The sequence below is a fragment of the Miniopterus natalensis genome, chromosome 19 (assembly GCF_054644295.1).
Source record: "Miniopterus natalensis isolate mMinNat1 chromosome 19, mMinNat1.hap1, whole genome shotgun sequence".
Taxonomy (NCBI): Eukaryota; Metazoa; Chordata; class Mammalia; order Chiroptera; family Miniopteridae; genus Miniopterus; species Miniopterus natalensis.
Genome location: NC_142099.1, coordinates 30,277,870 through 30,418,322, shown reverse-complemented (window position 1 = coordinate 30,418,322; position 140,453 = coordinate 30,277,870). Strand labels below are relative to the sequence as shown.

At 49.7% G+C, this 140,453-nt stretch overlaps 4 protein-coding genes and 1 non-coding gene across 6 annotated transcripts in view; 3 read left to right on the top strand and 2 right to left on the bottom strand.

Moving 5' to 3' along the window:
* Nucleotides 1-13,810, top strand: part of IKBKE (inhibitor of nuclear factor kappa B kinase subunit epsilon) — a 24,233-nt gene extending 10,423 nt beyond the window's left edge. The window contains exons 14-22 of the mRNA XM_087828106.1: nt 3,268-3,343; nt 3,460-3,572; nt 5,360-5,436; nt 8,642-8,681; nt 9,349-9,450; nt 10,622-10,718; nt 11,455-11,567; nt 11,799-11,870; nt 13,638-13,810. Of these exons, the coding sequence (XP_087684232.1) occupies nt 3,268-3,343; nt 3,460-3,572; nt 5,360-5,436; nt 8,642-8,681; nt 9,349-9,450; nt 10,622-10,718; nt 11,455-11,567; nt 11,799-11,870; nt 13,638-13,671 (724 nt within the window). The 3' untranslated portion in view covers nt 13,672-13,810. The remainder of the gene's footprint in view (nt 1-3,267; nt 3,344-3,459; nt 3,573-5,359; nt 5,437-8,641; nt 8,682-9,348; nt 9,451-10,621; nt 10,719-11,454; nt 11,568-11,798; nt 11,871-13,637) is intronic.
* Nucleotides 13,811-23,188: 9,378 nt separating this feature from the next.
* Nucleotides 23,189-92,371, top strand: RASSF5 (Ras association domain family member 5). Its single transcript, XM_087828105.1, has 6 exons — nt 23,189-23,914; nt 50,322-50,443; nt 86,658-86,768; nt 87,747-88,044; nt 88,537-88,652; nt 90,071-92,371. The coding sequence occupies exons 1-6, from the start codon at nt 23,449-23,451 to the stop codon at nt 90,221-90,223; spliced, it is 1,266 nt and encodes a 421-aa protein (XP_087684231.1). The 5' UTR covers nt 23,189-23,448; the 3' UTR covers nt 90,224-92,371.
* Nucleotides 86,393-86,521, bottom strand: LOC148090940 (small nucleolar RNA SNORA31). Its single transcript, XR_015716189.1, has one exon. It is a non-coding gene; the product is annotated as a small nucleolar RNA SNORA31 (small nucleolar RNA).
* A 5,917-nt stretch (nt 92,372-98,288) lies between the features above and the next one.
* On the bottom strand, nt 98,289-129,839 carry EIF2D (eukaryotic translation initiation factor 2D). 2 transcript variants are annotated; one of them, XM_016215236.2, is made up of 16 exons: nt 129,690-129,839; nt 127,952-128,115; nt 115,129-115,319; nt 113,967-114,050; nt 112,891-112,981; nt 109,853-109,960; nt 107,982-108,235; nt 107,425-107,542; nt 105,585-105,630; nt 105,054-105,157; nt 104,783-104,932; nt 104,324-104,413; nt 103,602-103,697; nt 102,175-102,295; nt 99,958-100,132; nt 98,289-98,491 (listed from the first exon to the last, which is right to left on the bottom strand). In XM_016215236.2, exons 2-16 carry the CDS (start codon nt 128,023-128,025, stop codon nt 98,421-98,423), a joined length of 1,773 nt encoding a protein of 590 aa, XP_016070722.2. In that variant the 5' UTR covers nt 128,026-128,115; nt 129,690-129,839; the 3' UTR covers nt 98,289-98,420. The 2 variants fall into 2 exon arrangements, with proteins under 2 accessions (XP_016070722.2, XP_016070732.2); XM_016215246.2 differs by lacking the exons at nt 127,952-128,115; nt 129,690-129,839 and adding an exon at nt 116,231-116,509.
* Nucleotides 129,840-130,206: 367 nt separating this feature from the next.
* On the top strand, nt 130,207-139,917 carry DYRK3 (dual specificity tyrosine phosphorylation regulated kinase 3). The gene is made up of 3 exons (XM_087828104.1): nt 130,207-130,283; nt 132,085-132,196; nt 138,112-139,917. Exons 1-3 carry the CDS (start codon nt 130,207-130,209, stop codon nt 139,684-139,686), a joined length of 1,764 nt encoding a protein of 587 aa, XP_087684230.1. The 3' UTR covers nt 139,687-139,917.
* Nucleotides 139,918-140,453: the final 536 nt, after the last annotated feature.

The window sequence follows — 140,453 nt, the reverse complement described above, 5'->3', positions numbered from 1 at the left end:
AGATTGTGAAAACAGGCCTGATGTCCCCACCCTTAGGCCCCTGGCCCATGTCCTCAGGAAGGTCGGGGAGTTTCCCAGCAGTGGTTGACTCACTGCAGCCTGGCTTTCCTCCCGGCATTTGGCAGCGACTACGCTGATGATGGAGCAGATGGGGCGCTGGCAATATAGGAGGGGGAAGAGGAATGGCTCCAGATGACAGGGTGGGAGTCCCCGGCATGGCTGAGCCCAGTTCAAACAGTGACAGAGGGCAGGGCTCTGGCCAGGGCACAGAAAGGGGTCCTGGGACAGATGTGGTGCCATGCATCCAGAGGGGCCCGTGCTCCCTGGAGATGACCCTTCCCAGGCATGTGAGGGGGACAGGGTGGTTGGGTAAAGGGAAACTACAGATGGGTACAGGCAACCACAGAGGTCTTCCTGGAAGAGGTGAGGCTTCCCAGGCCATAATAAAATACCTCCAGTTGGGCGGTCGTGTGCAGAGACAGAGAAGTGGCCATGTTTGGGGGCCCTTGGGGTTTGCAGGGGGCCATGCTGGTGAGGTTTACTGAAGCCACAGTTATGATGAGAATATCCCAGAGTGAAGCTGGAGTAGGGAAAGAGGGTGGGAAAGGGAGGAGAGAACGCAAGGAGGTCCCAGAGGGTCCAGTTGGCAGGTTAGAACCCAATAAAATGACCTATCAGTCTATTGTAGGGCCCTGAACAGGAAAGAAACATGTAGAGAAAACATTTGACCTATTTGTGCGCCCACTTGCCCTGGGCTCAGGAGTGTGGGGAGTGACAGGCTAGCCCTGAGCTGGAGTTCTGGCATCTGCTGACCTGGCAGCTGTTTCTCCCATTCTGTTTCCAAGCCTCCCCCCACCCCAGAGTCGTGGTGTGTCTAGAGCGCTCAGGGTCAGGGGAGTGCCTGCTCCAAGCACGTTCCCCCGACCTCCCAGGGAGCAGTTCAGAGAGCACCAAGAGCACTGCGCAGAGTCAGAGGGCCAGGTCCGAGCCCCTGACAGAGCCTCTGTCTCTTCTTTTTCAAAATGAAAGGATTGGATGGTCTCTGGAGCCTCCAGCTCCAAAGCTTTTCAATTCCATTCTTTTTTGAACATCCTCAGACCTGTAAACTCTTCTAAGGTCTGAAGCCATAGCTCCTCCCACAGTGGAATCTGAAATGTTTTAATGAGCCGAATTTCATGGTTGTGGGAGCCTCAGCATCTGACACAAAGTGGCTGCCATTGCCCAGCCTGGTTACTCACCTCTCCCACAGTGCATCCCTCCTGCCTTGGACTCCCCAAGACGGGCTTTCTTGGCAGGGGGTTCTTGTCTTTGTCCAGAAGCTGGTCCTCTTTGGCAGCTGCTGCCATCTGGAGGCAGCCAGGACTGGCTCAGGGACTTCCAGGGCTGCCCCACCACCACCACCAAAATAGCTTGTGTTCGTGCCCTCTAGTCAAGCCCTTTATCTCAGAGGCCCCATTTGATCCCCACAAACACCTTATTAGGTAGCAGGAAGGAGATTCCTCCCCCCCCCCCCCCCCCCATTATGAGTTATGTGGATGGAGACCTTGAGGTTTGAAGAGCTACAGTGTAACTAACCCGGGGTCGTGCAGATGGCAAGTGTGACAGCCAGGGCTAGGACTCAAACCCATGTCTCCTGACTCCCTGTGCAGTCTGACTGGGTCAGCCTCATCTTCTGCCATCAAGTATTCCACCCTCCCAGACCCATCGGTCCACTCAGTTCATTCCAAAGCTGTGTACTGAGTAACCGCGGCGTGCGACACGCGGGGCCAGGCGCTGGAAGTGGATGGTGAGCGGTGTGGGCCGCAGCCCTGCCTTCACGAGCTTCCACTTCGGTTCCAATTCCCTCTCCTCTTCCCCCTTCCCGCCCCCTCCGTTCCCAAGCCAAACACACAGGACTCTTTTCTTCTAATTGTTATAAAAATGCTATATGCTAATTGTAGGAAGCTGGGATATATAGATAAGCAAAAATAAAATTAAAATGCCGTATCCCACCACCCAGAGATAGGCCATCACACCTTAGTACGATATATCCTTCTAGATAGTTGTCTACTCTATATAAGTAAATATACTAACCGGCGAGAGGGTCTCTAGAACGTCCTGTTTCCTAACCTGCTTTTCCCAGCTGATGAGCCCTCCGCTCATCACACATTTCCATCTGATCTACATTCACTCTCACCCATGTTCAAATATCCTTAATTATCCCCCAGTTTTCCCTTCTAGCTGGTTTCATCCAACCAGGATCCAATCTAAGACCACACTGTGTTATGCTCCTTAAGTCTATTTTAATCTAGACAACTTCCCTCCCCCCCCCCCCCGCCCCAATTCGTGACATTGACTTGTCGGAGGGACAACACCCATCGTCCCCACCTTCTGGACTCGGCTGCAGTTCCTCCGGACGTCATCTGTCTTGTTCTTCTTGCCCAGAGCTTCCTATAAGCTGAGAGTTCTAAAGGTTGGGTGTAGTCAAGGTAAACTTTAGGCTGAGTGCGCCACAGATGAGGCTGTGGACAGCCTGACTCTCCGCTGTGCGGTTGCACTTTCCCTCTGAGAGGGTCAGTGCGGAGTTCCCTTGGCGCCACACGAATGTCCGTGCCTTAATCATTCCCCAGTGATTTTAAAACCACCCTCGAGCCCGGCCGGCATGACTCAGCGATTGAGCCTCGACCTAGGTAGGATCCAGGAGATCGGGGTTCGATCCCCAGTCAGGGCACATGCCCGGGTTGCGGGTTCGATCCCCAGTCAGGGGCATGCAGGAGGCAGCCGATCAATGACTCTCTCATCGTTGATGTTTCTTTCTCTCTCTCTCCCTCTCCCTTCCTCTCTCTGAAATCAATAAAGATATATGTTTAAAAAAAGAGAAAAACATCCCCGAATGAACAGCGTCCCTGGGGCAGCACAGTGCTAGTATTCCAAGTCCTGGCACATGACGGGCTTATATTCTGTAAAACAGAGCTTTTGCCTTATCAAGAAACTATTAGCTGTCATGAAATACAGTATCTACCAGAAAGGAACTTGATTCTTTAGTTACTAATTTTCCAAGTAAGAAGTTCATTAGCAGCTGCCTTGCATTGTGGACTCACGAATGTTCATAGAGTCAGCTTATTCCAGTCTACCTCGATCTTTATTCATTGCAGTGCTCAACAATGTCACATTGGTGAGTAGGAGCCTCTTCAAGTTGGTTCCTGTGTCCCAACCACAAAACTGCCCAGACACTCCACAAGCCAGCCCACAGGCCCCCAATGTGCCCTTCCTCTGCCCTTCCCTCAGGTTCAGCAGCACGGCTGGGATGCCCGAGGTCCCCGAGCTGAAGAGGGCCGCAGAGCTGAGGTCCAAGCTGCGGACTGTGAGTGAGGCTGGGGTCGGGCGCTGTCATGGGCAGAGCTGGGGGCAGGGGTCAGCCTGGCTGCCCCCAGCCCTGGGCTGAGGCCCCCACGGGCCGTCTGCCTTTCTGCCTTACAGTTGGCCGAGGTCCTCTCCAGATTCTCCCACAACATCTCAGAGAAGCAGGGGAGCCTGAGCAGCCTGAGCTCGGAGCTGGCGAAGAACCGGGATCAGGTACATGAGGACAGAAGGTCTGTGGGATTTACCTTCTCGGTGGGGCGGGGGCGGGGCACACAGCCCGAAAGGTGCAGTAGCCTTTTTAGGCGGCAGCCTGCTTCCTCCCTTACCTTGGCCCCTGATGCTGGGGCGTGGGGCAGAGATGGGGGGTCCAGGAATAAGCCACACCCTCCCCTGAGACTAGCCAGGAGGAGGAAAGGATCTGGAGCCCTGCCCCCATCTGGGAGTCTAGAGAGTGAATTCAAAATCTTAGCAGGGGCAACAATTCTGAATTAAAGACTATTTTATATTTTAGTTCCCTCTCCTCTCTGAACCCTGGCTTTGCATTAGGCCCTTCGATAGTCCTATTCATCTCATCTCATTTCCTCCTTAAGACAGTAACACTACTGTTATGCCCTCGGGGAGGTTCATTTGCCCTGAGTCGCAGCCAGCAAATGACGAGTCAGGTTTGCCCACCTCCAAAGCCTATGTTCTCGGTGTTCGCCAGGGAGTTGCAGCCTTTACGACACTTCCTCCCCTTTCACAAACATAAAATGTCCCTCAGCTGTGGCCTGATATGTGTCCCGCCCTGACCAGGGCATTCTCCTTGGCACCTGCCCACACCCGTGACCCCAGGTCCTTGATCCTGTATTTAAAAAGCTCTGGAACCCACAGGGCTTTTCCTTAACTGTTTTGGCTGCAAACCTGAGCGACAGCGACAGGGGGCTCTCTCTGGTCCCTATTATCCCACTTGGTGTGCACGGTCTTGGGGCTCTCTGGAGTTGACTGTCTTCCGTGAGGGCTGCTGCCGAGGCCCGCAGGAGTGTCCCACAGAGTAGTGTGTGTGTGGAATTACCTTTCTAAAATTAGAAGGCGGTTCAGAATTCCAAGCACATCCGGCCGAGCCTTCTGGACGAAGACCCATCTGAGGTCTTGCCCGCCCCATGTTCTCCAGAGGGCAGGCACAAGGGACCCGAAAAGCCCTGGGGATGACCGTGGCTCTGCTTGGAGTCCAGTTCCAAAAATAGCTGATCCGGGGTCACTAGAGTAGCTGCAGAGAGGAAGTAGAGCTAAATAGGCCTGAGGGTGAGGAAGGCCCCCCACCCCAGACACATACACCCAACATCTGAAACAAAGTGTTTGTGTCCAGCCTGAAAAGGGGAAGGGAGAGAGAACAGTGACCTTAAACTGCAGGCCCAGGAGGTCCTTGGGCGTCATCTCCCTCATTCCCCTGCCTCCAGGCAGGAATGAGAACATGCGCTCGTAATTGTTTTAAACAAGGATTGTTGACTCACCACGTAGGTTCCTTCTATGTGCCAGGATTGGATAGACCAAGGACGCACTCCCCTTCCCAGGTGACCAGAGAGAGATTCCTTCACTCCCACTCAGGCTGTCGCTGCCAGACTCTCCTGCTTCAGGGTCCAGGGCTCTTTTCCAGAGCCTGTTAAACCTTCTCATGTAGCAAAGGCCACTCTCCTGTTGGCTGTCCTGCTTAGCTTTTTGTCTGTCTCATCCTGCTAAACACCCCGTGTGTGTGTGTGTGTGTGTGTGTGTGTGTGTGTGTGTGTGTGTGTGTGTGTGTGAAAGAGGGAGAGAGAAAACAGAATGGCAGGTGGCTGGCTGGCCCCAAGGTGCCTCAGAAAGCTTAGAGACAAGAGAGTCACCCCCACTCCCGGATTGGCCCCCCAGAACTGAGACATCGAGGCTCCTTCTGCAGGCAGGAAGCTCCTCCCTCCTCCCACCACCATCGCATCCCCTCCCTGCCCCTTTACTCTGTGCTATTTGATTCCTGTGTCACCTGGTCCCCGTCTCCTGCCCACAGCATACAGCAGATTCAGTGTTGCTTGGACAAGATGTACCTCATCTACAAACAGTTCAGGAAGTCCAGGATGCGGCCAGGTGAGCCAAGGGGACAGCAGACGGCTCCTCGTCTCGTGCTCTCCCCTCCCTCTCTCCCTCCCTCCCTCCCTCCCTTCTTCCTTCCTTCCCTCCAGTGATCCAGTCCTTGGCCGTATTTCTTACTTTCTTACGGGGTGGCTGCTGGAGGCTCGCTGTGCACTGTCAGGCGGAGCCGGGGTGCAGCTGGTCTAAGGCTGGGCCCCTGGCCACCAGCTGCCTACAGGCCACCAGCTGCCTACAGACCAGCCAGACGAGGGAGGGACTTGAAGCCTTTACACCTGAGTCTATTGTGGGGTTGGGGGGAGAAGAGACGCTTAGATGACATATATGGGAGATGCAGCAGCTGGCACCTGGGTGCCATAGAAGAGGTGGCCCTTGAAAGAGAACCCTCACCTTTGCTTTAGAGTTTAAGGACTGTTTCCCTATCCACTGTGTCTGTGGTTCACTAAAATAGTCAGGATTTCCAGAAAAGGGAGGGTCCAGAGAAATACTGCTGTAGGCAGCGGGACCAGCACCAGGTGAGACCGGCGGGTTCACACTGGACCTGGGTTCAGCAACCTCGGTACTTGGGCTCTGACTAGGAAAAAATTCAGAGCCGAGACCCAAACTGTAAGAGAACATTTATTTGGTAAATCAGAGGTAGAAAAAGTAATTCCTAGAAGACATGGGCTTAGGAAACAAGTTATAGGGGTAAAGGGCCCTTGGAGCTTGGGAGTGAGGATTCTAATGGTAACACTCCTGGGAGGGGGAGGGGGAGGGGAAGGAGGGAGGGGAAGGTGCTGGCGTGCACCCAGGAGGCAGAGCAAGTTGGATCCTTGTCCTAAGGATTTTAAGGGTGGAGATCTTAGGGGAGGTCCCAGGGGAGGATCTCAATAGAATATTTAGCAGCTTTCCAGGTGTGTCCTTTCAGGGTCTAGGTCAGCACCAGGGCAGGGGGTCATTATCCAATGCAGCTGGTCCTGACGTCAGCCATAGTGTTGCTTGTCTGATTTTGCTGTTTTTCTGGGCCTGGAGCTGAAAGACAACTGAGGCCTAGATGTTATTTCTAGGGAGGAAAGGTCAGAAGGTCCAAAGCGAATGCTAGGGGAAGACAGCGGGCCCCGTCCCACCCGACAGTTGTCCTTTGCTAGGCACCTGGGGCTTTCCTCCCTGGTGACCTTCATGTCTAACTGCCTATCACAATACCACTTAGAGTCACTGGGTGGGGCACTTTGGCTGCTTTATGTACAAAGCCTCACAAAGAGCCTCTGGGCAGGGGTAGCTCGCTGACAGGCTCTGTGATGGAAGCTGTTTGTCCAAGGTGACTGCCCTCTTGGGGCAGAGGAGGGTCCAACCCCAGGGATAGCTGGGGCTGGGGACTGGAGGGAACCTAGGGAGGCCACCGTTGACTCTTGGGGCTTGGAGCGAATGCTAGGACCAGACCCTCTCTCTCCCCACCCATGCCCCAGGCATTTCCTAAAATCTTGGGCTTCATTGCCAAGTTCTCTCCTTCCCTAGGATTGTCTCAAAGCACTGTCACATAGACATATCATGCCAGCCACAAATGTAATGTTGAGTTCTCTGGTAGCCAACATTTTAAAAGTAGAAATAAAAAGGTGAAATTAATTTTAATATTATGTTTTATTCAACCCAATATATCCAAATTTTCATTTCAGCATGTAATTGACATAAACACAACTACATATATCCCCAGAAGTGGGATCACTGGGTCAAAGGGCAGTTCCATTTTTAATTTTTGAGGACCCTCCATAATGTTTTCTGTACCAATCTGTGTTCCACCAACAGTGCATGAGGGTCCCCCTGTCTCCACACCCTCGGCAACACTTTTTGTTTGTTGACTTGTTGATGGCAGCCATTCTGACAGTTGTGGGTGATATATCTCATTGTGGTTTTGATTTGCATCTCTCTGATGATTAGTGATGTTGAGCATTATTTCATATGTCTCTTGGCCATCTGCACGTCCTCTTCGGAGAAGTGTCTATTCAGGCTCTCTGCTCATTTTTCAATTGGATTTTTTTATGGTGTTAAGTAGTATGAGTTCTTTATAAATTTTGGATATTAACCCCTTATCAGATGTATCATTGGCAAATATGTTCTCTCATTCATTTTATTCTTATGTATGGTGTAAGAAGGTGCTCTAGTTGCATCTTTTTTGCATGTATCTGTCCAATTTTCCCAGCACCATTTATTGAATAGACTATCTTTACCCCATTGTATGTTCTTGCTGCCTTTGTCATATATTAATTGATCATATAGGCGTGGGTTTATTTCTGGGATCTTTTCTGTTCCACTGATCTATATTTCTGTTTTTATGCCAGTACCATAAGGTCTTCAAGAGTCCTTTATTAAAATTAAAAAAGAACCAGGAAGAATAACTCTTGGAGTGTTGAAAGATGCCATTGTGATAAATGCTCAGGAATGAACAGCAGGGCACTCTCACTTCCCTGACACCCATCCTGTGTTACATGTGACAGACGGGAAACTGGCTCTGTGGGCTTACATCACTTGCTTGCAGCCCCCTGCTAATAGGAGACAGGGCTGGGACTTGTAGCAGCTGCCCAGCTGGCCGTGAACAGAGCCCGAATGGAGAGCCCAGGGAGGGGATTCTGCTACTAGGGGTGTGGAGGGGTCAGCAAGGTAACCTCTGCCGGGTTTCCTCTCGGATAAGCCCCTGACCCCGAGGCCCATTCCCTTGAAGCCCAGGAGGGGGCAGCATCTCCCCACTGCAGAGAGCATCAGCCGTTGCTCAGGTGGTGAAAATTTTAGCCTTTCTGGTGAAAGTGGCTGGGCAGAGAAGGGGCAGTGAAGGGTGGGAGCCTGGCTTATCCAGCTCCCTGCTGCAGAGCCCAGCTGGCTCTGCCTTCATCTTAAGTACTCGGGGCCGAGGCCTTGGGCTGTGGGCATCAGTCACTCTGGGTCCGGTGCTGGCTGAGGGGTTGGGGCTGACCAAGCATCCTTCAGGCCTGTTCCACCTACCACTTCCCACCTGAAGTGTTCACTGTCCCAAGTGCGCTCCTTCCTTGTCACAGTGCAATTTCGTGGGTGCACGTTTCACTCCTCCGTCCTTCCTGGCTCCAGTGGGCTGTGAGCTCCCATGGAGCAGGGTTCAAGCCAGGCTGTCTTCATCTTTGCAGCTGTCCCCCAACCCTTGGGTATTCCATGTTGTTATGTAACAGGTGACATTACTTCTGTCTGTTTCCTTCAGGGCTTGGCTACAACGAGGAGCAGATTCACAAACTGGATAAGTGAGTGGCCTGTCCCTTGGCAGGAGGGTGGGTGTCAGGAGGGCAGAGCAATTCTCTGTGCCAGACAAGAAGTGCTGAAGTGCCCTGATCATAGGCCGTAGCTGGCCAGGAGGAACCAGGGGAGGAGATTGTGTGGCTGATTTGGAGGGAGGCTCCTCAGAAGCCATCACGATGAAACTGGATTCACTTCTGAACAAGACTGTTCGTAGGGTTTCTTTCCCTGATTGTCCTCACTGAGTTGCCACCTACTGCTCTGGCCTCTGCCTGAGATCTCCTTTGAGTGTACCTCTGCCCCTCTGTTTTCTGGGCCCTCTCATATCCCAGGAGCCCCTGACTTAATGCTTATTTGGGGACTCACTCCCCCAGTTCTATACCACCCTGACCCCCGACACCACACACACACTTTCCACAGCCATCTTGCCTTCCCTCTGGGGACTGAGCTTGAGAGTGTGTTCCCTGGGTCTCCATATCCTCCCACATCTCTCTGTTGACCTGTGCTGTGTGCCAGCCACTCTGATGGCCACGGTCCCCACATGTGGGCACCTTCTCCTTCCTCACTGGACCCAGGGGCTGGGCACTTAGGGGGTGGAGACCGAGACATGCTGGGCGGGTGCTCAGGTGGCTCTGACTGCTTAGTTCTGTGCCTCTGTTTCCCTGTTCCTTTCAGGGTGAATTTTAGTCATTTAGCCAAAAGACTCCTGCGAGTATTCCAGGAGGAGTGTGTGCAGAAGTACCAGACATCTCTAGTCACACACGGCGATCGCATGAGGTAACAATCTGGCCTCCCTCCCGAGCTCCCAGACTCCAGGCCCTTCCTGACCTCACCCTTCCAGGCCAACCGCCCTGGCTTCACAGAAGCCTGACCAAGAGGGAGGGGGCGGTAAAGGGACAAAGGCAAAGAAATGGGTAGTTTTGTGGCCCTGGGTGGCTAGGCATTAGCTTATTTAACCCCACAGTCTGTTCCTCAGTACCACACAGCTAGCAGATAGCAACCCAGGACTAGTATATGGGTGTGACTGCCCCTAAAATCTGGATTCTCCCCTGGTCCCAGGTGGTCATGTCAAGAAGCCTTCCCTCTCTGGGTCCCCCTAGGATGGGGACAAGTGGTCAGGGAGCAGGGGCAGGCAGAGGCCCTTCAACAGAACCCCTCTCACACTGCCCCCGGTAGATTGGGTTCTCCCTTCGCAGACAGCCCTCCCTCCTTCCCCTCCCTGCACAAATGCTGGTTCCTCCTGAGAAGGGAGGGCAGTCTCCCAGGTGCTGTCTGTCTGAGATCCGTGGGACCTGTGGGCTGAGACCAAGCACCCACCCATCCTCACATGAGAATACCAGTGCCCAGCTCCCCACCCCCACCACCCACCCCACATTCTGATTTAATTGGTCTGAAGTTGGCTTGGATATCAGCGGTTTAAAAGCTCCTCAGCTGATCCTAATGTGTAGCCAGGGTTGAGCATCAAGCACTGGTTTAACCCCTCTGAACTTGGTTTCCTTTTTGTGCAGTGGAGAAAGTGTTCTGGTTCCTCCCTCCACTTAGAGAGAGAAGTCATATAAGAGCCTCGACCTTGATTTTCTCTGGAAATGGGAGCCTGAGGGTTTCCCATACTAAGTGTGGGCTGTCCTCGGCCAGGCTGGAGCCTGGCCTGGCCGTGTGCTCATCCTGCCTGGTCTGGGTGACCCTGCCCAGCGCACAGGTGTTTGCAGCCTTCGCTTGGTTGTGATGGGACCCTCACCAGCCTGTGAGAGCATGAGCACTCTTACAGTGGGACAGGGACAGTTGAGGGCACATGCAGGTGGGCAGAGGCAGTGGTGGTGGTGGGGAGCAAATGCTTGGGACCCATGGGCTCCAGCCTCTGCTGTCCTGAAGCCTCTCCTCCATGTCTGTGTAGTGGCCCCGTGAGAGCAGGCAAGCCTGGCTCTGATTCTGTATCTGCTCTCTCCAGGGTGGTGCACGAGGCCAGGAACCACCTGCGCCTGGTTGCTTGCTCCATGGCTGCCTGCAGCACTGAAGCCCAGGGGGTCCAGGAGGGCCTCAGCAAGGTGCGAGGTCTTCAGGAGCACCTGGGGCTGCTCCGTGGAGCCAGGTCAATCTGGTACCCTGGGGGCATTCGGGCCATTCCCCTGCCTCTAGCAGAGCTGCCCTTGACCAAGTCCAGGCACTTTGGTGTGGGTTGGAGGTCTCTGACCCACAAATGGGCCCTGAGGTGGGGATGGAAAAAGAGTGGAAGGCACTACCTAGTGAAGGGCACTGCAAGGGCAGAGCTTCCAGAATGCTGGGAATCTTCCTCACACCCCTTGCAGCCAGGCGGCTCTAGGCCACTCCGGAGAGAGGCAGTGTGAGCTCCCCTTGACCTCTGACCTCAGCTCTGTGAAGAGCCCAGCACAAAGGCAACTGGGGAAGCCGCCTGCTTTGCCAGCAGGAGTGGAGAAGGGCTTCTTCTAGGAGCCCCAGTGCAGCTCCTCCCACCCCACATGGGCTGCCTCCTACCCCCCCCTGCAGCTCCTGGCTCACGTGTCATGAGGCGTGTAGGTTGGACACGGGGGAACCTGGCAGTCTGGCTTATTAAATCCAGGCAGATACTGCAGATGGTTGTGCCAGCCCCACTCCCAGGATGGGGAGGAGGGGCTCGTGGGAAGAGCTCCAGCGTTCTGGGTGCTCCAGGGATGTGGGTTGGGGCCATTTTGTTACCCTTTCCTTTCCTTACCTTTCCCTAGCAGCTCCTCTCCCCACAGGTGAGCTGGCTCTTCCCTCTGACTAAAGTGTGGTTCCTTTCAGATCCTCGACTGCCTGTCTTACCAGGTTCTTCAGGACAGAGCAAAGGGGGCTCAGGCCTCACCTGCCCCCACAGCTCCTTTTACCAGTCCCGAGCTAAAGGACCTGGGTCTCCAGTAAGTGCCAAGAGAGGGATGTTCATGTGCGTGCATGCGTGCGTGTGTGTGTGTGTGTGTGTGTGTGTAGGTAAAGAGTGCTGAAAGTTAGGGCCCCAGGGGTTTGGCCTCACCCTGGGCCTAGGAGGCGGGCATAAAGAGAGGCTTGGTGGCGGGCATCCCAGGGAGGGGTTCGGTCAGGGCAACCTCGGTCCCAGGAACAGCTGCCAATCTTGCCTCTGCCTTGGACAGCATGGAGGAGCTCTGTGAGGAGATGAAGCTGCTGGCCTTTGACCTCCAGGACAACAACCGCATCATTGAAGGGTAAGGAGTCCCACTCTGTGCAGGGAGGGCTGGGTCCTCCAGCTGCCCTGGACCTGCCCAAGCAAGTCTGATGACACAGGTCCATTTTCTAAGCATTCACTCAGGGCTTTGGCCTGTCCACAGGTGAGTTGCTGCCTTCTCAAGATGTAGGCTTCCAGGCTTCCACTAGAGTCTTAAGAATATAGTGCAGTCGGAGATGAAAATTTCATCTAATTTTAAGCAACTGTGGGATATACAAGAGAATTCATTTGACCCTGATGCTGAGACCATTCTCAGTGCAGTCAGAGATGGGGCTTGGGGCATGTGGACCCGTGTCTGTGAATGTGGGCTCTGCCTGGAACTTCCCCAGTTGGACCCTTGCATCTTCACACCCAGCCTGGGGGTGGCGCTGTCTCACCTCCATGTCATACGCCAGGAAACTGAGGTACAGAGCCTGGCTTAACTGCCTGTGGGGCCCCTGTTCTGGGCAGATGCTCACAGGGCCGCCCAGGCTGTGGGCCCAGCATTAGACACCCTGTTCATCACCTGAGCAGAGCCCCCTCCTCAGGGTGAGGGCGGCTGGAGGGTGCTGGGGGTGCAGCAGGCTCAGACTTTCGGATTCTGTGCACCAGTAAAACCCACAAAAGAAAATCAGAGGGACCAACCTCTCATGTAATCAAATAAACACATCTGAAAGGGGGAAAACCTTGCCATCTATTAGTCCCACCCCACAAAGCACATTTTAAGTCCAAAGAGGAGGAAGGACCAAAGATGGTGCTAGCCAGGCAGGCCGGTGAGCTTGCTACATACACATACACTCATGCAGGCGAGGGCGAGGAACCGTCCCCGTCATCTTTACGTCTGTCACTTCCCCATCGGGAGCCAGTGGCATGGTGGAGAAACACCGCCGAGGTTCCAACAGCATTTGACCTCTGACTCTGCTCCTTAGCAACTGCGTGACCCTGGGAGGTCTGTTCAGCTCTGAGCTTCAATTCCTGCCTCAGTAATATAGGAATATGTCTACCTCATGGTGTGGCCGTAGGGATTAAACAGGTGAGGCTGCAATGTCCTGGGGAGAGAGGAGAGGGTGCACACAGGGAAGGCATCACTAAAGGGGAGGTGTCCCCCAAGGCCACACCAGTCTGGGGCCTAGAATTGGGCCAGGAGGCTGGGAAGCCGGGAGGAGCTGGTGGTTGTCTCCAGAGTTTCCGACGCTCCTTGGGTGGAGGAGGCATCTCCTCCCTGTCCCGTTTCAGCCGGGGGAGGATTCATCCTCTTAAATACCCACCGAGGGGAGAGCCGACAGCTTCTTGGAAAGCCTTTCCCAGCAGCCCTGATGGGCAGGAAATTCTAATTTTAGTACCACATAAATTTCTCTTGCTGTGATAAGTAGCCTATTTACAGATAGCTCAAAACTTTATTTTCATGAATTTTCACTTCCTTTTTCAGAGCTGTAGCCAAAGAGCCTAAAGGAGCCGTTTGCATTTCTCTCCCCTCCTAACCCACCTGCATTGCATTTACCAGGAGAGCTTTTAAAGGTGCTCATGCCTGGGTCTTGGCCCAGAAGCTCTGGGCATCGCCTAGGGTGGGGATTTTCATAAGCTTCCCGGTGACTCTAATGTGTAGTCAGGGATGGGAAGCGTGGAGTTCTCAGGGGACAGGAGGTTGCCAGAGGAGAGCTGAGCACCCGAAGCCTTGGAGCTCCTGAAAGCTGTGCTTGGCCCTGGGGTATGATCCGCAGGCCCCTCCGCCTGGGTAGGAGAAGCTAACCTGCACCTTTCATTACAGGTTAAGTCGGGTACAGCCGGCTCCTGATGTCTGAGCTCCGGTACTTGAGGCGGCTGAAGCATTAAATCATTCAAACACTGCACTCCTGCCTGCACTGCGGGACCCAGCACAGGACTATGCCTGGTCCCATCATATCAGCCTACCTCCCTCCTGGCCCACAGCTGGGAGATGTCACCAGCATTACCTGCCACTGCCTTCCTGCAGGAAGCAGCACACAAGACCCAGGGCAGCAGTCGTTTGGGACCCACTGCCTGGCTGAGCTTTGTGTCCGCAGGCTCAGGTACAGCAGTTCCACCGCCCTGGCATGCATGAAACCCTGGCATGCATGGCTGAACCTTGCCAGGTCCTGGGGAGGAGAGGCTCTGATAGCCGCCCCCCCCCCATACCCTGGTTTACAGGGCTCTGCTCCTCAGGAACAGAAGAGGAGGCCCCCCCGGGGTTTTCCCAGGGTGCTGGGTCAGACAGCCTAATCTCAGTCTTCCTTCCTCTGACGGTATCTCATTGAACATGCAGCCCTCTCCCCTCTCTTCTGGTTTCTGAGGGTCACACACTTGGCCACAGGCAGCACAGAGACTGATTTGCCTTCTGCCCTTGGTCTGGCTGAGCCTCAGGGTAGAGAGTGGGTGGTGGGGGCCGGATGCCACTGGTGAGGGACACTTCCCCTTCTCTCTCCCTCTCTGTATATGCGGGGCCAGGTCAGTAATCACCATGCAATTAGCACAGGCCTATAAGTCTGGACCCTGAGGGGAGAAAGGCCTGCACCTTTAAGAAGTAGAATAAACGTGCCCCTTTTCTGTTTCTGAGTGGCTCTCAGGGGCCTGTGTGTGAGGCAGGGGAAGGCGCCCGCATCCCAGCAGCATGGGTGGGGATCTGTGAGGGACACTGGGAAATGGAAGCGGGACTGGTCACATCCTGATTCCTGCCTTTCCCCTAATTTCAGGGAAAAGCCCCAGGAAGGCGGCCTCCTGCTGGGAGGGCTTGCCTTCCCCTCCCTGTCTGCTCCTACTCCTACCCTTTGGGAAGCGGTACAAGGGGCCTGGAACTTGGGGAGGGAAAAAAGGCTTTTTTAAACCGCAAGTCTACCATCTGAGTGCCTACCCCTTTCCCATCGCCACCACTGTTCAGACCCTAAGCTGTGTCCCAAATATGAACTGAGTTTGCATATTGCTATGGGTGTACTGAGTCTGCACATTGCCATGGGTCCTTTGGAGCCTCCCCTGGTTTTGTCTAGGAGCTAGAGTGGTGCCTGGGTGAGGCATTCAGTCTTGTGCAAATTGAGTCTCTCCCCTGCAGAACCTCCAGGGTCCCATAACCAGAGCTGGGCTACCCACCTGGCTTAGGGGTGGGGGGAAGGGGCATGCAGTAGAGTAGCCCTAATAGGGGAGGGAAACAAATGAGAAGGCGCACTGTGTGCTTTGAAGCTTAAAGGCGACATTATGCGTGACCCCAGATCACCCCAGAAGTCCTTCCTGCCCATCTTTCTGGAGCCCCCACATTCTCAGAGGGCACTCTGCCTGACAGCAGGCAGAAGTGGGGAAGGCTGGGCCTGGCATCTGACATCCTGCTGTTTCTCTATGGAAAGACCAGCACCTCTGAAGACCCCGGGGAGGGTTGCTGGGGGTTTGCTTGCATCAGGCCTAAGTGGCTTCATGTGTGTCATTTGGGCCCCCTGCCATGGGTCACTTAAGCCCAGTGGGTTCAGATTCTGGGGCTCCAGAAGCTAGCTGCTCCCTCAGTGAGCCTGGGTACTGGGCCACTCCTGGTTGGCTCTGCCGGCAGGACTTCAAGCCAACACTCCTGGGTGTTCAGTGGCCCTGCAGGGAAGTCCCACAATGGACTTTCCCTGGCAGCTGCTAGACTCCACATGCTTGGTGGGGCTCAGCAAGAGAGCCAGGGGATCCCTGAAAGCCAAGCGCAGATTGTTGGAGGACGATATGCATGATCCATCCAGGCTCTGTCTCATGAGCAATGCCCAGCAGGGGACATGCTCAAAGGCTCCAGCTCATCCTGTGTGGGCAGAGCCAGGACACGGGTGCCTCCACCCATCTAAAGTTCTGCAGAGCTGCTGAGTTCATCTCCACAGGGATGGGGAAATGCAAGGCCCATGACCAGAGGAACCTTGTGATCCTCAGGTATTTGGAGACCTCTTAAACGTCCCTCTCTGATTCCTAATGTAACACTGGAAATGGAGAGCTGCCTAGTTCCTCAGATGCAAAGTGAGCCACTGCCAGGGGACAAAGATGCCTTCCTGCCCCAGGAACCTCCTCAACGGGGAAGGCATTTTGGTGTCATGAGGAGAGTGGGGTGACAACAGCAATGCACAGCTCAAGAGTGGTATCATGCCACTGTGACAGGGCAGAGTGCTTAGTTCAACCAGGATAGGTCCAGAAAGGCCTCAGGGAGCAGGTGACTCCAGGGTGGGGGGTGGGCAGGTGAGGGAGTTACCCACAATGAAGGCATGGATGGCTCCTCGGCCACGTGAACAGCGCCAGCCTCGGTATGAAAGGAACTCAAAGTATCTGTGTCACGAGACTAAGTTGAAGTGGGAGGTCAGTGTTGAGGAAAGGGAGGGGCCAGCCCCAAAAGGTCCTCCCAGGCCACTCTAGGAACGTGGTTTTCCCTCAGGGCTCCGAGAAACAGGTTTTAAGTCAAGTCCAACTGGCATTTTAAAGACAGGACTCTCTGGTGCCTATGTGGTGGTGGATTGAAACACTGTGCCTCGGTTTCCTCATTTGAAAGATGGAGATGATATCTCTCAAAGTTATGGGTAGAAATAAACTAGAGATTTCCACAAAGTTCCTCAAACACAGTATGAGTTCCCTCCACCCCCTCCCAGCCCCACCACCGTTGGCCATGAGGCCCCTGTGCAGGCTGGGTGGGGAAACAAACTAGTCTCAGAGGGAATCGCTCAGTAGCTCAGATCAGCCACAAATATGGGAAGAGTCCACTAGACATTCAGATTCGTGACCAGCACTCTCTTGGAACAATCTGGCTCAAGTTAGAAGGACGGGGGAGCATGTCCTGGCTCCCAGCAGGCAGTGTGGCCAGGTCTGGAGAGCCTGGTGCTGCAGGGCTGTCACCTCTGCTTCTCTCAGAATCAGCACAGTTTCCTCTTTATAGCCTGGTGTCGGGGTTCAAAACACAGATTCTGGGACCCCACTCGCCTCCTGACTCCAATCCGTAAGGGTGTGGTCCAGGAGCCTGCATTGCTGATTCTTACACAAGCTCAAGTTTGAGAGCCCTGGGGCAGATTTGCAGATGTCCTGCAGAAGGCGTGGGAATGGCCCAGCACAGGCCATGGGCAGTGGGTGGTAGGTACACGGAACTAGGCACCACCCCACCTGAGAGCTGAGGCAGGACAGGTCTCCAGGAAGGCCTGGCCGCGCTCCAGTTGGACCCACCATCTGCTCGCACGGGGCTGCCTCACCAGCAGGGGAGGCCTCAAAGGACTGCTGCCGCTGGTCATTTGGGGTTCGTTTCCAAACCGCTCCCATGATTTTGTAAAGAGTGTGATTCCTGGCTTCCTTTCCCTCCATCTCAGAAAAGATCCTGAATCAGGCAACCCCAGCGGGAGGTGGTCAGAAACAGGCCAGGATGACCTGAAGTAGCTTCGCTTTTATTTTCCTTGGAAGCTCAGAATTACAGCAGCCTCTTGAAGCACTTGGGTCCTTTCCCTGCGTCCCCTGCCAGAGGCAGGGTGGGGGTGGGGGTGGGGATAAGAAATGGGAGTAAGGAAAGGAGAGAGGGTGGTAGGGGAGGAGGGAAGAATGGAGAGGAAGGGAAAGAGACGGAGGGGGGAGAGGGACAGGGGTGTGTGGTGGGCCGGGGTGGGAGCAGCAATGGGCTGGGAGGTCATCAGCCACTCTGCTCCTGCTGGTCTGTCGCAAGCCCGGTCCATGTCTCTGTCACAGCGATGGGCCCAGAGCTGCCTTAGTGCTGGAATGTAAGTGGCTGTGACTTGGAGATTCCCCTCCAGCTGAGGAGAAAAAGCTGCTGAGAGATCTGCCTGGAATAGCTGAGTTTTTCCAATACAAAAAGAAGAAACACACACACAAACCAGTCTTATCATAAGCCTGGCAGAGTGGCCTGGGATGGGAAATTTCCACTAACTGAGACACAGAAGAGGCGCCACTAAACTGCTTGAAAACAAGCCCCACCCACCCCCACCCTACACAGTGACACTTTTTCAGGAGCCCTAAAATCCCTGCTCACCTTCCCACCGGGGTTTGCCCTTCTTATCACAAAGCACTTTCAAGGACCTAAATGACCTCGGTGGGCGCACTCGAGTTTGGTGACACAAAGAAGGCCCATCCCCCTAAAATGGGGATGGTGACCTACCAGCCCTTGCCCCTGCACAGTTACTAACACCTGGAGTAGGAAATCCACCCCAGTGACCTGCTACTTTGGAGGTAACACACGAGTCTTAGCTGGAGCTCCCAACAGCACCCCCATTCTACCCAGGCCCAGCAGGCCTTTGGTCCCTTCTGATCGCCCTCTCCCCTCCCCAGGTGCAGGGCCCATGGCTTGAAGAGCTGCTAAGAAATAAGTCCTGGATTAGGTACAGGTGGGGAGCAGACAGCTGAGTTCATTTCATTGAATATTTAATGAGCACCTCCTATTTGCCCCGAACTGTGTGATCAGAAAGAGCAACAAGACCCAAGTGAGGGAGGCAAAAATGTCAAATTTTAATTGTGATTCATTTTGCGATGGCATGTATGTCAGAGACACAGGAGATGACCGGAGCCCAGAAGAAAGAGTGGTGAGTCAGGTATGGGGGACTCTGGGAAGGCTCTCGGGGACCTGGCATTTGAACTGGACTTGCAAAGTTGAACAGGATTTTCAAAGGGAGAGAAAAATGGAGAAAGATTTTGCTGGTCTTTAAGCTGCACCTACAGCGTAAGATCAGAGATTTTTAAACACTGCCGCTTTTGCCACACCGGCTGGGCAGTGCAAAGGCAAAATCATGGATTTGAATCCAGACTGTGACACCTTTTGGGCCAGTCACATGACTTCTCTGAGCCTCAGTTTTGTTCCCTGTGAGACAGGAATGCCAGCCATTTCACAGAGTGGTCGTGGAGATGAAGTCATTCAAGCCCAGAGTTCCTGCCACATAGTAGGAATTCAATGCGTCTTTCTTGAGTACGTACATATAACATGTGGCATCTTACAGGGGACTTTCACAAACATTTTAATTCCTTGATGACGATCTGTCATGGTCCCTGCTCACAGTCTAGCAATGGAAGGTATTACTGACCCTCACTGCACACTGCAAGCAACACCTACTTTCCAGGGAGGCTGAGCTCTGTGTGTAGCAAGCTGCCCAAGAAGGGAAGGAAGTAGCGTGGAGAGTTGGAATCCTGCGGTTAACAAGGGTCAGGCCATTTGCCCGCAAATGTCTATGGAGGGGTCACACAATCCCACAACATACTGCCTCGGTCCCATTTTCAAAGTGTGGTCTGTGAGTCACATTGATCAAACTGTCTTATAAAATACTGCCCAATATCCAGACTTGCCAAATCAGTCTCTGGGGATGGGGTCTGGGAACACACATTTGGAGCAAACTCATTCATAAGGTTTAGGAAAGTGTGGGGACCCGTGTCTCCTCTTCCTTCAGCCTGAGCCACCCTTGTTTAGGGAGACAAAGGGCCTACTCCATTCAGGTTTGCATTTAAAGATCTGCTCCTAAGAGACACCCCATCTGATATTATTCGCCCCTGTCACTTTCTAGCTCTTAATGGGCTTCATTTTTCATCATAGTACTTAACATAGCATTGTATTACATTTATGTTTGTGTGTTTATTATCTGGCCCTGACACAAAAATGTAGGTTTCAGGAACATGTCCTCCTCACTGTTGTACCTTTAGTGCCCAGAACAGCACCTGATGTTTGGTGGGTACTAAATAATTACTTGTTAAATGAATCGCTGCCCTGTGCCCTTAAAGATCACAGTAGACATTAGTGCTGTTGGCCAAATATTCCTGCCTCTTTTCCCATTCTGAGCACACAGTAGGGTTGCACTTCTTGCCCCCCCTTGTGTGGGTGGGCTGTATGGCCAGGTCTGGCCAATGAATGAGCTGTGCTGAAGTGACTGGAGCTTTTAAAGGTGAATGCAGGGCCTCCAGACTCTCTCGGCCTCCCTCTGGCACGGTGACTGGCAACATCAGATGTGGTGGCTGCTCCATCAGCCTGGGTTCCTGAGTGGCTCTGATGAACAGAGTCTCCCTGCCGAACAGCAGAGGGCACGTGATGTGAGTGAGACGTCTCTGGTTTACGGGCGGGCAGGTTTGGGGTTGGTTTATTACTGCAGCGTAACCTAACCTGTCCTGACAGGCCCACTGATCCTCGCAGAGAGTAGGTTGTCAGAACCACCGGGAGGTCCCTACATGCTTTGGGAATTTCAGGAAACTTCAAGAGCCTCAAAGCCAAACAAAACCAAAAACTTCCCCTTCAGAAAGTCAGGCGGCATCTGTCCTTCCCTTTTTCTTCCTCAGTAGGGGCTGGGGACAGCCTTGAAACAACTCTCCCAATGGGGAAACCAACATGCTCTGGGACCACCTCGGAAGTGACCTCACTGACCACACACTCACACTCACAGTCATAATCCTTCCCCTTGGTCAAAAATAAAAACACAAAGATACCCACTCTTCTGGGAGTGAGTCACAAACAGAAAAATTTCAATGGCTCTGGGCCCAGAGGATCTGCTAACGTGGGGGGAAAACTCCCAGCGGAGGTGTCTCTGCAACGCTGTGCTCTTACCCTTGCAGCCTCATGGCAAAACGGGATCTAAACAATGCTCAAGTTCGAGCACCAGACATCACCCTGAGCCTACAATGAGAATAGAATTTAGTGCTTCCCTAGGGAGGGAGGAATGAGTTGCGTGTGTGCCTGCGTGCCTGTGTGAGCACGTGCGTGTGTTGTGGGAGGGAGAGGATGCTCTTTCAGGGACCAAGGGACTGGGCTGGAAAGAGGGCATCAGAGGAGCAAGTCCCAAGCAGGGAGCTTCCTGTTGGGTTCAGGGGAGGCAACTGCCTCTCCAGACCTCAGTTCCTTGGCTCAGGGAGATGAACCTTAAGATAAACTTGATAAAGCTTTTGGATTGGTTACATGACATTATATTATCTCCATTTTCATCTCTGTTCCCATTCCAGAAGCCAAATGGACGGCTCTGGCCCTGCATGGTCCCCTCCCCGACTCAGTGCTGAGAGCAGCCACCCACCCCCTTCCAGTTGCAAAGCTGCCTGCAGCAGGAAAACAGAAACCAGAGCATTTTTCTGGACAGCCCAGGCAATCTGGAAAACCCTACACCTGCTTATTCCAGATAGTCCTCAGTCTTCCAGGGCCAGAGGAGACACTCATCTCATGAACCTCTCTATCCAGAGAATCTGGCCTGGGCTGCCCACCCCTATCATGCTTGGTGGGTGGGGGTGGGAGCTAAGAGCAGAGATGTGATTGCTGGCAATTATTTCACAAATGACATTTCAAAACTGGCCTCCCAGTGATGAACTCTTTGCTAGGTCCCCTCTTCTTCTTGGCACACCAAGCTCGCACCCAGAGCTCACACTGAGTCCACGCCCTGAACCTCACCCAGCCCACTGCCTTTATAGGAGGGAGGGAGCTCCAGACGAGTCTCAAGCCTGCAGAGATGGAAGGATAACAGAAGGCAGATACAAGCAAATATTTATATGCAATACAGGTTTCTGCACAAGCCCAAGAGCCTGTTTCCAGAAAAAGTGGGAGAGGTGGGAATAAGAGAGCCCAAAGGCAAACTACTTTGCTTTTAAAATATTCAGCAGAAAGCATTCCAGACTAGTTTTCCCATTAGGTTTTTTTTCAGCTGTGTCCCTCTGAACTTCACCTGTCCTGTGGGGAAAAGAATGGAGAAGCCCATTCTCTTAATACTACCTCAGATCTGAAGCAGCAGGGTCCTTGGACTAGCAGCATCAACACCTCCTGGGAACTGGTTTAAAAAATGCAAAATCCCAAACCCCTGCCCCAGACATACTGACTGGGAAACTGGGGGGGGGGGGGGGGGGGGGGAGCAATCTGTGATTTAACAAGCCCTCCAGGTGATTGCCATGCATGCCAAAGTTTGAAAACCACTGATGTAGAGAAAGCAAGGTTCAGACACAGGGGAGAGGAAAGGTGAAGGGGGGGAGGAGGCTGGAGGCTCACACTCCTGAACCTCAATTCCTTCTCTTTGTAGCACTGTTGGTGTTGGCTGCTGTGGGTCTTCTCTCTGATACTGCCTCAAGCTCCAGCCCCTGGTGAGACCCAGGGACCCTGCAACATGTCCTCTGCAACTAATGCAGAAGACTCTGTGACCATCTCTGCCATTAGGGAGAAGCCCTGGACCAAAGCAGGCTGGGAATTCCCTGGCTACTAGAGTCTAAGAAATGTTAGGAATTACCTAAAAATTACTCCCAGGGGAAAACGAAAAGCAAATGTGAAAATTCCCCCACCGGACACCAGGGGGAGACCCATCTCTAGCCTGGGAAGAGGAAGGGGGAGTCTGAGGTCGAGAAGATTTCAGACTCTTCCCAAAGTTGGTTGCTGGTGACCTCTGATAAACCAACCAAACTGAACCTGCGTTTTAAGAGGACAGGTGGTGATCCCCGAGTCAGAGCGGTGGAACTGGCGGGGACTGCAAACGAGTCTACCCATCGCCTCGTTCCCAGACCAATTTAGTTAAAACTAGAGGCTAAGGAGGCCCAGGGTCCTACAGCTGGTCTGCGTCAGGACACAGGTTTAAAGATACAGGAGTCCCCGTTCCTCATGCATGAGAGATGATCAGGACCCTACATAATTTGTGGGACCCAGGGCAGAACGAAAAATGCCCAGCCCTTTGTTCAAAAATTATTAAGGCTGTCAAGACCGCGACAGCAGAGCCTTAAGAGGGGCTGAGTTGGTGTGTTGGTCCTGGTGCAGTAGCAAAGGGACTGTCTCCGGGTCCCACAGGTGAGCTGTCCGTAACAGATGCAAAGGAGGGCTTTGGGGGGCCTGGTATCCACAGTAATTCTAGAGCAGCTATGGAGAGAGAAAGGTTTGATTTAGAAGGGAAAGCTCTCCCAACCCAGGCCCACGGTCACCCCACCCGGTCTTCCGGGAAAGGAATATCGTGCCGGGCAGGGCTGCCTGCGGAGGGGAAACCCAAGCGCAGCGAAAGTCGCACGCGGACCGGCCAGCCCGCCGCGGGGGCGGCTTCCCGCGGCAGCGTCCGCAGCGTCGCCCGCGTCGCCCGACTCCGCGCGGCTGCGGGAAGCGCGGGGCTCGGCTGCGGGGGAACGGGGGGCGCCGAGGGGAGGCAGGGAGAAGCAAAGGGCACATCCCTCGGGCCGCTGGAAGCCGGGGGGTGGCGCGCAGAGACGCCACCTCCTGCTAGATCTTAAGCTCTTCCTGCCGCCCGCCCCGTCGCCTGGGCGCGTTGTGATGCAAGGGGGGGCCGCCAGTGTAGGGGGGGACGGGTGGGAGGGGGACAGAGGTGGGGCTGAAGGCAGGCGGCCCCCCACAGAGCTGCCTCTTAGTTGTTCCGAATAGAGCCTTTCCCACACGAAACCCTCCAGCTGCCCCAGCTGTCCAGTTCGCTTCCTGAGGACGCCCCGAAATCCACATTGGTTCGGGCGCCCTCCTGGCCCCCACCGCTGAACCAGCGGCTACGTCGGTCTGTGGTTCCCTTGGGTCGTCCTTCCTGCCTCTCCCGAGTCTCCCCGCCCCCGCCCCGCCCCGCAGCCTGCGGTCCCTTTAAAGGCCGCTGGTCTGGGGCCGCCCCCTCTCGAGACAAACTCGGGAGAAGCGCCGGCGCCGCGCTCCGGGCATGGTCATGGCGTCCTCGGCCATCGGGCAGCGCCCGTACCGGCTGCTCTTGGACCCAGAACCGCCGCGCTACCTGCAGAGCCTGAGCGGCCCGGAGCGGCCGCCGCCGCCGCCGCCGCCCCCCGGCCGGTCCTCCCGCCGCTGCGCCCCCGCGCCCGGCTCCACTGCGCCAGGGGCGCACGAGGGGCGCGGCGCCCGAAGGGCTGCGCGCGGGGACCCGGAGCCGCCACCCCGGGCCTCCCGCCCCGCTCGCCCTCTCCGGCCTGGTCTGCAGCAGAGGCTGCGGCGGCGGCCTGGCGCGCCCCGGCCCCGGGACGTGCGGAGCATCTTCGAGCAGCCGCAGGATCCCCGCGTCCCGGCGGAGCGAGGCGAGGGGCACTGCTTCACCGAACTGGCGCTGCGGGGCGGCCCCGGCTGGTGCGACCTGTGCGGACGCGAGGTGCTGCGGCAGACGCTGCGCTGCGCTAGTGAGTGAGGGCCGGGCGGGGAGGGGCGCGCGGGGACCGCGAGGGGCTGGGCAGGGAGGGGCACTGCCCGCTCTGGCTCCGCGGGAGACCTCGCCTTTGACTAAAGGAGATGCGCCCGGGAGACTGCTCTTTAGTCCCCTGCCCGGTGTCCTTAGCGACTGCCCACTGCCCAGATACGCCTCTGCGGAATGTAACAAATCCCTTTTTCCCAACAGGTCCATGCCGTGCCCCCTCCCCAGACACACACGTGTGTACACACGTGCGCGGGTTGGGTTGAGGGCCGCAGCGGCAAGGTCGTTAGGTTGTCTGCGGTGCACCCTCTTGCTTTTGTTGTAGGTTCTTGAGAGTGGGTTGTGAGACTGGGGTTGAGATGGCCATTTGACCTGCGCTTGTTAGGGTTCATGGCAAAATGGTTGGTTTGTCCATCTGTGGTACACGCCCATGGTACATGTCCACCTGCGATACATCCTTCCTCCAGGGTCACCTGTTGGAACAGGGAAGAGACCTGGTTGGGGTTTGGATGGAACCGGCTGAGAGGCCGGAGAGAGCCTGAGGTCACCCTGGCCCTGTGCCCCCTCCTGCCTTCTCTCCCTGGCCCCTCGCACCTTTGGACTCTGCTCTGATGTTTGTAGCTCCCCTTCCACCGGTCATCAAGCTCTAAAATTACCCAACCCTGGTCCCTTCCTCCAGAGCTCTCCCGTCCCCCCAGCCTCCCCTGAGCCAGGCTCTTCTCAAACCTGACTATAAAACACTGGGCAGCTGGGGTGTAGATTTTCTGAGCCAATTTACAGTCTTCTTAGGGTTTTATGATTTTTCTCTTCTTACAGTTAGGTGGGTGTATTTCTTTAATGAGTGTCCTCTCCCCACCCCCACCCCCATTTTGCTGTTGCCCGTGTTTGGCAGAGGATGTCTATGTGTTTGTACAGATATTGTCAATATCCGAGGCACAAAGCACAGACAATGGCACAACTCTAGCATCTCTGGAAATGGGTGGTGCGCGTTTCAGCAAATGGCCCTTCCCCCATGATCTCCCGTCCAACTGCCGCATTGGACAGCACCAGCCTCTCTCACATCAGGAAAATCCTACTTTGTCTCTGCAGTCAGTCCCCAGCCGAGGCTGTGCAGTGCACCTCGCACTGCAGCTGGCTGCGGAAGGAGAGCTGACGCTGAGCCAGGGTCAAGTGGGAGGGGCCGATTGGTGGGGAAAGGGGGTGCTGCTCCCTCCAGCACCAGTACTCACAGTTCAGGTGCCAATTAAAAAGGAAACAGCAAAAGTTACAGAGGTGTGTGTAATGGGTAGGGATCTGCGGTCACTTGGTAAATGCCCTGACCTTACGGTAGAATTGAATGCAACTTGCCCTCAGATGTGTTGGCGGCTTTGGCCTTCTCAAGGGTCCTGGGGTATTTTACTGCGTTCATCAGCCCTATCAACAAAGAGGCAGCATCCTCCGTGCAATGGGTTTTATTGTGCAGGAATCCTGGAGAAATCCGCTTCATTGGAATTCTAGCTTGGATTAAGATGTTCGGGGACTATATCAATTGTTGAACATTTTGCACATAGTTTTATGATTTTGGGGGGATGGTGGTGGTGATAGTGTATTTGTGTGTGTGTGTATGTGTGTGCATATATATGCATGATACTCCACAACTAAATGAATTTATGCTCACTTTACATTAGAATTGTTTATTTAATTTGATTAATTCATAAATAGTTTCTGGTGGCAGGAACACCTAGGTGCATGGACATTTCCTCTGACTTTGTGTGACTTGGTGGCCCCCACATAGATTTAATACCAACCAGGGATGTCTGAATACCAGAGAGAGAGAGAGAGAGAGAGAGAGAGAGAGAGAGAGAGAGATGGAGCACATGAGTGAGCAGAGCTGGAATCAAGGGGCCACAGAGACGAGTCTCTGTCATTATTAATATTGAATTAACTATGGACCTGTGGCTGGATGGGAACAGATAGGAAATGTTCTGATGTGCAAATGAGGGCTGGCGGGTGGAGGCACAGCAGGCTGGACTCACTGAGCGGCTTTCTTTAAGCTGAAGGTCTCATTCCATGGCTGGGTTGGTTTGTTTTATCTTTATTTTGAAAACTAATGGTTAGTAATGTGCAGTAATTAAGAGCACAGCCTGGAACCAGAAGACGTGGGTGTGAATCTTGACTCTGCCACTGAGTCTCAGTGTGAACCTGTGTTTCACTTCCTAGTTTTAAAAAACAGGGATAGTAATATGACCTATTTCATTGTGTTAATGTTAGAATTAAGTGAATTAATATATGTAAAGCACTTAGAGCAGTGCCTGGAAAATGCAATATGAACGTTTAATGCAATGTGAATGTTGCTGTTATCCCTCCCATTCAGCAGCTGTAACAATCTGCCTGGGCTCGGTACACTTGTCAGGATCACCTTTCCCAGCAGCGTGTAGTCTTCAAACTCTGCCTGGTTGTAGAGCTAAATGAGGAAGCGAGTGCCATGAGCATCCCAGGACGTGAGAGTATTAATGTCCTCTGGAAACACCACTCACAGAATGCCCGTGGCTCAGCCATCACCAAGACATTGTCTCCTTGTCTTTGTACCACTTGCTCCAGCATAGTAGCAGGCACAGAGCATGGTTTTAGTTAGTAGTGGTTGATGAGGCAGCAGCTTATTGTTCCTATTACATCTCCCTGCTCTGGGAAATGAGCAGAAGGACAGTGGGCATGTGAATGACACCTGTCTGCACAGGTGGCTAACCCTGGGTGGGAGCCTTGCTGGCAGAATGGGCCTTTAATGAAGGGAGCTCTTAGAAATTTGCCTGCCTGCCTTCTCAGTGAAAGGTCCTCTAACTTAAGCACACTCCTGCTTCAAGGTCTGTAACTGTGCTCTGGTGAATGCTGGATCTGCAAACAGGAAAGTTCAGCGTTAATATTAATTCCCAGGGTTGAAGGAATCTTGTTTGTTAGGTAGAGAAGGAAATCTAGGGATTGGTGAGTGGAGAGAGATAGAGACAGAGGCAGAGATAGAGAGAAGAGGAGAGCATTGTGTGGAGTGTGTTTGGGGCAGCTGGCAGTGGTGAGAAGACCCATTTGCAGCGCTCCAGGAGGGAATGGTCAACAGCAAATAACCTGCTGCCCTTTGACCTTGTTCTCAGGGAATGTGCCTTGTAGGTCACGGAGTCTTTCCTCTGTAAAAGGCACATAGAGTTGATCTCCGACCTTCCCTCTCCTTTTGGTGGTTCTGTACACCATCCTAGACGAGGGAATGATCTAGAAAATGGGGAAACCTAAGTCCGGCTCAACATTCCAGGAGGGTTGCTTGGACATACCTTGCATGCTGTCAGCGAGTGCCACGCGTCTGCTCCGGGGGCCAGCCTCTCCCTGGAAGGGGCGGTGTTCAGAGCTATGATGTGTTAAGTGATTGGAATTATAGGGTTGAAAGGGGAGCCCTGGGGATCATCACCTAACCTCCCCTTCCTGTAATAGACGTTAATGATGGTGTGAGTATGAGACATTTGCCATGGCCTTCAGGGATGGGGACACGAACCTTCCTTGTGAGTGAGGCCCTTGTCCAGCAGCCTCCACTTGTCACTGCATTAATGGTTGGGCTTAACCCTTCTCTCTGCGCAGACTGAAACCACACATGTGACAGCCACCGGATCCTGCAGGCCCAGGCCTTGTCATGGGTTCTTTGTAGAAGAGATTACAGTACTAGGACATAGACATTGAGTATCCTTGTAGCAGACCCAGAACAGGGGGCACTTGGACGGTGTTATATTTGTCCAGTGCACCCAGCAGCACTGAGGTGTGTGGCCAAAAGTACTGTCATTGATTCAGGCCCATGCTTGGCTTTGGAGGTTAGGAAAGCTAAGCAGGGAGATGGGTGTCATGCTGTTAAAGATAGTGGAGTCCCCCACTTCTAGCCCCTCCCCTGCCCCTGGCTCTAATTAGAGACTTCTTGGGAAAGGTCCGAGTGGAGTGTGGGGGAGCTGGGTGTGGGGGGACAGAGAAAGGACCTGGAATGCTTTGAGAGAGGCCTTCTTAGCTCCCCAAGCTCTGTTTCCTCTACTCCCTGCCTCCTGCCTTCTCAAAACATGAGAGTAAAAGGATTAAATGTGGGCTTAATTTTCCCCCCTATTCATCAGAGCATGAAATTTTCTGATTATGGAGTGAGAGGGGCTTGAATCCCAGGTACAGTCAAAAATGATTAATGCCACTCGTCTGCCAGCCTAATTAGAATTGGTAATGAACGTGTGTGTTTCCCTGCTGATCTGTGCGTTATTAGGTGGACATGGACTGACATTTCCCCTCAGCACTGAGGCTTTGATTTGGGACCCTCTCTCTTCTCAGGTTCACCAGTGAACCAGCTTGTGCCAGGTCTGGCTGCTAGACCCTGAGTGACCGGGGAAGGACAACCCCAGCCCAGCCCCGAGGGCCCTGGCTGGTGCAGTGACTCGCCTTCTCCGGGAGCAGGGGCCAGAGGCTCAGGAGGGGTGGCTAAGGCTCAGGGCAGGCCCAGGCAAATGCCTCACAGGTCGGTAGAGCCTTTTCTCTGCAGAGCCCAGCGTTTTCATGCTCTCTGCCACACTCATCCTCAGAACAGCTTCATGAGGTTAGAACTTGGGGAGGCCTCTGCTGAGGTCTCATGTGAGCAAGAGTCACCCATCCACCTGCCTAGGGGCAGGGTAAGATTAGGCAAACCAGACTGGCTTAAAGGCCTTGGGACCATCTCTGGCTGTCTGGCCATTTTCCCTCCCTCGGTCCCTGCTCAGCACCTCTGTGTTAGAGGAACCCCCACCCCTGACTGCTATCCCACGGCTGTCCCATACCCACTCCTCATTCCTCAGTTTCCCCATGGAAGGAGCTGCTTGCCACCCTTGCCCTGCTCAGGGTACCATTAAGGCTGGTGAGGGAGCTGTGAACACATCTCTGGCCTCAGGGGAGGCCTTTCCTGTTTGAATTCCTCGGGTGACAAGCTGAGTCTTCTTGGGCTGAGTCTTCTTGGGCGGGTGAGTATTTGTAGGTGTGCAAAGCATGCAAATGGGTCATTCCCCTGACTCCTACCTGGGCCTCTGCACCCTCTAGTGTGGTCTCCTCCTCACCACGCTGGCAGATCCTGCCTGTGCCAGTAGCAGGATGCTTCCTGCCTCTCCACACGGCCTCCTGCCTCCTCCGCTGACCTCAGAGGCCACCCACCCTTCCCAAAGGGCCCTGTCCGGCACTCCCCTGCCTGGGTCAGGAATGCTGGCGGCAGCCAACGCTGGGAAGGCCAGCCCTGACTGGGGAGATGGTTGTACATTTAGTCACTTTCGTTTTTTTTCCAAGAGTTCTGGCAAGCTCCTGTCCCCATGCTTGGGGCCAGATCTCGGGATTGGGAGGGGAGCTGAGCCAGCTTAGGCTTTGGGGAAAGATCGAGGAGTCTGAGGTGATGATGTCAGACAGGGCAGTGGCTCGGTTCCCTGGGGCACTGGTTGACGGGGAATAAAATCAGTGCTGGGGAGTAGTTGTGGGGAGCCCCGCCCCAGGGTTAAACAAGACTGTCTTGACTCAGACCTGGGGAGGTGGTATTTAGGTGTTCTCTGAAGCACCCCACACTCTGTGCCAGAGACCTGGGCAGATCCTGGTGGGCCCTGAGAGCTCTCCATGGTGGAGCTTGGCCATCGCGGCCGACAAATTCACGCAGGGCCTGCTCCAGCTTGCCTGTGGTTCCTGGCGCAGAGAAAGTTCTTGAGAGACGCCCCCATAAAGGGAAGCTGTGAGGTTTGGAGATGAAGGAAGCAGAGCAGCAGGGATCCCTCCTGGCCTGGTGGCCATGTGCCCATCCTCCCTGTGGAGAATATCCTGTCCTGGCTGAGAGGGTCTCGTGACCCCTGGTTGCTATAACAGGTCCCAATTTTCTTCAGGATTATGCTCCCCACACCTACTACCCTGGCCCCATGGAGGGCACCAGGGGCACAGCGTGACCTGACATTGTGCTGAGGGTTTGGTTTGTAAAAAGGGTGGTGTGGGAAAGTCCAGTCTGTCCATTCCTGTGTGTCGCTGGGCAGGTGGCCAAGTATGTCACCCACCTGTGACCATAGTGGGCTTGGTCATGTTTATCATTCAGTGGAGGGCCTGCACGCCACGTTCTGCTCCCCCTCCTTGTTTCTTGAACAAACATTTCCAGGGTGGAGCAGGCCTTACCCGGACGTCTGCAGTGGCTATTGGCTAGGGCTGCCTGAAAATGACAGCTTGGCTTACATGGACCTCTAAGAAATCAGACCACAGGGTCATGAGGGCCAGGCCTAAAGAAGAGTGATGTTCTTTGACTGTATATTTCTTTAATTCTTTTACATTTTGTTTCTACTGGAGGCTGGATCTGGGAAGAAATTATCACTATGTTTGCTGGATATACAAATTGGTGTCCTCTGAGCCTGTTAGGATGGAAACATGCCTGTAGATATAGAGCTGAAAATGGCCAAGAAATGTGGAGTAGAGATATCTTTTATCTCAGAGACTACTTGGCTGCATCTAAAGTGTTTTCTGGTGCATGGGCTGGTGAGGTAGGCAGGGCTGGTTGACTCCTAACCATCTCACAAATGAGGAAGCACAACATTCAGGGAAAGAGAGGACTTTTCCAAGACAGCCCAGATCACTGTAGCAAACCCAGCACCAGCACCCACCACAGCATTTTTGCCTTATGAGCTAACATCATTGAACATGCAAGGTAGTTGAGCTTCGTCAGTCATCTGCCTCTCTTCTGCCAACAAATACTGAAATGTCCATAAAAAGCGGTACAGAAACAAAGGAGGGCCAGCCAGGTGGTGGGTCAGCCAAGGGCAAGCTGGAGCATCAGTCGGTGCCTGAAGAACTGAGAGTTGGCTGCACTTCAGCCTGTTTTCAGCGTTTGGATTCTAAATAGATTTTCAGCGTGTGTAAATTGTGAGCTCTTTCAATAAACGGTGAAGTCTTTCAAAATCTCAAGATAAAAGAAACAAGTGAATCTCTCCCACCCCCACCCCACTGGTGTGGGGGGTGTGAGGCAGGGTGGGCGTGGAAATGCAGGTCGAAGATCTTTTCCTGTTTCATGCCTCCTGCTACCATGACCTAGGTTCAGAGTTCATGACACAGGACTAACCATGAATCAAAGTGAAATTAGGTGGAATCTCAGGGGGGACAGCTAGGGTGAAGAAGAGTTGGATAGGGACTGAAAAGTCAACTGAGGTTGGCATACCAGGCCCCTGGCTCTGTCCCACGCAATGGTGTGGCCACGTGGGAAGAGCACATCTGGGGAGAGCCCCACTCCCACCCAATTCTGCGGAGAGCCCTGCTCCCACCCAACTCTGGGGACAGCCCTGCTCCCACCCAACTCTGGCGGGATGTTTCTCCAGTTAGGCTGTCACTTGGATCACTTGAGTATCATCACTCACTTTCCTTGCTGACTCGGAAGAAGCTGTTTTTTCCATCTAAGTTGAATGGAAGCTGGAGGTTTTGTGGTTTCTGTTGAAACAATTATGTCCTTTCTGCAACCAAGGAAAGTATTTGAAATCCAGAAAAACCTCAGAGATGCCTTACTATGCAAGTGGAACAACAGATTCCTGCTGTAACTAGAGAGTTTCGAGAGGCGGGGTTCAGCACACTAGACGTAAATGTTTCAGTGATGAATACTTTTGAAAGCAGTATGGAGGTACCTTTTTATGAATTGGGTATTTCAAGGTGAGGATATATTTTAAACCCAGCACTTAAGATGGTGAAGCCTATTTCTTCACATTGTGTTGGGCCTTGGCTGGACTCCCTCTCCAGCATGGAGGTCATCCGGTCAAGGCATAGATGTCAGAGGCAGCAAGAGGTCATCGCAGGTGTTCCCCTGCCTCTGGATAGTGCTCCTCCTGAACCGCCCTGGAGCAGAAATCCATCCAGTTTTCAGAGGCTCAGCAGGGAAGATTCTAGAGCTTCCCAAAGCCCGGAGGCTAGTCTCTGCCAGTCCTTTCCTGCTGGATTCCCCAATGGGAACCTATCAAAGAACAGCTCAGTGATAAGAAAGGAGAAGTGAGGTCCGTCTATCCTTAAGCCCAAATGGGGCACTCAGGAGGGACTTTTCCCCATTGCGTGTGACTCATATTTTAAAATTCCCCCAGCATGCATGTGCTGTCCCTTCTGAGGGTGGCAGTGGGAATGCCACCCTTGCCTGTGGCAAGCCAGGTGGGGGTTCTGGCCCTCTTGGCAATCTCACGTGCTACAGAGTTGCAATGGGCCAAGGAACCTTGATTCCCAACCCTCCCTTGATGGCCCCAAGCGCCATTCCAGGACCAAGACTCACCCACAACCCTCTTCTAGTGCAGAGATTGCTGGGTAAACTGGGCAGCCCAGTCCCACTAAGGAAGTTTTAGGGAGAAAGAACTAGTGTCCTGGCCTGAGAAAGGGTGGCATTGGGGGGCATTTCTATATGAAATAAATTACTTGTAACAATGGGTTTTTATTGAGCTTACAAATGAGTTTTTATAGTTACTGCACCAAGTCCTGGCCCTCAGTAGTGAGAGGTGACCTAAAATGGGGGCCTTCTGGCCAGATTTCTTATGAGAAGGGTGGTGATGGGGGAGCCTGTTTAGAGGATCAGAGTGTGGCTTAGGTTTGTTGTAGCAACATTTTCTTCTCAAAGTGGGCCCAAGGACACGGCCCTTGGGATAGGATGCCAGTGAGCATTCTCTATGACCTGGGGGAAACTACAGCGCATAGCTGGGGAGCTAGGTTGGCGTTTGCAGGATGAATAACAGAGCCCCATCCTAACTGATGTGCGTTGGTGTCCTGGTCGCACTGGGTAACCAGAGCACAGTGGCTTCATTTCTGCACATGCCCGAGCGAGTCCTCTGTGGTCATTTCCTCTGGGTAATGAACCAGCGTCCCTCCTTCATCTGAAGCTGGCCCCGCTGGTGGTTGGCAGATGAGTTCTGGAATCTGGGCAGCTGGGAACAGGCACCGAGACCAGGGCCTTCCCTGGAAAGCTTGGCCGCTGTCCCCTGCCACCGCCCATCTTGGCCTGGGCGACAAAGCATCCAGGAACTTTCCCACCAGGACTTGGTTGTTTCTGGGACTTACACGAGGACTGAGCCCTTCCAGGGGCAGTTGAGAAGGTACCTAGGGAGCATCATTTTAGGGCAAGAGGACAGCATTTCTGCCCTTTTTATGAGAAACTCTAGTCTTTTCTTTTTCTTTCTCCATTGCCTGTCACCTCTGCTCTGCTCAGGTGTGTGGTCTCAGATAAATTGTCTGACCCTCTTAAAGCAACACCACCTTCTGGGCCTGGGCGGCTGAGGGCTGAGGGCCCCCCAGGCTTTGCACGGGAGGATGTGAATTAGCCCGGCTGTCCCTCAGGAGCCTGTACGGCTGGTAAAGCATCATTAATCGCCATCCCCAAAGAAACCCATTAACGAGCTCCTGGACCAGGCGCGGTGTGAGGTAACCGATCACTTCTGTTGTCTGTAGAAACTTTGGAGACATTGATTTTTAGACTCACAGGCGCTAGAGGAATGAGGCTCGGGCAGCTTCTTTCCTGCAGCCTCTTTGGTGGGGGCATTTTTATCTTATCAAGCTAAAAGCCCCAGGAATAGAAAGTTTTCCACTGGGGGCGGTGGAGGGAAGGACCTCAGCTGGGAAGGAGAAGGTACCGCTCAGGCTGCCTGGTGCCGGCCGGGGCCCCAGGTGCCCGTGGCTTCCTTTGGAGGAGCAGTGAGTTGGCCTGATTTGAGCAGAACCTCGGTCACATGAAGACCGAGCCCTTCCAGGGGCAGTGACTCCCCCATTCATCCCTCCACCCCGGACACCAGGCCTAGAGAGAAGCTATTGATCTGCAGCGGGGATGACAGAGGGCCCTGAAGAGGAGGCGGCCACTGCCTGCTTCGGAACTCTCACCGCCAGGCTCCAGCAGCTCTTCCGCAGGCTCCCTAAGAGCCACTTGGGATCGGAAAAGCTCCAGGTCCTGCGGAGTTTCCACCACGAGGCCAGGCTGGCTCGCGGTAGGTCCAAGTCACTCCAGCTGGGGGTGCTCAGGGGCTGCTGGGGTTCTGTGGCCTTTCCCTTGGGGAGGGGAGTGCAGGAGCCTTCTAGCAACCTGGTATTAAATGCTGAGCTCAGCATGACTCCTTGGTCCCCCCTGATTCCCCAGGGACCAGAACTTAGGGGCTGCCACCCTGCCAGGTTTGGGTGGATCAGGCAGACCTGAAGGACATGGCCAACCCATTTCAGAGGCCCTTGTTGGCCATGGGTTTCAACAGCCTTTCCTTCGCTGAGAATTAGGGCCAAGAAGTCCTCTTAATTTGGGCTCCTAAACTGGTGGAAGTTCTCCATCTGCCTGCTGCTGGGTCGACCTTCCAAGCACCTGGGAGCATGACGTGTTCTAGGCAAAGGCCTCTCACCTGCACAGTTAGTGGAGGTGCCTGTGGAATGGGCTGCGTGGGGCTGGAGACTGCTGGCAGGACACAGCTGGGCAGGAGCCCCAGCCTCGGGCAGTAACTGGGCCAAGTTTCCTTCCCTGACTACTAATTAGGGTGAGACCATTCCTTGCTCAGAGAAGGGTAACGGGACAGTTTGGGCCGAGTGGAAGATGGAAAGGAGAAACAGTAGTAATTCAAGTTTTCATAGAATTTAGGTCATCCTGCTCCCCTTTGTCAAAGAAAGGAGACTGGGCCAACAAGAGCCCTGTTGGGGGCAGCTCCAGGCCCGGGCCCCGAGCACCTGCCTTCCAGCCCAGGGTCTTTTCTGCTGCATCATGCTGACTCCAGCATCTTGTATTTCTGCAGCGCTCTCCTGCTAAGATGCAGAGCACTGGTGTTTGTTTGCTTGCTTGTTTTTAATAGCATGTATTCCCTCCAGATTGCTGTGTGGTAGGGGTGGGAAAGGGATTTGCTGTTCCACTGATGAGAAGGCAGGCTCCTTGCTAAGGGTCAGAGCTGCACAACCAGTCTGGGACCAGTCATCACTGGATCTGTTCATCCCACTGACCTTCAGCTGCTTCTCTCTGATGGCCACATCTTTGGAACACATTAGCTTTCCTCCGGGCTCCTGGTGCATCTGTCTCCGTTCTGTTCTCATACACACTCAAGAGTAGGTGGCCTCTAGGGGGCCACAACGCCGACCCTTAGGGTTGGAATTAAACTGAAAAGTCACCTCTGGGCTAAGCTTCTGAAAGGAGAGTTTGAAAGACAATATGATCTTGACTATGGAAAATATAATTTTTCTGATTAAGGTTTTACCTCTTGAGAAGTGGGGTTTTAATTCAACTAGACCTAATCCCCATTTGGAGACAAATACTCTTTAGCCAGCCTGAATAATTTATCATCAGTAGCCTAATATACACTGTGACCCTCATTCAGAAGCCAGCTGGATACTGAATTCCTCCATTTAAATGCTCACTGGTATCTTCATGTTCACCTTCCGTCCCACCTCCCCCTTAATAATTATTCAACAGATCATTTCTTTGCTCCTTTGCTATTAAGCCCAAGGAGTTATAGATTGAATAAAATCAATCAGGCTGGAGTGGCAGCATTAGGTCAGGGTTTATGCTGCACTGCAGCTAAGATTTGCTTGTTTAACTTGTGTTCGCTTTTGGACTTATTGATTGGGAGATGGTGCTCAGAGAGGACAGGAGCGGAAGACTGCGGACAGAATTCTAGAGTCGTTCATCTTGCTTGCAGGACTCTGTGAACAACCTGAAGTGTGGGTTTGAAGGAAACGGGCTTGGAGCCAGGCCGACAGAGTCTGGATCTTGGATATCTCGCTGCAGATTAACCTGTCTGAGCCTCAGTTTTTCCCAGTATAAATGGGGAAGGAATGCCAACCTCAAGCTGGTATTATATGGGTCAGGCTGTGTTATTTGGCTGTAAACCACTTGACATGATGCTCGTCACCCAGAGGCCCCTTGGCAGCTGCTGAGGTTTTATGCTCCCAGAAATACTTTTTAAAAAACTGCTCCCAGTAGGTCATCTGTGCAAGTCCCCAACAGGGCTCTCTGCTCTTCCATTGCACCTCGGCCAAGGTGGGCTGCCTGCTTCTCAATGAAAGAGACAGGGTTCGAAGCGTGCCCAGGCAGAAGTGGAGGAGGGGCACGAAACTCTTAAAGGCATGCTCTGGGAAAATTCCTATCATTGAGTTTACTACACCACTTAATTAACAGGCGAGACTAGATTAGCCCGCCGGGCATCATTAGGAGCTAAGCAAGCGTGTTGCCAAGGAACAGGTCATATATCATTTTAAAAGGCTGCTTGGGGGTCAGCAGGAAACAGGCCTGGGTCTCCCCAGAAGTCTCTGGTGGTCCTGGCCACAGGGATACAGCTGTAAAGAAACCTTTGTGTGTCTCCTGCAGGGAGAGCCTCAGACGTAATCTATTTACTTTTCTTCTCACTGCAAAAGGTCTCTTTGCACCGGGCTGGTGTTGGGTTGTTGATCTGCACTTTGAATGCGAGTCACATCAAAGCAGTTGTGGAAAAACCAGTTGGCTGCGGCTGCCTGGATGTCCCATAAAGGACTGAACCTGTCTGCTCCTGGCCTTCTGACACCTCCTGGCACTTGGGTCAGGCATACCTGTGCCATTGCACCTGTGTGTGCGTTCACATCCGCACACCTGTCCAGGTTTCCTCTGCTCCCTGTGGTCTGCAAATGCCCCAGCAGAACTCCTTGCAAACCTATTTGGCTGGAGTCTGGGACTACCAGAAATACACCCAAGGTCAGTAAGAGGCTAGGCCATGCTTTGCCCCACTCTCAGAGAATGTGTTTGCTTTAAAAATAAAGGCAGAAAACCCCAAACCAAACAACATCTTCAAACTTCTCATTCCACTCCTGTTCCTCATTCCTAGGCTCAGGTCCTTTTCTCTGTCAGCTGCCCAAGCTCCTCAGAGGCCCCAGACACAGGGACAGAGGCCCCGAGCCCAGAGGTAGGGGACCCCACCTGCTTTGTCTCTCTTACACCCTGAGCAGAGTGACACATGCCTGGAGGAGGCAGAGGCCCCTCCTGAATGGACCTGAGCTGAGAAGACATCTGGTGGCTCCACTCTGGCTTTGGACACCCCAGGCTGTTGCTATCTGTTAAATCCCCTCAACTGCAACTACACAATGTCGTAAAACATTTTTTCTTTCCTTATGGTGCCCTGGCAATAGGATTTATTTTTTTCTGCGGTGACAGTTAAAATAGGTTATATCTATATTGGAAAAAAAATATGTGTAACTATATTCCTTTCATATTTGTTTCTGTTACAAAAAGTCTTTGGATGGAACTGCCGTCCTTTGGAACAGCCTGACTTAGTAGGCCCCCAGTAAGTCCGTGTTGAAGGGTGCCTGCACACACACACACAAAAATCAACCAGTAACTAGGTAGGTGGAAAGATAAGAGAGACAGCTGTATAAAAAGGTTTTATACTCTCCTTGCTCCTCTGAGTTTGTTTGCTCTATGAACGCACATACTTCAGTTGCCACTGCTCAAAAATTGTGCCATGTTTTTGCATTTCTGTATGGCCACGCCCTCAATACAACTTGGACCTTTACAGATATGAGGCCAGAGGGTCCAGGTGACAATCTCCTACAGACACTTGCATGTGAGGAATGGGGTCCATTTGCCTTCCCTTGAGACTCCACCTCAAATCACTTATTTTTACATTTTCCCAAAATCTATTGCCTCCGTCCATTATTGACCAAGGCCGGCTTCTCAGAGATGCCCTGTAATGTCACACCAAGGGCTGGCAGACGCCGCTACTATCTTCTCCGTCCACATTGGCCCCTTCTCACCACTGTCATCAGCAAAGGTGCTGCGAGACCACAGTGCGCAGTGTGAAAAGGCCGGTAAGATAGGGGCACATCTCTGTGGGGTGCCTAAACCATCACTGGGAAACAGTGCATATGAAAACGTACTCCCCCCAAACTCAGCCAACCAAGAGATGAAGTGAAATAAAACATTAAAAATAGTTTTGCTGTTATAAAAAACAAACAAACGAATCTATTTTTAAAGTAGAGTTCATTTTAGACAACTGTGGGGATTATGGTTACAGCAGAATGTAAATGTTGTAATGTTGGAAGTATAAGTCAGGGGGTCAGACAGGAGACGGGAGGGGGAGTTCCAGCATGGTCCTAGCAGGGAGTCAGTTAATACTATCTAATATCGAAGCATGAATTGTCAGAAAACAACCCTATTAAATTGGTTTATAATTTTAAACATATATGCACATATGCACAGGGCAGGGTGGGGGACATGCTTAAGGGCTGTAGCACCCCCAAAGAACAAAGTGGCGTGAAACAGACCGTGTGGGCAAGGTGCCCTGGGGTCAGGCCCTGTCCCCTGCCTCACTGGGCTCAGGGCGGACACTGCCTGACTGCCCCTCGCTTCCTGCATCATCTGTCTGAACTTGCTGTGAACTGTTGGCCCTCCTTCCGTCCCTCCACCTGCCCCTCCCCAAACATCCCCACCCGGCACAGCCTCCTGGCCTGGCTGCAGTGCCTTCCTTTTGTTGGTTCTTTCTGCCCAGGGATGTGAGCTTGTGTCAGAGAAAGATGATTAATAGGCCTGCCCGAGGGCACACCCACCCGCACCCACCCACGTGGGGCAGGGTTGTGCTTCTGCAGGCCGGCCGTGTGGGAAGAGGGTGCAGGGGCGCATCCAGCCTGCCTGGTAATATGACTGGAAGCCTGGCTCGGAATGAACAAGTGCTACCTTAGCTCCAGGGACCATGCGCAACAACTGAGTGGGACCTTTCCCTTTAGTACTAATGGGTCACTCAAAAGAGCACGTCAACCCCTCCCCCCAGCTGGGCCACACCCAAAACAGATTCGGTCATTTGGGGAGAGAGTAGGGATCAGGATCTTGGGGTGGCCTCGTGTTCTCCTTCAACCAGGCTCCCCAGCACCAGCCTGCCTCCCCGGCACCTTCTCACCTCTCAGTGTGCCTGTCCCCGGAGAGCCAGCTTACCTCAAAGGCCGCCCATCCAGCCCCGTTTCACATGGAACCGAACACCTGCCCCAGCCCGTGCATGTTCGGGTGCAGCCCCTCTTGGCTCTTTGCACAGAGACAACAGCCCAGTGCAACCAGCTGCCCCCTTACCTGTCCATGGAGGGCTGGCAGCCTCTGACCTAAGACGTGGGCCTGGTCCCTGTCTCTCCTCTACCACTACATCAACCCTTCCTGGCTTGCTTTCTGGCACATTCTGTGGTGTGTGTGTGGGGGGGGGGTGCTGTGGGCCCTCTAGGCTGCACTGGGGGTGCTGAGTGCCCTCAGGGGTGGCCTGTCCTCTGAAACAAGGAATCGCATTATATGTTCTCAAGAGGAGGGCTGGGTGCATGCTCCTTCCTGGAGACGTAAAGATGCAGGTGTCCTGAGCTGGCTGTCTCACCCAGAAGTGGGGACTTTCCACTCCCTGCTGCCAACCTCACTATGAGTTTAACCAGGAGTATGAAAAATGCGTAGATCATGTTGATGTTGGCAGTTGCTTGCAGACCTCCAAGCCTGACAAGTGTCACAGTCTCTACTTCCCCACTCACCAGCACCACCCACTCTCTGCTGTCTCTGCCTTACTCCTTGGGCCCACGGAAGGCACAGGCAGGAGGAACTTAGGTGAGCAGCAGAGCTGTGTGACTCTTTCTACCTTAATACACTGGAAGAGGGCTCAGAATTGAGAGGCGTTTGGCTGGCATCACATGCGAGTCAACAGGAAGCTGGGGACCCAGACTCAGTAGTCCCTTAGTTGAAAATGGCAGCTACCATTCACTGAGCACTTACTATGTGCAGGCGCTGTTGGATACTTTCCATATATTCTAATTTTGGCAACAAATCTGCTGGCAAGGAAGATATTCCATTCTGCAGGTGAGGAAACTGAGGCTGAATAAATTCCATATTTTACTGAGGTGAAGTAAGTGGTCCAGGCCCATCTCATACCCAGTTAGTAGCAGGGCTTGGGTTCACACCCCGATCTGGGTGACTCTGGAGGCCAGATTCTGTCTACTCCCCTGCTCTTGGTTAAGTGCTGTATCCCTTGCACCCATTCTCAAAGGCCTCTGCCGTGCATGCTGAGCAGTGTGCTGCTACATGGGTGCACTTTGGGGCCTCTGGGAGCCTGGGAGCTGGTGTCCATTCTCCCACCATCATCTCTACGTGGTTGGCTCTGCCATGGTGTCCTAGGGAGCAGAGGTGCAGGGGCTGGGCCTCTGAGTGGAGGAGGCTGAGTGCCCACTGCTTGTGGAGCTTGACCTTGGCTGAAGAGCTGACCTCTGGGATCTCAGTGTAGGAACCTCTGGCTGCTGCCCGGGTAGTTCAGTTTCCCAGATGTGGTGTCCCAGAGACGAAGGGGCCATGTTTGAAGGACCAGTCCAGGGTGGCAGACAGTCTGGTGGTTTCTGAGGTTCCCAGCTGAGGGGCTGGGCTGGGCTGGGCTGGGAGCTGTGAACTGGCTGTTCCAGGATGAGGCAGAGGCCTCAGGGAGGGACGCTTTTGCTCCCTGCACTAGGGCAGAGGAAAAAGCAAACTCCTTACCCAAATCCTTTCAACTCATGCTCTTTTCTGGCCTTGGGCCACCCTAACCCCCATGCCTGATGAAGCCATTCCCAGCCTCAAGCAGTGTAGGGTCAGTGGGATCAGGACCAAGTGGAGGTGACAGCTCTGAGCAACGGTTTCCCAGAAAACAGAGCTACGGAGAAGCAGCCAGTTGTGATGGATTTTCACCCAAACACTGTGAGACTCTCAACAAGTCTCTTAACCTCTCCAAGTCTGTTTCCTCATCGCTAAAATCGGGGTAGACCGAAGGAGAAACTAGAAACCTGCATCCACATGAAAACCTGCACCTGGATGTTCATAGCAGCCTTGTCCATAATTGCCAAAGCTTAGAAGCAACCAAATGCCCTTCAGTAGGCGATGGATAAATAAACTGTGGTACATCCAGGCAACGGAATATTATTCAGCACTGAAAAAGAAACGAGCTATTAAGCCATGAAAAGACATGGAGGAATCTTAAATGCATTTTACTAAGTGAAAGGAGCCAATCTGGAAAGGCACATACTGTATGATTCTAACTATCTGGCATTCTGGCAAAGGCAAAGCCATGGAGACAGTGAAAAGACCAGTAGTTGCCAGGGATCAGTGGGGCGGGAGGGATTTTCAGGGCAGTGAAGCCACTCTGCATGATGTAATGGTGAATACATGGCATTATACATTTGTTCAAACCCATAGACTGCACAACACCAAGAGTGAACCCTAATGTAAACTGTGGATTTTGGGTCACAATGATACATCCATGTGATTCATCAGTTGTAACATATGTACCACTCTGGGGGCATGTTGATAGTGGGGAGGCTGTTCATGTGTGTACGTGTGTGGAGGGGGTGAATATTGGAACTATCTGTATACTTTTGCTTAATTTTGCTGTGAACCTAAAACTGCTCTAAAAAGTAAAGTCTAGTTTTTTAAAATAGGGGTAGAAACATGTATCGTACAGGCATAGTACTGATTATGTGAAGTCATATATAGTATCTGGCACATTGTAGGCAGTCAATAATGGTACTGTGGCCGTCGAATGTGGGTACATGGTTTTCCTTGTTCCTTTTGTTGTGGTATTTTTTCCATTAGTAAAGAATATATGTTCATTATAAAAATGTAGAGACTGTAAAGAAAGGAAGAGCATTTGAAATCCCATCACTCAGCAAGCAGGTCGCTGTCCTTTCAGATACCTCTCTGTGCTTAACATGGACATAGGTATGTGTGTATTTTCATATAATCAGGACCATAAAACACAACATTTTTTCTCTTTGATGATATGCTTGTGGACATCTTTCTAAGTTGACCAGTATTAATCTACATAAGTTTATATGATGGCTCAATAGTATTTTATTTCAAAATAACTGCAGTGGGTCTCCTGTAGATGGATATGGCGTATTTCTAGCATTTTGTTGTTTTAAACAACCATGTGATGAACATTTTAACGAATATATATTTAGGTACAAATAAATATACACTCAGGATAAATTCCTGCAGGAAACTGGTCCCACCAATAAGGCGAGAACCCTCTCATTTACCCACAACCTCTTTAATCCTGGAAGTTATCAGCTTGGGTTAATGATTTTCTTTTCTGAAATTAAAGCGAGTTTTAGAAGTTCAGCTGTTGGAGAGGGTTGGGCAGGAAGGCAGGGAGGAGAAGAGTCCCGGGCAGGCAGAGGTGCCTCCCCGGGGTGGGGGAGGGGGTACTCCTCACCTGGCTCCTCCCCTCCGCTGGGAGCTGAGTCCTGGGCCCCCGAGTTCAGACTGGGGCGGGGCTTCATGAAGGTCTGGGGTGCATCAGGATCTTCCGTAGCAGGACTTGGTCCATGGTCTGGAGGAGGGTCAGGAGGCACTGCTGGGAAGAGCACAGACAGTTTTGCAGGATGGGGACACCTGATACTGGGGCCACTGGTGAGGCTCAGCTTGGCTTTTAGCCAGGTAGTAAGGATAACTGACCTTTATGGAACTCTTCATTTGTATCAGGTGTTGTGTTATTGTTTACATATTTAACTCATTTAATTATCTTAGCAGCCCTGTGAGGCAGGTTCTGCTATCATCTCATTCTAACAGAAAGGAAACTGAGGCACACAGGAGTTGGGACGATGAGCAGGGCCCACAGCAAAGGGCTGGGAATGAGCGGACCCCAGGAACCGCAGCCGTGAGGATTAGAGGAGGCCCTGGTTGCGGAGGGAACTGGAGGCCTGAGGTGCGAGGGGAAATCTTGGAGCCACATGGAAGGGGCTGTTCCTGGCTAGGGGAGCAGGCAGGGCCGAGCTGCCGGGTCACTGTGCCCTGGGGCTGTGGGAGTGGGGCAGGCCAACAGAGGGGCCCCGGGCAATGTCTGAGTGGCCACCACTGGTCTCAAGAACGGGAGACTCTTGAAGGAATGTGTGAGAAGGGAGCCATAGCTGTCACCCAGAGACTGAGGACTGTCCCCTCTGACTTGCTCAGGCGGACCAGGACAAGTTTCTTCCTACGTTTAAAAAATTTTGTAACGTTGTCATTTCCTATGCACATAGTTTCCGTTTTTTCAGATTTCTCTGTTGTGCCTAAGAACAAAATTACAACTAAAAGCTACTCGTGTGCTTTGCTAGGAAATGATTAGCTGGGAGAGGTTGGTGAGACTAGGGATTACCTACCAGGAGCTGGGTGGGGGTGGGAAGGAAGCCACGTAGCTGAGGGGGGGGGGGGCTGGAACTGTAACGGGGCCTCCGTGGTCCAGGCCTTCTGTGTGTGGTTTACACCAAGAGCCCCTTTCATTCTCAGGGCCGCCCTATGAGCTGCTGCTAGTCCCACTTTAAAGTTGAGGAAATGAATGATCAGAGAAGGTCAGTCACTTATCTGAGTTCAGGGAGCTGGGCGATCAGTGACTGAGGGCCAGGCCTTCCTCAGAGGCCACTCTTCCCATTCTGCTCCCATTGCACTACAGCAGGGCCGGGTCCCCGAAGGGGGGCTGCGGGGGGTGGTCAGGTCTGTTCGGAGGCCGCCCTTCTGTGAGAAGGCCTGGGGCGCCCAGGGAATGGTGAGAGGCTCCTGCATTCGGAGGCTGTCGTACTTCCCCTTGGGCCTCAGAGTGGCTCTGGCCACGCAGGGCGAGAAGGTGCTCTCGCTGACCTGGGAGTGGCATGGCCAGGCAGGCCTGTGGGCTCGCTGTCCACCAGGCCTCATCTCCTGGGTGCCCACCCCACCCTCACCCCAGCAAGGCTCCAGCTGGGGGAAGGGGGCCTTAAGTGGAAAGGTCCATGTTATCTTGGGATCTTGCCTATAGGTCTGGAGTGAAAGGGCCTTAAGGGTTTCTTATCAATGGAATGCCTCTGGTTCAGAAAATTCCCCTCTCAGGTTACACAGCAGATTGTGTGCCTATGAGTGTGTATGTGTGTGTGTGTATCTGTGAGTGTGTGTGTGCATGTATGTGTGGCACGTGGTAATGGGTGGAGCAGGAACTAACTTGGGCGGCCCTGGGGATAAAGGGGAGGTTTGTTGCTTCTGCGTTTTGGAAAAACAATCTCGCACAGGTCGTTCCGCGTGCTGGGCTCACTCATCTGGGCTGAGGTGGATGAAGGAGTGCCACCTCTGGGCGTAGGTTGCTGCGGCCTCTGGCCTGACCCCCTTGTTCCAGATGGTGACTTTGATGGTGACAGTCAGGGACTGAGAAGGTCAGGAGCAGGGCTGGAGAAGGCAGGCAGTGGTCCTGGCCTCACCTCCAGACTCCCTGGCCGCCTCCTCTGCCCGCCTGCTGCTGGTCTCCAGAGATGGTTTCATGAGAAACCCGCATCTGCTGGGGCTTAAGGGCACTGGGCTCCCAGTATGGCGCAGGTGCTGTATTGTGGGTTGAATTGTGCCCCTGCTGCAAAATATATGGAAATTCTGGCCCCCCAGTACCTCAGAATGTGCCCTTATTTGGAAGTGGGGCGGTTGCAGGTGTAATTAGTTAAGCAGGTGGTCCCCTGGTCCAGTATGACTGTGGTCCTTATAAGAAGATGACCGCGGGATTACAGAGGCACCCACGGAGAAGGCTGTGCAAAGACGGCCGCAGAGCCTGGAGCGACGCGGCTACAAGCCAAGGGCCGCTGAAGGGCGCCAGTAAACCCCGAGACGCTGGGGAGAGGCGGGAGGGAGCTCCCCTGTAGGCTTCAGAGGGATCGCGACCCCACCAACAAGTTGATGCCAGACTTCTAGCCTTCAGAACGGAGACAATAATTTGCAGTGTTAAGCTGCCCTGTTCATGGTGCTTTGTCATAGCCGCTGGGAAGCTAATCGAGCTCGGGAGCTGGGGGTGGGCCCTGCGAGGCGTCTCTCCACCCTGGCTCCTGGTTCCTTCCTTGGAGAAGGGCCCTCTTGTGGTTTACGTCATTCCTCCTCACAGTTGGCCCCTTCTTCTGTTTCCATAGGCCCCACTTCCCGAACCTGAAAGCACACTCATTCCTCAAAACATCCCTGGGATGGAGCCGGGCCTGTAGCTGGAGGGAAGGAGAGGGAAGGGATAGTTCTATTTTATAGAAGACAATACTAAGGCTAAGAAGTATACGTTCTCCCTAGGAATGGTTCTCCCCAATCCTTCGCTGCCTCTTGCTGGGGACATCCTCCTCTTGTCTATTCTGTGATGTCACAGCTCCCTGTCTCCTCTTGGCCCCTGCCATGAGGGACTGTGAGTCACCTGGAGTCTGATCCATTCTGCAAGCTCCCGGAGCCTCCTTGTGCCACGAAGCTTTCCGTGACAGCTGTGGCTGGCGGGCATCTGTGTCCTCTGAACAGGCCTCCTAGCTCTGGGGCCCTCCTCTGAGCCGTCTCTCATTAGTTGTCTCTGCACGTGTGTGCCCTGTCTGCCCAGCTAGCCTGGGACCCCGGTGTCCCGTGTTATCCATCTGCACCCTCACACGAGCACAGAGCACGGGGAAGTCTGTGCTCAAGACATAGAAGCTGCTGCCAAAGATGATGGTGCTGAGCCCTTCCTGAGGCCCATGTGGCCCTGAGCCACCATGTCCCTCCCTCTCTTCTCGCCCAGATTGAGAACGAGCTGAGGCTCTGGAGCACCATGGATGCCAAGGGCAGGGTTGGCTTAGCAGCACCTTATGATGAGCTTCCTTGAAGGAGAGATGACCTGCAGGGGGTTAACCACTGGGTCCCAATAGAGCACAGCCCTGCCATAGGAATCTCATGAGTATTCCCACTCAGAGCGTAGTAGGTACCTGCTGTGGCCTGTGGGGCTTGCTGTGGTGTCTGGAGACAGGAATGGTGGCTCTGGCTTCACCTCCGTTGGCCTGAAAGCCCACACTTGGCCTTCCCAGGAGCTGGGAACTATGAGGATGCTCTCTGGTGGTTTGCTCCAGTCTGTGATACATGGTCTATTGGACTAGAGTCATTGGTGCTCAAGGATGCTTTTTTAAAATCTTGGAATCTCCTGTTTCCTAGCTCTGTAAAGCTCAGCAGCAAGGCCTATTAAAAAAATATCTTTCTGAGGTTTGGGTGCTGTTTTCACGGGGGGTGGGGGGGAGGATGTCAGAGAGAGACAGAGTGAGGGGAGAGAGGCAAGGAGCAGAAGAGGGAAACTGAGAAAAGCAGATGCACCGATGGCCATGGAGTGCCTGTGTCAGCAGTAAAGCTGCCGAAAGAGGAGGCTGGAGGACGTCCGCTTCTCCCAGACGCGTTGCCATCTGTGAGTTGGTGGCAGTGCTTGCCTGCTGTGAAGCTGGGAGAGCCTCCAGCTCTTCCTCCTCCTCATTTCCGCTCCTTGGCACCCCCAGAACATTCTTCATGCTTAGAGCGCGGCCAGAGCTGCACAGGTGTGTCCCAGGAGCGGGGCCTGAACAATGCTGCTCTGTGTGGGCTCTGGCCCCCATGCTACCTTATCAAAGCCCTGGCGACTCTGGGTGCTGCGGGCAGGGGAGACTTGGCCTGCACATCCCCCTGGGCCCTTCACCGCACCAAGGGTGAGGCTGTCCCTGTGCCAGGCAGAGATCGCCCACTGTGGGACCCAGAAATGCACATGGGCGCTTGCAGGTGTATGGTGCGTGCCCCAGAGAGCTGGCTTCACCCATTCCAGCTCCAGGTGAGAGGACGGCTTCCAGGAAGAGCCAGGAAGGCCTAGACAGGGGTGGGGTGTGACGTCCCGTCAGTGGGCCTCATTTTCAGGCATATGGGAGATGAGCAGCGAACTCCCCTGCCATCCCAGATGTAGTGGGGAGCTTCAGAAGGTTGGAGGATTCGGGAATCTCTGCGTGTCCTTGCATTTGTCAGGGTGCTCCCCTGCAGACATTAGTGGCAAAACCTATAGAAGGAATGTGGCCCCGGTGCTTATCTTTGGAGGTATTAGGGAAGGGGGCAGCTAGGGAGAGGGAGGTTGTATTCCACAACTCCCCAAAAGAGAGAAGAAGAGACCCATTCCCACCCTGACATAGAGTGCATGACAGCTTTAAAGAGAGTCTAAATATGCTAAATTTTTGGAGCTTGTTAAAGTAAAGGAAAAGTGTCCGACGCCTAAGCCCTTATGAATCAAAAGTCCCCTAGCTACCAGGTCATCCAAACAAGTCCCGGCTGTGTGTCCCCTGCCGCAAGTCCTGCCCACTTCACCCAGTCCCCCCCTGCCTCTTCAACTTTACCTCTCTTCTGCCAAGGAGGCTCCAGAGAGAGCGAGCCCTTAAAGAACAGAGCTGTGTGTCATTGGGCACCTCGCTTTACCTCTCTGGGCCTCAGTTTCCCCATCTCTAATGTACTCCCCAAGGCTCGTTAAGTCCTGATTCTATGGAAGTGGACATTGTCTATGAAACTCGTGCTTTCGGCCCTGAAACAAATGATTTGGGATGTTGTCTGTAGGCCACTTCAGCTGCCTTAGAGAGGCCGTCCCCACACTTCTAGATGAGGCAGGTCAGAGACAGGTAGTAATCCTTCCTGCTGCTGATGACAGTGCCTGTGTCTTTGGAGGCACTTTTAATTTGTGAAGACCCATTCTCCCCTAAAACTATAAACATCCCTGTGCACTGGGCAGGGCTGCTGTGCCCATATTTTACAGATGGGCAAAACGAGTCCCAGAAGAGTTAAGTCCTTCCCCAAGGATCCATGGTCCCTGGTGATCAGATTAATGTAAATTAGTATAAAGAACACCAGTCTGAAGCCAGATGATTTGACCTTGAGAAAGTCACTAAGGCCCCTAAGCCCCAATTTCCTGTCTGTAAAGTGATAATAATAATGATTGCAGGGTCACACAAAATAATGGAGGTAAAACCGGTCTGCAAATGTGTAGAGGCACACTTCATTTTATTGTGCTTCGCTTTGTTTCTCTTCACAGATATTGTGTGGTTTATAAATTGAAGGTTTGTGGCAACCTTGTGCAAGTCTGTTGGCACCATTTCCCTAACAGCATTGGCCTACTTAATGTCTCTGGGTCACATTTTGGTAATTCTCTCAGTATTTCAAACTTTTTCATCATTGCTATATTTGTTATGATGATCTATGATCGATGATCTTTGATGTAGTTATTTTGGGGTACCATGAACCATACCCTAAGACAGTGAACTTAATAAATGTGTGTGTCCAGCTGTTCCCCCATCTCTCTCCTTCTCGGGCTATTCCGAGATACAACAACATTGAAATTAGGCCAGTTACTAACCCTACACTGGCCTCTAAATATTCAAGTAAAAGGAAGAGTTGTATGTCTCTCACTTTAAATCAAAAGCTGGAAATGATTAAGCTCAGTGAGGAAGGCATGTTGGAAGCCGAGATAGGCTGAAAGCTGGGCCTTTAGTGCCAAGCAGGTAGCCAAGTTGTGAATGCAAAGGAAAGGTTCTGAAGAAAAGTAAAAGTGCTCCTCTAGTGAACACACAAATGATAAAGTGGAGCAGCCTTATGGCTGATGTGGAGAAAATTTTAGTGGTCTGGATGGAAGATCAAACCAGCCACAACATTACATTAAGCCAAAGCCTAATCCAGAGCAAGGCCCCAACTCTCTTCAGTTCTATGAAGGCTGAGAGAGGTGAGGAAGCTGCAGATGAAAAGTTTAAAGCTTGCAGAGGTTGGTTCATGAGGTTTAAGGAAAGAAGCTGTCTTCATAACATAAAAGTGCAGGTGAAGCAGCAAGTGCTGATGTAGAAGCTGCAGCAAGTTATCCAGAAGATCCTGCTAAGATAATTAATGAAGGTTGCTACACTAGACAACAGATTTTCAAGGTAGATGAAACAGCCCTCTGTTGGAAGAGGAGTCTATCTGCAAGTTTCACAGCTAAAGAGGAGAAGTCAATGGCTAGCTTCAAATTTTCAAAGGACAGGATGACTCTCTTGTTAGGGGCTAATACAGCCGGTGACTTTGAGTTGAAGCCAATGCTCATTTACCAAAAAATCCTAGGGTCCTTAAGAATTATGCTAAATCTACTCTGCCTGTGCTCTATAAATGGAACAACAATGCCTGGATGACAGTACATCTGTTTACAACATGGTTTACTGAATATTTTAAGCCCACTGTCAGATGAAAACATTCCTTTCAGAATATGCTGCTTATTGACAATGCACTTGGGCACCAAGAGCTCTGATGGAGATGTACAATGAGATTAATGTTGTTTTTATACCTATTGACATAACACCTATCCTGTAGTCCATGGATGAAGGAGTAATTTCAACTTTCAATTCTTACTGTTTAAGAACACATTTTATAAGGCTATAGCACCATAGATAGTGCTTCTCTGATGGATCTGGGCAAAGTAAGTTGAAAACCTGGACATAGAAGCATGGAACAGCCTAACAAATCTCAGAGGGAAGGAGAGGTGGGTGGGGAGAGATTAACCAAAGAATTTATATGCATATCCCATGGACACAGACAGCAGTGTGGTGAAGGCCTGGGGTGGGGGGAAGGTGTGGGGTAGAAGGGGTTAATGGGGGGAAAAGAGGGACTTTCAACAATAAAGAAAAGTTTTTTAAAAAAAGAGTAGGAAAAAAAAACTTCTAGAAAGGATTCACTATTATAGATGCCATTAGGAACATTTGTAATTCATGGTAAGAGGTCAAAATATCAACATTAACAGAGGTTTGAAAGAAGTTGATTCCAGTGCTCATGGATGACTTTGAGGGGCTCAAGACTTTGGGGAGGAAGTAACTGCTAATGTGGCGGAAATAGCAGGAGAACTAGAATTAGAAGCGGGACCTGAAGATGGAATTGAATCACTGCAATCTCATGATCAAACTGTTTATGGATGAGCAAAGAAAGTGGTTTCTTGTGATGGAATCTATTCCTGGTGAAGATGCTGTGAAGACTGTTGAAATGGCAACAAAGGATTTAGAATATGACATAAACTTAGCTGATAAGGCAGCAGCAGGGTTTGAAATGACGGACTCCAATTTTGAAAGAAGTTCCACTGTGGGTAAAATGCTGTCAAACAGCATCACATGCTACAGAGAAATCCTTTGTAAAAGGAAGTGTCAGTCAATGTGGCAAACTCCACTGGTTTATTTTAAGAAATTGCCACAGCCACCCCGGCCTTCAACAGCCACCACCCTGATCAGTCAGCAGCCATCAGCCTGGAGGCAAGGCCCTCCACCAGCTAAGAGATCACAACTCACTGAAGACTCAGGTAATGGTTAGCATTTTTTAGCAATGAAGTATTTTTAATTAAGGTATATACATTGTTTTTTAGACACAATGCTATTGCACACTTAATAGATTATAGGATAGTGTAAACATAACTTTTATATGCACTGGGAAACTAAAAATTTTGTGTGACTTGCTTTATTGCAAATTTGCCTTTTCGCCATGATCTGGAACCAAACCTGCAATACCTCTGAGGTGTGCCTGGCAAGTGCCTGCTAATGTTCACCATTTGCAATGGCATGGGGAGCAGGGCATCACTCACCCACCCTCCACTTCTCTCTTGCATGTTTTTCCCTCTTGGAGCTAAATGCTACTCCCCATGGTTTTTCTCTGGGAAGCCTGGCCCCTAATCCCCCTGTGGCTTCTTTCCCTCCAGACTGTAAATTCACCTGCCACCCCGAGTGCCGCAATCTGATCCAGCTGGACTGCAGTCAGCAGGAAGGCCGATTCCGGGACAGACCTTCTCCAGAAAGCTCCCTCACTCCGACCTCTGACCAGGTAGGTAGCAAAGCTTGGAACCTGGCTGGGTCCAGCTTTTGCTTTGCAGGTGCCCTGGACTCCACTGTCTCTCCAGGAGCGCTGGTGAGCAGGAGGGGGCATGAGTATCCACATGTGCTGGATGTTGGGGTCCCCTTCTGGCCAGATGTGTTGACAGACACATTCTGGTTCCGCATCCAGTTCTGACGTGTGTGTTTTTTTCCCACACCACCAAAGCAATTCTCTGAGACCAGCTGGGTGTCTTACAGTTCAGCTTCACCCTCCCCCAAATCTTTAGATGCCAATCGCAAGTCCAGGTGATCACCTGGGCTTCTGACCGACCAGCTATAGATTGGAGGTTACCACAACTCCTTCCTTGGATTTCATTAATGTGCTAGAGCAGCTCACAGAACACAGAGAAACAGTTACTTAACAGATTATTATAAAAAGATATGACACAGGAACAGCCAGAGGGGAGAGACGCGTAGGGCAGGGTATGCGAGAAGGGGCACAGAGCGTCCATGCCCCCTCTAGATGCCCCACTCGCCCTGAATCTCCGCATGTTCACCAACCCAGAAGCTCTCTGATTCCTGTACTTTGGGTTTCTATGGAGACTTCGTTACACAGGCGTGATTGATTGAATCATTGGCCATTAGTGATTGATTCAACCTCCCCCTTTTCTTCCCTTCCTGGAGGTTGGGGTGGGGCTGAAAGGTCCAACACTAATCACTTGGTGGGTTCTGCTAGCAACTAGCACCCATCTTTAGGTAGGGTCCAAAAGTTACCTCATTAACATAACAAGAGACACCTTGGTTGCTCTCATTGCTCAGGAAATTCCTAGGGTTTTAAGAGCTCTGTGCCTCAAATGGAGACAAAGACCAAATATATATATTTATTATAAATCCCAGTATCACACACCCCGTTCCAAGAGACTGGGGAGAGGAACAGGAACAGTGACAGAGAGAGAAGTCTACAGTCCCCTGCACACAGCCTGCGTTGGCCTCGGGCTTTAAGCCAGAGGTGGGGGTATGGGTGGAGGTGGGGTGTGGAGTGAGGTGTGTCCCAGAGAAGACTCCTGAAGATCCTTTGGGGCCTCATAGCCCCGGGGCAGTGGGAATAGGGGCCACCAGCCAGGCCAGATCCACTTCGGAGGGGCGAGGCAGGTATTTTTCCCCTGTTAAAGGACTAGGAAATTTGATACCCAAAGCAGCTCTTGGTTCTGGGCTTTGCCAAGGCACCTGAACCAGGATGTGTCTGAACTTTGATGTCTAGGATTTGGAAGGGTGACAGGAGAGCATTTTGTTTGACTCTTGCATTGAACAAGCATTTATTGAGTATCTAGTATGTGCCAAGTACTGGGGCGAGTAAGGATGATAAATGATACATCACTGTTTTTATCCTCAAGGAGCTCACACTCTGGCAGGGGAGGCGGAATACAACCAAATAGTATATACTGTGATGCATATTGCCATAAAGGTATGAATCAAGTGTTTTGAGTCCACAGTGCAATTGTTTCTGTTGGGAGAAATTAGGGAGGACTTCCCAAAGGAGGTAACATTTGCTCTGAGTCTTAATGTATGAGTCAAATGTTGCTGGTCAAGGAAGTAAAGAGTGTTCCAGGATGCCATTCATTTAACAAATATGTTTTGAATGTTGACCATGTGCAGGCCCAGGAATGCCAGGGACTTAATGATGAAGTAAACAGATATGACCCCTGCCCTCCCAGTGCTTGCAGTAGAGTAGGGAAGCGAGACTTTAAACAGATAAGCCCCATATTTATCAGGGAAAAGCCCAGGTACTGTGAGAGACAATACAGATACTGGATAACTGGTTATTAAGGAGAATCTGAGAGAGCCTGGGGAGTCTGGGGTTCAGCCCCCAAGTCTCCAGAATAGCCATCCACATGCTTTTTCTGACTTTGATGCACATGGTCAGTGATGTTCAATCATCCAACCTGCCCATGGGTATTACCAGCCTCTCAGCTATTCCCCCAGGCCTTTTTCTCCCACTGGGAAGGCACTACTAGAAAGCAAATATGATGCATGTTTTATAAAAATGATATTGAATCTGTTCTAAAATATATATTTTAAAATTCTGTATATCCACCACACACTTTGAAACAGTAGCTGATATGATGTGGCCTGAATGTAGCCCAGACTCTTGGAAGGGCCTTGTCCCTAGCCAGAACCTGTTCATCCAGGTGGAGGGGCAGGAAAAGGTGGGGACACAAATTTGACTCCTGAAGTCTGGTGAATGATGCAGGTTTTTGCTGAAGGTATTCCTTAGGAGGTGGAGAAGGGAGGTCACATAGCACACCATATAGCAACATTTCCTAAAAACCTTATTTCAGCTCTATTTCCCCACTTTCTTGTCCCATTTGGGAGCTTCCAAGTCTCTCTTCTTTCTGTTCCCCTCTACTCTACCCATCCCTCAACCCGGAGCCTGCTCCGCACACTACTTCCTGGGTACCCCCTCCCATCTCCTCTATTCCTTCTTCTAAAGCAGCAGGTCTGAAAAGGGGGTGATTTGGCTCCTTTCCCCCAGGGACATTTGGCAGTTTCTGGGAGATGGTTTTCATTGCCACAACTGGAAGGGGCTGCTGGCATCTAGTGGGTAGAGGCCAGGGATTCTGCTAAACATGCTACAGTGCTCAGAAAAGGTCCCTACAGCAGAGTCATCTGACCCAAAATGTCAACAGTGCCAAGTCCTGGCAGGGTAGCTCAGTTAGATAGAGCATCGCCCCAATGAGGGTTTGATCCCTGGTCAGGGCACATACAAGAATCAACCAATGAGTGCATAAATAAGTGGAACAACAAATCGATGTCTCTCTCTCTCTCTCTCAAATCAATAAATTAAAAACACACACACACAAAACCAGTGCTGAGGTTGAGAAACCCTGCCCTAGAGCTGCTTAGCCAGCTCCCAGGTATGGTGGGCAATAGGCCCAGAGCAAGGCCTGGGGTTTGCCATGTACATCGTCTCATCCTCAGAAATGTCAGCAGTGAACAGGTGCTTCCCAGTCTGAGTATTTGGAAGCAGAATGACCCCCTTTCCCTCTGTTGGGGACCCTCTGGCAAGTCAAATCACAGCTGTGTCTAGAGCAGAACCACACTGACATATAGAAGGGGCCACATAGAAACACATAGAAGGAGCCAAGAGTCCCCTGTGGGTGTGGAACAGCCCCCAGTCAGCAAACAGCCTAGAGTGGGGTTTGCTCCAGCCGGGGGGGCTGCTGTGTTTGCCTTGGACAGGCCTGTCTGTGCGCTTCAGCCCAAGTGGGCAGGACCTAGCCTTCTATCAATAAAACCTGGGCCCTGCTCCAGGTTCACTTGCCTTTTCTAAAAAGCTTGTTTGTGCTGATTTCCGCCTTGGCTTGATTTTCTATTAAATACCAGGATGGATTTTCTTTCACCTTGACATTGTCACCTGGGCTAGCTAACGTAATGTGCAAGTGCCATTTACCTGGGGGATTTACTGTGGCTGGGGCCTTGGTCTGCGCTCAGCTAGTTTGGGGACATATGACCTTTAGGAGGTCTCAGCTTGGTGGCTTTTCTCCTCTCTGCCCTTTAAGGGAAAAAAAAAAAAAAAAATTGCTTTTCCTCCATCCAGAGGGAACCACTGTTAGTTAACATTTTTTATTTTTTCTTCCTGTACATTCATATGTTTTTCCAAACATTGTCATCCCGTAGATGAGTGCTTGGCCTCAGCCTTTGAAAAGCAGTAGTCCCAAGGTTCCGACCCCTTCTCTTTTCCACGCCTGGGGGAGGCAGGAGGCAGGAGGAAGGGGCAGGGGGTGGGGGTGGGGTGGGCTCAGAGCCCCCAGCTCCACTCACAAGACCCATGTGGGGCCTGCGTGTCTCTCTCGGGCACAGAAACCGAGGAAGGCGGCTGGGAGCGGCCTGTGCTTTCGTCAGGCACAGAGCCAGCGGTTTTGGAGTCTGTCCTTGGACATCCTGAGGCCTGTGATGTCTGACTCTTCCCTTGGGTTCCCATTGTTGACCAAGCAAATCCCCTTCAAGTCCACCCCAGATCCCTTCTTCAGTGTAGCCTGTTTCCCAGAGAACATGGGTGCCGTTGGCTGAAGACCACTGTAGATTGCCACATCAGCTGCAGTTCTTTTTTTATTTGGAGGCATGCCCCAGGGACTTTATACTTCAGTGGTAGTAAGGGTGCTCTTACCATGTCACCCCTGGGATGAAAAAACCCTCAGGGTCCCCGGTGCCCGCGTGATGAAGTGAGACCTCTGCTGGTTTGGTCCAGTCCTTTCACTGCCTTTGGAAAAGTAGACCCAAAGGGAGAAGTCCTCGCCCCAAACCGTTCATTCTTAGCGTAACCTGCTGTAGCCCATGGGGATGCTGGTAGCTCTGTCCTCTGGCCTTTGGTGCTATTTTTCTTGGTACTTGGAATGCACAGATGACAAGGAAAAAAATGAGGACTCTGTTCCACTCAAATCACTGCGGCCAGCAATTGAATCTTATGTCGGACAGGCCGGTTTCCTTCCCCCTGGCGCTGGCCCTCCAGGATCCAGGAGCAGCATTCAGGAACTGGGCTCCCAGGTCCCGGCTGCAAAGTCCAGCTGCTCCCCAAGAGTTCCCAAACCTCACTCAGGCACTTTCCACGAGGATTCTGGCCATATCCATGTTCCACCTCTGCTATCAGTTACTTAGTATTTCTCTTTAAGTAGACTTATTTTATTAAGCTTATGTTAAAGGGACTTTTAAAAGCCTTAAATCACTGATGTACTTAGGATTTTTTCCTGACACACTAAATTAATACTTAATCTCTAAAATTAAAAGAAAAATGTGTCTAAGGACTGCCTCAAATTCCTTCTGCACATATTTATGGAGCCAAGCACTGTTCTAAACCCCCCAGTGCCATTAGTGGGAAATGCTGCCTACAGAGGCTGCTCTCTTTGGTCAGCGGTATCTGGACTACAGTGGGTGCGTTGGATGGAGCTGGTGCCTGAGGGGCACTGTGAGCAGTGGAGAGAGCTCCAGGGAGCTGGGGAGGAAATTCCAGCCATCCATGCGAGTACCAACATGCTCTTCCAAAGGAGAGATGGATCCTGTGTACCGATAGGGAATAGTGCAAAGTGAAAACAAGTCACTCAACAGCACACACGGGACAAACCCATTAGTATTCTGTATGTGTGTGTGTGTGTGTGTGTGTGTGCATCTAAATGTACAGTGGAGGACTGGAAGATGCCCAGCCAACACTGGAAGAGATTTCGCCTTGGGAGGGGTGGGAGTTGAAAAGGGTCAAGTGTGACAACTTTCACCTTTTGCTGTTTGCTTCAGTGCTGTTTGAATAACCAGATACTGTGATGTTTCTAGTATATTTTTAAAAGGCAATACATATTTTCTTAAACAAAAGAAAGACCTGTGGCCTGGGTGACAGAAGAGCTAGGTTCTAATCCAGACTGTGTTAGATGAGGTAATTGGTATGTGACCCAGGACAAGCCTCCCAGTTTCTCTGAGCCTCAGGCTTCCCCTCTGAGAAATGGGACAGTAGGCAGGGTGGTTGTGAGGCTCCACAAGAAGATGTATGTGACAGCACATGCAGATGAAGGAGTGAGCATCTGGGGCCATCTCTGGTGCTTCCAACAGCCTTACTGGATTTTTAATCACATCACCCTGTGATGAAAGCCCTCAGTGGCTTCCTGTTGCCCTCCAGTTCTCTGTAAACCTGGATTAGCACATGAAAGCCTTCCTGGTGGGCTCTGCCAACTCTCCAAAATACCAGAAAGATGGGTTACTTTCCTGTATGTAAAACCAGGACACTATGACTTTGGGTGGGCACTTCTTACTACAAGACTTAACAATGATCTCCCCCTTTGCAGCCCAAGTTATTACTCTTCTCCGTTGATAAAAAGGCCGAGACCCTGTCCCCATTCACCAAAGGGCCAGATGACTTCCAGAGCTCCAGGGTAGATCAGCCTGGCCTGCTGGCGTTTCAGCCTGACTGGTTGCTGCTGCCTTTCTGCCTGCACCCCCTCCCCCCATGAAGCCTCTGCCATTCTTTAGCAGGGCCCCTCTGGAACCACCTCCCTCAGCTCCTGCAGCCACTGAGCACTGAGCAGTGACTCAGCTGGCTTGTAGAGCTGAGTTTCCTGGCACCCCACGTAGAGCTCCCTCTTCAGTCTGGCTACTGCCTCCCTGCTGAGGCTCTGCGTTTCCTGAACCCTCAAGAGGGGGAAGCTCCTGGGGCCAGTCCTGCCCCAGCTCTCAGCCCAGTGGCCATCTGCTAAACCCAGAGCTACCACAAGGGGGAGCCTGGAAACAAGAAGGGAAGAGCCTGGGGCAGGTCTGTCCTTCCTGAGGACCCACCTCTCCCTCCTCCTAACAACCCCCCTGGATAGATACCCGCACACCTCAGGGGATTCTGGGGCCTGGGTCCCCTCTGAGATACTCCATAAATGTCTATCAAGTTAAATTGTGGTTGATAACAGTAGCTACCACTTGTTGAGGCATACCATGTGCTCTACTTGTTTTATCAATTATTGAGGGATGTCGAAATCTCCAACTTTAATTGTAGTTTTTCTTATTCCTCCATACAGTTCAATCTTCTTGTATTTTGAAGCTCCATTATTCAGTGCATAAACATTTAGGATAATTATTTCCTCTTGTTAATTAACCCCTTTACATTACAAAATAACCTTCTCATTTCTGGTTATAGTCTTTGCTCTAAAATCTACTTTGTCTGATATTAATGTAGCCACTCCAGCTTTCTTTTGATTACCATTAGCATGGTATTTCTTTACTTATCCTTTCACTTTTAGGCTATTTGTGTCTTTGTATTTAAAAGTCATTTATTATAGACAGCAAATATTTGGATCTTTTTTTTTCTTTTAAATCCAGTCAGATAATCTGTGCCCTTTAATTGGATTATTTAGATCATTTACATTTAATGTAATTATTGATATAAGTAGATTTAAGTCTATCATCTTGCCATTTGTTTTCTATTTGTCCTATCTGTTCTTTGTTCCCTTTTTCATTTTTTTGTCTTCTTTTGGGTTAATTGAATATATTTTATGATCCCATTTCATCTCACTTACTGCTAGCCCATCCACATGTGCCAAAGGAAGGAGCCAGTCCGGAACCCCTGTCTCCATTATGGCTACATCTGGGATAGCCACTCCCCCCTCTACAGATTTCCCTCTATGCTCTAGAAGCCCAAAGTGCTGGCTAAAGCTGTCAGGAATTTGACTCCAAAAGCTACCTCTCACAGGAGCTGCCCCAAAGCCTATCTGAGCAGCTCAGGCCAATGCTGGGAGCCCATTTCTGGTCAGGCAGAGCTGAAAGGCTTCCCAACCAGGAGGCATCTGAGATCCTGGCTCTGAGGAGGGACAGAGCTCTCGTATTTACTTCTGTGGAAATCCTTAAGCACTGGAGACATTTCTTTGTGCTCCTCACAGCCCCACCCACTGCTTCTATCCTGGAAGCACCTCTGGCTGGGCCAGGTCAGGCCTGAGGCTCTGAGGAGACAACAAAGCTGTTTTTCTATGTGTAGCAAGACCTGTTCACCTCTCACTGTGACCACACTGCCCTGGCCATCGGAGGACTGGCCTTGCCTGGAGAGGTACACTGAGGGATGTGGTTGTTAATCAGACATGCCTTTTTGTGCTTCTCTAGTTTTCCTAAAGGAGAGCAATTGGAGGGCAGACTCCTTGGGCCTGACTCAGACCCGGCACGAGCTCTTCAGGGCCTCTGCCTCTCAGTATGGCTCATGTCACTGCCTCAGTGTCCTTAAGTGTCAGGGTCCAATTGAAGCTGTTAGCCTGGCAGCCAAGCAAGAGAAAGTGATTTTCCTGTGAGTCTAACCTAACAGTGTGCAGCCGCTTATAACAGGAAGTCATCTGGGAGGAAATTGCGCTCACCGCTGTGTACCGCCGGCTTCATCCTGTCAAATGCTCCTCTCGAGGTGGGGGGTAGCATTCTCAAGATGCAACCCAGAGAGGACATGTGGGACAGGTTGCTTCTGAGAGGCATGGAAGGTGTGGGCGTGTGGCCATATGGTGACTGTGGGTCAGGGAGTCAGGAGGGCATAGGAGGAGGGTATTGACAGGCAAGAGCAAAACCACAGGAGGGCAGGGTGGCTGCTGGGACAGGGAATCGAATTTTGTGTAGCTGTAATGAGGGATGCTTGATTATGGCTGGAGATGGGTGTGAACTGTTGACTGGCATGGAAGGACCCACTCAGACTATGGAATATCATTGGAGTCATTAGAGGAAGGACAACAGTTGGAGTGAAAAATTGTCAGGCACGGAGGCTCTGGGTTTGAAATCTGTTCGACGATTCACTTGCTGTGTGACCACTCTGAGCCTCAGTTTACTCGCCTGTAATTTGCCTTCTTACAGGGTCGTGAGGATTAAGTGAGCTAATGAAATGTGTAAGAGCTCGGGGAAGCGAATGTAATTTCTTATTTCATGTCGTCCTACTACACTGAACGTTATGAGAAGGCAGGGACTATGTCGTGTTCAAGCCTGAACTTGAACACCGAGGCTCGTGCTCGCCGTGTAGGTGCTAAGTAAATGTTTGTGAAATGAATGTATGAAAGAAGAAGCAACTAGATCTTGACACAGAGTAATTATTCAATAATTATTAGTTGAAAATGGACTAGAAGGTTTTACGTTATGACACCTCCGATCGGATCTTGGTGTAGAATGGTAACTTGGGCAACAAGGGGGCAACTACTGGAAGGCTTTGCAATAATCTATGCTGTGGCATTCGTGGAGATAGGAAATGCTGAAGGGGAAGGAGGGGTGGAAGTGACACAGGGAAAAAGTGAGCTCAGTTTTGGACCTGCAGAGAGTGAGGCTGCAGGGGGAGGGTTGGGAACTCAGTGAGCAGGTGTCCGTCAGGAGCTGGCTGGGAGACAAAGAATTCTGAGACATGAGTCTGTGCGGCATAGTAGATGCCATGGGCACAGGTGAGACTCAGGGCCCCTGGAGACATAGACACATACGGGGAGAAGACAGTCCATGGCTGAACTCTGGAAAACCCAGGGAGCCAAAGGGAAGACAGGGGTACAGGCAGACTGAGAAAGTAGTTCCTGACTTGTTTGTGAAGGGCTGTGATTTCAGGCAGTCACACAGAGAGGGCAAACACTCTTCCAGGCCCTGGGTTCTGCAGCCAGACCAGCTGGCTTGGTTTGGTTCCACCGTACATGCGCCGTAGCATGCACCACTGTGTGTGAGTGACTCCATCTGCCCGAACCTCCTTGCCCCTCTGTAAGGCAGAGATTGTAACTGTAGCTTCTTCTTCATCGGTGCGTTGTGGGGATTCAGTTAAATGATGCACATCAAGTCGTTAGTACAGCGCCTGCACATACTGGCTACTAGTGATTTAAAAATACATTTCAGGGGTCGGGGGCACCTCACCCCAGTTTTCAGCCTCTGTGTACTGACCTCCATCTCTGACACCCCTCAGTTGGACAGATGAGGAAACCTGTTCATACTTGCTCCAGCTGGAGTTGGAGCTGGGACTAGAATACCGGCTTCTGACTTCCAGTCTTATATCACAGCTTTTCGGGAACAAAAAGAACCACAGGGTGGCTCGAACAGTGGGATCTGGCCACATGTCAGGAGTGCATCTGAGAATGAAGAAAGCTTCAACTAATGTTTTTCATCACCTGACACTCTGAGACAGGAAAGTCAGCCGTTCACCGTTTCAGCGGGGCTTCTGAGCCCCAGCACGATGCTGTGGATTTAAGGCTCCGGATGTGCTGCTTAAGGGGAAGCCCCCTCTTCTTGGGCCCAGGGACAGTAGCATAGAAGGCTATTGCACAGGCTCTCTGTGCACCCCCCCCCCCCCAGGTTATCACTACTGCAGGTTATTCATAGGGAAGAAGAGGTCATTAGACCCGGAAAGGAACCCAGTCTTTCTGTCTTTGGGACCCTGGGGCTTCAGCCTGGATTTTTCCTCCTGGAGGCTGGCCAACTTACTGTATTATACATTGCTCTTTACAGATTTCCTCTCCCAGGGTCCTTACCAGCACAGTCTCTTTTGCCGACTTTTTACCTGAGGCTTCTCTAAGCCTAGATTCATCGGCAGGCAAAGTGGGGCAGAGAGACACTAACAAGGAGTTAAGAGGCTTTGAAAGTAATGAACTGGGATGAAACATGCTGCTTCCCTCAGTTTCCTCATCTGTTAAAGGGGGATAATACCTGCTCTCAAAGCTGTAGAGGAGCCTAAGTGAAATAATGGATGATGAAAGGCTTTCAAAAGCCCTATTCAGACATCAGGGTTTCATAATATTTGGGATGGCCTGGAACAGTACCTAAAAGAACACAGTGTCACTTAGAACTTTTCCTAATCAGGCCTAGCTTCTAGCATGTCGCTCACATGGCGAGACTTGTGCTGACTCCTGGGGTGCTTTGGCTTGGTGTTTGAAAAAAGTTATTAGCTGTATTTTAAGATTGCACATTTTGAATGTGTGACACTGCAGTTGCTCTGCAGAGGTCCCTGCATGACTCCAAGGACTCAGTGTGGCCACAAAGAATCTGGGGCCTGTTTTTTCCTTAAGTATTAGATTCCCACTGAGCAAGAAGTTCCTTTTACAAAGAAAAGTGTGTTTCTTTGCTGGCTGGACAAAGCAGGTAGGCTGCTATTGATGGCCCGAGGATCATGGAGATCCCCCCTCTTTGCAGCATTCATCATTATGGCACTTGGAGGTAATCTGAGGCCAATGCCAGCTTCCTTTGCCTGAACCACTGTCTCTGGGGAAAGCCCCCAAAAAAACAGCCTCTGAAATACTCATTTGAAGAAAAGATTGCTCCATACAAAGCCAGAATCTACCTTCAACCCCGTTAATGTGAGCTCTTCCCCTCAAACATGCCGTAGCTCATCTCAGCCCCCACCGTTGCTGTCTACCTCCACTTACTGATCTCCCTGTCCAGGGAGGCAGCTACTGGTACCGAGGGTCTCCTGAGCCCAGGGCGGCCAGGAGCTGGGGTGCTGGCTCTCAGCTATCTCCAGTTTGTGCCTGCCAGGCCCTCACAGGCTTCTGGGAGAAAGATTGTGTGGTTAGGATGGAGCCAAATTGGGCTGTAGTTTGAAACCCTCAGGAGCACTGACAGATTTGGCTAAGGTGGGGGAGGGAGCGGGTTCCTCATAAAAGTAACCAGAGCTTAAAATGGAGTTGGCAGCTTGGCATCCGGGCTGAGTCTAGCCCTCCACCCAACTTGTGCCCAGGACTGCATTGTTTCAGAGCTGCAGGAAAAGCCACACAGACTTAGAGAGAGTCCTGATGACCCCTCTCAGCCACTCTCGGGGCTCCCAGGGTCCGCAGACCATCAGATCCGTGGGCCAGGTGCCCCAAGCATCACCAGGCCCTGAAGGCTTTGTCTTCTTTTTCTGGAACTCCAGGCTACACTTGAAAGATGGCAGAGTACACATCAAAACAGTCCCATCTCTGCTTAGTGACTGTGTCGCAACGGCTAAGAGCATATGTGTCCTACTGTGTAACCCTGAGCCTCAGTTCTCCCATCCATAGAATGGGAATAATAATCTCTACCTCCAGGCTGTTGGGAAAGTTAAATGACAGGCTGCATGTAAATCACCTGGCACATGCAGCCCTTGTTTGAACACCGGCAGCTATAGCTACTCTTGTGCAAAGGTAGTCTGGGAAGTTGTGGGGGATGGGGGTTGCCCCAGTTGCTGTGAAGGATTCAACCCTGGTCAAGGAAGGTGTTTCTTCACCCAGCCCAATGGGGAAATGTAAATGAGCTGTCCATGGTGGTAAGGACAAGATCTGGCAAAACCCCTCGTGGCCAGCCTGTCAGGGAAATACACGAATAACCAGGTGTAGTCTGCAGGCCTCTTCAGTATGCTGAGACTCCGAGGTCAAGTTCCCTGGGGTGGAAGGGCGGGCTTGCTCTCCGGGTTGCCGTAACTTTGCATATGATTTGCATATGCTTGTGGGGCCCCTGCAGTTTCTTCTGGCATTTCCAAGTGAAAATATTGCCGCTTCTCCGGGCAGGCCAAATATTGATTTCCCTCTCCGGTTGCTTGTCTAACCACTGATTGACCCGGCTCCTCCACAGTGACTAGGGAATGCCAGGGTGGGGTGAGGAGGGGGAGGGGGAAAGGGAGGAGGGACAGGGTCGACCTTAGGGCACCTTCTACACCGTGGACGGGGGCTCTCGTGGGCGATGGGAATGAGCTGTTTGCAGGAGCATGAAGAGGGGATTCCTCGCTCAGGCCCCTCCTGGTCAGTTCCTTCCCTGCAGCCTCAGTGTGACCCGTGGTGCCCTAAGTGTCCCGGCCCCCCGGGCCCCTGGCACCCGGCGGGATGGAGACGCGCAGGGCTGGGGCGCAGGGGAGGGCGGGGAGGGAGCGGCGCCGTGACAGCCAGCAGGGCTTTGAGGAACCTTGCGAGAGGAAGTGGCTTCGGAACCGCAGTGGCCTTACGGGGTACGGGGGCAGGAAAGGCGCGGGCAGGGAGGCGGGGGAGGTGCGCCCCAGGCCGAGGGAGGGAGCGGGCGCAGAGGCCAGGGAGCCGGGCAGCGCGGCCGGTGCACCGGGCAGCGGCTGGCGGCACCGCAGGGAGGGGAGCGGACCCCCGCGCCCAGCCTCTCGGGCCCCAGGGCGAGAAGCCCGGGCGCAGGCGGCGGCGCGCGCTCCTCCCGGCCCGGTACCCGCGCGGCCGGGGAGGGCTCGGGGCTCCGAGCCCCGCGGGCCCGGGGAGGGGCCTCGCCTCCGAGCCGCGTCCCCGGGGCGCTGCGGCCGCCTGCGGGCAGATGACGGTGGACAGCAGCATGAGCAGTGGGTACTGCAGCCTGGAGGAGGAGCTGGAGGACTGCTTCTTCACGGCCAAGACCACCTTCTTCAGGAACGTGCAGAGCAAGCAGCCTTCCAAGGTGAACTTCATAATCCAGACCCCAGACCTTGGGGGGGGGGGGGGGGACGACACCTCTGTGGTCTGCCAGGGAGACAGGCAGAGCCTGTGTTACCAGAGCCGGTGGCAGTTGCCCCGGGGACCCTCTTGAACTTGGCTGAGGAGACCGAAGGTTGGGTCTGGAGCCCTTCAGGGACCAGCAGCAAAATAGATTCTCTTTTAAATGCTCTGTTCAGCATTTCCTGTCCCTAGACCTTCTCAAAATGGCTCTATAGGATATGGGGACAGCCCTTGATTCGCCGTTTGGCCACATGCTCACCTGTGGCTGGGAGAGTGATGGGGTAACTGTTCCTTTCCTTTCCATTTTCATCCCCCCCCTCCCCCCCCCCCCGGGAATTGGAGATTTGAAGCTCTGTGGAAAGTGCATTTCACCCAGTCTTTCCCTAGGATAAACATTCAGATGCTGAGACTTCCGTGTTGTGAATGGCCAGAAACCTTATTAAAATGCAGTCCAGCCACTTTGCAGAAGTCCAGGGTGTTTTTAGAAACAAACTAAAAGCAACAACTTAGGTTTAGAAGCAACCTAAGCAACAACTTAGGTGGTTGTCCTACCACCAGTTTAACTTCCTGGGTTGGTTGGAAGTACCCTAAAGGGGTTTGCGTGTGTTTCCTAAAGGTGTCAGCCCCTCAACACCCAGCCCACTTGAGTCCCCTGGCCCCACCGCCCCAGTTGATGCAGAGCCAGCAAACTGCCCCCGACTTGGTGGAGTGGTGATCCCAAGTGGTGATTGAGCTCTGCTTAGTTATTTATTTTATTATTTACGTGAGAGGGCTCTAAGCCAGGTTCTCGGAGAGGGTACCTAAAAGGAGCTGTTTGTAGACCAAAGTGAGCTGTTAAATTTCGCAGGCATGTGGAGGCTCATCGTTAATTTAGCAGTCCTACACGTGTAGGATTAACCCAAAGCTTCCCCAGGCCTGATTCTGAGGCCTCCTTGGTTAACAATTCATCTTGTCTGTAGGCCCGGCATTTGCTGGGTCCTGACGTCAAACAAATCGACCTTTCAATTGTGAGAGGACACCCAAGAACCAAAGGAGAAGTTTTGATTTTAGTGTTTGAAGGAATCCACTAAAACTGACCCCTCGACGCCGTGCCTGTTTTCTGGGACACCCCTCCTGAGGAGCAGGGTTTGTTCTGGAGGGCTGGGGGCAGAGGGGAGGTGTCCCACCCTCTCTTGGGATTCTTGCCTGATTGTATGGATCCCTCCTTGCCCCCCCCCCCCACACACACATACAGGCAGTGCAGTTGTCTGGGGCCTTTAGACCAGTGATTCTCAAGCTTAGGGAGCTTTAGAGAATGGGGATATTGGGTCCCACTGCTGGGAGCCTGGTTGAATTGGCCTGGGATGTAGCCTGGGCAGCAGGGTCTTGAAAAGCTCCCCAGGTAATTCTGATGTGCAGCTGAGGTTGAGAACCATCGCTGTAGAGAGTTTTGCTGCTGCCTGGGAAGGAAATGGTTCCTGTTTTTAAAACAAAGTTTAGCTGCCACACTTGCTACCAGCCAGGCTAGAAGCCCTGGGTGTCAGAAGGTGGGCTTTTTGCACGATGGGTGGGGGGAGGCACACCGCAAAGCTTGGCAAGTGAAAAGGTAGTTTCTGGTATTCTTGGGAGTAGGACTATCTTACAAGAAAATATGCCCGGCTGAGGGATGACATGTTCCTCAGCCCAGACAGCCTTCTTTCTTCACCCCCCCCCCCCCCCCAAGCTCTTCTTCCTCTCCTCATTCCTGAAAATGTACCTTTGGTTTGGCGCCTGCATCAGCCCTTCCTTTACTTGGCCTGGCTCTTGACCCATTGCAAGGGAGACCTCTGCACATCTCCCTGCCTCCTGTGGCCCATGCTGCCGATTCCTCCGAGAGCAGGAATCCCTTCTAGGAAACTCATTTTGTTGAACCCCAGACAGGGCTTAATGCTTCTCAAAAGGAAGGATGGTGGACATGGCCCCTCTTATCCCTGGCCTTTGCCTAAATACAGTGTGAGAAGAATCCTGAGTGGAGATTCAGAACTGCCCTCAGGGACTGTTTTCCTCAGCACCAGGCTAGCATTCAGCAAAGCAGCTCCAGGGAGGGAGGGAGGGAGGGAGGGAGGGAGGGCAGGAGGGAGGACAGGGCCAGCCCTGGCCCAGCTGGCCTAAGGAGCGCAGGGTGTATGCGGCTGACTGAGGGGCTGGGTGAGCTGCATCCAGATGTTTTAGTCTTTCATCGTCCTGAGTGTTTTTCCACCTTTACCAATATTTTCAGCTGCTTCTCCCTTGGAGCACTCCTGGAAAGGGTTTCAAAGAGTTCACCCAGACCCTGACCCCATTCTGACCCCTAACTATGATTTTTTTCTACCCAAAGAGATCACATCTGAGCTCCAAAGGGAATTTCTTTTCCTGTCTCCAAGGAAAGGCATTTATATGTTTCCCTGTCGCTGAGAGACTGAGGCCCCATCTGGGAGGGGATGAGTGGCTTCTATAAATAGCCTGTCAGAGCCACCTGCGTCTGGCTGGGCCTGGCAGGGCTGGAGCAGAGCTGTGGGGAAGCCTCGCCGCTGTTCTGGGCACCACCCCCTGGGAGCGGGCACTAGCGGGTCTCCAAGGAGCCCCCACACCTCTTTCCAACACCTTTGGTGGGAGGTGGGAAGGTGGAGAGACAGCAAGAAAGAACATGGGAGCAGGCCTCAGGCCCTGGCTTGGTTTTTCCTTTCAGAAAATGGCAGCTTCCTGGGGTGCCGCGCCTCATCTGAAAAGGGCAGGGAGGTTTTGAGTCACGCCAGGTGCGATGTCAGGAGGCTGAGGCAGTGCTGGGGGACGTCTTCCTTGGCTGGTCACAATTAGGTCGCGTTTCCCAGGGTTATGCATGTCAAAATGGGGCTCCTGGTAGCTTGTGTGGAAACCCTCCTGGGTGCTCAGTGGAGCAGCCCCAGTGCACACACAGTCACCTCCATCTAAGATATTGGAGTCTCGAGGGCTAGGGGGTTCGTCTGAGGTCACACAGCAAGTTTATGGTGGACCCAGAGTGACAGCCTACATCTCTTGCCTTCCAGCCCAGAGATTTTTCTGTCTTAGTCCTAAAAAAGGCAGGATTTGGCACTTTGTAGGGCTGATGACTGTGAAGCCAGCTGCTCCTTTATTCCTGTTGGGATCTGACCCTGGAAGTGGGGCCAACTTCTGCTCCTGTCAGCTCCCGAGTGCCTGTGGGTGTGGCAGGTTAGGGTCTGACCCCTGAGCAGGGACAAGGCACCTGCGCTTTCCCTGCATGCTCGGCAGGCCCTGGGCCCCAGGACTCCAGGCACACACAGCATCAGGTGAGCACCCTGAGGAGACATAAAGCTGCTTCTTACAGAATGTAAGAGCTGAAAGGGACCTGGTTTAGCGCCTCACCCCAAAGATGGAGAAACTGAGGCCCAGAGAGTAGGGAGGACCTCATCAGGCGACGTAACTGGTCTGGTGGAGCCAAGACTGATATCCCTCTTGGACTCCTTGTCAGGTGCTCTTCTTGAACCTCTTTACACAGTGAGTGACTGGGACAAACTGTAGTCCTTGTCCTTTCAGAACTTTGTACCAAATAGGAAGGCCCAAATGACCTCAGGCTGGGAAAGGGGTTAAAGGGTCCATCCTTCCATTCCATAAGGTCCTTCCCATCCCTCCATTCCACAAGGTCCTTCCCATCTCTCCATTCCATAAGGTCCTTCCCATCCCTCCATTCCACAAGGTCCTTCCCATCTCTCCATTCCATAAGGTCCTTCCCATCCCTCCATTCCACAAGGTCCTTCCCATCTCTCCATTCCATAAGGTCCTTCCCATCCCTCCATTCCACAAGGTCCTTCCCATCTCTCCATTCCATAAGGTCCTTCCCATCCCTCCATTCCACAAGGTCCTTCCCATCTCTCCATTCCATAAGGTCCTTCCCATCCCTCCATTCCACAAGGTCCTTCCCATCTCTCCATTCCATAAGGTCCTTCCCATCCCTCCATTCCACAAGGTCCTTCCCATCCCTCCATTCCACAAGGTCCTTCCCATCTCTCCATTCCATAAGGTCCTTCCCATCCCTCCATTCCACAAGGTCCTTCCCATCCCTCTATTCCACAAGGTCCTTCCCATCTCTCCATTCCATAAGGTCCTTTCCCATCCCTCTATTCCACAAGGTCCTTCCCATCCTTCCATTCCACAACGTCCTTCCCATGTCTCCATTCCATAAGGTCCTTCCCATCTCTCCATTCCACAGGGTCCTTCCCATCCCTCCATTCCATAAGGTCCTTCCCATCCCTCTATTCCATAAAGTCTTTCTCATCCCTCTATCCCGTAAGGCCCTTCCCATCCCTCCATTCCATAAGGCATACTGGCCAAAGGAACATTGGCTCTACATTTAACACTAGCAGGGGGTCCCTGTCATCAGTTCCAGAATCTTACAGCTTTAATCATTTAAAAGTTCTTGGTACCTATCCTAAAATACTATTTGCTAGATCCTTCCTGCATGGGTTTTTTGTGTGGATATGGAGAATAAAAGGTTGACTTTATCTATGGTTAAATATCATATTTAAGCACATGTAGGACACACTCCCCAGCCGCTCTCCCCCACCTCCAGATTTTCTCTGCTTTATGCTAACACCATTGGAAAATGCAAGGAAGACTCAGAGGAAGAGGTCTCCGAGGTCAGAGTACGAAGCCACTCTGTCCCACTCCTGCACTTGTCCCATCTTCACTTGCCTGGTTAGTCGGCCCCTCCCTAAACAGGGCCTCTGTGGCACACCAGGGATGTCAGCCAAGTTTGATGGCCCTGGGACCAGCCAGGGAAATCCCCATCTCTGTGCCAGCAGCAGGCACGCCAAGCCTCGGGCATAACACCTGCCCCTGACCTTCTTGGCATGAGAGAAAAGAAAAGAATACTAAAAATAAGTTAGCTCCAAATTGGAGCAATTAAAATGAAATAAAAATCTTCAGAACCATTGGACCATTTAACTATGTTTGTATTTGCCATCTCAGAAGCCTACCCAAGACTAACCTCAAAAAAAAAGCCACACGACATCTTTTAGGCTGTAGTTTGTATTCCACTCCTGTGGAGCACACTGGCTGTATTCTCCAGTCTTTACCAGTGTTGCTTTTCTCTGCAAATATGGGAAGCCTTGTAAGATCAGAATACGCATCCCCTTCAGGTCCAAGGCAGCACCAAGTACTGGTTGCAAAAACAGACACTAACTAGATGCTTGATTCCTGTATGATCAGGATGGACTAACTGTTGTAACAAGCAGCCCCCGTTTTTCAGTCATTGAACATAATCAAAGTTTATTTCTCTTTTTAAGTAAAGTTACCTTGGCAGGGGGGGCCTACCATATAACACGTGGGAGATTTTTGCAGACCAGGTCCAGAACAGTGTGTTTTTGACAGCCACGTGCCATTGGCCAGAACTGAGTCACATGACCACAGCTAACCACAAAGGAGGTTGGGAAATGAAGTACAGCTGTGAGCCTAGGTGGAACAGGAAGCTGGTTGTGGTGAGCATTTAGCCGTCTCTGCCGCACATCCTCCTACCACCTTCTCTGCCAACCACCTTAGGAAGCACTGAGCATACTTTCTTGGCGAAGCGCCATAGTCTCTCTCATTGACTTTGTACCTCTGGTCACTGAGGTCTGCGCGGTTCCTGGAATGGGGTCCTGTCTCCCCTGAGTACACTCGGAACTCCTTGAGGACAGAAGCTTTTCCTTACTCAGCACCTCTGTGGTTCCTCGGTAGCATCTGAAGCCTTCAGTGCTGCTCACAGTGCAGGGCCCGCATTCTAATCACTCTTTGGATCACTTTTTGAAAATGGAGATTCAGGGGCCCCTCACCAGACTTACTGGCTCCTGAATCTTTGGAGGTAGAACCCTCAAATCTGCTTTAAAAATACTCTCCTTGCGCCCAGCCGGGCATGGCTCAGCGGTTGAGCGTCGACCTAGGATCCAGGCGATCGGGGTTCGATTCCCGGTCAGGGCACATGCCCCGGTTGCGGGCTGCAGCCAATCAATGACTCTCTCATCATTGATGTTTCTATCTCTCTCTCTCCCTCTCCTTTCCTCTCTCTGAAATCAATAAAGATATACTTTAAAAAAAAAAAAAAATACTCTCCTTGCTCTGGCCAGTGTGGCTCAGTGATTGGAGCATCGGCCTGTGCACCAAAGGATCTCAGGTTCACTTCCCTGTCAAGGCCGTGTACCTCGGTTGCGAGTTATGCTCCGTGCCCCCAGCTGGGGGCATGTGCAGGAGGCAGCAAGTTGAAGTGTCTCTCTCACATCGATGTTTCTCTCTCTGTCTCTCTGTCTCTTTCTCTCTTTTCCTCCCTCCTTCCCTCCCTCCTCCTCTCTCTGAAAAGCAAAGGAGGAAATATCCTCAGGTGAGGATTGACAACGACAAAAAAATACTCTCCTCAGGTGATTCTCATATATACTGAAGTCTAGGAACTATCTGTGTAGGAAATATTTGGTATGGACTGATTACTTCAATTGGAATGGAAGACAAGCATTAGAACTTCCAGAGAGGTTCTTAGTCTGGAAGTTGAAGCCCAGAAGGTAAAAGGACTTGTCCCTGTTTACACAGCTAAACAGAAACGGAACTGAGCACTTGGGGCCCCTGGGTTCCTGCTCAGAGCTGTCCCCATCACTCTCACCACAGGATGCTGGACAAGGGTATTGGAGGGACAGCCCTTGGTGATCTTGACTGGCGCGTGATGTAATGAAAGCAGCGCAGAACTGTGGGCTAAGTCCTGGCTCATCCCAGTTCCAGCCAATAACTGAGGGGCTGTGGCCAAGTCACGCTGCCTTCCAGACTCAGGTGCTTCCTCTGGTCCTTTCAGCAAGAGCACAGGTTACATGAGCCTGTCCTTATTTCTTCTAACCGAGAGTCCCTTGCCACTTTGCAAGGGAGCAGATCCTCCTCACCAGTTTCTCAGGAGACTGGCAGGGATTTTAGGTGCTGACCACCAAGTTCTATAAAGGGTGAGGACTTCCCTAGAAGGGTGGGACCAAGAAGAGGACCTGAATGGCTAACTCGAGTCCTCTCTTCAGGAACCCCTGGAACTTGCCCAAGACATCCTCACTGCTGTGTTCCAGATTCCTCCTCTCTCACCTACCCCTCTGTCTTCACAAGTTTAGACCATTTATCCTGACTCTGCTGGCTTTTCCTTGCAAAGCAAGTGCTGTTACGGCTTCAGCACATACAACATTCACCCATCCAAGTAGTTCAGGGAGAAAAGAAGAAAGATTATATGCTGATGTTAAGCCCTGAATTCCAGCTCTTAGTTCACACCGTCAGGTGGGACTCTGGATCCTGCTTCTAGCCCATGAGCTTGAAGGGGCAGCCCCACCTGGCCCAGCCTGGGTGCCCAGGAGCCTGTGTTCTCATCTTTCTTCTGCTCACAACTTGCCAGGTAACCTACACCTGTGCACTCTCTGACTTTGGGGTCCTCCTGTGTGGAGGACCCAGACTTCTCCTCATCCAGGGCTTCGGTGTCCTCTTGCAGATGGCTCAATCTACCATAAAAGAGCATGAGGACCCAGGCCTGGCCTGGAATATTCTCTGGGGACAAGAGGGCCAGATAAATTTGCTAAGATCAGGAGCACTTAATTTCAGGACCAGGATGAAGAAGGGAGCTATAGTGGCAGGAAACTTCAGGTTTGAATCACGGAGCCTGTGGCTTCTGTTGGTGGTGCTGGCATGGCCCTGTCTCTGCTCTCTTGTCTTACCCAACCCCAGCTTAGCTTAACTCTCCCTAGCCTACATCCCCTGGCCCATTTCTCTTCCTGACTCTAGAACTTTTTCTATAGACCTTCCTAATGGAGGTCTCACATGCCCCTTGGATGCCTAAAATTTAATATGTCTGAACCAGCTCATAGCTTTGCCGTAACGGATTTCTCACCCCATCTCTGCCCCACCCTCCCAGTGGCTCACCTTGGAAACCGCAAGGGTCTCTCTCCCCCCTTTCATCCAGTCTGTGCTCTGGGCTCTGCCTCCAGTGTTGCAGGTACCAGGCTTCTTGTTTCTGTCCCTGCCCTGCTCTGTGTTTGGTGCTTGTCACTTCTCACCAAATGCTCCAGGAGGTTACCCAGCCAGTTTTCACCTGTTTCTTCCCCTTCCATGTGCCCTGAATGCTACTGCCAGGGGCATATCATTCTGGTATCCCCAAGCCCACTGTGGTTCCTGCTCTTTATATAATATCCCAAACCCTACAACACCCAGCCCCAGTCAAACATCGCAGCGTCTCTCGCTTTTTTATAGCACTGAGCCCCAGAGCTGGGGGGACACAGAGCTGGATAAATCGTGGTCTCCGCACTTAAAAACCTCACGGTGCCCACCACGTTGTGCTACACACCCTTGTCCGCCCCCTCTCCCATCCATGAAGTATTGGGATCAGGGGCCCTGGGCAGAGGACCATCAGGAGGAAGACACTGCATTTACCCTGCAGCCACGTGGCTTTCACCAGGACACAGTGGCAACTCCCAAAACAGGGAGGGTGGAGGGGCTGGCTCCCAGGGTCAAAGGGTTCAGGTATGAACAGTAGCCTACGAAGGGCCAGGGACAGTCTGGCAACGGACTGACAGTGACAGAGGTGCAGGAGATTAACTGAACTTCCAAAAAGCAGAGTCCTGGAGCTGGAGGAGGCTGGTAGGGGTCATTACAGCCGTTCCCGTTGCCAAGCCAGCCTGCGTGTAACCATTGCAGGTGGGGGAGGGAAGCTGTGCTCGCGACCACCATCCTCCTGCAGCCCATTTATCAGTCCTTCCTTGCCCGGGTGCTAGACAGGACGATTGCGGCTGGCGAGGGGCTACAGTCCTCGGTGAAAAGGAGGGTGGCAGCAGAGCATTTATGCCAGACAGACCGCACTGCAGAGTATCTGTTGCTGTCGAGCCCAAAGGCCAGCACCTTCCATGAGGTACTATGTGCAAGGGGCTTAGCCAGGGGCGAGGTCCCCTCCCCACATTTGTCCAACTGCAGGCTCCAAATAAACTCAAATCACCCATCTCCAACCCTGGTGACCTGTTGTAGGAAGCGGTTTTTCTCAGCCAATTTCCTGATGCTGAAATCCAGGCCATTTCTTTTCTGTTCTAGTCTCGGGAAATCTGGGTCACATACTCTGTTATCGCCGGTTCCTCTGCCTCCAGTTGATAAGCCCCTCCGTATCCTTCTCATCTCCTGCCTCCACCCCAGTGTGTAGAGTGGTGTGGGACTGTCCCCTACACTGTGATGGGTGACACATGGGAGCTGGATCTGCAGGGCCTTGCAGTGAGAGTGAGACAGGGCCCTCCACTGGCCGGAACATATGGAGAGGCAGCAGGCATGTTTACTCTGACAGTCACACATGGTGGGCAGGCGTGGGTTTGTATGGAGAATGTGGGAGCCGGTGACTCGGGGGGCTTGGGGGGCTTTTCTGGTTGTAACTTGAATGCTCCCTTCTTTGCTCCCCAAATACCACACGTTTTTCTCTCCTCTCCCTTGTTTCAATGGGTTGTAATTTTCTGGACGAGGGACCCTGCCTGGTTCATCATTGTGTCCCTGGCACATGGTAGGTGCTTAGTGCACATTTGATAAAGGAGGGGGCTTGGGCTTCTTTCTCAATGGCAAGAGCCCTAAGAGGCAGCTGCCCGGAGGACTCATAGGCGAGTGCTTAGGACAGGTATGTGAAAGCTGATCTCAGGACTGTTTGCTTTAAAGGGTAGCTTAAGATTCTGGATGCAGAATCAATGGGTTTTTCCAGTAACTGTGAAAATAAAAATCTCACTGAGTGAGCAGAAAATGCAAGGACACTTTCCAAACAGAGAGCGGCCCCTCCGCCTGTCTGTGATTGCTCAGCTGTTTGCCCTGGAGGTTGAGGCCAGGCAGGGCTGGGTCCCTAAGCAACCAGGCCCTGGCATCTGCTGGCAGGAGTTGGCTTGGTCCTTCCTCAAGTGGGGCTTCCAGGAGTTGGAGGAGGGGTCCCCAGTGAGGAGTTGGGAGAGCCTACCTGTGACAGGTTTCTTTGGTCTGCCTTTCGGACATGGGGAGTGGCAGGTCGAGGGGGAGGAACCAACACACTCCTCATTTGTCTTGCTTTCCCAGTTTAATCCTGAGCAAGTGAAGATCCTGGTTTGGTGATCCTGGTAGGTAGAGCATTCTCAGTGGGCCCAGGTGGAGTGGACATCAGTGAGCCCAGTGGAGTGAGGCCTGGGAACCCGAGCCTCACTCCGTGTGACCTCAGGAAGCATGCTCGCCACTCGAGGCCTCACTTTCTCCTTCCATAAAATGGGAAGGCCTGCCCCTCCAGCGGGAAGTGAGTGCTAGAGGGGGGCCAGACATTTGGTTGTGAGAACCCACGGAGAACTCCGGGCCTGGGCTGAGAAAGGCCATTTGGGGAAATGTAGATGGGTGTCTGATGGGGAAGTGGAGTTCATTTTTGGAGTGTGGAGCTATAAGGCTCTGTTCACAGAAGAGAGAAAGGTCTGCTGGGAAAGTTTTGAAATATATAATAATCTCTGCTTATTGGGCCTCAATGCATGTCAGGCCCTGTTCTAAGTACTCTACGTGTACAGGCTCATTTAATCCTCACGGCAACTATATATGGTTTCCCTTTAACTGCAAGAAAACTGAGGCACAGAGGGGGTGAAGTACTGTGTCCAGGGTCACACAGCAGTGAGGGCAAATCCACGATTTGGGCCCCAGTAGTCTAATGCCAGAGCTCCTGGCCCCTAAGCTGTACTGCCCCTCTGACAGCATTTTCAAGAATTATCCAAGTAGTCAGAGCCCCAGCAGTGAGGCCAGAAGGTGCCCCCCAAATGCCAGCCCATATCAGCAGCATTCCTCTGGAGTCACTGAGGGTAGCTCTTTGCCAGACCATTTTGGAGAGAGAGGAAATCAAATGTCCCTGCCCCTGAACTTTATGACAGTGAGAGGACGCACACGTGAAAACTCACAGCTACTTAGTAACCAACTAAGACATGTTTTGGTATCACAGATGGATCCCCAAGCACCAGCGTGGGGTGGGGTTATTGGGCAAGCTGCACAGGGACAGGAGGACATGTGCGGGCTGGTGAAGAGGCCCCAGCACCCAGCACCACCCCGGCCCTCGCAACTGCAGGCACAGGCGGGGCTTCCAGGCAGAGGGATCCAAGGACTAGCTCCCTCCAGCAGGGCTGGTGTCCTGGCTGCTGGCAGGGGTCCTGAGCTGCCCCTCCCCACCTAGAAAGTGTGGGCAGAGTGGGCATGCTGGGAACTGGGCGCTGGCTCCACGTGCAGCTCTCCTCCCAATGACCCGAGTCATTTATGGTGCGGGTCCCCGTCCTGCAGGGAGCTCAGCCCCAGCGGCATCCAGCGCGTGGTGGGAGAGGGTGCTCTGGCTGTCAGCGCACAGGATTCTGTGTGAAGCCGAGGAGCCGGTACTGAGAGCATTCTCACTGGGGGAGGGGCAGACACGTCCACCCCGCGAAAGTGAGGAAGAGATTTGGGGGTGGGGGCGATGGGTAGTTCTGAAGGGGAGTCAGTCCCCAACTCTCAGCTCAATTACTTTAAGAGCATACCACGAGCCCCAGACGGTTATGCTCAGTGGTTGGAGCTTCAGCCCGCTGACTAAGGGTCTCGGGTTCAATTCCAGTCAAGGGCACGTCCTCAAGGGCACGGATCTCAGTTGCAGGCTTGATCCCCAGCCCTGGTCAGAGCACATGCGGGAGGCAGCCAATCGATGTGTCAATTGGTGTGGTCTCTCTCACACCAATGTTTCTCTCTTTCTCTCCCCCCCCTTCCACGCTCTCTGAAAAGCAATGGGAAAAATATCCTCCAGCGAGGATTAGAAAAGAGAGAGAGAGAACATACCACGCCTCTGGACTGCAGAAAGAAGAGCAGGGCCCAGTGTCCCACCATCCCTTTTGCTGTTGCACCCATTTCTCTAGGGGTGGGTGAGGAGGCAAGCCTGACATAGCTCCTTGGCCATGGCCTGTGACAGGGTCAAGGGAGAGCATCTGAAGCAGTTGGGAAGTCCCCACTACCCGAGTCACCCGAGGACTCAGGTTACTTCAGATTGTAGGCGATTGGACCAGTTCATCTCGTGGCCCTTCCAAATCCCGGAGCTCAGGCTCCTTTGTCTCTGAGCTACCTCTGGAGAGTCATCTGGGAAGCACCTCCCTGCAGCAGCTCCTCTAAGCTGGGCTCCGTCCAGCTCGTTCCTAGTGTGCCCCCGTTCCTCAGTGCCTCTAGCAGGAGGGCGGCCTGTGCCTAGGAAAGAGCCTGCTCCTGGAGGTCTTGTGGTGAGGGGGCCAGCTTGCTTAGAAGTGGGGTTGACCCTTTACTTGCTTAGAATATAGAAAGTAGGGGAAGCTCCCCACTTTCTGGGAACCAGATGAAAGCAGCTGGTTACATGGCCTCCGAGTTCCCCTGACCTTGGAATCTTCTTTTTTTATGGTTACAAATATACATAACAAAAATCTATCATTTTCATCACTTTTAAGTGTACAGTCTGTGGCATTAAGTGCATTCACATTGTTGCACAGCCATCACTACCATCCATCTCCAGAACTTTTGCATTTCCCCCAACTGAAACTCTACCCATTAGACAGTAACTCCCCATGACCTGCCTCCCCACAGCCCCCAACAACCACCACTCTACTTTCTGTCTCTATGAATCTGATTACTCTAGGACCCTCATACAGGTGGAATCATAAAGCACTTATCTTTTTGTGACTTGCTTAATTACTTAGTACAATGTCTTCAAAGTTCATCCATATTGTGGCATCTCAGAATTTCCTTGCTTTCATGGAGAAGTGACTTCCTATTGCGTATGCGTGCCACATTGGGTTTATGCATTCACCATCCATCAGTGGGTTCTTCTACATTTTGGCTGTTGTAAATAGTGCGGCTATGAATCTGAGCATACAAGTGTTAGTTTGAATGTTTGCTTTCGTCTCTTTTGGGTAGACACCCAGAAGTGAAATTGTTGGATCATATGGTAATTCTTATTTAATATTTTGAGGAAGCGCCATACCATTTTCCACAGCAGCTGTTCCATTTTCTACTTCCATTGGCAATGCATAAGTGTTTCAGTATCTCTGTGTCCTCACCAACACTTATTTTCTGTGTTTTTGATAGCAGCCATCCTAGTAGGTATAAGGTGGTATCTCGTTGTGGTTTTGATTTGCATTTTCCCAGTGACTGGTGATGTTGAACGTCTTTTCATGTGCTTATTGGCCATTTGTATGTCTTTGGAGAGATGTCTATTCAAGTCCTTTGTCTACTTTCTAATTGGGTTGTTTGTTGTTGTTGAGTTGTAGGGGTTTTTTATATATTCTGGAGAGCTATTCCTTATCAGACATATGATTTGCAATACAATCCTCCTTAATTTGGTTCTGAAAGAGCTGAGTCCTGCCACCCGAGAGACTGGAGTCTGGGGTGGGCTGTTGGGACTCACTCCTTCACCGTCCCCGCCATCATCACTCTTTCACTCCACAGTGCCCTGGCTCTGGGAATACAGAGATGGAAAAGGTGCAGTCCCTGGCTTTGGGGTGCCCATGGTCTAATAGGGGAGACAGGCTTGTACACAACTAATACTACTGTACAGAGGCTGAAACTGGTGCTGAAATAACTGAGGAATAGGCTGCTGTTGTTGAAAAGTCCACTAATTCTAGATAAAAGCGGGGGATTGCGGAAGGTGTCCCCAAAGGATATGCCAGTGCCAGGGGCAGGGGGCATTCTCTCAGGCGAGGAGGACTTCTCAGGCTGAGTGGTCAGACTAAGGGGTCAGGAGGACTGAAAGGAGACTGACCTGGGTGAGGCTGGGTGAGGGGATGGGCTGAGATGGAAATCCAGGGAGGAAAACCAACCTTAGGGAGGACTTTCTCAGGCCCTAGAAACTCAGAGCAGGGGTGGGGGTGGGGTGTGTGTGCGAGAGGTGGGCATGAGAAAATGCCCCAAGGGAAAATCCCTGTGGCCGTGGCGGCGGGTGTCGCCCTGTTCCGCCTGGATTCACACTTTAGACCTCTGAGCTGAAAAGGACGCTTCATGAGGCCCTCAAAAATAGTCAGAGGACAGGAGTCGCTTCTGATTCCTAGTCACTGTCTCTGAAGTACATGGGTGCTGTGGATTAGGGATTCTCTGGGACCTTATACAACTGAAACCTTTTAAATTCCTTACTTGGGGGCAGGGTGAGTGCACATGCATGTGCCTGTGTATGTTTCTTACTCTTTCTGTTTCCTATTCAATTCAGTAAATTCTACAATCCATGTGTAGAGTCATGCAAATATTTAATGAGTCTCTCCTGTTCTGGGTGCTGCACCTGGGATCAGCCTGCAGGTTTGGGAGCTAATCTGCGGAGGCAGCCAGGCTGGCTCCGTCCAGGCCACAGCCAGGCTGGGATTGGGCAAGGGGGGGGCACAGCTTTACAGAGGACAAAGGAGCAAGCAGTGTCCTGGGGCCTGCAGTAGAGAGGACAAGAGAGGAAGGGAGTCCCACCAAACGTGCCAGTTTGCCCAGGATTATCATGATTTTGGCACTGAAAGTCTGCATCCTGAGAAAACCCTCAGTCCCAGGCAAACTACGACAGTTGGGACTCAAGAGCTGAAAGCACAACCAGCTTACCTATGAGACACACAGCATGTAGTGCCGGGGCCCGTAACACTCTAAGGGTCCACAATAAATGTTTTAATTTCTTTTTAAAATCAGGAGAAAAAATGAACTTTTAGGTTGAAGAAAGTATTTTAATGTATGACATTACTATATTTGTCTTTATACCAATGCTCTCACAAAATATAACTTACAATAGTTTTTTACGGAGGAAGGGGCCACGGCCCTGAAGACCAAAGTGCTTAGACTCACGAGGGCCATAATGTGATCCTGGCTGAAACACCTGCCAGGGATCAAGGTTAAGGCCCGAGGTCTCCCAGTTGGGTCCACCCCCAGCAACCCAACTTTCATTTGTGCAGACCAATGACTGCTGCTGCTGATGGTGCTCACTGCAGTGTGCTAAGGACTTCCAGTGTGCAGTCTCGTTTCATCTCTACAGCAGATGTATAAAGAAGGCCTTGTTACCTGCATTTCATAGAGATTTGAATCCCAGTGAGATTGACGTGCCCAAGTTCACAGAAGATCAAGAGCAAGGCTGGCAAAGGCCAACCTATAGCTGGATGTGTAGGGCAGGATGGTCTAGTGGTGAAGAGCAGGGTAATAACATGCATCCCTCAGTGTGCTGTTTCAGGGATCAAGCGAGATTGTGACTGTGAAGCCCTGAGAGCAGTGCCTGGCTCTTGTGACTTTATTATTATAATGAGGCTGCAGGGCAGGAACCTAAGTTACTGCAGCTCCAGAGCCACAGGGCTCACCCAGCCTCCTGCGTGGAGCTACTGGTCCCTGGTCCCCACTCGCCCCAGATTACCTGCTCCTGCTTGTAGACTGAAGTGGTCACCTAGAAGGGTGAGGGACACTGTGCCCAGGATCCGGGACATGCTGGCATCCTGGCGAGTTCGCTGACATCACACCCATACACTGTGAGCTGGTCTGGGCTCTGCCGGACTGCGCTGTGCTCGGTCTGGTGTTTCACTGTGTGTGTGTCTGTCTTCCCTCCTCAGATAGCCTGGGGCTCCCGAGGACAGGGACCACCCTGTTGATTTCATGTCCCAAGGTGCCTGTCACAGTCCCTACCCTATAGGCAATTCAATCAGTTACTGTTGAGTGACTGTTTGCATTGACCATCTGCTCCATGTTTTTGTCTTTGGAGATTTCAGTCTTTCCAGTTTCTCAAGTACCCCCCCCCCTAATGTTCCCTGCTTCTGCACCCCCACAGAGTGCCTCATATTCCACATGGTTCGCTTGGACGGATGGCTCCGTGCTGAAGGCACCTTCCTTCCTTCCTCTGTTGGGAATAACCGATCAGAGAACACAGTTCAGGAGTTTCTAACCCTTTCATTTTTGGAACATTGGACAGTTCATAGAGGGACCTCTGGGAATCACCACTTCACTGCCAGGGGCCCGGGAAAGCCGTCCAGAGCCCTGGCCCTTCGGGACCTGGGATGGGGACTCGTGATGAGGCTCCATGGGGCTTCCTCTTTCCCATCACAGAGGGACCGATGGGCCTTGAATGTGATCTGGGCACTGAGCAGGGCACCCGGAACCCAGCCCGGACACATGGGCGTTTGGCCTGCCCTCTGGAGGTTCCTGTTCGGGACGGGCCTCCCAGAGACGCCAGGCGTGTGGCTCGGCCCCACTGCTGGGCTGCAGGACGGAGCGGAAGGTGCCTGTGGATGGCCCTGCTCGTGCCACAGGCACCCGAGGCTCTCCTCCCTGGCACAGGCCTGGAGATGTTTCCGCGCGAGGGGCATGAGATCTGCTGCTGACAGATTTGCTAAGAGCCGAGAAAGGGGAAATGTGGCAAAGGCTCATGGCTCATGGCTTCCGGGGGAGTTCTTGTTTTGTTTTCTTGAACCGCACAAGTTAAGAAGGTGCAGACCTACTCAGGCTCGGCTCAGACGGGGCCTTGCTCACTAGTGGAGAAAGCAGGTGGTGACCCATCGATGAGACGAGCAGGCGCACAAGGGTCAGAACCGGCCTGAGTGCTGTTCGAGACCAGGTATCAGTGCAGGTCGGACCAGCCCAGCTGCCCCCCGAGAGGCTGCAGCCCCACACCCAGTTCTCTGAAACAGAAGAGGAAGCAGTGATGAAAGAAGCCACCCTATCTTATATGTGAAATCTTAGCGTAGCTGCGCAGGGGCCCGAGAGCTTCGCCGGTCTCACTTCATAATTTCACAGATGAGGAAAGCGAGGCCCTGGGAGGGGAAGTGACTCCCCAGAGGTCACAGGTCGTTCGATGGTCTGGCATTTGTTGTCACCAGGAAACTGCAAGGAGCTGAGCCATAGGGCTGGCCTTCAGCCAAAGGCCACAGCCCCAGGCAGCCCACACCTTCTTAGCATCAGCCTCTTGGGGTGTAGGCCAGTGGGTGGTGCTCCTGGACTTGACTGGCATCCATGGCTGGGTTCCGGGCTGAGAATCACCCAGGCTGCTCCGCCCTCTCCCTGCCACCCAATCCACAGGTATTTATCTGACACCTCTTTGGAGGTGAGCCCGGTACTCAGCCAGGTCCCGCAGGGGGTACAAAAGCATAGTCAGTGGACATCATGTCTTTCTCCCCCCAGGGAGCATCTAATTGGGAAGATGGTATTAACACGTGCGAAACAATGATTAAACAATAAAAGGCAGCCCATAATTAGACGCTGCATGTAGCCGTGCAGGCTATAGGTGCTGGCAGCAGTGGATTTAGCATCTGCAAACAGCTGCAGAGGTCCATGGCATATGGTAACTTGGCTATGACAGGAATCTGAGGCTTTGGGGCCCCGAGGTTGGCGTTTGGGAGTGAGTCCCTGAGCCAGTGAGTGAGCCTAGATGCCCACCCCTCCCTCAGCCAGCTTGTTGCCTCCTCATTGGAGAAGGGAGGAGAGTTATCGGAACTTGGATGAAGTGATAAAGCTTTTGTTTGCTTGTGAAAGTGTCCATTAAGTGAGAGTGATGTTACAAAAGGCCCATCAACTGAAGGCGTGAGGAAATACACTGAGGACTCTCAGTGGAAGTATGATTCAGGAACAGGCAGGGACCAGAACAAACCTGTTTATACCTGTCTCCATTTGGGAATTGAAATGTCAGAGAACTAATGTATTAGGAGAACGGAGATTGCTATGGAATCTCATTGGGAAACTAAACAGAGAAGATGGAACTCGTGCAGATGGGGGCTGTGTATTCTAGGCAGGAGAAACAGCTCAAACAACCATGTAGAGCAGAGAGGCAAACTGCTGTCCAGGGGCCAGATTCCATGAATAAAGTTTTACTGAAACACAGCCATGCTTACCCTATGGCTGCTTTGTGCTACAGTGGCAGAGTTGAATGGCTACAACAGAGACTGTATGGCCTGCAAAGCCTAAAATATATGTTATCTGGCTCCAAACAGAAAATGTCTGCCAACCACTCGCGTAGAGAATCGAGTGAACAAACTCTATGGCCAGGGGGCCAATCCAGAATAATTGTTCACGGGGGTCGGACTTCATACATCTGGAATGATAGTGGCAATACAAGCATTTGGATGGGTTTAATCTTTTCCAAAACACTTTTATACCCATTATCTCATTTAGTTTTACCTTTGCATCAATGCTATGAGGCAATAAAGAAATTTTACCCCAAATGTATAGATGAAGAAACTGAGCCTCAAAGAGGGTTACCTGACTCTCAGGGTCACTTAGTTAGTAATGGGGGTCAGAACCCAAACATCCTGCAGGTGTTACCTGAGCCTCTGCTCTGTGCCAAGCTGGTACTAGGCTCTGGGATGGACAAGACAGGCACAGGTGCTTCTCCCACAGAACTCAGTTCACGTTGAAATCCAAGGCTCTCTGTACTATAATTCTCAGGGGCAAGTTAGATCCTTTCCCCCCTGTAGCCAGGGGGGCCCATTGAAGTTTCTCGAGCAAGCATTTATTATCAGTTTAATGCTCAGTGCCACCCAGCATAGAGGAGAAATAGAAATAGGGTGTAAGTCGTTAAGGAGCTTCAGTCCAATTGGGAAGAAAACCCAAGATGGATGGGGTGCTTGGAGGTTAATATAAATAGATGCGTATTTAAGTGCCAGGTCCTATAGTGTTAGTTTTAGATGTAGGTTAGTTTTAACCTTGCTGGGGCTCAGTTTCTGCATCTGTGAAATAGGCATGATAATGGTACTTTTCTCATGAGCTGGTGGTGAGTAGAACAGCGCCTGGCACATAGTTAACCAATAAATTAACAGTAAGGATGGTAGTCATCAGCTAGGACTGGGGCGATCAGAGAGCCCTTAACAGGTGACGGGAAAAGGGATGAGCAGACAGGGTGATATGACCAAAGCAGTTTGCAGGAAGAAGGGGCTGGAAAGGTCAAAGAGTGACATTTTTGGCAAAAAATGAGGTTTGTGTGATTAGGTGAAGAAAATATGGGCGTGAATGTATCTGACGACTCCAGCCCTGAGGGTGGGGACACAGTCTCCTCCACCAACTCCTCACCACAGGGCCCCCTCAAGCTGCAGCTTTCGCACCACCCTGTGTGTACCTGGGGAGAGTAAAAGCCACAGGATTCACTCAGCAGCGCCTCTTCTAAGATCATTGGGTCACTCTCTAGTGACCAAAATTAAGATTTTACATGTGTCATTGATTAGAATGCATAATCAGCCAGTGTTTGTTTGTATTTTTCTTAAAGTAAAATTCAGCTTAGGGGAAATCTGCTTGGAGATAGGCCCCAGACTGCAAGGGTTTGGTGCTTTGTATTTTGTTGTTAAGGGTATTTTAATAGAAAACTTTGAGGATCACTCTCTCAGCGGGCATCTCTGCTCTGACCCATAGTGCCCAGCCTCTTCTGGTGTCTGCACTCCAATAACCTCACGAGCTAAGAGATGACACAGCCTTTTCTATAACTTAGGACATTTCCCCCCAGTGCCCTAGATGTGCTGGGTGCATTGGAAACAGCTAAACCATTTGCTACCAGTACTGGGGCTTAATCAGAGCAGGTGAATTACAGGCCAGATGCACCGAGATGTGTAAACCCCCGAGGAGAGACACCTCATGGGCCAAAACCTGTGTTTGTTAAATCATAACAGAGTGAGTTTCCCATTCTGCCTCCACCGTGGGCCACCCCAAGAGACAAACTCTGTATCTGCCTGGTCCCTAACTTTGTGCCATGGACAGAGACAAATCTTTCACTTTGAGGATTTGAGAATCTAGCAGGTGGAGAGATTGGGGTCTTTGCCTTGTCCTCTGAAGGCTGCTGTATTAGTGATCTGTTCATACAGCAAATACTGCCTTTTAGTGACCCTTGGGGCTGTGGGTATCTGTGGGCCATGCAGCTGGATGGGGACCCTTGGGGTCTGAAATTGCATGCAGGGGGTTTATACCAGTTCTTCTCAAGCTTTGCTGCAGGTTAGAATCACTTGGGAGATTTTCAAACACCCCTGTGTGCAGGGTGCGCCCAGATGGGTGAAATCTCCAGGACGGAGCTCAGGCGCTGTTTCTGGAGATCCCTCAGATGATTGCTTGTGCAGCCACGTTTAAGAATCACCTCTCTAGATTTTGTACCATCGCTTGGATGGGAAAGCACTGGTGGGCCCTTGTGGCTGGAGCTGGCTGGCTGATTGGCTGGCCTATTTTGGGAGGTGATTCATTCAGTCCGCGGGTCAGACCTTGTCTGCCAGATCTGATGTGGGCAGCAGCCAGCCCAGCCCCGGGGGCTGAAATCTCAGGGTGTGAGATTTCATGGGTTGGCCACACAGGGCTCCTGGCCCTCCCAGGCGGGGTGGTGCGTCAGGCCTGGATGGGGTGGGTGCCCACGGCCGCTTGCGTCACTCCTCCAGGTTGTGGTGGGAATGGGGTAGAGGAGATGGGCTATCTGCTGAAGGAAAGGGAACAGGAAGAAGCCGTAAGAAGAAGGCGTGGGTTGAGGCAGCCCTGACTCTGGCTGTATTCAAAACCAGGCCTGGAACCCTGGCCTGTGAAAGCCAGGACACCGATGCCTTTTCTTACAGAGAAATGGCTGCAGTTCAGTGGGAAAGTATATCTTCCAGAGCTTCTAGAGTTTGCTTTCTATCACTTAACTCGTTCATATAGATGAGTATGAGAAAGCTCTCTGTGTGCTTCAGAGACAGACTGGAGTGCGTGACAGTAACGGGACACTGGTTCTTTGACCGGAAACTCCCAGAGGGCCGACGGGTCAGGCCGGGTCCCACAGAGACCATCCCAGGGAAGGGATGAGAAGCTCCGTTTTGAGGGTCCCTGGATTAATGAATTGACGGCCAATGAAGACAGTCAGTGAGGCTCAAGCAAACAGGAGGTGTCCTGGGGAGTGCTTCCCCCTGGGTGGTCTCCTGTGGAATCAAGATCTGGTTCCAGAGACCTGAGTGGCCACGTAGGAAAAGGGTGGGCCCTACATCTTAGGGGCTGCACCTCAACCCTGAGGTTAGAAGTTCCTTCTTGCCATCTTCTCAGGAGATGTGGTGCTCCCGGGCCTAGGCCTCTGGGCCTGACCCACTGGTCCAGGACACCCTGGGTAAACATTTCACAGGTCACGTAACTTACAGGCCTTGGGTTAGCAGCTGCACATCCCAGCTCTCTGGCCTGGAACCTCAGTGATCATTGTGCGAGTGATGGGCCAGCCCCTTCAGCAGAAGAGGCCATCCTAGGAGGCCACGTGATGAACTGAGAACATGGGCTCCAGACTTTGGGCTTGGTTCTAGGCCCTACTCAGCCACTTGCTAGCAGTGGGACCTAAGAAACTCAGGCACGTTTCTTAACCTCTCTGAGCCTCAGTTTTGTAATCTGTAAATTAGGAGTAAGGTGTGTAGTGTGTAAGACAAGGCATGTGAAAGCCCGTAGCACAGCACTGTTATCAGGACGCCTGAAGAAGTAAAGAGGGGAGGACAGGCCGAGGGAAGACGCTGTCACAGAAAAGGGCTGTCGACTCCCCTCCATGCTGAGGCTAGGAGGCCACGCCAGTGCTCCTGGGCAGCCGCAGAGCTTGACATTTTCTCAGCTCTGGGATTGGAAAGAGAGGAGGAAGTGATGGCATGCTGCTGAGTGTGATGTCTCCCACGGGCCACATCACATCACATGCTGAAAGGAGGAAGGCCAGGTCCGGCTCTGCTGTGGGTGCCCATTGTGTTCACCTGGGTGGTGATGTGATGTGGGTGGCTAAGAAATTCCCCAGCCCAACCAGACACCCACTGGATGGTGCTGGATGGTGTTCGAAGGCAGCCCAGAGAACATCGTCACCTGTCCCTCTGGACTTCAGTTTCCTCTTTTGCCAAAAGAGAATCCTGACCCTCCCCGAATTGGGTAGGTTTCTAAGATCAGGCAAATTCTGGATGGTTTTTGACCAACCAACCTATTTATTTATTTATGTATTCCCCCAAATTATGGCTTCTGCACTCCCAGCCACCCTCAGACCACATGGGACAAAACTGGGAAGGTGATTGACAATGACCTTGAGAGAAATTCAGGGGATTGACCAAGGGACAGAGTGGCTCAGACCCCAGGATTCACCCCTGGACCCCCACAGTGTGAAGAACACTGACCTCCATCTGTCAGCGCCGTCCTTTACCTTCCTGGGGAGCGGGGGGAGTGATGAGAAGACTAAAAATCAGGATGTCATAGGAAGAGTGCAACAGAGCAGACCTGGAATTTGCTTTCAGTTCTGCACACACTGACTGTAGGGCATTCGGCAAGTTACTAAACTCAGTCTTAGTTGTCCACCTGTAAAATGGGATAATAAACGAGCTCGCAGAGTTTGGGTTGATGAAGATTAAGTGAGGTAATGTGTGCCAAGTGCATGCACAGAGCGGGCGCTAAGTAAATGCTGGCTGTCCCTTCGCCCCAGTAGAGGAGGTTTATCCCCAGCTATCTCGGAGGGCTGCAGCCCCCTGCCCCCACCACTTCACTCATTCATTTGACAAGCACACATTTACTTCTTATGCCATGGGGCCTGAACGGATGTCCCTGTGCCCTTGGACCTCTGGGTCTGGGAGAATTGCTGTCATCCCCATCAGCACATGCTGGTATCTGGTGCACATTCCTGTCTCTCCACCTCTGTTGTTACTTCCCTGAGGACATGGATGATGGCTTGCATTTCTTTGCATCCCTCATAGCATCTAAGAGCATCTTCTCCATAGCAACCCTTCATCTGCAAATGCAGCTCTGCTGATTTGCCCAGTTCCAGTGCCTGTGGGCTGGGCACTTTCACACCGTTCTCACAACAAGCCTGAGGGAGGGGGTTATTGCTCCCATTTCACAGATGAGGAGACTGAGGCTGAGAGAGATTGAAGTTACTTCCCCAGGGGTGGCCAGCGAGGCAGGGGCACAGCTGGGATTTGACCTCTGTTCTCATCCTGAATCCATGCAATTATTATTATTTTTAATAATATAAAAAGATTCACTGGCTTGGCTTTAATTAGTTTTAACATTTAAGCTTTTAAAAGTGGAATTAATCAGAGGGCAAGGTGTAAAATTTTTCAACACTTGTCTCGCAAACTCATATTTTAGATTTCTTCTTTGGAGTAAAACGGACTCCTTACTGCTTACAAAGTTATTTCTGAGTTGCAGAAACTCTCTCCATGTGTTTTCCCTGTTTCCCCCATTCAGTCTTGGCTGCCACAGACAGACAGACAGTGCAAAGACCCTTTTTTCTTGCATCTGCAGTGGAAACCTTAGCAGCAGACAGTAACAGCTGCAGGTCTGGCAAATAGATGCACCCTGCCATTCATTGTCACTGCTGCTCACTCCAGGTCCGGGTCCGAGGCCTTTGGGAGGGCCTGGCCGGTCCCCTTTGAATCCTGAGAACCATTGTTCGCCCACCCTCACCCTCACCCTCCCTTCTGTCTGTTCCAGAATGTCTGTAAACCTGCAGAGGAGACTCCGCACCCGCCCACGCTGCAGGAGATCAAGCAGAAGATCGCCAGCTACAACAGCCGCGAGAAGAACTGCCTGGGCATGAAGCTGGTGAGGGCCGTCCCCCCGTCCCCCCAGGCCCCGCCACACCCGCCCGCCCCACACCCCCTTCCCGCCTGGCTCCTCTCCAGTCCTCTGGATTCTGCCGCTACCCCCTTGCCGTCCCCTTTCCTCTGGAGGCCTCAGGGGTTGTGGGAGGCGGACAGCCTGGGCTGCCAGGGCCCCATCCTTTAGAGAGAGAGAATGGGCTTTAGAGTAAGATACAGATGCCACCTCTGGCTCTTCCACTTTTTCACTTGTGACTTTGGGAAACTTTCTTAACTTCTCTGAGTCTTACAGTAAAATGGAGATACTAGTGCCCTTTTGATAATTAAATGATATACAGTGACCGAGGGCCTGGCATTGCTTGGCCCCCAGGAAGCCCTGGATGAGGGGCGTTCGCAGCCCCTCTTGGTGGTTGCACAGGTACAGCCTGTGTCTGGGGGAGCTTCCATGGATTGTGCAGAGCTCAGAGTGGGGCACCGCTTTGCACGGAGTTCAGAAAGGCCATCTTCAGTGGGAGGGGAGGAGAAAGCGGGAGAACCCTGCCCCCTGCTGGTGGCCGGCAGCAACTGGCTCTTGGGGCTTCAGCCAGGTGAGGCCCCAGAAAATCCAATCATAGATGGGCCTGGGTTTAAGTTGTGCAGGCTGTGGATTTTGGGAAAGAGGCCACTCCAGATCCTGCCTCTTAAAGTCGGGACTCACCTAAGGCAGTCAGCATCTGTCTGGTGGCAGATTTGGGGCAGGCAGCCCGAGTCCCTCTGTGGGGAAAGCCACAGCAGCCCCAAGTGTCTTCTCAGGTAGCTAGATGCTGTGGGCCTTCTCGGGGCCCCAAGGGCAGGAAGAAACTCAGGGAGACAGGTGGGGGGCTGCCCGGGGTGGCACCACTATTGGGAAAGGCCTCTACAGCCCCTCTGACCTGGGGCAGTGGCCTGAGTAGCAGATAGGACAGACCTGCCCTGACGCCATATGACGTCCCCCCACTGGCAGAGCGAAGATGGCACCTACACGGGTTTCATCAAAGTGCACTTGAAACTTCGGCGGCCCGTGACAGTGCCTGCTGGGATCCGGCCCCAGTCCATCTATGACGCCATCAAGGAAGTGAACCTGGCGGCCACCACGGACAAGCGGACGTCCTTCTACCTGCCCCTTGATGCCATCAAGCAGCTGCATATCAGCAGCACCACCACGGTCAGTGAGGTCATCCAGGGCCTTCTCAAAAAGTTCATGGTCGTGGACAATCCCCAGAAGTTTGCACTTTTCAAGCGGATACACAAGGACGGGCAAGGTATGAGAGTGGGGCACCCACCAGAAACCACCTTCCCAATTCTGTCTGTGCCCCCACGAACTCACCAGGCGCGGGGGGAGGCCCTCTCCGGGCGCCGCAGTGAGGCCCGCCACGTGGCATCAGATCTGCGGAAGGCCACCCACCCGTGCTGGCCCAAGAGTGGGACGGGGAGCTCACTGTGCCCCTCACTCCATATGTGACTTCAGGAAAACCACACCCGGGCTCCCGCTTCCTAATCTGTGCAAGGAGAACCCACCCCACTGCTCCTAATCTTTTGGGAGGTGACGTGAATGGAAACATGCTTCCAACTCTGAGCAGATACCAAACATGAAAGGTTATTCCCCTGTGTATTCTTGTCAGGTTCATTCCCTTGGGTTGAAAGGATGACTCCGTCCAGTTAGCAGCACCCCCACCTCTGTCCAGCCCCACCCCCTACCCAGGGCCCCCGCCCCTGTGCCCCAGACAAGCTCCAGCCCCCCTCTCGGTTTGCAGTGCTTTTCCAGAAGCTCTCAGCGGCTGACTGCCCCCTCTACCTGCGCCTGTTGGCCGGGCCCGACACTGATGTCCTCAGCTTTGTGCTCAAAGAGAATGAGACCGGAGAGGTGGAGGTAGGCCTGGGCCCTTTGCTGGTGCAGCTGGTGGGTGTGGTGGGCGGCATCCTCACTGCCCGGCGCAGGTGTGGCAGGAAAGTGACTTGAGAAAGTTGAGCTGGGGTGAGTGGGTCCAGGTTCATTGTGTAAGCCAGACTGTCAGCGCCCTGGGGTAGCAAGTCAGGGCTTGTGTCTGGCACGGACTGTGGAAAGAGAGGACCTCATGTGCTTTATCTCTGAAAGCTCAGGATGGAAGGGCACGGAGAAACTCCCTGGGTTACGCCCAGGTTGCTTTGCTCCAGGGTGGCCTGAGGCCCAGCATGAGCCATAGGTATTTTAGAGCCTATTCTCTTTCCCTGGTTCTTAAAAATTGACCATGCGCCCCCGCCAGGAGCCATCCAGCCTGGTGTAAACTGGGCTGAGACCAGACGGCTGCTCACAGTGGCCTGGGATGCTTGGACGGTGGAGACATGTGACCAAGAGCAGGGGAGCATCTCACTGTTTGTCACATGTGTTCAGTGGAGGCCTAGGGTTTGGGAGAGCAGTCTTGGAGGTCACTTTGGAGAAATGGCAGATCTAGGGAAGTGGGGCTCCGTCCCTTCTCCCACTTCCACCAGGAAGTTCTGGTTATTGGGAAAATATTCCACTGAAAAGATTAGAACACAGCTGGCCAGAGGACAGCTCGCGGGCCTGGGAATCTGGAGACCTGGGTTCTGATTCCAGTTCTGCGGCCACAAGCTCTGTGATTGAGGTTACACTGCCTTCCCCCCATGGGCTTCAACTTTCTCACTTATGCAGTGTGGGGCTGAAACCGGATAAACCTTACTACTCCTTTGTGCTCTAAGAATTTAGGAGTTGAAACCCCTTGCCCCAGGGGCCTCTGCTCCTGGGTCAGCCTGAGAGGCCAGGTCCCGTCCAGGCAGGCCTGGGCCAGCGAGGCCCTGCAGAGCTTTGCAATGTTATGTTTCATGATCTTCTCTGACAGCAGATGAGAAAACAGGCTGCTAAGAGTGGGGTGATGAGTTTAAAGTCACAGGGTGGATTCAAGCTGAAACCCAGCCTCGTGAGTCCAAGTCCAACTCTCCTCCAAATCCTCAGGGTCTGCATATTGGGAGCCTCCTGTCACCCAGCAGACAACTGGAGCAGGCCAGCCAGGCACCTGGGCAGACCCAGCATTGCTGTTAAGATCTCAGCTGCTACGGGGAACATTTAAGATTGTTGATTAATAATATTGATAATCAGCTCATGGACTAGTACCTCTTGGTCATGAGATACCAGGATTTGAAATGCTGTTGTTAACATGACATGGGAAACCCAGGTTTCAGTCGCACACTGTGCACAGCTGTGTGAACATGGAGGCAGCAGGGCCCCTCGGGGCGGACAACCTCTAACCGTCTCCTATTCTGTTCCTCCCTGCATTCCCTCTCGCTTCACAGTGGGATGCCTTCTCCATCCCCGAGCTCCAGAACTTCCTAACAATCCTGGAAAAAGAAGAGCAGGACAAAATCCAACAAGTGCAGAAGAAATATGACAAGTTTAGGCAGAAACTGGAGGAGGCCTTAAGAGAGGCCCAGGGCAAACCTGGCTAACCGGTCCTGCTTCCTCTGCTCCCAGCGCCCTCGGATTTATTTTTATTATTAATTATTATTTTGCAACAGACACTTTTTCTCAGGACACCTCTGATGGATGTGTGTGTGCCCGCCCAGCAGCTCCAGATGTGGCACAGTCTCTGATGGACACGTGTGTGTACGGGGCTGGGTCGTGCCCACCCCCATGCAGCGCCTGTGTGCACCCTGCCAAGCGGCACTCATGTAAAGAGCAACCTGCGTCCTCTCGCAATCTGCAAGCCTTTCACAAACCAAATAGTTGCCTCATTTCTCCTTTATTTGACACCCATGGTACCTTTATTTATGAGTCAAAAGCTGTAGGATATTCCTTTAGCACGTCTGAGCTAGGCCCCTGAAAGTAGGATAATGCTCCTAAAAGGACTGTCCTCCTCTGGCCCCAGATGCTCAGGTCGGGAGCACCAGAGCTGAGGCTGGCTCAGAGATTTCTGGAGAAGCTGCAGCCTGGCCCCGGCCCTCGTCGCCGAGTCTGCACATGTGAGCCCAAAGGCGTATGTGTACATCTGTGTATATGTGGTGCTTAGCCACATCTTTGTCAACAGCTGTTTGTCCTTAAATTGCAACTTTATTTAATCTTGTCATCCTCGTGTTTCCACCAAGGGGAAACCAGCTATTTACCATTTTAGAGGTCTCCTGCTGAGTATGGAAATCAGGCAGTCAGAGAAAGCCAAAAAGCTTTGTGGAGAAATGTGTCCAAGCATCTTCAGCCTTGCCTGGCGAGAGCAGGGGAGGCCTGGCTGCCTTGGTTTCCCTGGGCCTCCAGCACGGCCTCCCTCCTCCACAGGACTGTAGAATCTCCAGGTGCTGCCAGAGGAGCTGCCCTGGTTTCAGGGGGGAACCTCCCACTCAGCCAACTTGGAGTTCATTGTGTTCTGAAGCTCGGGCCAGCCCGTGGCACTGCACTCGGTGAGCCGTGGGACTGGCCTCCCTGCTGACCTCAGTGCCTTTTTGTTTCCAGAAAGACGGGAGCAGGGAGAGTTTGCTTGAAGCTTTGCTGCTGGCTTGTTCCTGCCAGGAAGTGGGCCACTGTGGTGTGGGAGACAAGGGCAGGAGAGCCCTCCCTCTAAGAGTGGGGTCAGGGTCAAACCTTCCCATCGAAGGTCCTGGGCTTTGAATCCTGTAAGTGATGTCAAAGCACATGGACAAGGCGGATCAGGTTCCTGACTCTTCATTTGTGCTGACTCCTTGTTTCAGTCCAAACCTAAACGTACACTAGCCAAGCGACCTAAGCAAGTAGCCGGGACTGCAAAGACACTCCAGTGCCGAGGGAGAAAGACTTTTTACTTTCAAAGCGGGGCAGGTTTTTCTATCCAGCCTCTGAGAGACCAGTTCTTCAATGTCCTCTGCCTTCCTGAGTCCCTCTTGGGTTGGTTCAAGCCTAAGTTCCTTTGTGTAGCCTCAGAAGTTCCCTCCCTGACCCTCGCTGGGTCCACACTGCCCTGATCCCAGAAGGAATGCTGACCCTTCCTCATATAAACTGTGCTGGTCTTCAGAGCTGCACAAGCAGGACAGGCTAGCAGCTTGAAAAGATTTTTAAACCACAGAACCCCGGTGACCTGCCATCTCATGCTCAGCCTTAGCACTCCCCCCCCGAAGCCTCCCTCCCTGCTGAAGAGTAGAGGAGTGGTCAAGAGTCCTTCTTCATGCGGCATGTCTCTACCATGAATAGAAGGCACGGCTCCTGCTGCAACCGCTGTGAATGCTGCTGAGAACCTCCTGATGGGGGTGGCTATTTTATTTTTGAGAAGGAAGAAAAACTCATGTACATATATACCATAAAGGCATATAGCTATATATAAAGAGATAGGGGTGTTTATGAAATAAGAAAATTAGAGGGAAATGCAGACTTTATCTAAAGCACAGTTAGACCCAGGACCCAGGTTGAGGTCCAAGCCTCCGAAAACAGTGGATTAAGTATCCCTTCCCTCCCAGAGGCGGGTGTGACTGCTGGAGTGCCTTCTGTCGTCCAGTTGCCCGGTGTGTGTTTGTTTGGAGGATATTTCCTCTTTAAATGTCTTTCTTATATGGGTTTTAAAAAAAGTAATAAAAGCTCGTTGCAAAAATGATTCCGATTGGAGACCTCTTCCTTGAACTTGACCCTCTCGTGGAACTTGGGAGTGGGGCGAGCGGGTGGGAACCGAATCGAGCACATACTTCTTGGCAGAGTCAGATTTTCTTTTGCCAGTGAACAGAGGCATGAAGGCTACTGTTCAAATAATCTTGAGAAAACTGCCCAAATACACGGGCTGGAGAGTGCTGCCCGGGTGACCGGCTGTTCTACACCCCCGCAGAGCAGGAGAGGAAAGGGGGGTAGCGGTACAGAAAGAGACGCGGAGTTAGAAGAGAAGGGCTCTCGAGCTACGGATGATTCGGCTCCATGACCGGCTACTGAGGTGAGCAACGATTCTCCTATTTCTTCTTTCTGCTTCCAGTTCTGTTATTTTTTAAATTCAAGTATAGTTAATACACTACACATTAGTTTTAGATGTACAACGCATAGTGATTTGACATTTATATACTTACAAAGTGATACAGTAGGTCTACTAACCATAGGTCATGATGACATAATTCACTATAGTCCCTGTGCTGTACATCACATCCCCATGAATTATTTTATAACTGGACGTTTGTAACTCATTCCCCTTCACCTTTTCATCCATCCCTCCACCTCTCCCCTCAGGCAACCAATAGTTTATTCTCTGTATCTATGAGTCCATTATTATTTTTTTGGATTCCCCATACATGTGAAATCATACAATATTTGTCTTTGGCTTATTTCATTTAGCATGATACCCTCTAGGTCCATCCATGTTGTCACAAGTGTTAAGGTTTTATTCTTTTTTTTTTTTACTTTTTAAATTTACCTTTATTGTTGAGAGTATTACAGGTATCTCATTTTTCCCCCCAGTTGATCCCCTCCACTTCCTTCCCACCCCCTTCCCAGGCCTTCACCCCATTATTAACTGTGCCCATGGGTTATGCATATAATTTCTTTGGTTAATCTCTTCCCACCCTCCACCCCCCTTCCCTCTTTCCTCTGAGATATGATCCTCTGTTGCATGCGTCAATATCTCTGGGTCTATTTAGTTCATCAGATTCTTTTGTTCATTAGCTTCTTCTTAAAGAAGACCCTTCAACTTTTCCTGTAGTGCTGGTTTGGTGGTGATGAACTCCTTTAGCTTTTCCTTGTCTGAGAAGCTCTTTATCTCACCTTCAATTCTAAATGTTAGCTTTGCTGGGTAGAGCAATCTTGGTTGTAGTTCCATGTTTTTCATCACTTTGAATATTTCCTGCCACTCCCTTCTGGCCTGCAAAGTTTCTGTTGAGAAATCAGCTGACAGTCGTATGGGTGCTCCCTTGTAGGTAACTAACTGCTTTTCTCTTGCTGCTTTTAAGATTCTTTGTCTTTAACCTTTGGTATTTTAATGATGATGTGTCTTGCTGTGGGCCTCTTTGGGTTCCTCTTGTTTGGGACCCTCTGTGCTTCCTGGACTTGTAAGTCAATTTCTGTCCCCAGGTAGGGGAAGTTTTCTGTAATTATTTTTTCAAATAGATTTCCAATTTCTTGCTCTCTTTCCTCTCCTGACACCCCAATAATATGAATGTTGGGCCTCTTGAAGTTATCCCAGAGGCTCCTTATACTATTTTCATATTTCTGAATTCTTTTTTCTTCTTGCTCTTCTGGTTGGGTGTTTTTTGTTTCCTCATGTTCCAAATTGCTGATTTGATTCTCAGCATCCTCTACTCTACTGTTGATTCCATGTAAATTTTTCTTCATTTCAGTTCCTGTAGCCTTCATTTCAAATTGGTACTTTATTATGTTATCAATTTTCTCAGTTATTCCCTAACCATTTGCTTAAACATCCTTATAACCAAAATTCTGAACTCTATCTGTTAGCTTGCTTGGATCTATTTAATTTAGTTCCTCTTCTAGAGATTTCTTCTGTTCTTTCCTTTGTGACATGTTTCTTTGCCTCCACATTTTGGCTGCTTCTAGGTGTTTGTTTCTATGTATTAGGTAGAGCTGCTGTGTCTCCTGGAATTTGTAGAGTGGCTTTGTGTAGTAGGTGTCCTGTAGGGTCCAGTGGCTCAGCCTCCCCAGTCACCTGAGCTGGGCCTTCTGGGTGCTCCCCTGTGTGGGCTGTGTGCACTGTCCTGTTGTAGTTGAACCTTGGTTGTGTTGGCGTCCCTGGGAGGAACTGACCCTCAGACCAATCAGCTGTGAGGACCAGCTGCAACTACAGCCAAAGAGCTGCTGTGCTGGAGACACCCCTGTGGAGCAGGATTTACTTCAGTGGGGCTTTGGTGTTCACCAAGTGCGCCCCTTGAGTGTCCCTTGTGGATGTGGTAGGGTTGTAATCCAGCGTGGTCGAGTCTGACCACCAGGTGCACTGTCTCTGGGGCCTCCCGGGAGGTGCAAAGTCAGCCTCTGCCAGTGCCTTGCCCAGGGCCCCCCAGCATGAGCTACACAGCAAACCGCAGTTGGCTGCTACCTGTGCTGGGCTTGGAGGTGTCCAGGAGAGGCCAAGCTATGAGCCAATGCAGCTGCCGCTAGTGCCAGGCCTGGGGCCGCTTATCAAGCCGTGTGGGGGCAGCTGCTGCTTGTTTGAGAGATTTTAGGAAAGTCCTAAGCATGGGGCTCGAGAGGCCACTTGCATAGAAGCCCCTGGAAATGGCCTGGATGAGCTGCAGGTGGGGAGGGGCGGGGCCTCCGGGAATCGCGGGGCCAAAGGTGCGAGTCAGGTGCTGGCGATTCAAACATGGCGCCTGCCTGCGGGCTGTGTGCGGGGAGGACTCGCCACAGGAGCCATGGCCTCCGCCAGCCCTTCTGCCTGGGAGGAAGCCGCCCCTCCACCTCTCGCCCGGATCTCAGGCAGGTTAGTTCCCCCCGAGTGTCCCGGGTCCTTTCAGGCTGCTGCCCAGCGCTGGGCTCCGAGGGAGCGTCCGAGTGAGTCCGTGCCGGGCCCTTTAGGAGGAGCTGCTGGGGCTCCCGCAGCCTCCGCTACCCTCAGGGACAGTCCCCGCTGGTTTCACAACCCAGAGTGTGGGGACATCTCTTCCCGACCTGGAGCCCTGGGCTGGGGCCTGCTGTGGGGCTGGGACCCCTCCCTCCTCCGGGAAAACTCTGCCGCTGAGATTCCCTCCCGGGTTTAACCCGCGGCACCGGGGGTGGGCCCGTGGCTGGTCTCCAGGATTCAGCCCCGACCCGCCCGCGTCTCTGCCCCCCCTGCCCGGTCTCGGTGCTTCCTCAGCTCCCTGGTTGTGGGGCTCCTGTGCAGCCAGATCTCAGGAGGCTCTGAGTGACGGTGGTTCTGTGTTTTAGTTGTAATTTTGATGTGGTTGAGGAAGGTGGTGGGTGCAGCTGTTACCTGCGCCGCCAGCTTGTTTCTCTCTCTCAGGTTTTATTCTTTTTATGGCTAATACTTCATTATATATAATAACTTTACCCAGGTGTCTATTGGTAGACACCTAGGTTGCTTTCGTATCTTGGCTATTGTAATTATGCTGCAACAAACGTAGGCGTATGTATACCTTTTCAAATTAGTTTGTTTTCTTTGGATAAATACCCAGAAGTGGAATTGCTGGGCCATGTGGCAGTTCTACTTTTAGTTTTCTGAGGACCCTCCATACTGTTTTCCATAGTAGCTGCACCAGTCTGCAGTCCCACCAACAGTGCATGAGGCTTCCCTTTTCTCCACATCCTCGCCAACATGTTATTTGTTGACTTCCTGGCAACAGCTATTCTGACAGGTGTGAGGAGTTATCTCATTGTGGTTTGATTTGCATTTCCCTGATGTTGAGCATCTTTTCATGTCTATTGGCCATGTGTATGTCTTCTATTTCATAGAATTATAGGCACCCTTAAGTTTTATTGCTCTTCACAGATGTTGCATTTTTTAGAAACTGAAGGCAAGACCCTCCACCAGCAAGATTACAATTCATTTTATTGAAATAATCGCTTTATTGTGGTGGTCTGGAACCAAACCTACATCTCCAAGGCATGCCTGTATTTAAAAATAAAATAGATAGGAATGTGGTTGAAAGTTTAAGATTATCTCTCCTGGAAGGAGAGGGCTAAATTAGATGACCAAAATGGTCTTTTCACTTTAGCATTATCTAACTGCCATCAAAGGAACACCTCAGTAATCATGGAAATAACCTCAAAAAAGTTATTCAAAAGAAATTCTTGCTGCCTTCAGTATTGGTCACACATAATGCAGCAAATGGGGCCCTCGGGCTGCAGGGGCTCATCAGCGCTCATTCAGTTCACTCCCTACCTTCCTGTGAGAGAAAATGTCCAATACATTCTTAAAATTACCCAAGATGGGGCACATCTGTAACATTTGTTCACCTAGACCTTCAAGGAGCATGTTTCAATAATTTTGCCAAAACCTAGAAATGAACCAGTTTCTGCTTTTCATTGAAACTCATTTGGTTACAGGTTCTAAGTTCCAAGTTTGGCCTTGATACAGATTAGCTGGCTCAGCACATAGAAAAAGGACTCCATTACACAGCCTCTCCCCTGCCTCCTTACATGTACCTCTTGCTCACAGGGAGGAAGGGGAAGGTGACTCAATGCAAAGATGTCACCGTTACTGGAAAAAACATTCAAAGCCCAGTCTTGACAGCACTGTGTCACAGCAGAATTCTGGACTAAATCGCAGTTGAGTGGATGTCCATTTAAGACCCAGCCTGCCACTTACTGGCTTTGTAACTTTAACAGGAATTAACAAGGCAAGACACAACCTCTTGGAGTCTCCAATCCCTCCAAGATCATGTAAAACAAATGTTTATGAAAGCCTTTTGTACAGTAGGACATGTTTTTTATTCATCTAAGGACCATATTTCATAATTACTGTACACACTGTGCTCCCTCAGATCACTGTCCTAAGGTTTTGTTGTAATTAATCTTGTTTGGGGTCAAGTTCTAGAAATCCCTTTCTCAGTTCCACATGCTCATGCCAGCAGAGGATTAGTAAAATTACGTTTACTTGCAGTGAGTTACAGTGGAGAGGCCTGTTATTCTGGGCCTAATGATGTGGGAGGCATCACACACACATTTTCATACCCACCCCTTTCTTTGTCAAGCCCCAGATGGATAACAGGTTACCATACTGTGGATATTTTCAACTCTTTATCTCGGTTTCTTTAAAAAAGTGAGATGAGAAAGAAGTAAATTGAAGTGTAATTGTTTTTTTTATGGTAAAATCAAAGAACTCTAAAGGAATTCAGCTCAGCCCTTACTCCCTCTATTGTACGGGGAGAGTTTGGTCACAGAAATGACTTCCATGAGCTGAGCAGGGACAGAGCAGTGGTTCTGGAACTTTCTCACATCAAGGGTTCCCGCTGGGCATTTGACAAAAGCCTGGTAACCTCTCTTGGGAAATGATCATACAGAATCTTGCATTCCATTTCAGGGAGTTCAGGGACCCTCTGAGAGCCAACTGAAGACCCCTTCCATGAACCCCAGGTCAAGAAGTTAAAGAGCACTTGTTGGATAAACCTTCACTGTAACGAATTCATCATCTGGAAGCCATATCACAAGTCACCACTGCTGGTGGCAATGCTAATGGGTGGGGAAGAACCACTGTATAGATACCTACGTCCTAATGTGCTTTTATTGTCTCTTCCGTTTATCGAGTTGAAATTTTGCTGCAATCAGGGCCAGTCCTTGCTTCTCTTGCCTTGGTTGATGACAGAATGGCTGGGTTCTGATTTTTGCATGAACAACCCTTTAGAGATGGGAAGGATCTATTTTGGGGAGAGGTTAATTAGGTAGTAGGAACAGATGAGCAAGAGGCTGTGGACTACTTGGCAGAGGGACTTCAGAATAACAGGAAGGCCCCACCTGCCTGAACTCTGGATGGGCTGTCAGCCCTTGAAAGCCGGGGAGGAACCAAACCACTGAAACCACATGAATGGAAAGGCACTCCAACTCCAGACAGCCTCTTCTGTTGATTTAAAATGGCTCCTGACTAGAGAATGTAGTACACTTTAGCTAAGCGGAGGAAACAAGAGGGAAATCAGGTTTAGATTAGAATAAAAATTTATTTCAGTAAAGAATTATATATTTTGTATTTGCAAAAGCTGAAAATGCTCCTATAAATGAGCAGCCCAAAGCCTGGATTCCACTGGATCGACCGCATGAAACAAGAGTCTGTCATTTCTTCTTGCCAGGTTTGGGGGCCTTTTCTAGGCCTTGGATGTATTTTCGAGGAAGCTGATATTCTTCTACAATCCAAAAAGCAGAAACTCGTCAGTGGGCACAAGCTACCCTGCTCCTACCCTCCTACAGCTCCCCTTTGTCTCACAATGTCCCTCCTTGGCCCCCACCCGCACAGCTACCTCCTGGCCCCTCTCGCCCCCTTGTGTGCTCATTTCTGCTGACAATCCTCTGTTCAAACCATTTCTACTGTGGATCTGCTCTTCTACACCCAGCTCAAACGCAACTCCTACAGGAAGCCCTCTGGGATGAAGTGCTTTTCCTTATACTTTGAGGCTAACGTGAATTTCAGTAACTTTTACATTGATAGCTACTTGCTAGGTGTACTTCAGGCATTTAGAATTTTTTCATGAGAGAGAATGTGTGTGTTTTCCTCTGTGTTTCTCTCAGCACCTCACATAAGGCTCTTCACTTAAAAAGGCTCAATTCTAAAAGTTAACTGCTGAGTATACTGCCTTAGATCATAAATTTGCTTATTGAACATTTACTATGTGCCAGGCCCTGAGCATGAAGAAAAGATGAAAAAGGCAAGGTTTCTGACTCAAGACACACAGCAGAAAGTTCAGACATTAGAAAAATCAGCCAAGTTGCAGACATTAACCAGAAATAGAAACACAATTGGAAAGTGCTACATTAGCAATTTTTCTAATGCTAATTTTAAGAAACAGAAAAAAAATGGGACAGGCTTCCTGTGGCCCCTAAGCTGGCCAGTAAGCCTTCAGGGCCAGGCAGATGGGCTGTGGGAGGCGCACTGGGTGAGCCCCCATGTGAATGTGCTTGGGATGTCTGCGGAACAGCAGACCAGCCGCCTGAGGCCTGGGATGGGGGTGCAGGAACTGCCAGAGAGCCTGGCCGGGGTGGTTCAGGCTGGGGGGGGGGGGGCTTGTTTCTAAAGAGGCAAAAGCAAGTTTTTTAGAGGAGAGTGATGTAATTGCATTTGTTGTAGAAGCTGACTCAGGCAGAGATGTGGAAGACAGCTTGAACTAAGGACAGACTGGAGGCCGGGTGACCCAGAGTTGGTTGAAAGAACTTAGGCTCTGCAGGCTGACACATCAAAGTTCAGAGCCCAGCTGCAGAGGCCAATAGTTGACTACCTCAGGGTGAGAAACTGAACTCTTCAGAACCTCAGTTTCCTTATCTACTAAAGAAAACCCAGTTCTGCAGCCTCATTATGATTAAGAGAGATCAGACCTGCAAAAAGCCCAGCAAGTGCCTAGCACAATTTGGGTGCTCAACAATGTCTATAAGAAGGGAAGGACCAGGAAGAGAACTACTCCAATAAGACGGTGGAAGGAGCACTGACTTTGGAGCCAAAGAATCTGGTTCAAACATTAGTTCTACCTCTTGCTGGCTGGTGAAAAGTATACAGCCATATACATAGCATAGGGGTATTATAACTTGAATGAGTTGAGTTGGTGGGAAGATTTTCACCAAGATGGATCAATGTCTCTGCTTATCCAGAGGGGATGCTCACCAAGCAACAGCCAGCCAAGGTGGTGGACCTGGTTTCCCTGGATCTGGACCTGTAGGCTGTCCTTGGCCCCAGGGGCAGGAGTGACAGTGGTGCTAGCCTGGCATCGCTGCTGCAGGATGGCAGCCACTGTGCACGGGTCCAGACCATAGGCCTCCAAGTTCCGGACCACAGTCACCTAGGGGGACAAAAAATTGATGGTAGGTGCAGACACGTGCCCTCCTCCAGAGGGCCTGCTAGAGCCTCAGCAGCCTCATCACCCCCTATGTTCACTATCCCTACAACCACGGTATTTTCATCCAAATAATTTATTTTTGTACTTCTAAACTGATTCTCTCTAGCCCATCTAATATATATGTTACATATTTACTGGGATAAATATTCTCTGTCCCATATAATAATATACACCTTTTAAAAAAGTGGTTTTTAAATTTTTTTTATATCTTTATTGATTTCAGAGAGCGGAAGGGAGGGGGGAGAGAGAGAAACATCAGTGATCAGAGAGAGTCATTGATCAGCTACCTTCTACACGCCCCCTGCTGGAGATGGAGCCTAAAACCCGGGCATGTGCCCTGACTGGGAATCGAACCTCGATCTCCTGGACCATAGGTCCATGCTCAAACGCTGAGCCATGCTGGCCAGGCTAAAAAGTGTATTTATTATGGAGAATTTAAAACATAAAGAAAAGCAGAATAGTATGATGAGTTCCCATGTACCCATCACCAGTTTCAATAGTTATCAAATCATAACCAACCCTGATTCATGTCCCCCATCCACCCCCACTCTTACATTATTCTAAAGCAAATCCTCCTAGACATTAGATCATTCACAAATATTTCGGTGTGTACCTCCAAAACATAAGACCTTTTTTCCATCATAAAGAAAACTATTATCACACCTAAAATTAAATAAATAATACTACTTAATACCAAGTATCTCATCAGTAACATGTGCATTTTTCTATTTTTCATCAACTTCATAAATGACAAGTATGTGACTGAGATGAAAAAGAAAAACATTAATACTTTTTTAAAAGTCACAATTTTCCCCATTTCTTCAAAACAAGTTCTCTCTCATTCATGAGTGGAGATGGTAAAGGGTGTTACTATTAGGAGTGGGCCAGGGAGGGCTGCTTTCAGTAAAGTCCATAAAAGCTCCCAATAACCCACATTTGCCAAGGGGCTCCAGCCCTAGAGAATCTCAGAATCAACAAGACACTAGAAGTCACATCTATTCCAACCCCCTACCAAATGCATGAACAAGTGGCCGCCTAATCTTTGCTTGCAGACCTTCAGAAATTAACTCAGTATTTTAGAAAGCACCAATTTCAATTTTGGACAATTCTAATTATTATTAATATATAAAATGAGTGTTTAAGTAAGCTAATATATATATAAATTGCTCGATACAGAGTCTGGCACATAAATCATATACTCAAGAAACAGTGGCTAATTCCTAATTATTATTAAGGTTATTGGTTCTCATTTATTGAGTGCTTATAGGCCAAGGACTGTTCTACGTGCTTCACCCATGCATATTCCTTCCTTGATCCCCACAGTGCCTTAGAAGGTAGGTACTATTCCCATCTTTTTACATATGAAAACTCAGGCAAAAAGACATTAAGTAACTTGCTCAAGGTCAAGCAGCGAGGCAAAAGCCACGTTTGAACCCAGGTCTCTAATCCCAAAGCCCATGCTCAACCACACACTACTAGGTTATTTTGAACCCAAGCCTGTCGTCTTGGGACTTCCGCCCAGTCATCCTGTTGCTGTCTTCTTGAGGCACACAGAAGGTGTGCTCTCATTTTCCCAAGGACAGCTTCCCACATATTCGCAGACAGGTTCCCCAAGACTGCATGGCCCAACTAAACACAGGCAGTTCCTTTAGCAGTTCTTGGCAAGTTGAGCAAGGCCCAAGAGGTAAGCGAATGAATAAGAGTTGAAAGCCTTCATAGTTCTAAGGAAAAAGTAAAACCTTATTTACCTTTAGAACCAGGACCTGACCAGTTTCCTGGCACAAAATCCTAGAGGGCAGTGAGTGAGGGGTCAGCTTTACCTGTTTTATATGGGGTACAGCCCAGTCACACAACATGGGCGTTTCCTAAATCACCTTTGAGGTATTTGAGGCCAATCTAAAAACCTCCAATCACATTAGAGAGACCAGAACTTAGCGGGAACATTAAATCACCATCTTCAAACATTGCATCTTTTTAAAAATTACCTTTTTATTCGAAGCTCTCTGTGCTAGGGTGATGTCAATTGGGCAGATCTTGCCTTTCTTCACAATGGGCTCTTGTCCGGGAAAGGTCACTTGATAGGCAGGCTGCAATTTTTCCAAGCATCTGAAATGGGCATCAATGAGTTGTGGGTGGATAAAGGCAACGGGAACCGTTCCTCATACCCCACCGCCAGCTGCCGTGGTTCGCCCTTGGCTGCACATAAGAATCATTTCAATCACCTAGGGAGCTGCCCCCGACCAATTAAATCAGAAACTGGCCAGACATATATTTTAAAGCTCCCCAGGAGCAGCCAAAGTTGAGAACCACTACAGTACTCGGAGAAGGGAACTTCACTTCAGCAACGTGAGCCCCCAACACTGTCCCATGGCCTGGACGTCTGAGAATTTGCCCAGGCTTCTTTGCGGATTTACCACCTGTCTCAAAACTCGACCTTATCCAGCCTAGTAAAATGCCACGTCACACTCCTGACCTGTTGCACTAATGCATCTGCTATAGAGCGCCTTTACCACAAGGAACTTCTGCCTTTTACCTTTATCTAATCAGATTTTCTCTTGCTGTCATATTATATGGATTTTGACAAACTTTTGCTATCAAGGGCCAGACAATAAATATTTTAGGCTTTAAGGGCCATGTGGTCTCTGTTGCAACCACTTGACTCTGCCACTGTGCCATGAAAGCAGCCCACAGACAACACATAAGTAAATGGGTGTGGCTGTGTTCCAATGAAACTTCATTTACAGAAACGAAGCAGGCCAGATGTGACCCACAGCTGTAAGTTTGCAAACTCCTGATATATTCAGTTTTGGTTCTGTGGAAAAGAAAGAGTATAAGACGACTTTCCTTTAAAGACTTTAAGACAATTCCCTCTCAGCCGCCTTTTTGCTTCTAAATATAAATATATATATTTTTAATCCTCACTGGAGGATATTTTTTTCCATTGCTTTTCAGAGACTAGAAGGGAGAAAGAGAGAGAAACATCAACATGGGAGAGACATACATTGATTGGTTGTCTCCGGCATGCACCCCAACCAGGGCCAGGGATTGAGCCTGCAACTAAGGTATGTGCCCTTGGCTGGGATCAAACCTGGGACCCTTCAGTCTGCGGGCTGACATTCTAACCACTGAGCCGAACCGGCTAGGGCACTTCTAAATCTTTTTGAAGTTCTTATTTTTAATTAGTGTTTTTTTTTCTTTCTCTCTCTCAAGTTCTCCTCTATTGTGTCAGCTCATGTCGTTCCAAAGACCCTCCTCACCAGAATTACTCAAGCCTATGATTATGTAGAATGACATGGTATGAATTATGGAAAGAAAGTCAGAAACTAAGGTAGTGATGATTCTAAAGTTCAATGTGACAGGTACTATGGGGAGGGGGCCGAAACGTTGGAGAGGGGCTGCCAGCCCCTACTACCTGGTCAGAAGACTGTCCCATGGAAGCTTCATGACTGTGTGCTGTTCACTTTTCTCTAAGATGCAGTCACACAGGATGGGATCCAATTTCACCAGACTGAAGGGAAAGAAGAAGCTATGAACAGAGAAGTCCTAGCCCCACCCTTCTGACCCAAGGGCCAGCTCAGGATTCATGCCTTATCACAATATCCTTTATAGTCAGTCAGGATTGTTAGAACCACAATGGGACCACACTCCATGAAGCAATGCACCCAATCCCACTTCCTCCTCCACCACCTGCCTCTCACTTGTTCTAAGAAAGCACCTGTCATCCACAGGGTGCATTGCTTCAAGGATGTCTTTTAAAAATAAAAATCATGGAATGCTCTTCATTTAGTAGTTTACCTTCTATATCCACTTATCAAGAAAACAGAGAAGACCAAAAAGCTATAACGACTGGTAAATTCTTTGAAGTTTGCATTTCATCACTCACATTAAGCATCAGCACTTGAAAATTAGTAGAAGATAGATATTAGATCATACTAATTCAGTCTACAGTCAATGCTGACACCATATTTGGAGCCGAACACCCTGTACAGTAACTGTAGGTGTCCATGGCTCACGGTTTAGAACCCCTGGTCTTGATTATTTCTACATGCCCGCCACCCAGACATCCTCCACAATGTCCCAGTCTGCTAAAGACGAGTACTAACAACACAGATAGTCTCGGTCCCATCCACTCACTTTTTGTTGTCTGTATCAACCAGGTCATTTTTCTTGGCATAGTTAATGATGATCGTTCGGACCTCACTGCCCTCGAGAATGCTCCCCTTCCTGAGTGAGAAGTGACCAGGGGTTAGTTCATGGGGTGCCAGGAGACAACCTGCAAACACCAAGACTCACTCCCTGCTCAGCAGGGGGCTCTCCCCAGCTTGCTGACCTCTTATTTTCTTCCTTTTCCTGACCGAGGTAGTAAGCAGGACCACGTAAAGGATAATGACAGGTCGAAAAGGGAGAGACCTACTCTCTCATTCATTTAGTCCAGAGACACTCTCTGGGACAGAGGCTTGAGCTGGGTCTGGGGGAAAGGGAGAACAGGGCAAAGGAGGTTTTGCCAGTCACAGAAGGACACTACTCAGGCGGAGAGGAACTACAGGCCAGAATACCAAGCAGGCAGAGAAGGGCTGCTCTCCAAAAACTCACTTGTGGCCAGACTCCTGGAAGAGCAGGGTCATGCTGGCTGGGACACAGTAGAGGGGTTTTATATCTGGAGGGTGATAGGGCTGTTCCCTGCTACCCTCCTGGATAGTCTGGGAGGTCGGGGAGGGCTCAGGTATGACGAAAGATGTGATCCTAAAACCCAGCAGAAGGAAAGAAAAAACACATTTTATACTAGTGTCTCTGCCAGTCCCAGTCCATGGCCCAGGTGCCCCAGGGCCAGCTGAGCTACGGTGAGCAGGCCCCCTGCACTCACCTCGGGTGTTTCCAGTCCACAGCCACAATGCTCTCCACCCCTTTGCTCAGCTCCTTCACCTGTATAATCTGCTCCTGCTGCATTTGCTGCAGGAACTTAGAGAGCTAAGGGAGAGAGGGCCAGTGGTAGGGGACTTTGTCACTTCCGCACATACTGAGCACCTAGGATGTGCCAGACACCGAGCTAGGCAGGTCCTGGGGAAGGACGCGGGACAGCCCTGCCCTCATCAAGCTAGGAACTGGGAGGCCCCTACCCAGAGGGTCAGGGGGTGAGAAGCTGCTAGAGACTAAGTGGTGAAGCCTTTCAGAACTCTGATCATATACAAAAGAGTCAGGAGGAGGGAGGGGAGTGGGTGCCCACCCACTGCCTCAGCCCAGGGAGTTTCTCCCCACCCCTACCCTATACCTGGAATAAAAAAGTTCAGTTTCAGCCTGAGCCCTGGAGAAAGGGCTTCCCCAGTGTCCACCCAGCTCATGCCACATGTGCCCCAATACAACTCTCTGTGGGTATGCAGAAAAGGTGCCTGCTTACTTTTTTGTAGCTTGACTTCTTTATGTCCAGTTGCCGTCCTTCAGGGCTGATGGTAGATGGAAAAGGCAAGTTAAGCTAACAAAGCCATAGTGGGGGGACCTGCCTGACACTGGGAGGAGGCACTTTTCCTGAGTCCTCCTCCCCTACGTTCAGAGACTGCTCGCTGCTCCAGAGCCCTCTGCCCAGTGGTGGGCTCACGGAGGGATACAGACTAGGCTATTCTAGATCACTGCTGTCCAGTAGACCCCTCTGTAAAGAAGGAATGTTCGCTATTAGTCTATAAATGTGGCTATTAAGCACTTGAAATGTGATAATGTGACAGGAACTAAATTTTAAACTTTATTTCATTTTAATTAATTTAAATTTAAATAGCCACTGTACTGGATACAGCTTTAGATTCCTCTGAAACTAGACAACCTCCTAGGGCCTCAGAAGTTCCACCTCAAGGTGAACCTTTCCAACACAGAGCTCACTGGAGTGGGTCTTGAGCAGGATTCCGAGAACTACACCCAGCCACACCAACCACCTAGTGGCTCCTAGGCCTTCGAGCTTGACGGAGTAATGGCAATAGAGACCTACGGCCTGCAAAGCCTGGAATATTTACTATCTGGCTTTTTACAGAAAACGTTTGCTGATTCCTGCCCTAGGGCTACCAGTTTTCAAGGGGAAATTCCTAACGAATGCTGTAATCACTCCCACTCCCCAGAACTTACATCTTCTCTCCACATGCGTCACACAACAGCAGTGGGACTCACTGGGGCCCTTCCAGAAACCACCAGGTTAAGCAGCTCTATCCAGCATGTGCCACCAGCAAGGTCAGGACCAATGACAAGTGCCTGCCACACACTCCAGACCCACACTTGTCTAGGATGCCTTACAAAAGCCCGCGTGTAAATAGGAGGGAATTACAGTAACACCACTTTTTACAAAACAGCAAAAAAACAAAGTCCAGTCTCAGGGTAAAAATCAATAAACAAAACTCCTGACATGATATTTATCAAGTGCTTACTAAATGTCAGGCTATTTAATCTTTTTTCTTCTTCTTCTTCTTAAGAGAGAGAAGGGAGAGGGAGAGGGATAGAGAGAAACACTGATGTGAAAGTGGAACATGGATTGGCTGCCTCCTGTATGCCAGGGATCGAGCCTGCAACCCGGGCATGTGCCCTGACTGGGAATCAAACCAGCAACCTTTTGGTGCATGGGATGAAACCCAACCGAGCCACACCGCCCAGGGCAGGCTATTTAAACTTGAGAGCAATCCAGCTGTGCTCGAAATGAGGGCTCAGAGAAGCTCAGTGCCGAGTTCGAGTTTGCCTGCTCCAGCACCCTGGGGAGCTGGCATTTGAGCCCAGATGGCACTATCTTCAAAGCTCAGGTCCTGTTCACAAGTGATACTCTCCCTCCTGGTGATTAGTGCTTGGGGGAGGGGTGGGGGTGCACAATGATTCTTCCTCTTGATACAGCCTAACCTGGCCCACCTACTTCTCAGGAGAAGAGTGAGGGGTTGAACGTCCCAGAAGGAGCCTCCAGACAGAGAGGCTGCTCGGGACTCTTCCTGGACAGGACCTGCTGCCAGGTTTGTGAGAGATGACCCAGAAGCAGAGGAAGTGCTCTGAGAATCTTGGGAATCTTAACCTTCATTTCCTCAACATCCTTTCACTGGCTAAAATTTAAGTTTTAAAACTTAGGGTCTACTTTATTTCCCAGGTAAATCCTCTACTCCACTCTTTCCACCATGTGTCCCTCAACCAATGCCCCATCAGCCCTGTTCTGTCCCACCACCAAGGAATAAGGTGGAGACCCAAGCCCACCCAGCCTGCCCACTCCATGCCTTCCATACCAGCAGGAGAACATGTGGCTGCCGAGGAAAGTGCTGGTGAGTAAAGGGAGGTCAGCCTTTTTGACTCGGCACTTCAAAGCATGCAAGAAGCATCGCTGTAACAGTTCATCCATTTGCTCTGCAAGGGAAAGACAGAACCACGTCCTTCCTGGAGGATACAGAATCCTGGCCCTCCCCCCAGCTCCACCCCTTTACCCATGAAGGAAGCCAATCCCAGGTCCCAAGCTCCAGAGCACAGAGCCTTTAAAGGAGGCTGACCGGAGAAGGGGTCAAGCACAAAGTCCCACCCAGCCAGGAGCCAATGCTTCTCTGACAGAAAGAAAACTTACAGGGCCCTATAGCTGGACACAGTCCAAATGCCAGGGAGATGGCACCAGGGAAGCATGACTTATGAGGAGAAGACTCCCAGCTGAGATATCAAAAAGCTGTTGCACCACCTCACCAAAAATAAGGACTTGCCCTCCTCTACCAGAGCTTCGGTGTTGCTCTGGTCAGGAGAGCGGAGAGCTTCAGTCTCCTAAACTGAGAGGGGTGAGCCTCTCCTCCCACCGCTATACCTTGAAGGGTCTTGCTGCCTGTGGGGCTTGTGTTCAGGTCCCCGGCGTCAGGGCCTTCTGAGGCTTCTGGTAGCATCTTCTCGCCACACATCTGCTGTCCCTGCCCATTGTCCTCCTCTCCCTCCAGGGTCAGGCACCTCATGTCGTCCTGCAGGGCAGGGTCTGCCTGGACAGACCCCCTCTCCTCCCTGAGATCTGAGGAATCCAGGCCCAGTGGGTCAACGGAAGGTGGAGAGGACTTGTCTCCAGACCGCCTGGAAAAAACTCATGTCAGAAACACCAAGTAGTAGCCACAGTACTTTCCAGTCTAAGCCACTTTTCAACTCCTTGTCATCCAAGGAATTAAGAGAGAGTAAGAGCCACAGGCCGCAGTGTCCAGGAGTCGGCAGAGAGCCTGGGCTTTCATCTCAACTCTGTTTCCAGTTCTGGGTCCAGAAATGTCACATGCCTGTTTCCTCATCTCTGAAACTGGGAAAAATAATTCTTAGCTCCTCTCTGTCTCAAAGGAATAATATTATTAATGACATCGGGGGACAGAAAAAGATCAAAGAAAAAATAATTAAAGAGAAACCCCCAAAAGTATTCCATTCGTGAGTTAAAAATAAAACCATTTTGAACTAAAGAACAAAATTAAGATCGCAAATGCATCTGTAGGACCAGTTTGATGAAATAAAAACACCCAAGGCTCACAAGATGTAACAAAGTATAAACTCCTGGTCTGCTCAAGGACTGCAAAACCACTTGCTCTGTTAGATCAGACTGCAACCTAACTTGCAGAGTAGAGATTACAATGGTTTTATGCCATGAAGCCTTAGGAAGAGAGAAAAAAGAGCAATGCCAAATAGCAGAGCACACAAAGAGGTAAAAGGACAAAGCTTGATCTTATCCAAGAGTATGTAAATCAAGGTAAGTTTTAACTAACAGATGCAGCAAGCCTGCAGTATTGTGACTAGTGAGGCCAGAGTGTATGTTTAGGCTATTCTGATCAGGTCAATATCATAAACATTTTTTAAAGGGTGGGGGGAATGGGGGCTGAGGAGCTGCTGATAAAACAACTTAGGCAACATGACCTCGATTGCCATTGCTCAGGCTGTTAGGAAACAAGGTGCTGGGGGAACATCAGGAAACAGCTCTCAAATGTCTGCTAAACACAGGCTGATGAGGTTGTATCCCCAGCAAAGCAGGACTTAGCCAATACTTGTAAATGAGTAACTCCAAGAGAGAGCTAAAAATGTAAGGATGAATCCATACCAGCAGGCTACAACAGTTGACCGAAAGACCAGCTTCAGTGCTTTCAAGAAAAGCCCTATTTACTGTTTTGGTAACATGACAAGAAAATAACCAGAAAACGAACTGGTATATGGCTCCAGAAAGCAATTGTTCAGTGAGAAAGCGTAACTTCCGTACTGGAGAGGATCTGGAATGTGAGACCTGAACAACATAATAGTAATCATCACCCTGGTGCCTGAGGATCTACTCTGCTTAGATGTGGATTCAGAAGTGGGAATTTCTGAGCACTTGTCATGGGGCCAAAAAATGCCTAAACGTGCATGGCAGACAAGGCCAGATCAACCAAAGCTATAAAAATAGACTATCACTGTATTGAGAGGCACAGTAGACAATCCCTAAGTCCTTTTTCCAAGCCTAGGATTCTATAATCCACCTAAAATATAATCAAAGTTCTCTGTACTTTCTTCTCCAAACAGGCAAAAAAAAATATTATTTCTTCACATTTAACAAGGAAATTAATGTCTGGGGTCAGCAATGTGCCTAAGGACACAGCAGGGACCAAAACTCTCACTTCTGAACCAGGCCTCATGCTCTCTCCACCCATGCAGCTCTCTGTAAAACAGAAAAAACACTGAACCCACCACAAGTGGTCCTGGTAGGTGTGAAGCACAGAGAAGCCCCTTCCCTTCAGGCCTGAAGTCAGCATCTCAGATGTGGACATGGCAGCAACTCCGATGGCAACGGGGGCCCTAAGAAGGAGGAGGCCAGAGACAAGGGTCAGGGCATCTTCCAGGAGAGCTCATGTCAGGACCATCTTTCCACACATATGCTAAAAGCACCACAGTTGCAAATTTGAAGTATCCACTAGGATCACAAAAGTCTCAAATTTTCTTCAGGTTACCTATAAATATGACTTTTAAAAATCCCTTGACCGAATACTCCCTTTCTTATAAGGAATTCCTCTGCTGATGTTGTCTCTTTTTCTTTTATTCCTATTATGAATTAAACCCAGGCAGGATATTTAAGCCCATGAGAAGCTATCTAAAGTTCCCTTTCTTTCATTTGAAAATATAAATTACTTCACTCCCTTAAAAAAGGCATAGCCATCCTATACTAAAGTTCAGAAGGAAGGCCGTTCATATGCCATAAGTTAGGCTGTGGGATGTCATAGGGAAGAGAGAAGAGATAAATAGTGGTGCCAACTAGAGAGGTTCCTTCTGAGTTGACTCTTTATAATGGGACTTGCTCTGTGTAACTACCTATCTAAGAACTGGGTGTGTCCAGAATGTGAAAAACCACCACATTTATAGTAACTACAAAAACTTCCAGAGCCCAAATGGGAAATGTCTGTCATCCCAGTGTTATTCAAGCATTGCTCACACAGTGCCTATAAGGATCGGTGACCAGCTAGCTGGGTGACAGTGGGGAAAGGTCACCTGGGCCCAAGGGAGAATATTCAAGAGATGAGTTCCCAACACCTGAACTCAAAAAAGTGTTTGCTAACTTAGTGGCTCCACTTCCTGTACCCAAAGGTCAGTTACTGCCACAGAAACTTTGAATCTGGCTTCTTTCCCAGCTCCTAAGAGAGGGGTCTTTTTCTTCCACCCCTGGGTCAGTAACTCAGGAACTTCGGTCTCAAACATGGCTTGTAGGGTTTTTGCTGTTGTTTTTTTTTTTAAATATGCTTTTATTGATTTCAGAGAGAAAAAGGGAGAGGGAGAGATAAAAACATCAGTGATGCTCAGTCACTGATCGGCTGCCTCTTGCATGCCCCCTACTGGGGAAGGAGACTGCAACCCAGGCACGTGCCCGGACTGGGAATAGAACCGTGACCTGGTTCATAGGCTGACACTCAACCACTGAACCAAGTCGGTCCTGCCATGGCTTGTAGTTTTAGCAAACTTCTTTGTATGCTTATCCCCGGCCACAAACCACCCCCAAGCTTAGACCCATATGCATTCTAAGGCCAAACTCAGCAGACCAAATACACATTTATGGAGTTTTCCCCTTTCTTCACTAGAACACTGGAGGGAAAAAACAATGACACCACCATTCTTTTCAACTGCAAGTTTTGCTACAGGTAAACAAGGAAGGAAACATTTCTAGGTGCTTGGTTCCAAAAGGTTCAAAGTAAACTAGAAAATATCAGTAGCAAATGTAAGATCTTTAAACATTGACTCCTTCCTTGCCTACAATCTCTCTCTTTCTCTCTTAAAGAATAGAGGAGTAAAATAATGAAACGTCTTTTATTTTTTTTTAATCCTCAGCAGAGGATATTTTTTCTACTGCTTTTCAGAGAGAGTTGGGAGAGGGAGAGAGAAACATCGATGTGAGACACATCGATTGGTTGCCTCCTGCATGCACCCTGATCAGGGCTGAGGATGGAGCCTGAAACCGAGGTACATGCCCTTGGCTGGAATTGAACCCAGGACCCTTCAGTCCGTGGGCCGATGCTCTAACCACTGAGCAAACTGGCTAGGGCAACGAGATGTCATTTTTCATTCAGGATGACACAAATGAAAATGACCCATCATATCCAGTGCTGGTGAGAATGTAGGGAAATGACAGCCGTAGCAGGAGTGATACAGCTCTTTTGTAGGGCAACAGTATCTGCTCTAGAAAAATAATGGCACTGGTATTCCTAGAGGCATCAGTAAGATATTACTTTTGATAGAGACAAATTAGAGACTCCAGAATGTCCACTAGGAGAGGGCCTCTTCCATCACCACAAATAAGTCAAGAGTCAGCACATCTGGGCTTGCTGACATGGAAAATGCTCACACTATCTTAAGTGAAAAACAATATAGGTAAAGTATAATTCTGTTTGTTTGTATTTTTAAACATGCATGTCCTAAATCATACATTTTTATGTGCACATGTATATATGCATTGAAGAAAGTTGGCAAAGATATGCATCAAAACGACGATGGTTACTTCTAGGAGAAAAGCGCTGTGAGATAATGGGGTTTTTGGTTTTTCAGAATTGTTCATATTCCTATATTATTTTTAAAAAGTAGTGCAGTGATGGCTGAACAAGGCTGGCTGTAAGTATACTAAAAAGCACTGAATTGCACATTTGAAACAGGTTATTTTTATAGTGTGCAAACTATATCTCAGTAACACTATTGAAATAATTAAAAGATGAGGGTGAGGATGAGGACGATGGGAGGAAAGTATGGAGGTCATGAAAGACAAGGGAAGACCAAGAAAACATCACAGACAGGAGATTAAGAAGACATGACAACTAAATGCGTTGTGGTAGTCTAGATTGAATCCTTGAAGAGACAAAAAGACATAAGTGGAAAAACTGGAATAAAGTTTGTAATTATGTTAATGGTATTGTATCAATGTTAATTCCTCAGTTTTGATAACTATACTGTGGTTATACAAAATGTTATCATTACAGGAAGCTGGGTATATCAGAACTCTGTACTATCTTTGCAACTCTTCTGTAAATCTAAAATTATTTTGAAAAAAAAGAGAAGCAGCAGCAGCAAATACACCGGGCCCAGATGTGTGGACACCCCACACATCTCATTGCCACTCTCTGGTTCTTCTGGAAGATGTTTTTTTTTCTCTTAATTCTTTATCCATATGCTTTGGAAGTTGTCATTCTCCACCCCTCTCCCCAGTTTTACCTAAGTTTTTCCCCCAATGGCACAGCTGGCTGGCACAGTACCTGTTTCCCACCAAGACAATGGCACAGAGGTCACCTTTCTGTACCTGAGGCAGACCAGCAGGGGGCACCACTAGTCCTGGCAGCATCAAATCTGCAGCAAACAAAACAAAAGCATCACCACTTACGTTTTGCCTCCATCTAATTCCATGTTTAACTTCATCATTTATTTATTCACTGAACAAACATTTATTACTGTAAGTATTACCTACATTATTCATAATGAAAATTAAAAATGGCAACCTGAGTAGCAGACCTTTTCCCTTTGGGGGTATGGGGGGGAAGCTAGTGGTCATATCAAAGCACCAAGCTGAGGTTCCAACTCCACGACCTATCTTATCCTGGTTTCCTAAGTTTAACTTGTTGATTTACAGTACAGCTTATGGCAATTCCCGGGGTACTTTCACATCACTTATCTTATTTAAGCCTTACAAAAGGGTCAGAGAGGCCCAAAGGGCTCATGGAAGCAGCCAAGTGAGAGCCATAGAACACATGGGGGACAAATTCTATTTTTCAAACATGAATGAATGCAGGAAACAGGTACATTTCTTAAAGTAGTTGGTCCTTCCTAAGTAGGTTTCAGCCAAGAGCCAGAACATAGCCCAGCCGGCTTGGCTCAGTGGTTGAGCATTGACCCAAGAACCTGAAAGTCACAGTTTGATTCCTGTTCCGGACACATGCTTGATCCCCAGTAGGGGGTGTGAAGGAGGCAGCCAACTGATGATTTTCTCTCATCATTGATGTTTCTATCTCTCTCTTCCTTTCCCTTCCTCTCTCTGAAATCAATAAAAACATATTTTAAAAAAAGAGCCAGATGCCCGGCCAGGCATGGCTCAGCAGTTGAGCATCGACTTGGGATCCAGGAGATTGAGGTTCGATTCCCAGTCAGGGCACACGCCTGGGTTTCAGGCTCAATCCCCGGTCAGGGGCATGCAGGAGGGAGCCGATCAACGACGACTCTTTCATCAATGATGTTTCAACTCTCTCTCTCCCTCTCCCTTCCTCTCTCAGAAATCAATAAAGATATATTATGAAAAAGAAAAAGAAAAAAGAGCCAGAACATAGGAAAATCCTCTTACCTGCTCCCCCCACGAGTTTTTCGAGCACCAGAGGCCATGTTGTGAATGTTGGTAGAAGATCAGGATATGACCACAGGGTGTACACTGTCCAAAAACAGACCCAGAAAGCACTTAACTGCCAAAAAGTCAATCCCCTGGGGAATTGGCAAAGTCAAACATTAAGGATGAATTAATTAGGATACAGAAAAGAAACTCAATTCAAAGTTAGTGAGAAGGTTGTTGAGGGGATGCCCAAAGAGATTTCATTCTTGAAGAAGACAGAGACTTAAGAAATTGGATGTCACTTGAGATTTGGAGGCACCTATTGTTCCACCTGGATTGCAGCAGCAGAAAATGGCCACAGTAGATAAAAGTGGGGACACAGACCCAATGAGGATTCCATTTGTTACCTCAGAAGCAAGTAAGCTAAGAACAGGGTACCAGCCTGTAAGAAATTCTGAAATTCCCATGTTTATTATTATTGTTTCCATAGTGATTAGCAGTAAAACCCTAGATCAGAAAGGGCCCATGTTTGCATAGCAGCAAAGTGAGGTTGGGTAGGAGTGGCCTAAGGAGACTGCATTGCACTGTTTCAGCCAAGCTTGGAGAAAGAAAACACCAAGTGACAAAGTACGTGTCAGTAGCTATGGAAAACAGAAAAGAACACTGAGTCTCTAAAAGCTGTGACAAAGAGAGAAAGCAAAGAATCCTGAGAGCCAGGCAGAGCCTAAGAAATACTCCCAGTGAGGTATCTCGACTGAAGTACATCACTAAGTCAGTGAGATATGTAGTTTATTACTCTAGCTTCTTTCCTATAATAGTATCTCTTTGTACTTTAAGAAAATCCTGCTAGTGATAGTTTTGAGAAACATTCATGCCCTGAAATTCCACTGTTTTCAAGACCTCTGCTCCATCCCAAATTAACCTACTATAAACTGTTGTTCCTTCATCTCAGAATTTCCCTTGGCAACTACCCCTTTTTTTTCTTAGCTCTTTTTTCTTCCTCCTACAGCAGTTTCTGCTCTTGAAAGACCCAATTCTAAGGATATTAGTTCCAAAAAAATCTTTAGGGATGGTACTGGGAGATTTTCAACTTGTTTAAGAAAGACAGGTTACTGGAAGAAATAAGAACAGATATTAGGCAAGGACTATAGTGATGGCCATCTCCATCCTACTGTCATACCTGTCGGATATAGATTTTTCTCCAGTTCAAATAGGATGGGATTACCACCACTCACGTACACAGTCACTGCCTCCCCTCTGTGAGCGTACAACTTCACAACGTTGAGCTCTTCCTTTCCAGGTACTAACTCAGAGACCTGATCAGTTCCAAGAGTGGGGAAAGCAGCTGTCACATCAGCCCGAAGCTTTCTCCTGCAGAAAGCACACCAATACCTGATATGAATGCTGTCTGTATGGATTTTAATAAACATTGAAGACACACTACCCAATCCTGAGGGCCAAGGAAAGACTGATTTATAATGCTGTATTCTTCCACACTCTTCCAAGGCATCCTATTCTGTTTCACACCCAATGGCTCATCTATTTTCACAGGTTCCTGGGCAAATCTTTCTGTTTTACAAAGGAAGAGAAAAACTGAGACACAGTGAACATCCCAAGTTAGCCTGACACAGGACACTCAGCCCTGCCTTCCTGACTTCATGCCTAACCCTCGGACCCATCCCTTTCTCATATATGCTTGGCAAATCCGTCAGCTTATGATTAAGTAACTATACCAGGGCACCAAGAATAACAACTATAGCACACTGGTTCCAAAACTGCCAACGTGACGTCTGCATTTGCAACACTGAACAGATATAGTTCTTACCACATGTGAACAGATATAGTTCTTACCACATGTGCCGCATCCTCTCCCCCTTCACCCTCCACCTGTCTCTCCCGCCAGGAGTAGTCGCTAGACACTTTTTCTTGTACACTTGTAGTCCCCTGTGCCCCATCTGATCTCTCCCAAGGGGCTCTAAGAGCTTTGGTGGTCAGGGACTCTGTATTCCTTCATTTTTTGCATCTTCCACACCTTAAATAGACTGCATTTCATAAGCGCTGACTGAATTACGTTTTCTTTTAAACTCACTATCAGGCCTCCCCTCCAGCTTCACCTTCCAAGTGTGTCTAACCCACCTTTGCCCCCTGGGGTCCCTTCCTCGGATACCCCCTCGGCCTCCACCCCTGGTCGGCTGACCCAGCCCGAAGAGGGCTGTGAACTAACCGGGTTGAGAGGTATTTGGGTGCCCTCGTGGGTGGGGCGGGCCCCTTCTCTCCCTCACCTGTCCGACCCCTTGATGGCCGTGTTGGACTTGACCCGAAAGGCCTTGGCAAACATGTCTGCTGGAGTGGCCTGAGCAAGAGAAGTAGAGCCCAGAAGCCAGGGGCTGTCAGGAAAGCGAGAGCGCGGCGTCTCCCCCGCCCGCAGCCCTGGGCGCAGCCATGCTGGTGCCCGGCTGGGAAATGAGCCCGGCTGGAAACCCGGGCCGCGCCGGTTCGCCGCTGTTGCCGCTGCGGAGACTTCGGCTGCCCCTAGCGGCACCGCCGGAAACCGAAGCAGAGAGGGGCGGGGCCATGGGAAGGCGGGGCGTACTCCTACAAGCCCCTCCCCCGGTGCCCCGCCCCTCTACCCGGTTCTGCGCCTGCGCGAGCGGCTTGAGCTTCCAAACCATTAGGTGGCTCCCGCCGCCTGTAGATCGCGTTCATTTCCACCCCAGAGCGTCGAGGTGTGCTGAGCATGGGTCCTGCCAGCTCCCATTCCATTCAATTTAGTTCAGTTCCGCAAAATTAATTGAACTCCGTGCTTTATTAAACTTGCAGGCCTCCTGAGTGTTTTTCTTAAGGGCTTTTGTTTATTAAATCTTTACATTTTATTGCACACTGAAGGCCTCAGCTAGGATTTTCTCCAAGATTTTCTCCCTACTTTTTAATTTACATAGGGTGAAAATAACAATAACAGGGAATCCACTCTAGGCCCAGATTTACCCCTCACGCTATGAGAAAAAAACTACAAATGATTTTCAAATATACTATTTTAAAATATTTTGGGCCATTTGCATGTACCTTTTGGGTTCAGCTATTATTTGGGGAGTTTTGTTTCCAAAGTAATTATGTTACTTAAGAGTTTATTACTTAATATTGCTTATTTAAAAAGACCTGTGAGATAGATTAGGATCAGATGATGGTTTGGCCTCTCACTAGCAATGTCATCATGGACCAATTGCTGATTGGTTCTGAAACTCTTGCATTCTCTGAGATGTGGATGCCACCGGCTTCCATGAGAAACAACTGAGAAAACATGTGAGATGTTGCACAGTGCTCTGCAAATTTCCAATGAATAGAAAATATTAGTCGAAAAAAATCAGTTTCAGACAGAGGTGAGGGTTTGAGTTTCCCCGAGAGGGACAGCTGTGTACCCTGGAGGCAAGGATTTAAACACTGGGGGTCCTGGCCCCTACTAAATTAAATTTTGCATATGAAAACTTCAGAGCAGAGAGTCTATCCACCAAGAAAAAATAATCTTAATTGCTTTATTAGATGACATAATTGCACAAAGGAGAATTCCACAAAAATTAGGCCCTGCACAGTGTCTGCCCACCACCATTCTTGGAAGGGCCCCTAAGGCCAGCCCCAATCAGGCTTCCCCTGCACTTCTGACCCACCAGGCTCTTTTTCTGAAGCACTATAGCCACAAGACCAAAGTCAGAGGAGCCCAGGGGAGGATAGCACCACAGAGTCCTGTCCCTTTATACCCCCACTTGGCCACACTGAGAGAAGGGGGCTGCTTCCAGTCCTGAATAAGCTGCCTGACTCCACAAGTTTTCAGGTCTTCCAGCTGAAACCCCAGCTATCAGGGAGCAGAGACTAGCCATTTCACTAGGCCCTGTCTGAATACCTGACTCATAGAAACTATGAGATAGTAAGTAATTATTGTTGTTTTAAACTGTTACACTTAGGGATGGTTTGTTATACACAATGGATAACTAACATTTCTCAGTCCCGGGGCATCCTGAAATAGCCAATTTGTGTCACTGTGATGGAATCCATAGCTATATGCAGTCCAACTCTTTTCCCAGGAAATCATCCTCCACTAGTTCTTCTGCTTACAACGCAAAAACTGAAATTTTGGTTTACATTTTTTAAATTTTTTAATTACAGTTAACATTCAATATTATATTAGTTTCGAGGAAAAACAAGATGGCGGTGTAGGTAACAGCTGCACCCTCTCCTCCCGCAACCACATCAAAATTACAACTAAAATACAGAACCACCATCACTCAGAGCCTCCTGAAACCTGATTGAACAGAAGCCCTACAACCAGGGACCTGAAAAAGCATCAAAACTGGTAGGAGGGGTGCAGACACGGGTGGATCAGGGCTGAATCGCAGAGACGCGGCCGAGGGCCCACACCCGGTGCCGAGATTGAAACCCGGGAGGGAATCTCAGCGGCAGAGTTTTCCCGGAGGAGGGAGGGGTCCCAGCCCCACAGCAGGCCCCAGCCCAGGGCTCCAGGCCGGGAAGAGGCGTCCCCACAACTCCAGGCTGTGAAACCAGCGGGGACTGTCCCTGAGGGTAGCGGAGGCTGCGGGAGCCCCAGCAGCTCCTCCTAAAGGGCCTGCGCACGGACTCACTCAGACGCGCTCCCTCGGAGCCCAGCGCGGGCAGCGGCCTGAAAGGACCTGGGACACTCGGGGGGGGAACTAACCTGCCTGAAGTCGGGGCGAGAGGCGGAGGGGCGGCTTCCTCCCGGGCAGAAGGGCTGGCAGAGGCCGTCGCTCCTTTGGAGAGTCCTCCCCGCACACAGCCGCAGGCCGGCGCCATGTTTGAATCGCCAGCACCTCACTCGCACCTTTGGCCCCGCCCCGTGATTCCTGGAGGCCCCGCCCCTCCCCACCTGCAGCTCATCCAGGCCATTTCCAGGGGCTTTTCTGTGCAAGTGGCCTCTCGAGCCCCATGCTTAGGACTTTCCTAAAATCTCTCAAACAAGCAGCAGCTGCCCCCACACGGCTTGATAAGCGGCCCCAGGCCTGGCACTAGCGGCAGCTGCATTGGCTCATAGCTTGGCCTCTCCTGGACACCTCCAAGCCCAGCACAAGTAGCAGCCAACTACGGTTTGCTGTGTAGCTCATGCTGGGTGGCCCTGGGCAAGGCACTGGCACAGGCTGACTTTGCACTTCCCGGGAGGCCCCAGAGACAGTGCGCCTGGTGGTCAGACTCGACCACGCTGGATTACAACCCTACCACATCCACGAGTGACACACTCAAGGGGCGCACTTGGTGAATACCAAAGCTCCACTGAAGTAAATCCTGCTCCATAGGGGTGTCTCCAGCACAGCAGCTCTTTGGCTGTAGTTGCAGCTGGTCCTCACAGCTGATTGGTCTGGGGGTCAGTTCCTCCCAGGGACGCCAACAGCAACCAAGGCTCAACTACAACAGGACAGTGCACACAGCCCACACAGGGGAGCACCCAGAAGGCCCAGCTCAGGTGACTGGGGAGGCTGAGCCACTGGACCCTACAGGACACCTACTACACAAAGCCACTCTACAAATTCCAGGAGACACAGCAGCTCTACCTAATACATAGAAACAAACACCTGGAAGCAGCCAAAATGTGGAGGCAAAGAAACATGTCACAAAGGAAAGAACAGAAGAAATCTCTAGAAGAGGAACTAAATTAAATAGATCCAAGCAAGCTAACAGATAGAGAGTTCAGAATTTTGGTTATAAGGATGTTTAAGCAAATGGTTAGGGAATAACTGAGAAAATTGATAACATAATAAAGTACCCATTTGAAATGAAGGCTACAGGAACTGAAATGAAGAAAAATTTACAGGGAATCAACAGTAGAGTAGAGGACACTGAGAATCAAATGAGCAATTTGGAACATGAGGAAACAAAAAACACACAACCAGAAGAGCAAGAAGAAAAAAGAATCCAGAAATATGAAAACAGTATAAGGAGCCTCTGGGACAACTTCAAGAGGCCCAACATTTGTATTATTTGGGGTGCCAGAAGAGGCAGAAAGAGATCAAAGAATTGAAAACCTAGTTGAAAAAATAATTACAGAAAACTTCCTCTACCTGGGGAAAGAAATCACCTTTCAAGTCCAGGAAGCACAGAGGGTCCCAAACAAGAGGAGCCCAAAGAGGCCCACAGCAAGACACATCATCATTAAAATGCCAAAGGTTAAAGACAAAGAGAGAATCTTAAAAGCAGCAAGAGAAAAGCAGTTAGTTACCTACAAGGGAGCACCCATACGACTGTCAGCTGATTTCTCAACAGAAACCTTGCAGGCCAGAAGGGAGTGGCAAGAAATATTCAAAGTGATGAAAAACATGGAACTACAACCAAGATTACTCTACCCAGCAAAGCTATCATTTAGAATTGAAGGTCAAATAAAGAGCTTCACAGATAAGAAAAAGCTAAAGGAGTTCATCACCACCAGACCGGCACTACAGGAAATGTTGAAGGGTCTTCTTTAAGAAGAAACTAATGAACAAAAGAATCTGATGAACTAAACAGATCCAGAGACATTGACACATGCAACAGACGATCATATTTCAGAGGAAAGAGGGAAGGGGGGTGGAGGGTGGGAAGAGATTAACCAAAGAAGTTATATGCATATATGCATAACCCATGGACACAGTCAATAACGGGGTGAAGGCCTGGGGAGGGGGTGGGAGCAAAGTGGAGGGGGTCTGTTGCGGGGGAAAATGGTATACCTGTAATACTCCCAACAATAAAGATAAATTTAAAAAGTAAAAAAAAATTAAAAAAAATATGGTATTAGTTTCAAATGTACAGTATAGTGATTAGACATTTATATACTTACAAAGTAATGCCCCTGATAAGTCTACTACCCACCTGGCACTATACACAGGTATTACAATATCATTGACTATATTCTCTATTCTGTATTTTACATCCAACAGAAATTGAAAATTTAGGAGCCTGTTTGATTAATGCAAAATTGGAAAGGTCTAGGGAAAGGAGGAGCTTTAATCAGAAAAAACCTTTGCCAGGAAATCTGTGGCTCTGTGTTTTTTTATGAATGGGGAGGCCATACTGAACCCACAATATAAAAGGGGGACACAATAGGTGACGGTCTACACATTAGGGCCTTGCTCTTGCAAAACCGAACCACAAGACTGGCTCGCAGAAGAAGGCAGAGCACCACCATGCCCAGCTCAGCACTGCTGTGTTGCCTGGTCCTCCTGGCTGGGGTGGGGGCCAGCCGAGACCGGGACCCCCAATCTGAAAACACCTACACCCACTTCCCAGCCAGCCTGCCCCACGTGCTTCAAGAGCTCCGAGCTGCCTTCAGCAGGGTGAAGACTTTCTTTTGAATATGATGCCCTCTTGCCCTTTCTTTCTTCTGGGGACTGACCCAACTACATATTATGCTGGGTTTTAAAAATCCTGTCTTCTTCACAGCCTCCCCCAACTCACACCCCCAAAAGCTAATGAATCTGGAGGATCCCAGGTGAAGCCAGTAGAAGGCCTCAAACACTAGCAATCGGGCAGAAGATCATTTAGCTGCCCAGAAGTAAAATCTTCTGCACCTCGGAAAGTTAGTTACTTCCTTTCCTGGGATAGACCTGGAAGTACTGATTTGGGGTGAAGATGTTCTCCACAACCTGTGGCAGAAGCCTATTACTGGAAACTCTCAGAACCTAATGGACTCTTAGAAACCATGAATGAAGGAATCCTGCCTTAACAGATGACCCACGTACCCAGGGATCTTCAAGCTCCGGAGCTGATGCCTGCAGCAGGGAGAAGGGAAAGGCAAAGTGCCAAGGGTGCCTGAGCAGGATGGAAGCCCTGAAGTTACACATGGATTTTGAGGGAAGACCAGGTAAGGGGCCAGCAAAGTCCAGACTCAAAGCTCTGGGGCTGAGTCAAGATGCTTCCTAAACTTCCAAGTCAGGATCTCAAATGATACCTGAGCCTAAGAGAAATATTCATTTTTAACTGATTCTTGCTGTACTTTGGGGTCCTGTAGTCAAACTTAGGTAAAACTGCACAGATTACACAACAGAGACCATAAATAAAAGAAATCCAGGGGACAAGTGCGGTGCATCTTTTTCTGAATGTCATAGTTCCTCTGGTTTTGTGCTCTCTACAGCAAAGCTGAGCCCAGACAGGCTGGCTTTTGTTTAGTATTTCCTTCCAGAGGACTTGAAGGCAAGAGACTTTCTAGATTCTGGGACTGGGCAACACTCCTGGAATATGGGGAGGTTGGATGTAAACCTCCTAAAGGGATGGGTGTACAGAGAGATAAACTATGAGAAGAAAGCCAGGAACATCTGCTTCCTTTGCCCAGCCCAATCTAAGGTTGGTAAGCCAGCCTTCAAAGAGCCTATAAATTTAGGGTGGAGGCAAGAATTGGCACAGAGGTATTCATTCCAGCTGGTCAGGTTGCCCCATTTCCCTGCTTATCTATCCATCTTCCACTCCACTATCCCTCAGGCTACATATGACATGTGACAACAGAAGCAGAGACTAGAGTGATGTAGCTACAAGCCAAGGGATGCCAAGGATTGCTGGCAACCACCAGGAGCTAGAACAGACATGAACAGACTCTCCCTCGGAGCCCCTGGAAGGAACCAACCCTGTGACACCCTTCAGACTTCTGGCTCCTAAACTGAGAGAAAATATCGTTGTTTTCAGTCACCCAGTTTGTGGCAATTTGTTACAGAGCCCTGGAAAACTAATGCAAGAGAAATAAAAATATATGCTCACAAAGAGGTCTGTACACAATGTTCATAAGCACTTTATACACAGTAGCTCCAAAGTGGAGAAACAGCCCAAATGTTCATTGACATGTAACTGGATAAACAAATTGTGGCCTCTCTACTCAGAGGACACCTACTCCTTAATAAAAAAAAGAATGAACTACGATATCTGCAACTATATGGGTGAATCTTGAACATCATGTTGAGAGAAAGAAGCCAGAAAATAAAGAGAGCTTACTGTATCATGTCATTTATGTGAAACTCTAGAGCAAATAACACTAATCTGTGGAGGTTGACCCTGGGGTGAGAGAATTAACTGGAAAGGGGCCCAAAGGGGTTATAGAAATATTCTATATCTTGATTTGGGGAGGGGGGTTCACAGGGACACACATTTGTCAAAACTCGTCTAAATATACATTTTATTGGGTGTAAAATTTACCTTTAAAAGTTAGTAAATAAAAATATCCAAAAATTTTTAAAGGATTTAGGAAATAAGATTATATGCATTTGAGTGTGTGTGAGTTTGTGTTTTGGGGAGAAGGTGGGAGAGGGAAGTTACTTAGGGTGATTTTTCTAAGAGCAGATTTCAAGTCTAATTCAAAGTATTTCAGATGAAGAATCTATTCCCTGCACCTAGGGTTGCCAGGTTTAGCAAACAAAAATACAAGGTTCCCAGTTAAATTTGAGGAAAAATGAATAATTTTTTAGCATCAGTATGTCTCAAACTGTATGTGGGACATGCACACCCTACCTATGGGTCTGCTCCCATAGTACAATATGTTGATGGCCTGTGAGATACAGCCCAGGAAAGACAGGTTAAGCCAAAGAAACAACTATTTAGTAAAAGTGGATGGAAACTGGGAAATTCTTATAATAAGTATAAATTCCAGTGCTGTGAGCTGAGAACATTGATTCTTAGTGACTGAAAAACCAAGGAGCAAGAGGGAGCATCTATAGGGATAATAGTGTGGGGGTGAAGGTCTGGAACCTTCTATGCACCAAGCAAAGGGCCTTGGCTATAAAAGACAACCAATGACCATGCTGGTGATTCAGGGCATTGAGCAGCCTCGGGGCTCTGGACAACAGAGAAACTCATGAGGAGCTCTGGAAGCCTGGAGGAGAAAGGCCACTTTCCAGGGCCCACTGCAAACACGTTTCCTATTCTCCGCTGCTCCTTGAGGGCACTCAACCTGGAAGGACTATGTTATAGCCTTGATGGGGCAAGAGCCAGCTTTTCTCTTAAAAAGCAAGCAAGCAAACAAAAGTGAGGCCCTCTGCATCAGCCCAGCCAGCAAGTACAATTTTGCAGAGAGTAGTGGATAGTAAGATGGAGATGTCCATTGATCAGGGGATAGTTTCTAAAATTCTGGTCACATAACATCTTTGCTGAGAGCCTACTATGTGCTGGGCACTGTGCTTGACATGGGGAATATGAAAATTATTTTTTTATTTTTCAATTACAGTTTACACTCAGTGTTATTCTGTATTAATTTCCAGTGTACAGCAGTGGTTAGACAATCATATACTTTACAAAGTGTTCCCCTGGTATTTCCAGTACCCACCTGGCACCAGACATAGTTATCACAATATTATTGACTATATTCCCTATGCTGTACCTTACATCCATGTGACTATTTTGTAACTGCTGTACCAACTTGTACTTCTTAATCTCTACGCCATTTAATGCAACAAGGTCCCTGTCTCAAAAAGTGAGGTAGACCCATGCATGCATCCTTATAATCAGGGCAAGTAGAAATGACTGGATTCCCCTCAGGCCCAGATACTTGCTCTCTGTTCAGAGGAGGGGCTGAGCTAGGCAAGGGAAAGGGGAGAGACCTTCAGTTTTCAGGCGCCTTTATCCCCACAGACAAACAGACCCCTCCTCCTCCTAAGTCAGTTTAGCCATCATCGGTTTTTCTGAATGTGTCTCAGGAGTTTTTCACTTGTCCCAACTGTTCCCATAAGGCATTTATCCGAGTATTTCTTCCAAGCGCATATGGTTGTCCCCATGTGAGTAATCCAGATAAAAACATTATTCTATATCTTTAAACATTTTCAGTTAATTTTAACTCCCCTGATGGATTAGCTTTCTGAGAAAATGTTTGACTGGGACATCCCCTGAAATAATACAAGAGATACATGAAATTAAAAGGTTATGAATATAGAGACATATTGGTAGGGCCCTTAATTGCTGAGCTGAAATTATCACATGGGAAGTACTTCACAAATCGCTTCACAGTGCATGGGGGGCACTTTTGAGGACTGCCTCCTTCCATCATTCAGGTGACACAGTGAGATGTATTTCGAAGCCCGGTGTCTAGGCATTTGAGATTTGAGGAGGTGAAAGATTTCCAGTAGCCAGGTGAGCCTGATGTGGATCTGGATTTAAGCGACACTGATGGAGCTAATCTCCAATGTCCAGTAGATCCCAGTTGGTTTTGCGCCCAACATCCATTTATCCCCTTTCTGGAACCCACTGTAGCAATTTTTCTCTGGAGAATCACTGTCCCCCCTAACTCTTGACCAATGTTCTTCAGATGACACTGCTGTTGGCTCCAGGTGGCTCAGGCCTGACCCATTAGAGCATTGCGCTTGCCTGGCAACAGATTTAGTTCAAGGATGGACCCAATCAAAACCAATGGTATAGAGGGAGACTTTTTGGAGAATACAGGGAGAGCTTTTCCACTGCATGCATCCTGGAACTGCTGGTGGCCATCTTGCTTGCACAGAAGAAGCCTGAGAATGGAGTCAGCATGGAGGAGCACAGAGCCAAGAAATGGGGAGAGAACAGGCACACACCATACCTGAATTTAGCCCTAATGCTTAAAAGGATTATTTTTAAATGTTTATTTAAGCAGTTACAGCTGTTTTCTTTGGTTTTTTAATCCTTACCCAAGGATGTTTTTATGTTAGAAAGAGAGGAAGGGGGGTGGAAACATTGATGGGTTGCCTCCCATATGCACCATGACCAGGGATCGAACCTGCAACCTTTCATTGTAAAGGATGATGCTCCAAACAATTGAGCCATCAGTCCAGGACTGTTGGGTCTGTTTGTGTGTGTGTGTGTGTGTGTTTTAATACTTGCAATATAAAAAGTCCTGACCTGTACACTAGGTGACAGAGAATTGATTTCCTTGGCCCTGGTGCCATGAGTAGAACAGCCTTGGTGGTTTCCAAGGTCCAGCAGGATTTGGTCTCCAAGGTCTGCACTAGTGAGTTCCAAACCTGGTGGGTGGACAACACCCCCAACAAAAATATCAGTGGAGTCCCTTACCAGGGAATTCATAATCATTAGATCTGGTGGGATTGGAAAGTAGGTAGGAATTGATATTTTTCAAAAGTATACTGGTATCAGTTATTTATCGCAGCACCCCAAAACTTAGTGGTTTAAAATAATCATTTTATTTGCCCACAATTCTCAAGGGTCTGTTGACTTGGTTCTTTTGCTGGCTTTCCTTGGGATCCTCGTGTGACTGCTGTCATTGGACAGCACACCTCTGCTGGATGGCCTCTCTCACTTGTCTGACAGTGGTGTTGGCAAGGATTCTCCACCAATCTAGTTCAGACTTGTCCACATGGTGGCAGCATCTAAGAGCATGAGAGAGAACCTGTAAGGTCTCCTGAGGCCTAAACTCATAATCACGCAAACCAATTCTGTCACTTTCTATTGGTCAAAGCAAGTCACATGGCTAGGCAGATTCAAGAACTGAGAAAATAGTCTCCACCACTTGCCTGAAGCTGCAGCAAAGAATGTGTGGCCATGTTTAATCAACCATAGTATCCAAGGTTCTTAAGTGTTAATGTAATAAACTACCACAAATTTAGTGGCTTAAAACAACACAGATTTAATAATTTACAGTTCTGGAGGTCAGTAATCCAAAAATCGAGTTGTTGGCAGAACTGTGTTCTTTCTAAAGGCTCCAGGGGAGAATCTGTTTCCTTGCCTTTTCCAGCTTCTAGAGGCCACCTTCACTCCTTGACTCATGGCACCTCCCTTCATCTTCAAAACCAAAAACAAGCATCCTCAAATCTCTCTTTCTCTTTGACTTCTGCTTCCATCTTCACATCTCCTTCTCTGACTCTCCAGCCTCCCTTTTCCACTTTATGAAGACCCTTGTGATTACCTCAAGCCCATTGGGATAATCTAGGGTAATCTTCCCAGCTCAAGATCCTTCACTTAACCCCATTTGCAAAGTCCCTTTTTGCCATTTAAAGTGACATCTTCACAAGCTCTGAATTTAGGACATGGACATCATTGGAGAATCATTATGGCGTCTACCACATTTTGGAATCTTAGTTCAAGGGAAACTGGATGTCAGAGAATTCAAAGCATCCAGGGATCTAGTCTGAGCTGCCCTGACAAGCTCAGGCAGCAACGGGAGTGGGTTTTAGAATCAAACAGACCAGGGTTTGAATTCCAATTCACCACATGCCAGCTGGGTGGCCTTAGACAAGTTATGAATCTCTGAGACTGTTCTCCAAAGTGTAAAATGGAGATAATACCTATCTCATGGGGCTGTTGTGAGTTTTAAATGAGAAAATATATGTAAAGCACTTCAGATGGTGCCTGGAACATAAATAAACACTTAATAAATAGCACACTGTAGTGATGATTAGAAAGGGTCCTGGTCAGTTTTAAGATTTCGGAAATGTCTCAAGGGCTGTAGGTAGAACCAGTCATGCTGACTGAGGATGAGTAAGTGAAAAGAGATGGCAGAAATTCTGGGGAAAAAAATATGTTTATAGGGTTAGGGATTAGTAAGAACAAGCTTAGGAGTTTAGGAGACACAGTGCTGGAAGAAGCATAGGGATTTTGTTTTTTTGTTGTTGTTGTTTTCAAGATTCAGAAGCATTGATGGGGGCATCTTTCAAAGCTTAGAGGGAGTGAAAACGAGGAGAGAGTGAGGTTCAGAAGATAGTTTCCTAGGGCTCTAGAAAAATAAGACATGGCTTTAGTGCTTCAGCAAGGTTGATTTCTTGTTTCTGGAAAAAAACCCCACAAAAAACACACACCACCAAGTACATGTTTCGGAGCTCGGGTGAATTTGAGGCTGATATAGCTTGGGGAAAAGAGTGACTCAAACAAGTTCTCTCCAAGTGATTTTTAAAATGCATTCCAATTCTGTGATTCATGTCATACTATGCATTATGGCACATCCTGCTCCAAAGAATAATTCACAGCAATGAAATGATTTAAACTTCACCTAACTACCAACAACTGTTTCATCACAGTTCCAGAATCACATGGCCACAGGAATATTTTCTTACCTTACGGCTTTGAAACTGCTGTTATCACATTCTGAGTGATCCAATGATCTTTGAAGATCCTGAAATAGTTCCATTTTGTTTTTGATTTGTTACAGGTCCCTTGCTTTGCAGATGTATTAGAACTGGCTTCAAAGGGCAGGCAGGTATCAGGATATTGGGCTAACCTACGGTAGATAAATCTGACTTTAGCTTCATGGAGAAAGATAATGGCGATTTTTAACTACCTTTGAGTGGGACTTTGGAGGGGAAGAAAGGGGGTGAATGGTGTGGAAGCGGCCTGCTCAAGAGCTGGAGAGCCAAGCAGTAGCTTGGTGGGGGACTGTAACCCAGCCACGCTGTTAAATCAGGGGCTCTTTGAAGAAATTCTGGAAAGTACTTGGGTCACTAAAGTTAGATTTAGGAAGCTCCAGCAGCCTCAAGGAATCATCTCTCCCTTGACCATGGGAACAACAGTGAAAAGGTAAAAGAAATCCTCAGTGGTTCCCGCCTCAGGGAGGGAAGGGAGGCAGGAAGGGAGCAGGGATACTTAAGGTTGGCTCACAGATGGGAGATCCAATCCTCTCAAAGCAGTGACTCAGAATGAGGTAATAACAAAGCTTGTGGGGCAAGTCTCATTCCAAGTGGTCTAAGGTGTCCACATAAGCACTAAGAACAGTGATTATTTAATAGAATTTTGCAATCTTAGAGCTGAAAGAGATTTCAGCAACAATCTAGTTCAAACCCTTTGTTGCCATGGAACTTTGTTTAAACAAAAGCTTCCATAGGAGCCCAAATTCAAACCTATAAGAACACAGGATTGCTCTGGGGGAGGAGGGGCAAAAACCTTATTTACAAAATTAGGGGAAAAAAATGTTTAAAGCATCAAGGAAGGAAACATTTTTATTTCTATTTCTATCAGAGGCTAAAGCAATACTGGTCCCAAAGAATACAATTCCCCAAACGAACACAGTCTTAATTTAATAAGTGAAGAACTTTTGGATTTTAAGGGCATGTTTACTTGGAAGCATGAAAACAAGGAATATGACTTTTGGTCACACGGAAATGAGCCTTGGATGGAAAATTTCAACTGCTGGGACTCTGGTTTGGGTCAGTGAGCCCCCGAGTGCCAGCAGGGGGCGCCCGCGCCTGGCATTTGCAGGCACAGCGTCGGGTCTTTTTCCTTGAGGGTCAGGTGCCTCGTGCTCTGCAGGTTTTAGAAAAGGCGACTGGATGCCGCGCTCAAGAAAACACCACTTGTGTTCTTTCCCTCCCACTTTAGTTTCAACTACCCAAATCCGTTTAACATCGATGTTACTAAGAAAACCGTCTTAACTTTGCAGAAAGGACACCCCCCACCCCCTCGAAGAAAAGCCTCCTTCCAGGGGGTCGGGTGCAGCAGGAGGAAGCCTGGGGATTTGCGCTTCTAGTTCAGGTTTTGCCAACAGGAAGACCCCGAGGGAGCACGGCTCGTCTGGCCTCAGTTTTCTCATCCCTGAAGTGGCCCTATGAGCCCTCCGTCCGTGGCATCCCACTGCAGGGGACTCGGTCCTGTTCATATTCTGGACAAGAGAGCGGACATCTGTAAAAGAGGGCCGTCCTTTGGCACGGTTACTGAGATGAAATAAAACAATGTAACGTTCGAAAGCCCTGGTGGTGTCACGAACTGGTTGTGACCGCTGCCCTCCTACGTAACTGACCGAACTGCTGGGGGGGAGGCTCCGCAGGAAAGCCGGGAAAATTGCACATTCTTTTCACTCACTTTTTAATTCAAATTCCAAAGAGGTTTTAGAGCTCCAGGCCGCAACGTGTTAAGGGACAGCAGACGGAGGCAGGGCTGGGCACTGAGCGCCGCTTTCACAGGCCTCCGCCCGAGCCTTTCTCCCCCACAGCCGCCGCCCTCGGCCCTCAGCCCGGCGCCCGCCGAACCCGTTCGCCCGCGGCCGGCGCCGCGCCTCGAACCTTCCGGAGTCTGCGCCGTGGCGTCGGCCTCGGGCCCCGCCCCCGTGCGTCACGCGTCTTTGCGCAGAGGCGTTTCCCGGGGGTGTGCCGCGGTTGCTAGGCGACCGCCCGCTCCCCCGCCCTCCCGCCCGCTTCTCCTCCTCTTCTCCCTCCGGGGCCAGGCCAGTCGCGAGCGAAGGCGCGCGGAGCTGCGGCGTCTGCACGCGGGTCCCCTGGGAAGCGCCGCGGCCCGGGAGGCCGCCGCCCCGGCGCAGGTGGACGCTGCCCCCCGGGCCCTCCAACCGCCGCCCCTCCCCCCGGGGGTCCCGAGCTAGCCGATGGGAGGCACGGCTCGCGGGCCGGGGCGGAAGGATGCGGGGCCGCCCGGAGCCGGACTCCCGCCCCAGCAGCGGAGGTAACGGCGCCGCTGGGTAACGGGCTGGGGGCGCCCGATGGCGCGGCGGGCGCTGGCCGGCGAGGTCAGGGGGCGGGGAAAGCCTGGACCCCAGCGGGAGGGACGCAGGAGGGGGTCTGACCCCCTCAGGAGCCGGCCCACCCTCTTCCTCTTCCTCAGCTCCCCTCCCCCAGCGCCCCGAGAGCCCGGGAGGGAGCTGGAGCGGGTTTAGGGACGCGGGGTTCCCACCCTCGGGATCACCTCGGAAGCCCTAGATCGGGGGCGGAGGTAGGGGACTCTAAACTGGGACTTTTTAGCCACCTGGGGGAGGCAGGGCGCAGCCGCTCCCCGAGAAGCCCTGTTGCTCAGAGCAGAGAGCCGAGGGCTGCTGAACTCTTGGGGCTTCGATGTGAGGGGTGCGGTTTGACTCGGGGGTCGCAGGTGAGGGGCTCTGCAGGTAGGGCTTTCGGCGGGTCCTGTTTTGAGGGCTTCTCCGCCTGGCGTTGTATTTTACACCTAAATGGGGTGCAGGGCCCCCTCGCTTCGTTTGCACGGAGACTTCCTTTGGGTAATTTCCTCCGGCGATTTATAAGAAATCTGTAGATCGTCTGTGCCTTTTCTTTTTCCTCTTGAGATGTGGGCGTCTGTCCCGTTTTGTCTGTTTTGTTCACACTGTTGGCAAAGAGACAGTCACATCCAGAATTTTTTGGTTTTTGTCAGCGAAGCACTTTTCGTTGAAGATCTAAATGATTCTGTCAGAATGTGAGCATGTTTTAAAAAGGACATTTCAAAAATATTTGCAGTGGTTTTTTGGGTTTTTTTGGGGTTTTTTTACTGTTTGTGTTCCTATAACATCAATTAAGAAAACCCTAGAACTAATTTTGCAAAATAGTTTTTAAAGGCAACTGAAATATTCTAGCATATTTTAAAGATTAAAAAAAAAAAAAAAAAAAAGACTGGCCCTGCAACTGGGTCATCATCATCGTATACCATATAAAACTGATGTAATGAAATGCTGATGTGTGTAACTGGGAAATCCAGGTTCTTGGTGGCAGATGAAATACATTATTCAGGGCCATCTTGTGGATTAAATAAATCCCCTTCATCTTTTGTGTCTCCTTACCATGGTGTAGGCACAGTGTTAAAGAAGAAATGACCCTTAGTCATTTAGAATTTAGCTTCCAGCATCCACCAGAAAATGGAGTGGATAACAATGAAGGGAAATTTAGCACATTCTGTCATTTAGAGGATTCCTTAATATTTGCTGTAGTTTTCGCTGTATTTTGCTACAATTTAGGTAGATGTTAAATAGATAAGTTAAAAAAAAAAAAAAAAAAGGCGCTAAGAAGGCCTTTATTTCTTGCCTGTAAGACCCAGAGTGTGTAGACTGGAATTCTTCCCAGTATAGCATGTGGAAAACAGGCTCAGGAGGAATGCAGTGCAGCCAGGGGTAGAGCTGAGATTAGAATCCAAGTCTGGAAAATACAGTAACTTTTTTTTTTTTTTAACGTTCTGGTTAGTTTTTACGCGTGAGAGTCAAACTAGGTAGTAAGTTAAGTGAAATCTTTTTAATAGCCCTTCTTTTTAACATCCAGAAAGACTTGTTTTAACTATTTCAAAATACAAACCTAGAAATGCTATACTTTTTAAAAAAAGGAAACTTTCTTCCTCTGCCAGACACCCCAGTGTAGTATATAGACATTTATGTGCATTCATTATTCTTTGCAACAGACATGAAGCAGTTAAGACACAGGATGTTTTGGAAATAGAAATTTATATACTTCAGTTACTAACAGATTTTATCTGCAATCCTTTCTACTAGATTGGGGGATGGTGTCTACGATACCTTCATGATGATCGATGAAACCAAATGTCCACCCTGTTCAAATGTTCTCTGCAATCCTTCCGAGCCACCTCTACCTAGAAGACTAAATGTAAGTAAATGAAGTAATTGTTTGTGCTGTAATTGTCTTGGAAAGGAGGAAGTGCTACTTAATGCCCAAGGTACGGTTACATCTCACTGGCAACCCAGACTCTTTGTTTCCTTTCGGTTTCGTCTTGATTTTGGAATAATAACTTCTGTGATCTGAGGTTAGCTTTTCAGATTGATTTTGATTTGGAGACCACCTATTCCTTTCAATCACTGGAATAAATACATGACATTAAGGAAAAAAAAAACATGCTACTTTTATCTAGGCAATGTATATTTTGTTGTAAGTGTATTCAAAGACTCCATTTAACAAAAACAAGGAATAGAAAATATCCCTGAATACATAGATTTGCAGGTTTTTCACCTATAATACAGAAATGTAGTTTTAGTTTATTAGTATGCTAAAGAGAACTATTATTTTAGTTTTATTTTTTCTTTTTAAAATTTATTTTTAATTATAGCTTATATGTTTATATACATTTACATACCTTACAAACTGTTCAAACTGATAGGTCTAGTATCCACTTGGCACCATACATAGTTATGATATTATTGACTATATTCTCTATGCTGTATTTTACATCCTGTGGCTTATTTTATAATTGGAAGTTTGTGCTTCTTAATTTCCCTCCCCTTTTCTACCCCTCTGGCAACCATCAGTTTGAATACATTCATTTTATAGGTCATAAATAAAACATAACAGTACAGTTTGGTTTTTGAGGCATTTAATCATTTTGGAGATTGCAGAAATTTAGCTTTGGACACTTTTAAGATAATAAAAAAGTTAATTCATATTCCTTCAGTGTAGCAAGGAGAGCAGGATTTGGACAAGTTCCATGATAGGGAGAAGCTATCCTGTGACTTTAAAATTTGCTGCATCTAATGAACGGATTGGATAGTTGAAGAGATTAATTTGTAATATTTCTCCTTCATTTTTCTGTGTTGAAGACCTAAATTTGTTTCTAAATGAAAAAAAATTACTTGTATTTTTCATAGTCCTTCCTAACTTTTTGTCAGCTTTTGGTAATCAACCTTTTCACTACTTTCAAGGCTAATAATATTACAAAGTATGGGCTAAATATATTTGGAAGGTTGGTCACCCTATTTTTAATCTCCTCTCTGGAGTGAAGTAAGGTTCCTTTCCATTCTCTGTAAGGTTATTTCTTTCTTTCTTTTTTAATCCTCACCAAGGGTATTTTTTCCATTGCTTTTCAGAGAGAGTGGAAAGGGGAGAGAGAGAGAAACATCAATGTGAGAGAGACACATTGGTTGGTTGCCTCCTGCACGAGCCAGGGATGGAGCCTGCAGCGGAGGTACGTGCCCTTGTCCAAAATCGAACCTGGGACCCTTCAGTCCGTGGGCCGTCGCTCTAACCACTGAACCAAACCAACCAGGGCAGTTTGTTTGTTTGTTTGTTTGTTTGTTTATTTATTTATTTATTTTTTAATCCTCACCGGAGGATACTTTTTCCATTGCTTTTCAGAGAGAGTGGAAGGGGGAGAGAGAGAAAGAAAGAAAGAAACATCAATGTGAGAGAGAGACATTGACTGGTTGCCTCCCACAGGAGCCCTGACCAGGGCTGGGATCCATCCTGCAACTGAGGCATGTGCCCTTTGCCGGAATCGAACCTGGGCCCTTCAGTCCACAGTCTGGCGCTCTAACCACTGAGCCAAACTGGCTAGGGCAGTTTATTTCTTTAATATGTAAAAACCTTTGAGAACTCCAGAATCACATATTCATTGTGTTGACCATCACATATTTTTTTTTTTTATGCCATCGGTTTCTTGATTACTTGCTGCCAGTTAGCACCTCTCTGTAGGAGGGTGGTGCATTAACATGTGACTTAAAGTTCATTTTAACTTTAATTCAGAGTTGGCTAATGCTAATCACCTTCTAGTAGGTCAGTTAAATTGTATGTTTCAGAATCAAAATGAATTTCTTACTGTATGGTATTCTCAGTAACAGTTTTTGAGAAACACAAGGTTTTAGATTTTAACGCAGTGGTGTCTTTGCAGACTTTGTTGAAAAATGCTTTTTGACCTCTTGGTTACACTTACAGTTCATGATGCCATGAATCTATCCCAACACCCTATTACTATTTTCACAAAGTCTTTTAGCATCATTATTTATCCAAGATGCTCTTGCATTCGTGTAAACTACGAATTATCTGCTCATAGGCTTTTATTGGGTTAAGTTTTGTGGTGCAGAGATTTTGGATCAAGAACTAGGGAGGAGAGGGTAGTGCTTTATATCTGAATGAGAAGGCAATTTTTTTCTGAATTTCTTAACAAGATCTTTAAGACTTGATTAACACAGTAGAAGATTCTATTTGAAATGTCAAGAGACCTCCACATTAACAGTATGTGAAGCATTCTTAAATAAAACATGATTCATCTGGCATTATCTGTCTCTCTGGGTATAATTACATAGTTAAGATATTTGATATAGTTGATCATGTACATTGCTTGGTTGTTGTGATTATAAACCCAGACTAGGATTACACCGTGTTTTAACACTGTTATACTCTAGCATGTGTGAAAATTGTAGAGTGTCCTAGAACAATGGAAGGAAGATTTTATTTATAGCACAACAGACTTGATACATAATTGATTCAGGCCTGTATTTGCAATATTTACAGGAAAGGAAAGAATGCTAAGGAGAGAACCCCTCCCTATGTGGAAGAATTCCTTCCTGGAATTCTTCAGATTCACTGGCGATTGGAACCTTGATAATCCATGGTGAACTAGACCTGAAGTAGCATGTTCTGTTCTGGGGACTACTCCTGAAGAGAGACATACAGTGCAGCCCGTTTTGAGAGTGTGAATAGAATAGTAAGGGAACCTGACACAGCCCTGGGAGATAGAGAATGTCATGGGAACAATGAACCTAGAGAAAATTATCTAAGGGCTTTTACATGAGATTTGGGTACTTCTATGTAGTTCCAGAGGGCAAAAGCAGACTTAATTTTCAGGGAGAGAGATTTAGGCTCGCTTTTAGGAAAACCATGAATCAGGAAATCAAAATGACATTTTTAATCTGATTGTAATAGTTCTATGGAAATTAAATTTCTGTTATATATCGGTTCTTATTAATGTTCTGTACCTGAGACCCTCTCTTTATCACAAGCAGAAATGAAGACCTCCAGAGCCAGCGCAGCCTTACATATAGGCAGAGTAGGTGAAATGCCCAGGGATGGACCCTGGACCACAAATACCTTTTCTACCAGTTTGTCATTGATGACTGCATTTCTTAGAGAGTCATTCCTTTGAGTTAAGGCATTGAACTTCCTTTAAAGTTCAAATATCTCTGGAGAGGTAACACATTAAATTGTGTAGCAAGTGGAAAGCAGGTTTTATGTGGAGGAGAAAGTGGGTGAGGCATGTCTGTGCATCCTAAGGAAAGGCCTATTGTGGGGGCCTTGATGGAGCACAAGGCATATTTTTAGTGCTATATGCCTAGCGGAGGGAGACTGGAAATATGGAAGAAGGCACCCCAGGGAGAAGAGATCAACAGAAATGGGAAAGGGAGGCTATATAGGAGTTTAAACCTTAATATATTGAGAATTATTGTTACCAGTGTTTTTTAAATGTTTTACAGTTTGGGAGGGTCTTTCACATATATTATTATTATTAATTATTTGACTCACACAACATCCTCTAAGGTATTATTGTCTGCATTCTGCAGGTAAACTGAGGCTAAGAAACTGGGCTAAGGGTTAAGCAACCTGCCCAGGGACTTAGAGCTTTTAAGCAGTATAGTCAGGACCTCAACCCAGGTCTTCTGACTTCACATTGCTTCAGAATGTGTCCCCAAGACTAGTGGTAAATATTCAGATGCATTTAAGTTAGAGAGTGAAAATTTTAAAGAAAACTGGCTGAGATGCATGCAAATGTTCACTTTGTTATATAAATTTACCTATAACCAAACTTTTCTAGTTCCCTGGTTCAGCCAAAGTATCTCCTCATAGATTGTAGCTCCTTGAGAACACCTGTTTTTTCTTAGCATTTATAATAGTGAACAGTAAATGTTAGGTGAATGTTGGATGGATAGGTAGGACCCTCTTCTTTTTTTCATTCTCAAAAACAGGAATAGTTATTTAATTTAATTACCGATGAGAAAAACCTTGCCTTATGTTTTATATTTTAGCAAGGTATTTAGGTTCTGTCTGCAGGCCCATTTTATTTTTTTGACCAGTGATAGTTATCCGTTTAGGTATCAGAGAGATTTTTCCTGGTCCATGTCTTGCCTCCTTACTTTAAAACTAAATGCCAAAGTGTCTCTATAGTTGCTTGGCTGCTTTTGTATAAGATTGTGTAGTACCTCATTTCTTAACTGTAGTACTCTACAAATGTTTCAGTTGATTAAATGACCTAAAAGGAGGAGGCAGAACTAATACTTTGCTTTTATAACTTAGATTAGGAGCTGTCTTTAAAAGAGTATGTCAGTACTTAAATACTTCTATCCTTTTGTTGTTGTTTATATTTCCATCTTTTACATTATTTAAGGTAATAGGTCAAGTGTTGTTTGTTTAGGTTATACAAAAATTCTGTTTTTTAAAGGTTTGGCCATTTTGTATCATTGCCTTTAAATTTTATCATTTTTTTTAGAGATTATAACTATAGTTCAGAGCTCCCCTGGAATGATCTACCCCCGATCATAGAGGCTGTCAGAAATCAAACAGATCTGGCATACAGTTCTTCAGGGTTTATTAAGAAAAACAGATGTTCTTTGAAGTGTCCCACAATTTTTTTAATGACAGACTTAACTTTTTTTTTTCTTCTCACACCTTCTTACATTTTTCATAGGTGTTCTTTTTTCTTTTTTTAGTGTTTGGCTTTTTTGCTTTTCTTTTCTTCCATCTAATTTGAAAGAATCTTGTTTCTAGTCAGAGGAATAAGTAGAGCTTGCTTTTGTGGGTTACTATTTTTTACAGTCAAAGGTTAAGCAAAATCAAGTAAAAAGAGTAGTAATACGTTTATCACTGAGGCTCATGCTGAGGGAGAGCAGGTGTATGTACATATGAGAGGGGGAGAGAGACCCTTTGACCTCTAGGAGAGTTTTACAAGAAGCAGGAGGGCATTGGGTTCTCACTCTTACTCAGATACATAAAGAATTGGCCTAGATGATCTCAAGAGTTCTCTTTGGCTTAGAACTTTTGTGATTCCATGAGCTGAGCTAGAATGCTGCAATAACTTATTTAGGGACCTGAGAGTAGATGATGAGGCCTTGGTTGGTTCCAGGCCATGGTCAGCATTCAGCCCCACTGGAGAGCAGTAGAACATGCAGTAGGAGAACCTGGTGCCAAGTTATATTAATGGGAAGGGCCCTGGACTGACAGACAGAGACCTGGGTTGAAATCCTGCCTCTGTTCTTTAATAATACTTTGTTATTTACAGAACACTTTAATGTAATTGTTTTGATCCTGCTTATATGCCCTTAAGATTTGGGAAGGTACTTGAAACCATTAGTAAAAAATATTAAAAAAATCAAGAGCCAGATTTTGTGGTACAGACTTGAAAAGCTGTGAGGTTAATTAGTATGGGTTTGGAGTAGTTCTAAGTGAAAGAGAGAAGACTTGAATTGGGCTTGAAAGAGTGTAGGATTTGAGTGATTGGGCGAAAGATTCTCAGTAGAAAGACATACCTATTAGAAGGAACCTAGAATGATTAGGGTATGGTAAGAAGACCATCTTGTCTTGAACAGAGCAAGGCATATATCGGCGTTGGGGTGGCTAGAATGCTCGGGGAGTCTGAGGATTAATATAACAGAGTTTCTAGAGACTCCTGCTTTTCTTATCTCGCCTTTGGGTCATTTTAACTTAAGCGACTGGATATGTCCTGTTGTGTCAGGGAAGGATTCCTTCATCCTTCCTCTGATTTTGTGTGACTTTGACATCATGCTCATTTTTCTTTTCCATAGATCACCACTGAGCAGTTAACACGAGATAACACTCAGCGCTTTCTGAATGGAGGCGAGATGAAGGTAGAACAGCTGTATCAAGAATTTGGCAACAGAAGATCTGATACTCTTCAGTCAGATGGCACCCACGACTCTGAAAAATGCTCTCCTTCTGTTTCTCAGGGTCAAAGTTCAGACAGCTTGAATATGGTAAAATCCAGCAGTTCACCCAAAGCATCCAAAGTGGTGCCTCTGACTCCAGAGCAAGCACTGAAGCAATACAAACACCTCCTCACTGCTTATGAGAAGCTGGAAATCATTAACTATCCAGAAATTTATTTCGTGGGTCCAAATGCCAAAAAAAGACATGGAGTTCTTGGTGGTCCCAATAATGGGGGGTATGATGATGCAGAAGGCGCCTATATTCATGTACCTCGAGACCATCTAGCTTATCGATACGAGGTGCTGAAAATTATTGGCAAGGGGAGTTTTGGGCAGGTTGCCCGGGTCTATGATCACAAACTTCGACAGTACGTGGCCCTAAAGATGGTGCGCAATGAAAAGCGTTTCCATCGACAAGCAGCTGAGGAGATCCGGATTTTGGAGCATCTTAGAAAGCAGGATAAAACTGGTAACATGAACGTTATCCACATGCTGGAGAGTTTCACATTCCGGAACCATGTTTGCATGGCCTTTGAATTGCTGAGCATAGACCTTTATGAGCTAATTAAAAAAAACAAGTTTCAGGGTTTTAGCGTCCAGTTAGTACGAAAGTTTGCTCAATCCATTTTGCAATCCTTGGATGCCCTCCACAAAAATAAGATCATTCACTGTGACCTGAAGCCAGAAAACATTCTCCTGAAGCACCATGGGCGCAGTGCAACCAAGGTCATTGACTTTGGGTCCAGCTGTTTCGAGTACCAGAAGCTTTACACGTACATCCAGTCTCGGTTCTACAGAGCTCCAGAGATCATCTTAGGAGGCCGCTACAGCACACCTATCGACATGTGGAGTTTTGGCTGCATCCTTGCAGAACTTTTAACAGGGCAGCCTCTCTTCCCTGGAGACGATGAAGGAGATCAGTTGGCCTGCATGATGGAACTTCTAGGGATGCCACCACCCAAACTGCTGGAGCAGTGCAAACGTGCCAAGTACTTTATTAACTCCAAGGGCCTACCTCGCTACTGTTCCATGACTACTCAGGCCGATGGGAGGGTTGTGCTTGTAGGGGGTCGCTCACGCAGGGGTAAAAAGCGGGGTCCCCCAGGCAGCAAAGACTGGGTGACTGCACTGAAAGGGTGTGATGACTACTTGTTTATAGAGTTTTTGAAAAGGTGTCTTCACTGGGACCCTTCTTCCCGCCTGACCCCAGCTCAAGCATTAAGACACCCCTGGATTAGCAAGTCTGTACCCAGACCTCTCACCATTGAGAAGGTGTCAGGCAAACGGGTAGGAAATTCTGCCAATGCTTTCCAGGAACTGGATTCCAAGCTGCCTCCAGTTGTTGGCATAGCCAGTAAGCTTAAAGCTAACTTAATGTCGGAAACCAATGGGGGTATACCTCTGTGCAGTGTGTTGCCAAAATTGATTAGCTAATGGACAGTGATATGCTCAGAGATGCACATGTATGTATTTTTAATTATCTGCAAACCTGAAAATGGAAAAAATACAAGCCATTGGTGGATATGTTTTTGTTAGACTAGATTTTTTTTTTAACAAGGCAAAACATTTTTATATAACTGTAAAAAGAACTCTTCAAGGGCTAATTAACTAACCAGCTTGTATTGGCCATCCCGGAATATGCATTAAATGACTTTTTATAGGTCACCTTGTCTGTTGTTATTGTCAGATGTACATCAGCCTGTGTGTTCGGTTATTGGTTTAAACCCTCTTCTCTCAAGATAGAAGGTTTACCAAAAAGTCTATTCTGATAGACTAGTCTCACTTCTAGTCTCCCTCTGCACCTGTTCCGGGGGGTGATTTGGGACATGGTTGCAGTTACGGACAAGAGCCAAAGCTAGATCTCTCCCCAGCAGGCCTTCTGGGCTCGTCTAGCGAAAGGGTTCACCGCCAAGGCCAGAGTGGAGGGAGCTCCAGGCAGCTGTTGGTTACCTGGGGAACTGGTGTTTCTGCTTCTCAATGACTCATTTCCCTTTGATTCTGTGATGTGCAGTGTATTTATTTATCCTCGATATTTTTTCCATTGATTTTTTTTTTTTTTTTTTTTTTTTTAGAGAGAGTGGATGGGAGGGAGGGAGGGAGGGAGAGAGAGAGAAAAATATCGAGTGGCTGCCTCCCGCAAATGTCCCCCCTGGGACCAGGGATCAAACCCACAATCCTTCAGTTCATGGGCCAATGCTCTG

What these genes read in the sequence shown, in the direction of transcription:
- RASSF5 (XM_087828105.1), top strand. Translation starts at nt 23,449, where the DNA reads ATGGTCATGGCGTCCTCGGCCATCGGGCAGCGCCCGTACCGGCTGCTC. An exon ending in TCACTCCGACCTCTGACCAG is followed by an intron (nt 50,444 to 86,657) that starts GTAGGTAGCAAA and finishes TGTCTGTTCCAG; the next exon opens with AATGTCTGTAAACCTGCAGA. An exon ending in ATGAGACCGGAGAGGTGGAG is followed by an intron (nt 88,653 to 90,070) that starts GTAGGCCTGGGC and finishes CTCGCTTCACAG; the next exon opens with TGGGATGCCTTCTCCATCCC.
- EIF2D (XM_016215236.2), bottom strand. Translation starts at nt 128,025, where the DNA reads ATGGAACTATTTCAGGATCTTCAAAGATCATTGGATCACTCAGAATGT. An exon ending in GTGGACTGGAAACACCCGAG is followed by an intron (nt 104,933 to 105,053) that starts GTGAGTGCAGGG and finishes GCTGGGTTTTAG; the next exon opens with GATCACATCTTTCGTCATAC. An exon ending in TGGGACAGTCTTCTGACCAG is followed by an intron (nt 102,296 to 103,601) that starts GTAGTAGGGGCT and finishes TGCCCATTTCAG; the next exon opens with ATGCTTGGAAAAATTGCAGC.
- DYRK3 (XM_087828104.1), top strand. Translation starts at nt 130,207, where the DNA reads ATGGGAGGCACGGCTCGCGGGCCGGGGCGGAAGGATGCGGGGCCGCCC. An exon ending in CTCCCGCCCCAGCAGCGGAG is followed by an intron (nt 130,284 to 132,084) that starts GTAACGGCGCCG and finishes CCTTTCTACTAG; the next exon opens with ATTGGGGGATGGTGTCTACG. An exon ending in CTCTACCTAGAAGACTAAAT is followed by an intron (nt 132,197 to 138,111) that starts GTAAGTAAATGA and finishes TCTTTTCCATAG; the next exon opens with ATCACCACTGAGCAGTTAAC.